General features: G+C 49.1%; 7 protein-coding genes and 1 pseudogene across 20 annotated transcripts in view; 6 read left to right on the plus strand and 2 right to left on the minus strand.

Moving 5' to 3' along the window:
* Positions 1–836, plus strand: part of NUPR1 (nuclear protein 1, transcriptional regulator) — a 1,580-nt gene extending 744 nt beyond the window's left edge. The window contains exon 3 of the mRNA XM_079761668.1: positions 556–836. The gene's annotated coding sequence lies outside the window, so the exon portion shown is untranslated. The remainder of the gene's footprint in view (positions 1–555) is intronic.
* A 15,638-nt stretch (positions 837–16,474) lies between these two features.
* IL27 (interleukin 27) lies at positions 16,475–20,818 on the plus strand. Its single transcript, XM_079785890.1, has 5 exons — positions 16,475–16,580; positions 18,449–18,612; positions 18,697–18,795; positions 19,619–19,777; positions 20,515–20,818. The coding sequence occupies exons 1-5, from the start codon at positions 16,550–16,552 to the stop codon at positions 20,764–20,766; spliced, it is 705 nt and encodes a 234-aa protein (XP_079642016.1). The 5' UTR covers positions 16,475–16,549; the 3' UTR covers positions 20,767–20,818.
* A 22-nt stretch (positions 20,819–20,840) lies between these two features.
* Positions 20,841–25,354, minus strand: APOBR (apolipoprotein B receptor). Its single transcript, XM_079785861.1, has 4 exons — positions 25,283–25,354; positions 22,261–24,945; positions 21,912–22,177; positions 20,841–21,809 (listed from the first exon to the last, which is right to left on the minus strand). Exons 1-4 carry the CDS (start codon positions 25,337–25,339, stop codon positions 21,740–21,742), a joined length of 3,078 nt encoding a protein of 1,025 aa, XP_079641987.1. The 5' UTR covers positions 25,340–25,354; the 3' UTR covers positions 20,841–21,739.
* CLN3 (CLN3 lysosomal/endosomal transmembrane protein, battenin) lies at positions 24,614–37,423 on the plus strand. Of its 3 annotated transcripts, none has more exons than XM_079785875.1 (18): positions 24,614–24,700; positions 26,558–26,625; positions 26,718–27,094; positions 27,285–27,405; positions 27,564–27,651; positions 29,463–29,559; positions 30,303–30,374; positions 30,736–30,815; positions 30,926–31,011; positions 31,513–31,585; positions 31,673–31,816; positions 32,774–32,904; positions 33,594–33,640; positions 33,730–33,798; positions 33,889–33,944; positions 34,064–34,157; positions 36,815–36,955; positions 37,063–37,423. In XM_079785875.1, exons 4-18 carry the CDS (start codon positions 27,360–27,362, stop codon positions 37,180–37,182), a joined length of 1,344 nt encoding a protein of 447 aa, XP_079642001.1. In that variant the 5' UTR covers positions 24,614–24,700; positions 26,558–26,625; positions 26,718–27,094; positions 27,285–27,359; the 3' UTR covers positions 37,183–37,423. The 3 variants fall into 3 exon arrangements, with proteins under 3 accessions (XP_079642001.1, XP_079642000.1, XP_079642002.1); XM_079785874.1 differs by lacking the exon at positions 24,614–24,700 and adding an exon at positions 25,564–26,215; XM_079785876.1 differs by lacking the exon at positions 24,614–24,700 and having other exon boundaries at positions 25,564–26,625; positions 26,718–27,067.
* A 20,501-nt stretch (positions 37,424–57,924) lies between these two features.
* On the plus strand, positions 57,925–76,889 carry LOC307105696 (eukaryotic translation initiation factor 3 subunit C). Its single transcript, XM_079781610.1, has 21 exons — positions 57,925–57,983; positions 58,119–58,257; positions 60,027–60,092; positions 60,183–60,372; positions 60,745–60,870; positions 61,054–61,108; positions 61,211–61,314; positions 61,661–61,788; positions 63,937–64,096; positions 64,234–64,337; positions 64,577–64,718; positions 65,141–65,266; positions 65,397–65,490; positions 66,291–66,481; positions 66,731–66,955; positions 72,530–72,893; positions 75,094–75,253; positions 75,336–75,401; positions 76,272–76,359; positions 76,460–76,622; positions 76,721–76,889. Exons 2-21 carry the CDS (start codon positions 58,157–58,159, stop codon positions 76,801–76,803), a joined length of 2,736 nt encoding a protein of 911 aa, XP_079637736.1. The 5' UTR covers positions 57,925–57,983; positions 58,119–58,156; the 3' UTR covers positions 76,804–76,889.
* Positions 76,890–98,920: 22,031 nt separating this feature from the next.
* On the plus strand, positions 98,921–111,238 carry ATXN2L (ataxin 2 like). 11 transcript variants are annotated; one of them, XM_079790752.1, is made up of 24 exons: positions 98,923–99,767; positions 101,240–101,276; positions 101,494–101,550; positions 101,631–101,702; positions 102,082–102,232; positions 102,623–102,747; positions 103,545–103,636; positions 104,066–104,266; positions 105,017–105,192; positions 105,329–105,439; positions 106,235–106,447; positions 106,534–106,605; positions 106,834–106,904; positions 107,073–107,365; positions 107,445–107,514; positions 108,042–108,188; positions 108,316–108,388; positions 108,479–108,666; positions 109,036–109,165; positions 109,258–109,379; positions 109,542–109,754; positions 109,935–110,124; positions 110,328–110,487; positions 110,725–111,238. In XM_079790752.1, exons 1-23 carry the CDS (start codon positions 99,466–99,468, stop codon positions 110,480–110,482), a joined length of 3,261 nt encoding a protein of 1,086 aa, XP_079646878.1. In that variant the 5' UTR covers positions 98,923–99,465; the 3' UTR covers positions 110,483–110,487; positions 110,725–111,238. The 11 variants fall into 11 exon arrangements, with proteins under 11 accessions (XP_079646876.1, XP_079646878.1, XP_079646881.1 ...); XM_079790755.1 differs by lacking the exon at positions 110,328–110,487 and having other exon boundaries at positions 110,725–111,237; XM_079790756.1 differs by lacking the exon at positions 110,328–110,487 and having other exon boundaries at positions 110,748–111,237.
* A 2,264-nt stretch (positions 111,239–113,502) lies between these two features.
* TUFM (Tu translation elongation factor, mitochondrial) lies at positions 113,503–117,423 on the minus strand. Its single transcript, XM_079780157.1, has 10 exons — positions 117,281–117,423; positions 116,973–117,167; positions 116,359–116,525; positions 115,999–116,103; positions 115,748–115,912; positions 115,462–115,594; positions 115,273–115,377; positions 115,007–115,158; positions 114,802–114,921; positions 113,503–114,233 (listed from the first exon to the last, which is right to left on the minus strand). Exons 1-10 carry the CDS (start codon positions 117,321–117,323, stop codon positions 114,060–114,062), a joined length of 1,359 nt encoding a protein of 452 aa, XP_079636283.1. The 5' UTR covers positions 117,324–117,423; the 3' UTR covers positions 113,503–114,059.
* Positions 117,424–120,908: 3,485 nt separating this feature from the next.
* LOC307116277 (F-box only protein 31-like) lies at positions 120,909–123,454 on the plus strand (annotated as a pseudogene). The gene has a single exon. The product of its transcript is annotated as an F-box only protein 31-like (transcript).
* The last annotated feature ends 4,876 nt before the right edge of the window (positions 123,455–128,330 follow it).

Here is a 128,330-nt window from a genome sequence, read left to right on the forward strand (position 1 = left end):
TGGGGAGGAGGGATTAAAGAACTGGTGTCTCAACACAGAAGAAAATGAGACATACATTTGACTCTGAGTTTCCTAGTGCAAAGGGGGACATACACTGAGTGGCCAGATTATTATGATCTCTGAACACATAACCATCTGGCCACTCAGTGTGTGTGTGCGTGTGTGTGTGTGTGTGTGTGTGTGTGTGTGTGTGTGTATTAGAGGCCCGGTGCATGAATTCGTGCATGGGTGGAGTCCGCCCAGCCTGGCCAGGGGGAGGGGACATGGGCGGTGGCCGGCCTGCCTGCTGGTCGAACTCCTGGTCAAGGGGACAATTTGCATATTAGCCTTTTGTTATATAGGATATACACTGAGTGGCCAGATTATTATGCGTTCAGATGTCATAATAATCTGGCCACTCAGTGTATAGACCCTTTCCTACTGGCGGGAAATCTGGTTTACAGAGAGGGAAACTGAGGTGCAGAGAGGGTAGGGTCTTTCTCCGGAGTCACGGAGCAAGTGATGGCAGAATCACCCAGGCCTCTGTCCCTTGCACCAACTGCTTTTCTTCCCCAGATGAGGCCGGAGCACAAACCCCACACGGCGATGTTGGCGATGTTGGCGATGTTAGCAGGACCCGGGCCCACCCGCCCACACCACTCCCAGGACTCCCCCACCTGCCTCAGGCTCTGAGGGGCCCCCAAGGGAGCACCTGCAGAACAAGGGCAAGATAGGGAGCAAGAGGCAGGGTGTGGAGGGGCAAAGCCACGGAGGTGCCCCAAAAAGAAAGATGCCGAGGAAACCGGGGCTCCTGGGGTGGCAGCGGCAATAAAGTGCAGCAGCAGCTGTGAGTCTTGTCCTCTGTGTGGCTCTGCTGTGCCCGCTCCCCTGTGTCCGCGGCTGCGTGGACCAGGAGCTTTGGTTCGGGTCTGTATTTGGTTACTGCCCGGGAGCGGGTGTTTCTGACTTTGCAGGGGCCGGCAGGGCGGAGTGTGTGTTGGTTCTGGTTCGGTTTGGGTGGGCGTGTGCTTTGGTACAGACGGTCCTGTGGTCTCTTCTGGGTGCAAACACGATCCTCTGCTTCTTTTTAATCTGCCCCTGACACAGTCCCCTCCCCAGCCCGGAGCTACAACCTTGCTGATTATGCTGTATTCATATAAAACCTCCTTTTGGAGTGAATTTATTTACTGGTGCCAAAATGGAACAAACCGAGACTTAAAGCATTAAGGGACTTGGCCCAAGTGCCACAGGGCTCCCAGGATGCTTACGGTCCTCAAGTGAGGGGGGTCCCTTTGCTCGGGGGGCTGCCAGGACAGGGTTCTGGGAGGTCAGCTGGGGGAGGGAGATTCTTACCTGGTGTCACCCGGCTCGGAACCAGGTTCGAGAAGAACGTGGGGCAAATTAGAGGAGTGAGGGGAGCTGAGCGGAAATGTTGATTGAGGTACGAGTTTGGGCCGCTGTCATGAAGACTCAGACAGAGTGGGTAGAAAGGCATCGCGTTGGCACAGATCAGCTCCCAGGGCAGGCACTGCTGGACCAAAATGGCAACGCCCGTGTCAGGGAGTCCAGCTCCTTTAGCCCTTGGTTCTGCCACCTCAGAACATGGTTTCCACTTGGAGGCCCAAGCTGGCTGCTCCAGGGCCAGCCTGTGGGAAGAAGCAGGGAAGGGGGGAAGGGCCAGGGCAGGCCACAGCAACTCGTTTTTAAGGCCATAACCTAAAAGTAGAACACATCACATCTGCCCAGAACGTAGTTACATGGCCACACCCAGCTACAAGAAAATTTCGGAAAATCTAGTAGTTAGCTGCTTAGCCACGTGTTAGCCAAACTGGGGGAGGGCGGGTTTTATTTATTAAAGAAAGCAGGAGAGAGTGAATACTGGATGAAACTAGCAGGAAGCATTTTCCACAGACTCAACGTAAGTGGGGGGAGGAACCCGCTAGGTCTGGCCCTGAGCGGAGCCTTTCCTCCTCCCCCGACCCCTCCATGCCAGCCCTCGGCCGCAGGACTTGGGCACCAGTGGTTCCTAGGGACCCAAGAATGTGGGCAGAGGAGCGAGGCGCCTGTTGGAGCGGACCCAGATGCACAGCCGACTCAGGCCAGCTCCGCCTTTGGAATCTCTATCCCGTGGCCTCCCCTGAGTCCAGCCTGGGAACAGTCTGGACTGTTCCTGTCTATGTCACACAGGATCTCGGACTGAAGACATTAAAAGGCACCTAACCCGGCCAGTCTGGCTCAGTGGTTGTGTGTCGACCCAGGAACCAAGAGGTCACGGTTCGATTCCTGGTCAAGACACATGCCCTGGTTGTGGGCTCGACCCCCAGTGTGAGGCGTGGCAATCAATGATTCCCTCCCATCACTGATGTTTCTAACTCCCTCTCCCTCTTTCTGTCTCTGGAATTAATAAAAAACATCTAAAAAATAAACAGCCCTAGCTGGTTTGGCTCAGTGGATAGAGCGTCGGCCTGCGGACTGAAGGGTCCCAGGTTTGATTCCGGTCAAGGGCACATGCCTGGGTTGCGTGGAGGATCCCTAGTAGGGGGCGTGCAGGAGGCAGCTGATCAATGATTCTCTCTCACCATTGATGTTTCTATCTCTCTCTCCCTCTCCCTTCCTCTCTGAAATCAATAAAAATATATTTATAAATAAATAAATGGAGTCACCCGCTTGCCTGGCTGTCACTGGGACAGGGAACTTGCTGCCTGGAGCTGCCTGATTCCTTCTGAAACCTGACTCCCACCCACCCCTGAGCAAGCTTCTGTTCTCCTGGTCCTTTCTGTCTGAGCTGCCTTTAATCCCACCCATCCCACCAGGCTCAGCTCAAATGCCTCCCCGTCTTCACAGTCGTCCCTGACTTGCCCTGACCGCCTGTCTCCTCGCCTCCCCCGCAGCCCGCCCCCTTCTCTTGCTCTCACCCATGAAGCCTGTGCCCAGAATTCACCGTCATTTGGCACACAGCTCCTTGAGATTTCCCCTCAAACTCCTCTTCCCACGTGTCACTTATTCGTTCAATTAATGTTTATTGGGTGCCTACTGCACTACAGCGGCCTGGCTGAAGGCAGGCCCTGCACGGAGGGACAAACGGGAGCCTGGTGTGATTGGAACCAGACCTTAGGGCCACTTGTCAGCTCTTGAACTCAGGAGGCAGATGGCAGGAGCAGCGTGAGGCAGTGAGCTCTCAGCCCAGCACAGGTCTGCTAGGTCAGCTTCAAGAATCACAGCCAGCAGCTTCCATGTACTGGGCTATTCCTCTGTGATGGGTGTTCTATAGGCATTGTGTCATTTAATCCTTACAATAACCCTATAGGTGTACTACTATGGATCCCATTTTACAGACTAGAAAACTGAGGTTCAGAGAAGTCAAGTAACTCGCCCAAAGTCACACGGCCAAAACCTGCAGAAGCTGGGATTTTGAACTCAGGTCTATCTGATTTTCTACCTCCAGGCTTTTCCCTTTATACTACATGCCTGAGAAGAAACGTGAATACTGACAAGGAGGAATCCTAGAAGCTAGTTAATTTCTGGTCAATACTAGTACGTCCTCTGAACCTCCGTTTTCTAACCTACCAGACGGTGAGACTACCCTCTCCTCTGTCTATGTCGAAGGAAAAAACAAGCTGGGAAGTGCTGTGTCCCTCGCTGGCTGTGGCCACACCCTGAACACTGGGTCCTTTGACACTTGGCCAGAAGGTCTCACAAGCCACCCCTCGCTCCTGGCCTCTGATTGGCCTTCCCTAGCCACGCCCTTCCCTGGCACAGCCTATGCCTGAAGGCCTTTAAGCGGGTATTCCAGGAACCAGGAAGTTCTTGGAATTACAGAATGTTTGGTCAGGAAGGATCTTGGGGTTAGAGTCGTACTGTTTATATATATATATTATTGATTTTCAAGAGGAAAAGAGAGGGACAGAGAGATAGAAACATCGATGATGAGAGAGAATCATTGACTGGCTGCCTCCTGCACGCCCTACACTGAGGATGGAGCCTGCAACCCGGGCCTGTGCCCTGACCGGAACGAACCATGACTGCCTGGTTCATAAGTCGACACTCAACCACTGAGCCATGCCAGCAGGGCAACAAGAACGCACTCTTGACTCTGCCCCTCCAGAACCTCCCTTCAGTTCCACCCCCTCTCCTACACCCTTTCTTTTTCACCTCCCGGTTGCATGTAATATCTGTTTCCCCAAGTTCTTGGGTTCCTCCTGAGAAAGAGAGAGGTGACTGATGGCTCTTCCCCCTCAGAACTTACGGAAACTTCCCCTCAGGTTGCCGCGATCTGTTCAAAGGATTCCCGGCTCCTTGCAGAACCAGGACACTTACTCCGGGCTCTGTATTGCTTCACAAGCACCTGGCCCCCTCCTGCCCACTCCTTTCTCCAAGGCCAGCTCTCAGATGTCGGGTTTTAAAATTTCAGAATCACCCCAAGTCAACGTGCAGCTAGAAGTCCTTCAAGATCATGCTACTCATGGTAACAGCCACAGCGGCCATCCCTGCCGCTATTTACTTAGAATTCTAAACATGACCGCTACCTCCTCACCTCTGTACTCAAATGTATTTAAAAAGGAAACTGCATAACCACCAAAGATGGAAACCAACAATCACTGTCACAGTTAGAAGATAACTGTAAGGAGAAACGCCTATCATTTTATAACTTTCAAGTCCACCTGTGCACGACCTACCATGACCTTGTGTATGAGGAGTCATAGGTTTTCACACTTGGAGAAGCTCTGGTTGTCCATGAGCCAGCCACCCTGCCAGGTGCTTTGCAACCTGGGAGAACGCCTCATTGTTAGCTCTCAGAAGTTAAAGAAAATCCTGATGCCTGGCTCCCGCGCCCAGCGTTGCCGATTTCCTTGGTCTGGGGTACAGCTTAGGCATTGAGACTTTGAAAGGTGACTCTAGCCCGGCCGACGTGGCTCTGTGGTTGATCTTCAATCTGTGAACCAGAGGGTCACGGTTCGATTCCCGGTCAGGGCACATGCCTGGGTTGCAGGCTCGAACCCCAGTGTGGGACGTGCAGGAGGCAGCCGATCAATGATTCTTTCTCACCATTGGTGTTTCTATCTCTCTCTCCCTCTCCCTTCCTCTCTGAAATCAATAAAAATATTTTTTAATATTTTATTGAATTTTTACAGAGAGGAAGGGAGAGGGATAGTTAGAAACATTGATCAGCTGCCTCCTGCACACTTCCTACTGGGGATGTGCCCGCAACCAAGGTACATGCCCTTGACCGGAATCGAACCTGGGACCTTTCAGTCTGTAGGCCGTCGCTCTATCCACTGAGCCAAACCGGTTAGGGCTAATAAAAATATTTTTTTAAAAGAAAGAAACGTGATTGTAGTGTGCAGTGAAGTTTAGGACCACTGACGCCAGGCTTTTGTCTCAGATTATATTTACCGAAGACAGTCCCAGCAGGAGTTCCCATCCCACGTGCTCTCCATACGGTGTGGCCTTGAGGGCATGGGACTGTGTTCCTTCCTTTGAATGCGCAAGGGCCTTCATGGCTGCCTTGGCTGATCCAGGATGGCACAGGTGGTGCTATCTGAGAGTGTGTCTCCCCCTTTCTCCCTGGGGTTCCAGGACCTCCGACACCCCGCTGTGCAGAAGTCCAAGATCGCAAACGTGGAGAGACGAGGTGGAGCCACATGTTGGCGGGCCGGCCTCAGCTCGGCTGGGGTCCCAGCTGAAAGCCATCCTCCGTGTTCAGACATGTGAGGGACGGGAGCCTGCAGGGGTTCCCGTCCCAGGTGTCAAGTCACCCCCAGCAATTGCGTCTTCCCAGATGAGGCCTGAGGTGTCATGGAGCAGAGAGACAAGGTAATTTCCGAGCACAGAATCTGGGAGCATAAACAAAATTGCTGTTTCACAGCACTGCGGTTGGGGATGATTTGTTACGCAGCAAGAGTGACCAAAACAGCCTCAGTGTCCCCCAGACCTATGTCCACCTCCAGTCTGCAAACTTGGCTGTGACCCGGGACAGGTTAGCGTTTCCCCTGCTTCTCCATTTGCACAGCTGTAAACAGGAGAGGCAAAGCGCACCCACCTCCCGGCATGGTTTTGAGAACACAAGGAAATTGTGTTTTTCAAGCGCTTAGCAGAGTACCAGAGCCAGAAAAAGAACCTGAGGAGATAGCAGAGTGGCGACTAACAGCACAGAGTTTGGCCTCAGACTCTGGGTGCAAGTCCCGGCTCCTTTACTGTGTGACCTCGGGCCAGTCGCCTGACCTAATTATTATCACACAAGCCCTGCGGGAGAGAAAAGACCTGGGTCATGTGCTCATCACTGCCACAGGGTGAGCCAGGAGTCGACCGGGTGTGCTGACCGCCATGCTCAAACCTTCTAGAGAGCTCTGTGCACTTCAGGGAGTGCCTCGGGGGAGCAGGCAAAGAAGCAGAGAACTCCAGTCCCAAATCCCTGTGCAAGCAGCCAGGCTTGACGACGGAGGCCGCTCCCGGGGGCCAGACCAAGAACCCAGGCACCTGTCCGTCCGAAGCAAGCACTTCCTTTTCTTCGTAACACAAGGTTTTCCTTGCTTTTCTGATTACAAAAGCAGTTCGTGTTGTGGGACCAGAAGGTGACCCCCAACCTCTGGTTCAGCCCTCCTGACTGACCGAGCACCCCCGCCTGCCAGCTTTTGCAAAACACGTAAGTTATAACATGAAAGTCCGGTTGTATCGCTTCCCAGAATGCTCACACGGCTCTGTGCGCCCTCGCCTGTCTCCCTTTTCTGGAGAACTGGGTTGGAGAGTTTGGTTTGGTTTAGTTTTTAACTGTTTGAGGAGATCATCATTTATTCATTCAGCAAATATTTGAGCCAGGGCGTATTCTAAAAGCTGTGAGTACAGAAGTAAACTAGTTCCTTCCTCGTGAGCTCACATCCTAGTGCGGCAGACAAACAGTACAGGTGCACACAGGGAACAAGGATGTCCAGGAAGCCTGCCTGAGAAGGTGGCATTGAAGCAAAGGCCAGAGGAAGGTAGGGAGTGACTCGTGATGATAATCCTATTTTTAAAATATATTTTATTGATTTCAGAGCGGAAGGGAGAGGGAGAGAGAGAGAGAAACATCAATGATGAGAGAGAATCATTGGTCGCCTACTTCCTGCACAGCCCCTACTGGGGATTGAGCCGGCAACCCAGGCATGTGCCCTTGACCCTTCAGTCCACAGGCTGATGCTCTACCCACTGAGCCAAACCAGCTATGGCCTGTTTATTTTCTTAAGAGCACATAGTACTGTCTGACAAACTGCCTATTTTACTTATTAATTTATTGTCTGGGGTCAGGGGAGGCGACCCCTGGCAGCTGAGAAACCCAAGGCAAGGAGAGGAGCTGAGTGGCCACAGGCAGAGAGCGGGCTTGGGGTGGGCTTGGGGCTGGGCAGGGAGGCCTACATGCTCCCACCACCTCCCTCCCTCCCCCCTTCCCCCCCTCAGCTGCTGCCCTGTTCCTGGAGGAGACGCACCCCCTGGGGCTCTGCCGCTGTCCTGTCGGAGCCACTCTGCCACCACCTTCCTAGCAGGGCTCCCTGCTGCCCATTTGACACAGGACCTCAACCACCTGCACTTAGTCCAAGCGCCTCTCGCTGCCGCTTCCTCAGGGCTGGGCCCTGGCACTCAGTAGGCGCACAACAAACATCCATGAGTGAATGTGTCAGAAATAGTCTTGCTTCGCACCATCCTTCTGCTGGGGACATGTCTCCTCATCTTCACCTGTCAGAATTCCACTGGTTCTGAAGAATGACCCTATTTGCATAATGTTGCCTTTCCACGTTACCGTTTCCCCTCCCTGGTCATCCAACAGGTCTGACGTCCCAGCAAGCTCATCAAGCAAAGGGGGTCGCCATCCCATTTTACAGACAGGGGAGCTGAGGCTTGAAAGGAAAGTGACTTGCTAGGAGGCCTGCAGCTGCGTCCTGGCACCGCTGGAGCTGGAGCCCCTGAGGCAGGTCCAGTCAGAGACTCTCACAGGAAGCTTCCCGATTCCTCACAGGAACCGCCCTGTCCCACACTCCAGGCCCCTCCGCACCTCGCACGCAGTGCAGCCGATTTGAGGGCTGTCTGCTTCCCTGTGGGTGAAAGGAAGTGAAGGGGAGTCCATGTAAGTGTTCTGCTTCTAACTGAGCTGGCCGGACCTGCTCTGCCCTCCTCCTCCAGGGCCAGGTCGGCAGTGGCATTCTGTTTCTCGGGCCAGTGAAGACAGCGGTGAGGACACTGAGGTTTTGACCAACCAGCTCTGCGAGAGGGTCCTGCTGAGTGGGCCAGTCTACCCACCAGATCTGTCACCTACCAAGGTGAGTATGAGCCAGGACGGGGGCCAAGGAGGTGGAGGGGCAGCTGACCTCTGCCCCAGCTCCTGCTCTGGCACCAAGGTCCCTGCCTTCCTCTCTCCTTGCTTCCTGGCATTTACTGAGAAAGCTTGGGATGCATATTCCTACTCCTGGGCAGGCAGGCAATTCTGGAAGTTGAAGGAATGGCCATGAGACTCCCGACTTGCTCTTCTTCTCTCCTCTGCCCTCTCACTGTGTTTCTGTTTCCTGCATTCTTCTTTTTTTTAATTTTTTGTTGATTGATTGATTGGAGAGAGAGAGAGAGAGAGAGAGAGAGAGAGAGAGAGAGAGAGAGAAACATGTGCCCTGCCTGGGGATCAAACCTGAAACCTTGGCATATGGGGAGGACTCTCTAACCAACTGAGCTACCCAGCCAGGGCTGTTCCCTGCATTCTTCTGATTTGTGCTGCTCACCATACCCATCCTGGCAAGATATTGGACCATGAGTGGCAGGCAGGACAAGTTAGGGCCCGTCACACTCTCAATGAATACAGGAGGGGCCGTGGCTTTATCAATACAGGGCTTGGGCACAGCTATTGGTTGCCTCCTGCATTATCCCTACGTGGGATCGAGCCTGGGAATCTAACCAGTGACCTCTCGGTGAACCACACCTCATCACCAACGAGCCATACCAGCCAGGGCACTGCCCCTTCATTATGGGCCTGGTTTCTGGTTTCTGGCCCCTTCATTCCTTTGTTCACTCAGTAGAGGTGGTATGACTAGTAGTTAAGAGTATGGACTCTTGCCCTACCCGGTTTGGCTCAGTGGATAGAGTGTCGGCCTCAGACCGAAGGGTCCCAGGTTCGATTCCGGTCAAGGTCATGTACCTCGGTTGCAGGCTCCTCCCTGTCCGGGACCTGGTCGGGGCACATGCATGAGGCAACCAATTGATGTGTTTCTCTCACATCAATATTTCTCTCTGTCTTTCCCTCTCTCTTCCACTCTCTAAAAATCAATGGGAAAATATCCTCAGGTGAGGATTTAAAAAAAAAAAAAAAAAAGAGTATGGACTCTTGCCTGGCTGGTGTGGCTCAGTTGTTGAGCCACGATGAACAAGAAGGTCACAGTTCGATTCCCAGTCAGAGCACATGCCCAGACTGTGGGCTTGATCCCTAGTAGGGGGCGTGAAGGAGGCAGCCAATCAGTGATTCTCATCATTGATGTTTCAATCTCTCCCTCTTTCTTCCTCTCTGAAATCAATAAAAACATACTTTCAAGAAAAAAAAAAGAGTGTGGACTCTTGGAACTATAGTTGATTACATTGTATTATATAATCAAAATTTGCTAAGTCAGTAGAACTTAAATGTTCTCACACAAAAAATAAATAGATTTAAGAGGTGATGGATGTGTTGTCTAACTCGATGGGGGAAAGCTTTTGTAATGTATGCATATATCATATTGTATACTTTAAATAAAATAATTGTATTTGTCAATTACATCTCAATAAAATTGGGAAGAAAGAGAGTGTGGATTCTCAAGTCATACTGTTTTAGTTCAAATTTCAGTTCTGCTATTGTTGGGGTTTTTTATAGTTTAATATATCTTAATAGCAAACTTACAGAAACAGCCCAGAAAACAGACAACATTAAAAATATGTACTGCCTGATTGGTGTGGTTGAGCATTGACCTATGAACCAGGAGGTCATGGTTCGATTCCCCTGTCAGGTCACATGCCTGGGTTCCGGGACTCAATCCCAGTGGGGGGTGTGCAAGAGGCAGCCAATCAATGATTCTCTCTCATCATTGATGTTTCTATCTCTCTCTCCCTCTCCCTTCCTCTCTGAAATCAATAAAATATTTTTTTTAAATCTACTTACACGTAGGACAACTCAGAAAGTATAGTGAATGGATGGAGTCTACTTTATGATAAAAATGCTACAAACACCATTTAGTTGCTATCAATAAGAAATGTACCTGTTTTTTTAAAATCCAGTAAGTGTACCTTGACCTGTGTGGCTCAGTTGGTTGAGCGTCATCCCATGTACCAAAAGGTTGCCAATTCAATTCCTGGTCAGGACACATGCCCAGCGTGCAGGTTCGGTCCTGGTCAGGGTGCAATTGTTACCCTTTGGCATGGATAGCAGGTTGGTGTCTTCACAAACACCACCCAGACAGGCCTCACTTGACCCTGCAAAGCGCCAATAGCTGCACTCCGGAAGCGCAGGTCTGTTTTAAGTCCTGAGCAACTTCTCGCACCAAACGCTGGAAGGGAAGTTTTCAAATCAGAAGTTCAGCGGACTTTTGATAACGTCTCAAGTAACGAAGTGCCCTGTACCAGGGCTGTAATGATGAGGTTTCTTCACCCCTCCAGTAGAGGGCGCACTCTTTCGAGCGGCTTTGGTAGGCATTTGCTTCCTTGGCGCTTTACCGCCTGTGGATTTGCGAGCAGTCTGCTTTGTAGGAGCCATGGTATAGAGACCTCTTTACTTACCCGCCTTCTCCTGGAGCTCGCGAGCTGGAGGCAGCGCTGCTCAGTTTCCTCATCTGTAAAATGGGTTGTTTTAAGGATTACATGAGTTTATGCAGGTAAAGCTGTTAGGACAGTAACTGGCATGCAGAGAAGGCTCAGTAAATGCTAACTGCTGTCCCAGGCAGTGTAGTATAGTGGTTAAGAAAACCAGATATCCTGGGTTCAAATCCCAGAGCTGCCACTTACTAACTTAACACTGAGCACAAAGCCTAACCACTCTAGGCCTCAGGGTCCTCTTTTGTATAAAATAAACACGAGCAATAGTATCCACAACATAGAATTAAATGAGCCAATTATTGAAAAGTGCCTGGCACATGTAAGCATTTGGGTAGATTTTTTAGTTATAATTTTAATTTTATCCCATCCAGTATAAGCTCCATGAAGGCAGAACTTCCTGCTGGCTTCATTCACTGCTGTAGCTCTGGTGCCTAGAACAGTGCCTGGGACATTGTTGTCAGTATCCCGTTGTTTGCCGCGTTGGTGCTCAGTAACTATGGACCGAGCATCCACTGTTTTCGCACTGTTCCTTCTCTGTGGAATGTGCTTGTCGCTGGCTTCTTTCCACTCTATGATACCATCGGACTTGATCGTGATTTTTAAAATCCGGTCTGAGGTTTTTTATGTTGGAAATCAATCGTGAAGGTGGATCAAAGCAGGGGAGGCACATGTGCTACCAGAGGCAGAAACAGAACACCAAGTGCCTTAAGCAGGAAAGAAGATGGGCTTGGGAAACTGAACGTTTCAGAATAAATTGACTGGAAAAGCTGGATCCAGGAGCTTAAAATACATAACAATCAAGGTTCTTGTCTCCCTCAGTAGCTCTCAGCCCTGCTTTCCCTGCACTGGCTCCCGTCTGAGGCAGGTTCGGGCTCACATTCTACCGGCCTAGCAATCCCTGCAGAGAGAAAGCCTTTCCTGCCAGCAGGCCCAGGACTGACTCAGTGTGTCACGTCTCCGTCCTTGAACTGCTCACTGCAGCAAGGGGCTGGCCGGGCCTGGGTCATGTGCCCACATGGGGGTGTCAGCCTCTGGGAGAGGAGAGGATAATTCCCCAAAGGAAAATCCAGGTGCTTTTGAAAATATATGTAAAGCCCTAGCTGGTTTGGCTCAGTGGCTAGAGCTTCAGCCTGCGGACTGAAGGGTCCCGGGTTCAATTCCACTCAAGGGCCTGTGCCTGGGTTGCAGGCTCGATCCCCAGTAGGGGGTGTGCAAGAGGCAGCTGATCAATGATTCTCTCTTATCATTGATGTTTCTATCTCTCTCTCCCTCTCCCTTCCTCTCTGAAATCAATTATATATATGTGTGTGTGTGTGTGTGTGTGTGTAAAAAAAATGGTGGACAGGTGGAAATGACAGATGGCAACTATATCCCAAGCGATGCTCTTCTCTCGTCATTCTCTCACCCTCTGACCAGTTGACCATCTTTGCGTCTCGAGCTCTCAATATTATTAGCACTTCGTTTCCAGATCACCAGAGCACACGTCCATGTGCTCTCTCTTCCCCTGAGGAAGGTACTGTCATGCCCATTCTCCAGGTGAAGAAATGAAGGCCAAAAAGAGGCTCGCCGGGTGTCCCAGTAACTTGCAAACTGCCTGCTTTGTCCTACTCCCTGTGGTTTCACATATCCACCCATTCTTCACAGAGAGATGGCCGCCCTGCGGGCCAAGACCATAGCGTCCTAATTCTGTCTTGCCCTCCGATCCAGGTGGGCACTTCCTGCAGAAGCATGGGAGGAGTGAAGGTGTCCACGCCGCTTGCCTGAGGTCTGGAGCAGACCCTCTGGGTTTGGGAAGGGCACAGGAAGGCAAGGTGGGAAGGCTGAGCTACGCAGGCTGTGGGGAGAAGGTGGGAGGCCAGGTTTGTGGAGCACCAGGAAGAGCCGAGCGCCCAGCAGGAGGGCGACAGAGGAAAAACACCAGCCCGGGGAAGAAAAGTCCCGGGTTGAGTCCCGGCTCTGCTCTGCCCTTTCCCATGTACACCCTCTTGAGCAAGATGCTCACAACACACAGTGCCTCAGTTTCCCCATCTGCAGAATGGGGCCCACCTCTCAGCCCATGAGTGAAGGCAAACTTGGGAGGCTGCAGGGTGTCACGGGTCAGACAGCTCCAACACTTCCCAGGGCTGGGCTTTCGGCTCTTCCTTCCTGGCGCTCAACAAACCTGGCCTCCCACCTTCTCCTCACAGCCTGCGCAGCTCAGCCTTCCCACCTTGCGTGCCCGTGGAGTTTACAGAGAACACCCAGTGATGACCATCTTGTCCATGGGAAGTCCTCCCACCCCCTTTCTCTCAGCCCTCCCAGGTACCCGCCATGGCCTCATGGGAAAAAGAGAGGTGGGACCTTTCCCCTCGCCAGGCTCCCCCTCCCAAGGTCAAAGGTGGGTGGGAGGGGTAGAAGTAAATCCTGCTAGACCTGGGTGCAGGGTGGGATGGGTGCATGTGGCCAATGGGAGAGAGACCCAGTGATCATGGGACTCCAGGCCTCATCCACCCCCGTTCTCCTGGGAGGGGGTGGGCAGTGCAGTGCCTAACCTCAGGGCCTCATATCCTGTTCGGGAGACTCAGAGGTGTGGCCCCAGCTCCAACCTCACCTCCCCACAGACTTCCCGCCTGCACCAAAGCCCATCTTGGTTTCACCCAGGGACTCGTTCCAAGCCTCAACGATGATGACATCACAGGGCCCAGGGATTCCCCACTTGAGTTCCAGTCTTCATTCTGTCACTGATCCACTGGGTGGCCTTGAATAAGATATTTCCCTTCCTGATTCCACCCTGATGTCACATCTGAAGCTTCTGCCTTCTGGTTCCTGAGCTCAGAATTCCGAGGCAACCCCATGGAGTGCTCCACAGGCCAGAGCTGGGTCAGGGCTTGGAAAATAATCAGGAAATGGGTGTATGGTTCTTTCTCTTTTTAAAAATCATCTAGGTTTTCATTCTCTACATAATAACAGTGGCATCGTTTGAAAATTGCTATTACTTTTCAATGAGGAAACTGAGGTCCAGGGCAGGCCTGTGACTCACCTGAGGCCCAGGGGGTTAGCTGCACACTGCAGTCCACACGGGATTCTTGGCTTCCTCTCCCGCCGTTCTCACCCCTCACCGCATCCCTTCCATTTCCTGCTGGCCCCAGCCCGAGCCTCAGCCCACCTGCCAAGATCTAATTGTGGAAACTGAGGCCCAGGTAGGCAGAGAGGGGCCCATCCTCCAAGGATGTGGACAGAGGCTGGCGCTGCCCTCCCTAGCCCTCTGGCTTCTGGTCAAGGTTCTGCTGAGTCCGTCAGCCAGGGCCATGTCCAGGTGCCCCAAGCCTTGGGCAGCGTGGGAGAAGGCTGACAGTGAGACCTCAGGGCGCAGGCTGGTCCCAGACCCGCTGCTCCACCGGCAGCTTACAGATCACCAGCCTGAGCAGGACCTCGATGAGGCCCTCGGGGCGGAAGACAGATTTGTTGAGTGAGTTAATATGAACCTGCTATTGTCAGCTACTGGGGACACATCAGGGCACAAAGCAGGCAAAAATCCCCACCTTTCTGGAACCCACATCCTGGTACATGGTGACAGACAAAAAATAATTGAGAAAATGTTAAATATCTAAAAATATTATATATCTAAAATGCTATGCGGGAAAAAATGCAGGAGAGGAATAGGGAGGGCTGGAGGCAGGGTTGCATTTTTTAGGAGGGTGGTTCGTAAAGACCCTAGTTGAGAACGTGGCATTTGAGCAGAGATTGTAAGGCGAGGGTACGCTTTGCAGATATCTGGAAGAAGGGTGTTCAGGCAGAAGGAACAGCAAGTGCAAAGGCCCTGAGGCAGGAGCATGCCTGGCATGTTCTAGGAGCAACGAGGAGGCCGGTATGGCTGGAGGGGTATGAGTGAGGATAGAGGGAGCAAGATAAGCAAATGTTACATGCCCATTGCCCACAAGCTTTATGGCAGGAAGAATAAGCCATTCAGGGGGAAGCCTGTGACAAGGCGTATAAGGCAAGGAGGGCATTCTAGGCAGAGACCAGCCTGGGAAAGGCAAAGAAGTATGAGGTGGCTCATCGCGTTCAAGCATGAAGCTCCAGGGGCTGGAGCAGGAGTAGAGTGGAAGTGAGAGGTGAGGCTGGAGGAGCCAGCTGCAGCCAGACTGAGAAGGGCAGAGAAGCAGCAAGGGGCAGAGGTCTCGGGAAACCCTACGAGAAGGTTGGGAGGGCCAGAGAGCAGGAGATGGGGTTCAGGATTTGAGAGGTCAGGTGTGGCTCTGGTCAGGGAGTGAGTGGGTGGGCATGTCTCTAGGATGATGGCAAGACTTGGGGATGTGAGGAAAGCCAGCCAGAGCCTCTGCCGGTCCTCACCAGGAGCCTAAGGATGTGTAGGACCCGCCCGCAGGGAGCGCCGGGTGCATGGGATGTGGGGGAATGAGCTGCCACCACTGGGGGGCATAGCAAGGGAAACCAGTCCGGGCTAGACAGGTGCCAGCCGCTCTTCCTTGTCCGTCTCCTCCAGCAGTCCTCTGGGATTGACCCCTGGCTGGTGCTGGTACTTCCCTGGCAGTTGGTCCCAGGCTACCCTGGTGGGCAGTGCCAAGGCAGAGCTGAGGAGGCAGGGTATAGGAAGGGGAAGCCCCCTTGGTTTCTGTCTCACAGCAGGGACCCAATAGGGAAACCCCGCAGGTCCCAAAAGGAAAGTGGCAGCAGTGGGCCTCGGGGAAGACCAAGAAACCCCCATTTTCTCCCTGAAGATGGGAAATCCAGGGCGGGGCTTAGGGCGGGGCTGTGCTGGAAGGAAGATCTGTGGTTGATGCAACCCAGCCTTGACAGCTGTCTACAGAGCAGAAACTATTCTGGAACCTGGCTGAGGCCTGGTCCTGACCTCACACAACCCAACCTGGCCACAGGCTGAGCCCTAACCTGCTCATCAACTGAGCTCTTATCCCAGCCCACACCGGAGCCCTGACCCGAGTCACAAGCTGTCAGAACCTTGACCACAGACCGAGCTCTGTGCCCTCTCTGGACTGAGCCCAACCCTAGTTCATCCCCAGTAGAGCCCCCCGGCCATTGATAGCTCTGACCCCAAACACAGAGCCAGGACGCTGGTCCCAGACAAAGCTCTGAGTCCAACCCTAGACCATGTTCTGATCCCAAGTATAGAGTGAGCTCTAATTCAAGATCTGACTCTGGCGAAAGACTGAGCTCTTGGCCCTGAATGAAACTTCTCATCCAGCCCCGACCTAGGCTATAGACTGAGCCCTGACTCTGCCCAGACTGAGACCCCTCTGCCCCACACAAAGCCCCATCCCAGCTACCCAATGAGCCCCAACTTCCCTTGTATTCCCTTCCCCGGCCATCTGGTAAACCAGAAGAGAGTAAAACCCCAAGTCCCCTCTGATGGACAGTCTTCTTACCTGGCCATTCATCTTTTGAAGGACAGTAGGCTGGTGATGGCACTAGAACGATAATGACAGAGCAGAGAAACAGGAGGGGATTCAAGTCTCTGGGACCTACCAGCAAATAGAGAAGGTGGCTCACCTGAGAGTGGGGAAGTGAGGGAAAGACTGGACCTGGAGCTCAGCAGGGTCAGCAGCTTGGATTGACTGAACCCCAGCTTCCCGCCATCCCCCACCACACCCCCTCTGGGAAGGGAAATTACATTTCCCCATTTTAGCAAGGGGTGGTGAGGAGGGAAGAGTTAGTTAAAGCAAAGCTGAAAGTACAAGCAGCACGGAAAGTGAAACTGGACACAGCCCCCAGTATAAGACTCCCCCGGCCCGGAGATGGCTGGCCAAAGAGGCTGGGCCCTGCCATGGGCCAGAAGGCAGGCGACCTTGGCTGGCGTGAGTTTGAGGGGTGGGAGGCTTGGCTGAAACTGGGCAGAGGATGGGAGAGCTTGACCTGTGTGGATGGGGGTGAAGGGCTGAGGGGCTACTATTTGGCAGAGACTAAGGACAGGAAGGAGACCGGCATGAACGGGGAAGAGGGGGAGGACAGTCAGGTGGTGGTTCAGCCGGGACTGGATAGAGGGAAGATGAGACAGTTTGGTTGGCATGGATGGAGAGAGTTGGACAGGCAGGTTGACCAGAACCAAGACCTGGCAGATAAAATGAAGAGTTGGGTTGGAGTGAATGAGCAAAGGCCAGACAGCTTGGCTGAGCATCGAAGCTGGCTAGAGGAAGAACAGCAGGAAGAGTTGCCATGAGTCAGGGGCTGTGGCCAAGGAGTCAGCAGCCTAACTTGGTCAAGGGTCTGTAGTTCAAAGCCTGGGAGGAGGTCCAGTCTGCAGCTGGAGACTGAAGGACTCAGAGGCTGGGACCAGAGCAGACAGTAGGGTCAGAGAAGGGACCAAGGACTAAAGTTTGGGGACAGAACCTTCAAGGGCCAGGACCAAAGACCCAGGACTGTCTGCCAATGGGAGGGTCTGGGGGCTCCAGAGCCCAGGCAGGAAGTGGAGGGTCGGTAAGAAATGACATAATAGCCACCAGTCTGGGCACCCCTCTCCCTCAACACAGACCTGGGAAGAACCCCACTCTGCCCAAAGTCTCCAGGAGGTCAGAGTGGCCCCCAAGTCAGGGAGCCTGGAAATTAGAGAGCCAGGCACTGCCCATTCTCTCTGGAAGTCCATGGGGGAAGTGGATCTACCCAGAAACTCCCCATGGTCTTTATGGAGAGGACATTTCGAGGAGCAGAGCCCAGGGTGAGAGATCAAGAACAGACAGGGAAGAGGCAGGGAGAAGGGGGTGAGCAGGAACAGACTTAGGGACTCTTTTGGTTTGTGTTTCGAGGAGAATTGTGTAACCCAGTGATTGCTAGGTTTCCTCTCCCTGAGGGAGAAACCGCTGAACGCTGCTCTCTTCCCAGAGCTCCTGCCCCACTGTGCCTCTTCCTTTTGCTCAGGAAACACAGGACAGGAAGCACTTTCAGAAATCAGCTAGTCCGACTCCCCCATTTTACAGAGGGGAGCCTGAGGCACAGAAATAAGAGGTGACTTGCTCAAGGGACGAATCCAAATGAGAAACAGTCTGCCTCCCATTCCAGGCCTCCTCCCTCTCCCGGCACCCCTATTCCTCCCTCACTGCAGAGTAACCCACTCGCCTTGATAGCAGCTGGATCAGTCTGCCCTCTGACTCCCTGGGATAGAGCCTCCAGCATTGCCAGCCCCCCTGGGGCCCGAGGTGGGGCCATCAGAGCCACCTGGCCAAGCCCGAGGAATCCTTGGCAGAACAGTGTGTGCCTGCTCCAGGGGAGGTGGTGCCTGCTCTCAGATCCCTGGGGGAAGCTCACAGGGTCTGCATTTGGACAGACCCGGAGTGCAGTCCTGATTCCCTCACCCTCTGACTATGTGCCTTGGCAAGCCCACCTCACTGAGCCTCACTTTCCTCATGTGCGAAATGGGAAGAATAGCGCCCAGGCTGCCACACTGAGTTGTGCAGTTAGTCCACTGGAAAAGACACTTGGCCAAGGGAGTGAGTGGGGGCTGTGCAAGGCTGTGTCTGCCTGTGGGAGAGGGCACTTGCCTTTCAGTCACTCTGATGTGCCATATGGTGTCTTCAGTAGCTCCCATCTCATTAGTGGTTTTGAGGGGTCAGTGGGATGATACACGGGCCCGTAGCACAGGCTTAGAAAAGGCACCTTCTCTTGAGTTCTCCCTTCTCTCAAGTTCTCAAGCTCTCCCCTCATTTTGCCCACCCTCTCCTCAACTCTCCAGGGCTTGGCCTTTTGCTGCTCTCCTTGCTCCTGGCTCGAGCTGGTGTCTGGGGATTTCCAAGGCCCCCGGGGAGACTCCCCCTGAGCCTAGAGGAGGAGTTCAAGGTCAGCCTGCATCTTGCCAGGAAGCTGCTGTCCGAAGTTCGGGCCCAGGCACACTGCTTTGTGAGTTTCCCTAATGCAAGTGGCTCTGGGGATGGGCAGATCCTCACTCCCATCGGGCCCCCACTAACACACCTTGCCCTACAGGCTGAAGCTCACCTGCCAGGAGTGAACCTGGACCTCCTGCCCCTGGGACAGCAGCTCCCCAATGTTTCCCTGACCTTCCAGGCCTGGTGCAGCCTCTCTGTGAGTGGGGGAGGTTGTGGGGGATGGGGCTGGGGAGGAAAGTGAGCTGGCAATAAAGCTGGGCTGGGTGGATAGAAATGAAATCAGGGATTGAAGATAGATTTGGGGATAAATTGAAGGATACAATCTGGATGAGGTTGAGTATGTCATTGGATATAAAGATGAAGCTGAATAAAGAAATGGAGTTAAAAAGAGGGTAAGAGTGAAGCTGGGCATGGAAAGAGGTGGGGGTGGGAGTGGAATGGGATTAGGGATAGAAATTAGTATGGAGGAGGGATGAGAATGGGAGAGGTTGGAAATAGGAAGAAGGTTGGGGATGAGAAGGGGTGTGGATTACTGGTGAGGATGGGAATGGAATGGAGTTGGGATGGAGTTGGAGTTGGAATAGAGTGAATGAGTCTAGAAATATGGTTGAGAAATCTAATTGGGAATAGGAATGGGAGTAAAGATAGGAAAGAGGTTGGAGACAGACTGAAAACAAGTGAGGAGATGGAGATAGGATGGGATGGTGAAGAAAGGAATAAAATGGGTTTGTGGATAGAGCATGATAAGATAATGGAGATGGGGTTGGTGTGAGATATGAGTTCATGCATGCAACTGAAAGTGAGGTTGGGAAAGGAGACAGGATAGAGGTCAGAGACAGTGGAGACTAGAATGGTGATGAGTGAAGGGAAGGAGTGGCGGAGGTGAAGTTGAGGATGAGAGCAGATATTCGGGTGGAGTTTGGAATGGGAATGGGACCCAGAGAGACATGAGGTTGGGTTTGATGTGGGTCATTCTTGCCCTGTGGGCCTTTTCTGACCCCTTCCCTCTGCTTCCACAGGGATCAGAGCGACTGTTCTTCCTCTCCACGACACTTCGCCCCTTTCAAGCCCTATTGGGAGGGCTGGGGACCCAGAGGAGCTGGACCAGCTCAGAGAGGATACAGCTGTGGGCCATGAGGCTGGATCTCCGAGATTTGCAGCGGCATCTTCGCTTCCAGGTAGAGAACCCGCCCACCCTCCTTGACCCCCAGAGACCAAAACTGAGTGTCATTGGCTCCCTTTTAAAAAATACCCCTATGCCCACAGGTGGGGTAAGTCTGAAGGGAGATACTCCAGATCCTCTGAGTATGTATGTGTGAAGGATGTGTGTGTGTGTGTGTGTGTGTGTGTGTGTGTGTGTGTGTGTGTGTGTCTGCACCAGGTCCTGGCTCTACCTGAATCTCTTGGGGTCTTGGTCTCAAACAAGAGAACAGCTCTGACGCACCCAGCACAGCATCCCGCACCGGCAGGACCAACAATAAAGCTGGTTCCCTTCTCCCTGTCATCCTCTGACATCATCAGGTCCTGCTGAGCATGTCACAGGGAAATAAGAATTTTACCTTTATTAAAAGGAGAATCGAAAACGCAGGCAGCAGAAAGACCAGCTATATCACCTTTCTGCCCATTTCTGATCCTAATATGACCCTTAAGAGAGGAATTTCCAGAACCCCAAATGCCCAGAGCAATCCTGGATGAGTGAGCCAGCTCCCTCCTTGAGCACCAGCTTGCTCTGTGACTTCCATTTTCTTGAAGCAAAAAAAACCAGACAGGATACATGAGGTGATGACATAATGGAAGATCTGAAGTAGGGGCTGTCCAGGGAAATCATGACTTTATGGTCATGTGGCACCACTATGCACGGATTCGCTCAGCATCTCAGCTGGACCATATTCTGACCGTGGGCCTCTCCTCACAGGTGCTGGCTGCAGGATTCAACCTCCCTGAGGAGGAGAATGAGGAGGGCAAGGGGCTGCTCCCAGGGGCCCTGGACGGCCCCTCACAGACGTCAGCCCGGATGTCCTGGCCCCAGCTCCTCTACGCCTACCGGTTGCTGCACTCCTTGGAGCTGGTCTTGTCGCGGGCCGTGCGGGACTTACTGCTGCTCTCCCAGGCTAAGAACCCAGGCCAGGCCTTGGGGTGCCCAACACTGGCCGGCTCCCAGCCCTGATGGAGTGATTTCTCAGCCCCTTCCCTCACCGGTTAGGACTTTACAACGAGTCTGGGCCAACAGAGGACAGCCACCAGCTCCCTGCCTTAGACAAGGCAGGACTCCACTGCCCGCCCTCCCCAGGCCCTACCCAATAACTTAAGGCCCCTCCAGCCCTTGCTGGGTATTTATTTCATGGATATTTATTTATTGCTCAGGGAAATGATGGTTTATTTATTGTTTCAGGACCCGCTGGCTGTCCTCGGCTAGGCCGCCATTCTGGGTGCCTAATAAAGCACTCTCACCCTCTCTCTGCCTCGGCTTCTTTTCAGAGAAGGGGTGTCTGATACCCAAAGGGGGCACAGAATGGACTCGGCAGCCTCTGGCCACCCTGGATCCCTCTCTGCTCCTACATGTTGGGGTTCCCGGCCCACCTTTCTCCACTCTGGCTTGCTCAGTTGGTGGTTGCCACAGTAACCAGCAGAGTTCTGAGGCTGAGCTCCCATTTTGGAACCTGAAGGTGGCTGGTCCGCTTACATCAAACCTTTGATTGTCAATGGAGCTCCACAGGCCCTCCCAGCCCCTTTCCTCCCCGCTGCCTTCCAGCCCAGAGCCTCCCACAGCTCCCCACGGCCTTGGGGAGCGGCTTGGGGAGTGGGGGCAATCGGAGAGGGAAGGCTGTGGGAGACTGTCTCTGTCCCCTCTCAGGCCTCCAGACAGCTGCCGAGACCGGCTGGGGAGGCAGTCAGGACGGGCTGTGAGCGGTGGTCCCCATGGGGCAGGCAGTCCACCAGCTGCATTGGCGAGTCAGAGTCCTTAAGGTCATGATTCTCCAAGATGTCTGGTTCTGTCTGCTCCGTGGATGAAACAGCAAGAAACTGAGGCCCAGAGGGTGGACAGGGTGCATCCAAGTGGCCGAGGGAGGCAGGCTGAGCAGGGTTCAGCCGAGCCCTCCGCCTCTCGCTCAGGGCCTGGCTCCCGAGTCGCGGTGCCGTCACTGGGGCTTTGGCCGGCCCAGTCTGGCCTGCAGCTCCTGCATCATGCCGGGGTGTGCAAAGCCAAACCTGGAGAGGGAAGACAGGCCGGGAGCTGGTCTCCAGTGTCCGGAGCCTCCTGCCCAGCCCAGCCCAGCCCAGCCCAGCTCAGTCACTTCACCCAGCGCTTACCCTTGTCCCAGGGGCCTTCTCCTAGCTGGCACTGGGGTCCCTTCAGGCCTAGGGAGGCTTGGCTCTGGGGGTTCCGCTGGGTGGAGAAGTCTCTGCTCGGGGGCTGACAGCTCTTCCTCTGGTGGGGGGCTGGCAGGCTCCTGCTGCGGCTCAGGGGTGGGGATGCGCCGGAAAGAGGGCCTGGAGCGACGCTGCGAGGAGCTGCGGGAGAGGAGCACACGGCTCCGCGGGACAGAGACGTCCAGGCGAGACACAGGGAGGAGGGCCTGCAGGGAGGGAGCACTGGATAGTACGGGGCTGGCTTCAGGAGTCTGGTCTGTTTGGCTCTGGACCCTTCCTGGAGCCTTACCTCACTCCAGCTGCCGTGCTCATCCCCTCGGGCAGCCTCTTCACGTGGCCCAGGGTCCTGGTTTGCTGGCTGGTCCTCCTGGCCCTGGACACCCTGCAGGTCTTCTGCATCAAGCTCCTTGGCCTCTGCCCTCTGGTGTCCGCTCCCCTCCACGTCCTCCATGTCACAGGGCATGTGTGCCTCTCCCTCACGGCCGTGGTCCCCACGCTGCCTCTCGCTGCCTCGCCCCTGCTGCCTCGCCTCCCATGCCCCAGCCTCTTTTTCTGACAGCATCTGCCCTTCTGGAAACCCCTTGGCCTCCACTATGACCATGGTCCCCTCTGCCCTCACCGCCTGGGAGCCCCAGGTAAAGCCACCCATCCCACAGCTTCCTTCTGCCGCTACTGATTCCCCAGCCTCCGCCCACTCCCCCCCTGGCTCACCCTCCCCAGCCTCAAAAGCCTCCACTTGGCCACCTCTGCCAGTAACCTCCTCCTCTGCGGAGCCCTCCAGGCCAAGTTCCTGCCCGCCTCTGCTCTCTCCCTCTGCAGCCTCCGTCACCTCTGCACCTCTGCCAGCTTCCTCGCTTCCTTCTGAGTCCCAGCCTCTTCCAAATGCCCCATCCCACGCTCCCCCCGTCCCTCCTTCAGGCCCTTCCCCGGTCCCAGCAGCCCTTCCATCCGCAGCTGCCTTATGCGCCACAGTCCCAGCAGCCGAGGAACCGGCCCCTGTGTCCTCACTGTCCCGGGAGCTCGGTGCTGCCTCCTCCAGCCTCCGGCCTCCCCTGGGCGTTCCCTCTGCCTCCCAGGGCACTGCGGCCCCCACCTCCTCATCCTTGGTTTCTCCATCATCTGACTCACCCAGGGACCAGCCTGCCCCTAACTCTGCCCCGCGCCTTCCACCCAGCTCCTGGCTGTCTGCTCCACTCCCTGCTTCCTTCCACTCTCCGCCTGCCTCCGGGACCCGTGGCAGTGCAGATTCTCGGCCTCCCGCAGCCTCCGCCTCCTCTTCCATACCTACTTCCTCCTGCGTATTCCCTCCCTGCACATCCCTCTTTCTCCGGCTTTCCCAGGCTTCTGCGCCAGGCCTTCCATAGCCCGTGTGCCTGGGACTGGCCTCCAGGCTCCTTCCTGCCTCCTCTTTGCTCTGGCCTGGAATGCTCCAGAGCTCTTCCTTCACCTGCTGGCCTTCCCCGGGTTGTCCCACTGGGGTCTGGAGGCCGCCTATCTGCTCAACATCCCAAACTTCAGTGACCTTGTGCTCTGGGCCACCACCCGCTACCCCAAATTCTTCTCGACCCCCCTGAGCTTCCTCCTCACTCCTCTTCTCCCTCAACTCCTTTTCAGGTGTGGCCTTTGCGGTCGCCTCCAAGTCAGCATCACCTTCAGCCTTGTTGGCCACTTTGTCCGGGGAGAGCCCAGCCTCTGTGGCCCAGCAGCTCTCTTTCTCCTCCTTGGCCTCCTGTGCCTGCACCACTTCCTCCGGACTGGCTGGAGCAGCCGTGATCTCTGAGTCTTGCCTTCCCTTGGCCTCTTTCCCATCCCGATCTGCCTGACCCTCCGAGCCCTCCCCTGCCCCCCACTCTGACCCCTGGCCTTCCGCGGTCTCCTTCCCTGCTGTCTGGACCTCAGCCATTTCTCCCATTCCGTCAGCTCCCAGGGCCTGAGTCTGTTTCAGGGACAGGCTCACCTCAGCCTCTCTATTTTCACCCACCTCCTCCTCCTGGGCTCCCCTGGAGGCCTCTTCTAAGGCCCAGACTCTCCCTGTACATTCTGGGCTCCTATCTCCTGGGGCTGCCCCAGTTTCTGTCTCCCTGACTCCTGGGAAGTCAGCCGCCTCCGTGCCTGAGGCTGACCCAGCCTCCTCCCCACCTGAGATTGTCCAGGCCTCCTCCCTTCCTGAGGTTGTCCTGACCCCCTCTCTGCCCAAGGCTGCCTCATCCTCAGACGCTGCCCCTGGGTCCTGAGTCCCCTGTGCCTCTGTGCTTGGGCCATCCCTCTCCACGGCCACCACCTCTTCTTCCCTCCCGGCCTCTTTGGCCCCAGCGCCCTGGATCTCCTCTGCAACTGCCTCCTGGACTGCCTGTTCTGACTCCCTGCCATCCCCTGCTGCCCTCTGCCCGTGGGCACCAGCCTTTCCCTCAGGCTCCCTACGCCCGGTCCACTCTGACTCCACCCCTCTGACCCCCCCTGGCTCTCTTGCCCTGACCTCTTCCTCCTCCTCCTCCTGTTCCCAGGTTCTCAGTGTCTCTTCTCTGTTCACTTCCTGCTCATTGCACTCCTGACTCTCCTGGGCTGGGCTGCTCCCGTCTTGGCCAGCCTCAGACCCTGCGTCAGACTTCTTTCTGGCCTCCAAGAGGGCACTTGGCTCCTGGCACCTGGAGGCCTTGGCTGCCTCCCACGCCCCAGTGTCCTGCCTACCTCCTTGAGACCCATGGGAGTTGCCTTCTCCCCAACTCCAGGTCTGTTCTGCAGCTGAGCTTCCCTCCTGGTGTCTTCTAGCCTCTCCAGGCCCTCTCGGTCCTCCATCCCCCTGGCTTTGGCTGCCTCCCACACCCTCCAGGGCCTCCTGGGCTTCCTCCTCTACGCTTCTTCCTGGCCTTCCTGTAGCCACCTCCCCCAGTTCCTCAGCTGCCCATGCCTCCCTCCTCTCTACAGTGGGGACCTCATCTCCCAAAAGGTAGGAGACAAAGGTGCTGAAGGATTCCTAGAAGAATGGGGAGAGGGGGAGACAAGGGCATTAAGGGAAGGTCCAGCTCTCTCCCGGGGGCCCTGGGCCAGAGGAACTCAGAATAGGAGGAGGGGTTCTGGGTCTGGGAGGAGGACAACAGGATCTGCAGGAGGAATAGGAATAGGAAAGGGCCTAGATGGGGGTATGCAGATAGGTTTGTGGGGGTGGGAGGATTGAAATCCAGAAAAGATTGGGTTAGAGGCTGCCTTATCGTAGGGAAGAAATCTCAAGTCTGAGAGACTCAAAGGGAGGAGGGAAGGCGAGGTCCCGGGGAGCAGGGTGAAAGTCCCTGGCATCTCTTTGCCCCTCTCACCAGTGTCCCCCTCAAGGCCTGGTGCAGCCCAGGGAGATGCAGCCGGAGGAAATCCATCCTGTCTCCGTGTGTCCAGAAAGCTGACAATGACCGTCCCCACCCACCAAGACAAGCCAGTCTTCCCCAGGACCCAAGCACTTCCTCTTCCCCTGTTTCCCCCTGACGTATCCTTACCCCAGGCCCTACCCACCTTCCGCAATGCCCACAGCAGCTTCCAGCCCAGGCTGGGAAATAGGTGTGCACCCCACAGGGAACTCAGGTGCATGTTTGGAGCTAAAGGGCAAAGGAGGAAGCCAGAAAGGGGAAAAAAAACGGGAGCAGGAGACCTCAGAATTGGGGGTGGGGGAGGGTGCGTGTGGCAACTGCAGCTCAAGTGACTCAGGTCTTGTATTCACACCTCAGCCATTTCCGTCTCCCCACAAGCCACAGCCACTTTGTGAGAGGAAGCTGGGGTTTGTGGTTCCTGTTTCGCCTGGGGACAAGGAGTGGGAGTGAGTAGGGGGCTGGTAAGAGCTATGGCTTCTCGTTTCAGGGTCATTAATGCTTCCCCAAGGGGAAGAAGGGGCTGGATTGGCGGCTTCAGTGCTGTTCCCTGATCTGTAGTCATTCTTGTGAAACAAAACTTGGCTAGGTTTTGTACTGTGGTTATTTGTGTCTGCCTCCCACCCTCCTGTGAGTTCCTTGAGGGCAGAGGCCATGTATGACACACTGATGAATTTCTAGAGCCCTGCATGGGTGTAGAACCCCATTTATCATTGGTTGAGTGACCTGGGAAGACCAAAAGGAGCACATTTCTAACAGCAGTCTGACGGCCTGGTTGTGAGAAAGAGCCGACACAGGTGGGCACAGGCTATTGGGAGCCCATAGGAGATACTAGCAGGGGAAGACGGTGATGAAGGAATAGCAGAATGCTTCTTTACCACCTGGAGAAAGGTGAGAGAATCCACTCCTTATTTGGGACTATGTGAAGTGACACTGATCCACACCTCTTCCTCTAATCCGCTTCTGGAGCCCCACTTCCTAAATTTCTAGTTAGATAAAAGGAGATGAGATCACAGAGTCAGAATCTTGGGCCTTAGAATCATCTGGTCTCAGCTCCCTGGGTGCAGGCAGGAATCCGCAGCAGCCTGCTCAGCCAGCACCGGTCTCTGGTGCTCTCCTAAGGGTCACCTTTACATCCAACTTTGTATGATCATCAGGAACTTTCCTTTTTTGTTGTTGTTTTCTCATCTGTAAAACCGGGGGTTGGACGACTGTGATATTCTTTGGTTCTAGAATAATTTGGTAAAGGGACCTCTTAACGCCTTGGATACCGCCAATAATAATTCATGAAATCCTCTGAGGTGGGTGTTACCTTTACATTCCGTTTCTAAAGCAATGTCAGGACAGCAGAAAGAAATGAGAATGGCCTGAAGCTGTCCGTCTTTGTTCCCAGCCAGAAACAGTCGCGACTGGAAGGAGTAGCCAGGCGGCCATATTTGTTTCTGGCAAATGAGGGCCGCGAGCGCTGAAGCCGCTTCCAGCCATGATTAGTGTTGGCACCACCCCCGCCGCGGCTTCGGGCGCCGTCACTCTAACGTCAGGGCTCTTCTTGCTGATTCCACCCGCCCCGGTTTTAAGCCAGCGGTTCCAGGGTTCCCCTGGCCTCTCGCGGCGCCACGCCCCGAAGCTGGCAAGGCCTAAAGCGAAGAGAGAGAGAAAACCCGGAAGTGGTGCGGACCTCCGAGCACGTGATGGGGGAACCCGCTGGTGCTGTCACGTGACCAGCCGACCCGCCGCTCCCAGGTGCGGAATGTTCAGCTGCTCTTAAAGGTACAGGCTGCAGGGACCCCCCTGCTTTAGAGGGGCGGGGGCAGAGTCCGGCGGGTGGGGCGTGGTGGGGCGTGGGAGACCGCGAGATGGGTCCCCGGCTTGGCGTAGTGGATTGCGGGGGGCGCCGAGTGCAGCAGAGAAGCGCAGCTGGGACCAGCAGCGGGGCGTTGACCCTTCTCACCTGTCACAGACCCTCCCCGTCCCATCGGAGCCAACTCGGAACGTTCGCTGACTTTGGGCCCCTGGGGCACCTGAACCTGATGCCATGGGAGGCTGTGCGGGCTCGCGGCGACGCCTTTCAGATTCCGAGGGTGAGTAGTACGGCCCCCCTCACTGGGGTGCCTGCCTCTGGTCCGGGACCCCCCTGACCGCTCCGGAGCAGGCGCGACCCGGGAGGACACCCGTGGGGTCCTCATACCCCGGAGAGGGTTGGGGGTCATGCCTTCTTCTCGCCCCCCCCGCCCCCCAGGAGAGGTGACCGCCCAGGAACCTCGGGAACCTCGGCCCCCTCTGCCGGACCGGCTGGGCGCCCATTGGAAGAACGCGATGGGCTTCTGGTGAGTGGCCTGAAGAGTTAGTTCAACAGAAGTAAAATGGGGTGGGAAGAGGGAGGCCACAGGAGGAAGAGGGAAGTAAAGAGCTGAAAAAGGAGCTGAATCCACAGATATTTACTGAACCACTTGGTTTGGCCTGAGGCAATGTGTAAATTTCCCAAATTTAATCATTTACTTACCACCTTAACATTTTGGCCATGTGGAATTATTTGTTTTTATTCCAACCAATTAAGCCTTTAAATCTATAAATATACGTTTGGGGGGGGGGTGTTTTTTTTCCGCCTTATCTGGGGATATTTTTCCCATTGATTTCTAGAGAAAGTGGAAGGGAGGGAGAAAGGAGAGAGAGAGAGAAAAAAGCATCGAGCTGAGAGAGACACATGGCTTAGTTGCCTCCCGCACTCACCCCTACTGAGCCTGGGGAACCTGCCACCTTCCCTCTGTGGGCCCACATCTAACCACTGAGCAAACCGGCCAGGGCAATATATGTATTTTTTTAAAGAAAACTTTAAATCACTATTCTATAGAAAGCCAATATTTCCCTAATGCACACTTAAATAAGTGCATCGATACTTTTTAAAATATATTTTTTATTGATTTTTGGAGAGAGTGGAAGGGAGAGGGAGAGAGAGAGAGAAACATCATCGATCGACTGCCTCCTGCATGCCCCCTACTGGGGATTGAGCCCGCAACCCAGGCATGAGCCCTGACCAGGAATCAAACCTGTGATCTCTTGTTTCATGGATCAATACTCAACCACTAAGCCACAAGGGCTGGGAACTTTTTAAAAGATCATCCATCGCCCTAACCAGTTTGGCTCAGTGGATAGAGCGTCGGCCTGTGGACTCAAGGGTCCCAGGTTCAATTCCGGTCAAGGGCATGTACCTTGGTTGCGGGCACATCCCCAGTAGGGAGTGTGCAGGAGGCAGCTGATCGATGTTTCTAACTCTCTATCCCTCTCCCTTCCTCTCTGTAAAAAATCAGTAAAATATATTTTTTTAAAAAAGATCATCCACCTCCTAAAATTACTTTAAGTACTGAAAAATACTCCTAGCACCCACCTAAACATCGAGGACTTGGGTGGCAGGTTGGGTTGGAAGTGGCTTCCCATGTAACTCTAGTCACATGCCTCTCTGAGTCAGTTTCTCAGCAGTGAAATGGGAAGAGCAATAGTCCCCCCCTTCATGGGCTTGTGAAAAGGACACATGAACTCCCTGGCGCTGGACCCAGTTCCATTCCCATCACTGAGTGCTGCTCTGGGAGATGAATGTATGCAAACAAGATCCTTCACGGATCATAAAGGACTTCGGTATTATCTTGTTTTGGCCCTTCCGGAACTCCGCCAGGTGGAAGAGAAATGTGTATCCCCACTTGACACATGAGTAGGCCGAGACTACTCACGTAGGAGCAGCAGACTTGGGGCCTGAACGTAGTCCTTTGGTTTCAAGCCCCAGGACCTTTCTACTGACCCCCAGCGCATCCGAGACAGAGGCTCCATGGGTGAGAACTGCCCCAGGAACTGGTGGGAGCTCAGAGGAACAGTCATCAAGGATGACTCTCTCCTCTTCCTGAGAGAAGTCTGGGAGATTAGATGTGAACACAAGTCTGTGATCCCAAAGCCCATATTTCCAACCCTAACACTGAATGGAGATGAGGTCTGGTGATAGAGAAAAAAGTGGGAGCTGATTGAAAGAAAGGGGAGGATTGGTGCTAGGATTGCGGTTAGATTGTCGGCCTGAAAGGAGGTGAAGATCTGTTCTAATATGTCAGTTATATCTCAGTAAGACGGGTGTACTCTGTCCTGCTCAATCCAGGCTCTTGGGCCTTTGCAACAACTTCTCTTACGTGGTGATGCTCAGTGCTGCTCATGACATCCTCAGCCACAAGAGGGCATCTGGAAACCAAAGCCATGTAAGTGACCCTCTACCTTCACACTGTGGGAAGAGATGAGGGACTCACCCTTGAAACACTCATAGAAGGGTAGCCAAGGGGTGGGGCAAGGGGCTGAAGTTCCCAGTCTCCCCGATCTCAGAGCAGGAAGGATCTTTAGGAATCAGTTGGTGCCAGGTGTACAAACTCAGATGTTGGCTGGGTAGGACCATGGTCTGTGGCAGATTCTTAACCCTCACACTGTTAACATTTGGGCTGGATCATTCTTTGTTGTGGGCCCGTCCTGTGCATTGTGGGATCTTTAGCAGCATCCCTGGCCTCTTTGCCAGATGCCAATAGCACCCTCTGCCCTCCAGTTGTGACAATCAGGAGTGTCTCCAGACGCTGTGGGATACAATCACCTCTGGTTAAGGACCTCTTGTCTGTGAGGATCTCGAGGGCACACGCCCAAGGGGAGCAGCTGCCACCGTGCAGGTCCGACAAGGAATTTGGCTCAAGATCAGATTTTCTGGAAACCCACATTCTTTCACGAAAGCTCCTGAACGTGTCACCAAATAAAGTCTATTTACAGGGCCATCTTTGGCCAGTGGGTCCTTCTATGGAAACCTCCTCCTTCCCATTGTGCACACAGAGAAACTGGGTCCAGGAGGCCAGTGCTGACTCAAGGCCATCCTTCAAGTCAGAGCAGAGCTGAGACTAGAGCCAGGCCCTGTTTGCCTACCCTCTTGCCTCCCGGGGTGAAACACTTCCTTCTTTCCCATCAGGTAGACCCAGACCCAGGCCCCACCCCCCACAATAACTCATCTCGCTTTGACTGCAACTCTGTCTCCACAGCTGTGAGTACCCATCTGGTCCTCCCCTGACCCCCAGCCCCACCCCCTCAGCATCCAGCTGGGACTGTCCTAATTATGACCATTAAGACTGACATTCCCTGAGCCCTTTCTGTGTGTAGCTAAGATTGGCTCGTCTCATCCACATAGCAGTACTGGGAGCTAGGCACTGTAATCATCCCCCATTTTCCAGATGAGGAAACGGGAGTCAGAGAATGTGAATGCCTTGACCCACAGCTAAGGAGCGGCAGAGCTAGGACTTGAACCCAGATCTGAATTCAGAGCCTGTCGCAGGTCTCCTGGGCCACTTGGTTCAGAGGTTTGTCCCGGGGAAGGTCTGGGGTCTCACTCTGTCCTCCTGTCCCAGGCGGTGCTCCTGGCAGACATCCTCCCCACACTCGTCATCAAATTGCTGGCTCCCCTTGGCCTTCATCTGCTGCCCTACAGGTGGGGGGCAGGGGGCCGGAGGAGGGGCGGCTGGGATCTGTGAGGAGGCTGGGAGGGCAAAGGCGGTGAGAGCCGAAGCTGACCTTGCCCTTCCCTCCCCTCTCCCTCAGCCCCCGGGTCCTCTTCAGTGGGGTTTGTGCAGCCGGAAGCTTCATCCTGGTCGCATTTTCCCACTCGGTGGTGACCAGCCTGTGTGGTGAGCATGAGGTTTTGTTATCAGGTGGGGGGCCCAGAGGAACTGCAACAGAGCATTTGTGGGAGCAGTCGCCCCAACTCCGCAAAGGAAAGGGATTATTTTTGTAACCCTCAGAAGCTGCTAGGACTGCTCAAGTAGAGGATGGGAGATGAGGTCAATGTGCAGGGGTAGGTGGTGGGGGACAGGGGAGGAAATGGATGGATGAGATGGAGATGGAGGTGGGCAGAGAAACCAAGGCTCCATCACGTCACGGGTGGAGGAGGCATCCAGGATGAGTTTTTGCTCCTGGTTAGATGACGGTGGGTGGTGGTGCCATTCATTCCCTGTGAGAGGGACTCAGAGGGGGCTTTGGTTCCACTTCAGATCCGGAGCCCCGCCCATCCAGGGATCTGTTTTTAGCCCCTCTGAGCTGATGCAGAGGAGGCCATGGCCAGACACCTCCAGGGCTTGGGGTAGGGGGAAGGCTAAGTATGGCCACTGTCATGCTTGTCCTCCCCCCAGGTGTGGTCTTGGCTAGCATCTCATCAGGCCTGGGGGAGGTCACCTTCCTCTCACTCACCGCCTTCTACCCCAGGTAAGCGAGCGGGGAGCGGGGAGCGGGGAGAGGCAGTCCCACTGCTGGCTTTGGTCCCTCTTAGTGCTCCAGTGCTCTCCTCCTCAGGGCTGTGATCTCCTGGTGGTCCTCAGGTACTGGGGGAGCAGGGCTGCTGGGGGCATTGTCCTACCTGGGCCTCACCCAGGTTGGCCTCTCCCCCCAGCACACCCTGCTGTCCATGCTGGGCATCCCCGCCTTGCTGCTGGCCAGGTAAGCTGTGCGGGGCTGGGGGAGAGAGGGGTTTGAGGAGACAAAACTCGATCAGGATCCCAATCCTCAGATCCCTTCAGCCTTGTTATGAGGGATGTAGGTTCTAGACTCTCACGGGCCTGGATTTGAGTCTGGAGCCACCACATCTTAGCTGTGTGGGATGGGACAAGTTGCTTTACCTCTCTGACCCTCGGTGTTCCCCTATCTCAGTGGTCGGCGAACTGCGGCTCGCGAGCCACATGCGGCTCTTTGGCCCCTTGAGTGTGGCTCTTCCACAAAATACCACGGCCTGGGGGAGTCTATTTTGAAGAAGTGGCGTTAGAAGAAGTTTAAGTTTAAAAAATTTGGCTCTCAAAAGAAATTTCAATCGTTGTACTGTTGATATTTGGCTCTGTTGAGTAATGAGTTTGCCAACCACTGCCCTATCTCAAATGGTGGTCATTCTCCTTGCTTCCCTGCAAGGTGATGTGTGTGAAGCATCCAGTACAGTGTGGTTCCCAAGGTGACTTGAGGGTGGACTTGATTAATTTTATGTGTATTTGGGAAAAATTTAACCAATCAAACCTGTGATTTCACAGATTATTGCTTAGGACAATGCCATGTAGAAAAGGAGAGTCAATTGAAGGAAAGCATTAAGTAAAGCATATTATACACTGGAGCAGTGTGGATATGACAAATAGCATGAAGACAAAACAGAATTGAAGGTTGGGAGGTTCTGGCTTAGCACAGAATGAACACATAATAGGCGGTAGCTGGAGCAGCCATTAGAATAATATGTCAAGCGAACAGCTGACTGGCGTAGTGTGAGCCAGGCCCGGTCGAAGCAGCAAGGAGACAAGTTTCAGCTCCAGGGAAGAAAGCGTTTTCTACAGTTGGGGCTCTCTGGCACAGGATGGGGTGGGGTGCCTCTCCCACTGACCGAGGCTCTTGGCCTTCTCTCCTCCCACCTACTCCTAGCTATTTCCTTTTGCTCACATCGCCCGAGCCCCAGGACCCTGGAGGGGAAGAAGAGGCAGAGAGGGCAGCTCGGCAGCCCCTGATGAGCAGCGAGGTCCCCGAGGCCCCCGAGGCCCCCGAGTGGAAGCCAGGTTGGAGACACAGGAGGTCCTCAGATTTAGCCTTCCTCCCCACAGTGCACCATGGGAAGGGGAAGGGGATGCGTGAGAGCCAATCGCAGTCAGCTAGTCAGGAAATGCTCATTGGGTACTTACTCTGTGCCAGACCCTCCAGTCACGGGGGTGGGTGGTGAGTAAGATAAGGAAATGAGGCCGGCTCATCAACAGCTGAATCAGAAACGTGCTTTTCACATATTGGGAAGTGCTGGGAGGACATAAAGCAGTGATGTGCTAGAAAATGACAACTGGGGGAAATGGAGAGTTCTGCTTAGACAAGGTGGTCAGTGAAGGACTCTCTGAGGAGGTGTCATTGGGCTAAAATTTGATTGACAAGGCATCAGCCCCGTGGACATCCGGGAGAGCAGGTTCCAGGCAGAGGGAGCAGCAAGTGCTGTGGGAACGAGCCTGGATGTTCAAGAAACAGAAAGAAGGGGCCAGTGTGGCTGGGGTGGAGACGGACAGCCATCGAACTGTACAAGAGCCGGGAAGAGGTCTTTTTTTTTTTTTTTAACCGTGGTGAAATACACATAACACGAGGTTCACCAGTTAAACCATCGTAACTGTACAATTCCATGTTGGCGGGTTGATTCTTTCCCAGCAGCACCCCTTGGCGGAGCCCGTATGCCAACCTCACCTGCCCTTCTCTCCCTGCTCCTCTGCAGACTCCAGCTCAAGCCTCTCCCTTCAGGAGAAGTGGACTGTGTTCAAGGTATGCACAGTGGCTGGGGCCCGGCCCCGTCTGTGGCTAGTGCCCGTCTCCCAGCCGACCACGTATGTTGTGTCTTCTGGCTCTTCCAGGGCCTGCAGTGTTACATCATCCCGCTGGTCCTGGTTTACTTCGCTGAGTACTTCATCAATCAGGGGCTTGTGAGTGAGGGCACGGGGAGGCGGGTGGGGATAGAGATCGAGGTGGGGACCCACGTGTCCCTGCTCATCTCCCCTGTCTGGTCTTTGCAGTTTGAGCTCCTCTTCTTCCGGAACACGTCCCTGAGTCACGCTCAGCAGTACCGCTGGTGAGAGCAGTGAGGAGGGTGGCAGGACGGGCTGTCTGCCGGGCAGGCCTGGGGTAGGGAGGGGCTGCCATGTGAGTAGGCACCGGAGGGCTTCCTCCTCCTCCCTGCCCCTGTCTCAGGTACCAGATGCTGTACCAGGCTGGGGTCTTTGCCTCCCGCTCCTCTCTTCGCTGCTTTCGCATCCAGTTCACATGGGCCCTGGCCCTGCTGCAGGTACGAGGCCCCTGGCCCCCACTCCATTCCCCCCTTCGCTCCCACTTCCCCAAGCACAGGAGCAGAAGGCCTGCAGGGCTGCGTGTCCAATGTGTCCTTGGAGCCAGGCGAAGCTGACGTAAATCCCAGCTCCTGTACTCAGTAGCTGTGTGACATAGGGCAAGTCTCCAAACCAATTTCTAGTTTCCTCATCTAGAAATCAGGCATGGCCACCATCTACTTCTCAGGGTAGCTGTAAGAAATAGAGATGAGAAGAGGAATGAAAGAACAAGACTTTATATTGTGTCTCAATCAGTTAGAATCACTTACGTCATGATTATTTGCACAAGCCTCATGTAGAGCCACAGGCCTTCAAATAACATTTCTAACAATAAGAAAATGCAGTTCTTTTACTCTGCATGGTTAATTATAATAGAACTAGAAGCGCGATGCACGAAGATTCGTGCCAGAATGGGCCTTCCTTTCCCTGGCTGCTGGCACCACCTTCGCTCTGGCCGGAGCCGCCTTTCCGCCTTCCCACGCTGCCCAGAGGCCTGGAGCGGCTGGGGGTGGTACAGAATGCCTGCGTCATCACCGCCATGGCAACGAGGCAAGCGTCCCACCCCACCCCCAGCCGCTCGGTGCCTGTGTATGCAAATTAACCCACCATCTTTGTTGGGTTAATTTGCATACTCACTCCTGATTGGCTGGTGGGCGTCATGAAGGTATGGTCAATTAGCATGTTACTCTTTTATTAGGTAGACTAGAGGCCTGGTGCACGAAATCGTGCACTCGGGGGTCCCCTCAGCCCGGCCTGCGCCCTCTCGCAGTCCGGGAGCCCTCAGGGCATGTCCACTGACAGCTTAGGTGGGGAGCAGGCCTAAGCCAGCAGTTGAACATCCTTACCACTGCCGTGGAGACGGGAGAGGCTCCCGCCACCGCTGCTGCGCTCACCAGCCGTGAGCCCGGCTTTTGGCTGAGCGGCACTCCCCCTGTGAGAGCGCACTGACCACCAGGGGGGCAGCTCCTGCATTGAGCATCTGTCCCCTGGTGATCAGTGCACGTCATGGTGACCGGTTGTTCCACCATTAAGTCTATTTGCATATCAGCCTTTTATTATATAGGATCAGTGACATTGTACTCAACAGATTGTATATCTCAAGGCTGGTGAGCAAGTTCAACTACCCGTGACAAAAGTAATCTACAGCTTTAAGAAAACAAACACCTTTCCTTACAACAGTCTAACAAAAGTACTTTTTTTAAAATCCTCACCCAAGGACTTGCTCAGAGAGAGGAAGGGAGAGAGAAACAAACATCAGAGTGAGAGAGAAACACTGATTGGTTGTCTTCTGTATGTGCTCGGACCGGGGTGAACCTGCCCCTGCAACCTTTTGGTGCACAGGACGACACTCCAACCAACTGAGCCACTCCGGCCGGGCTAAGAAAAGTACTTTTACATAATCAGCGTGTATTGTTTCTGCAGCCCCGTAGGTAACTATTAAAATAAACTTTCAATTACTATAGGAATGTCCTTTGCCCTTTTTAATGTACTTAAATCCATAACAAGATCTAGAATAAGTATAGATTACACATGAACATTATGGCAACAGCATGCCAATATCCTCTAGCTTTCTCCTTTATTTATGGAAGCAGTACCGCCAGCCGAGGGCTTTGTAGCTCCAAAGGCCCAGATTGTTGTGTTAATAAATCTTAACTCAGGGTTCTTCATTAGATGCTGCTAACATGGAGTTTATGTTTTCAGTTATAATTTCAACCAAGGCTGCTTTGTAGAAATAGGGGCGTATAAGCATTTAATTCCATTGCAGAAAGCGTGTAGCCTAACGCTGCAGATGAAAGTGTTGGTAGTGTTTCACAGGTCACGTTAGCATTACCAGAGTGTGTCCTTTTAAATGCGGATTTCTGAGCCTCGCTCAGACGGGATGAATTAGGACCTCTGAGGGCGAGGCCTGCGGGTGACCCTCATGTGCATCAAACCGTGAACCGCCGTGGTGACAACCCTGCACTCAGGATGGGACACTGGGATCCCCTGAGGGGCCTTGGGTGGGGTCAGAGGGGCTTCCTAAATGAGGTGGGAACAGCTAAGCCAGAGTGTCTCTGCCTCAGCGCTGGGCCCCATCATCCTTTGTGGTGGGCTGTCCGGCCGCTCTGACCTTCACCCGTTAGATGCCAATAGCAGCCTCCATTCCCAGTTATGACAACCAAGATCTCCAGACATTGTCAAACGTCCTGTGGGCAGCACACCAAGCCCCAGTGAGAACCACTGGTCTAAATGTAGCCTCTATGGGGGAAACTACTCAGGGAGCCCTGGGGAGGAGGAATGCGTCACAGGAGTAAGTGGCCCTGATCCAGGCTGAGCTTTGGACAGTGGCAAAGGGATCTCATGTTAGGGGAGGTGGAATGGCATTCCAGGGATTAGGAGTGACGTGAGCAAAGGGGCCAGAGAAGAGATCCACGAGGTCTGGGGTGCTGGGATAGGGTAGAGAGAAGGGGTGACCCAGATCCCAGAGTCTGGTGGCCAGCTGGATGTTGGGATTGGATCCCAGCCTGCCAGCCCTCCCTCTCAGTGTCTCCAAGAACTGGGGCCGCTGGAGGGATGGCAGCCTCCCTTCTCTTGCCACGAGTCCAGGCTCAGCCCTGCCCCCCACCTGCACCCACAGTGCTTCAACCTGGTCTTCCTGCTGGTGGACGTTTGGCTGAGCTTCCTGCCCAGCATCTACCTCGTCTTCCTGATCATTCTGTATGAGGGGCTCCTGGGGGGTGCCGCCTACGTGAACACCTTCCACAACATCGCCCTGGAGGTCAGCACCGGTCAGGCAAGGGCTGTGGGTAGCCTTTCCGGGGAGAGCCAGGGCAGGGGTGTGGAGAACGGAAGCCTCACCCCTGCTCCCTGCCCTCCCTCCCCCAGACCAGTGACGAGCACCGGGAGTTTGCCATGGCAACCGCCTGTGTGTCGGACACCTTGGGGATCTCCCTGTCGGGGCTCCTGGCCCTGCCCCTGCACGACTTCCTCTGCCGCCTCTCCTGACACTTGGCTTCTTGAGACACAGGACGCACTGGCAGATGGGCAGGCCAGACCCCGGGCCCACAGCCCAGGGCCCAGCCGTGAGCTCTGCCCCTGGACTTGCCTGCACAGCGGGGTTTCAGAGAAGCGCCGGGTTCCGTCTCCCCTTGGTCAAGGGGCAGCAGCTTTCTCCCACTCCACGCTGATCTCTGGGACTTTCTTGGCATTATGCCCTCGGAATAAATGCCTGTATTTATCGATTGATTCTGGTGCCATTTTTCTTCTTGGAAAAAAAAAAGTTTATTATAAAAGTAATTACCAGCCCACTTTGGAGTATATACAGGAGAGTATAAAGACAACATTTCAGCAGATTTCTGCCTAGTCTTTCAGGCTTATTAATTCGCTCACTCGCTGTGAGGCAGTCTGTACACATTTTTCTCCGGCATGTAAGTTTCAAACATGCAGGGAAGCTGAGAGAATGTGTGCAGTGAGTACTCACATGGGCACTGCCTGGCTTCTACAATGATCACTTTGCTGTAGCTGCATCAGCTCTCCACCCGTCCATCTTATTCTTGTAATGCGCTTCAGAGTAGGAGGCTGGGAGCTGGCTTTGGGCACTCTTCACGCTGGGTCTTTTACGCTTCTGCTTGGTCAGCTGTGAAGACCCTACACCCCAAGGCTAAAATGTGCTAAAATTCGTGCTGAACTTGCTGATGTCTTAGCAGGGGCTGTAGTTGACTCCATTTTGACCATTAAAAAAACAAGATGAACCTATTGACCTCTTAATGGTTGAGATCATGGATACAAGCTTCATCAGAGGTCTTGTTTTGGACAGTGGGCATGGAATCCTGACATGAGAATGAGAGTGGAAGATGCATACATCCTCAAATGCAATGTGTCATTAGAATATGAAGGGGGGGAAAAGCGAATTCTGGCTTTTTTTTTTTTTTTACAAGAGTGCAGAAGAGAGAAACCAGTAAAAACTGAAGGAAACTTCATTGAAGATAGAGTTTACAAATAGTAGAACCAAAAAGGAAATCCTGTGGAAGCTCAGATAAAGGATTTGTTGTTATTCATCAAAAAGGAATTGACCCGTTTTCTTTAGATGCTCTTGCAAAAGAGGGCATAGTAGCTGCGCAGAGCTAGAAGGAGAAGTATGGAAAGGCTGACTCTTGCTTGTGGTGGGGCAGCTCTAAATTCCTTTGATGGCCTAACTCGACGGGGACATGCAGGACCTGTCTATGAGTATCCCTGGGGAGAAGAGAAGTTCACCTTTCCTGAGAAATGCGACCAAATAAGCACACACCCACTCAAAGAGGCGGTAAGAGATGTCTGGAGGGCCGTTGGAAATGCTATTGAAGGCGCTGGTGCGGTGCAAGTGGCAATGGCAGAGAAGCCCTGGTCAAACGTGAGCCCAGTGTAAAGGGCAGGGCCAACTTGGAGTTCAAGCATTTGCTCATTATTCCCAAGGTTCTTGCTCAGAATTGTGGTTTTGATCTTCAGGAAACACTAGTTGGAGTTCAAGCAGAACATCCAGAATCAGGCCCACCTGTGGGTGTGGCCTTGCGCACAGGTGAGCCCGTGGTAGCAGAGAGTAGGCACTGGGATAACGTCTGTGTACAGAAACAGCTTCTTCACGCCTGCACTGCGATTGCCACCAACATTCCCGTCGATGAGGTCGTGCGAGCTGGAGCGCCGTCTCTGAAAGGTTGAATTGAAGCTTTCCTTGCGTCGTCTGAATCGTGACGACCACAGAGTGGGCCTAAAAATAGAGCTGTGGAATTTTTGCCCGATCTTCAAATGATTTTCAAAGCAATTTTCTTTTCCCATAGGAAGAAAGAGAAGACACTGGCATCTATTCAAATTCCGAAGTCTGAAATGATAATTACAGTGTATTTTAAATTGCTTTCAGTGTATACACATAAAGCAGACCATTTTCGCTCAAAACAGGATGTTTTGCTTTAGCTTCTGTGATATAAAAATGCATGTTATCTACCTTATTAAATAGCCCTTGAAAAACAAATTTTAATGGTTTAATGTCTCCTAATGATGTATTTTAATTTATCGAATAGTTCCCTATTAAGCATTTAAGTTTAAATATTTATGCTAATATAAATAACACTTAAGCGATTTAGGTTTTGAACGCATCTCTGTTTCCTTAGTCTGAATTGCTGTGTGTGAAACTATTGGATCTTTCTATTGGACTTTCCATGCTTTTGAAGTAGCTTTGCTAAAGTGCTCCCCACGAAAGTAGTGAGTAGAAAGATGGATGAACTAGAGACAAGGGAGTTGAAAGAGCTGCAAGTATAAAGTGGCAAAAATAAATATAGAGAAGGCAGAGGTGGAAAATGGCTGAAGGCATGGAGACTCAGGGACCAATGAGAAGCATCCTCAGGTAGACCACATTTTCACACCTCTGAACCTTGCTTATTCGGAAATATCCATTCCCAAACCTCCAGTGTCATCTTTTTCTCACTCCAGTTATCCTCTCCTACATGTTTCCACAAAGTCGTTTTTATACAGTTGATAGATCTTTGCAGTCCTCAAAGGTAAGCTTTGTATTTTTGAGGCCTTGGCAGTTGCCTGTAGTGAATGTGCAAAAAATGAGTTTAACGTGAAAAAAAGGAGGAGGCTGACTTGAATACACTTCCCTCTGCATGCTTCGGTGTGCACAGTATTAACTAGAGTCCAATATTTTTGTACAGTCCTTTCCTAAAAATATATTTTCATTGATTTCAGAGAGGAAGGGAGAGGGAGAGAGAGAAACATCAATGATGAGAGAGAATAATTGATCAGTTGCCTCCTGCACACTCCCCACTGGGGATCAAGCCTGCAACCCAAGCATGTGCCCTGACCAGGAATTGAACCGTAACCTCCTGGTTCATAGGTCAATGCTCAACAACTGAGGCTCACTGGTTAGGTTGTACAGTCCTTTTTTAGGTACAATTTATATACAGTAAAATGCACAGATTGTTATATTTTAAGTAACTGATGTGGGCTTAGCAATGTTTCCCATATTTCACTGTTACTATCTATCATATTTGCTATATCTATGTATACGAGTACTTTTACTTAATATTTTTATATAAAGTGACTAGCTTTTTAAATATATTTATTTATTTATTTATTTATTTATTTATTTATTTGAGAGAGAAGAAGAAGAGGGAGAGAGAGAGAGAGAGAAACATCACTAAACACACCCCTGCAGGGGATTGAACCTTAAACCCAGGCATGTGCCCTGACCAAGAATCCAACTAGTGACCTCTTGGTGCACAGGATGATGCTCAACCAGCTGCGCCACACCAGCCAGGCTAGGTCTCCTTTATTTTCTTTCAATAATGCTTTGTAGTTTTCAGAGTATATATTTTACCCTTATTTGCTAAAATTTAAAAAAATATGTGTTTTTGCCGAAACCGGTTTGGCTCAGTGGATAGAGCGTCAGCCTGCGGACTCAGGGGTCCCGGGTTCGATTCCGGTCAAGGGCATGTACCTTGGTTGCGGGCACATCCCCAGTAGGGGGTGTGCAAGAGGCAGCTGATCGATGTTTCTCTCTCATCGATGTTTCTAACTCTCTATCCCTCTCTCTTCCTCTCTGTAAAAAATCAATAAAATATATATTTTTTTAAAATATGTGTTTTTATTGATTTTTAAAAAATATTTTTTATTGATTTTTAGAGAAAGGAAGGGAGAGGGAGAGAGAGATAGAAACATCAATGATGTGTCTCAGTGGTTGAGTGTCAACCTATGAACCAGGAGGTCATGGTTGGATTCCCAGTCAGGGCACATGCCCAGTGTGAGGTGTGCAGGAGGTAACTGATCAATGATTCTCTCTCATCATTGATGTTTCTATCTCTCTCTCCCTCTCCCTTTCTCTCTGAAACCAATAAAAATATTTTTTAAAAAATAAATAAATAAACCTTTGTCACAGACAATAGTTTGGTGAAGGCCTGGGGAGGGGGCGGGAGCAGGATGGAGAAGGTCAATGGGGGCAAGGGGGAAGGGGATATCTGTAATACTTTCAACAATAAAGATAAATTTTTTAAAATAATAAAAAATAAACCTTTGTGCATTATGCATTTTCCACATATGAGTATTTGTTTAGAATAGATTCTCAAAACTGAAATTTGTAGGGATGAGCATTTTTTTAAGTTGTTGATGTTGTTTTAGGCTTTCTACAATGTTTTTGAAAGGTTTTTTGTTTGCTATCCCAGTTTATATGCACCGTTGCTTGTCACACACTCTCTTTGGTACTTGGGGACAATCATTTTTAAATCTTTGCTAAGTGAGTAAAAACATACTTAATCTTGATTATTTTAAAAATTACCTTTAACAGCATTATTGAGATACTAGAGGCCCGGTGCATGAAATTCGTGCAAGGGGCTCAGCCCTCGCAGCCCCAGCTTCATCTGGAAGGTCGTCCAGAAGGTCATTCAGCTGTCTGGTCTAATTAGCATATTATGCTTTTATTATTATAGATACTTCACCTACAATACAATTGCTTTTCAGTATAATTCAAGATATGTGTGACCATCACCAGTCAAAATTAGAACACCTTTATCACCTAAAAAAAAATCCTATAACCTTTACCTACCACCCCTTCCCTACCCTCCCCCCACAGCCCTAAGAAACCACCAGTCTACTTTCTGTCTATAGATTTTCCTATTCTGGGCATTTCCTATAAATGCAATCATAATGTGTGGTCTTTTGTGACTGGCATCTTTCACTTAGCATAATATTTTCAAGATTCATCCATGTTGGAAATCACCTTATTCATTCTTATGGTTGAATTTTTTTAAAAAAAACTTAAGGTGTGTTTTATTTTTTAATATATTTTATTGACTTTTTACAGAGAGGAAGGCAGAGGGAAAGGGATAGATCATTAGAAACATCGATGAGAGAGAAACATTGATTCAGCTGCCTCTTGCACACTCCCTACTGGGGATGTGCCCGCAACCAAGGTACATGCCCTTGACCGGAATCGAACCTGGGACCCTCCAGTCCCCAGGCCGACACTCTATCCACTGAGCCAAACCGGTCAGGGCTTATGGTTGAATTTTACTGCACTGAGTGGATATACAACATTTTGTTTATCTATTCATCAGTTGTCAGGCACTTGGGTTGTTTCCATTTATTGGCTGTTATGAACAAGCTGCTGTAAACATTGGTCCATTTTTTGTGTGGACATAATGTTTTCATTTCTCATGGGTAATACCTAGGAGTAGATTTGCTGGCACTTGGTAATTCTGTTTGATCCTTTGAGGAAGTTACAGACTGTTTTCCAACATGGCTATGACATTTTGCATTCTACCAGCATGTATGAGGGCTCTGATACTCCACATCCTCAGCAATAGTTGCTATTTCTCTTTTTGTTTGTTTTTTTGTTTGTTTGTTTTAATTATTATTATAGCCCTCTACTGGGTTTGCAGTAGTGTCTCATTGTGGTTTTGATTCACAGTTCCCTGAGGACTAATGATTTTGAACATCTTTTCACGTGCTTGTTGGCCATTCGTACATCTTCTTTGGAGAAAAATGTCTATTCAAATCCTTTGCCCCTGTTTAAATTGGATACTTTGCCTTTTTATTTTCTTTTTTGAAATATTTTATTTTAGAGAGAGAGGAAGGGAGAGGGATAGAGAGGTAGAAACATTGGATTGTCTGCCTCCTGCATGCCCCCATGGGAATCAGGCCCAAAACCTGAGCATGTGCCTGACCAGGAATTGAACTGGCAACCTCTTCAAGATTCATGGTTCTTGGGTCAACGCTCAACTCCTGAGCCACACCAGCCAGGCTACCTTTTTATTTTCAAGTTGTAAGAGTTTCTTATATCTTTAGATAAAGTGTCTTATCAAATGTGTGATTTTCAAGTATTTTCTCCCACTTTACTTTCTTAATGATGTCATTTGCTGCACAAATATTTTTAATTTTGATGCAGTCCAATTTATGTATTTTTTCCTTTGGTTGCTTGTGCTTTTGAAGACATATCTAAGAAACAGTTGCCAAGTCCAAGGTCATGAAGAATTACCTCTATGTTTTCTTCTAAGAGTTGCATAGTGTTAGCTCTTACAGTTAAGTCTTTGGTCCATTTTGAGTTTTTTGGGGTTTGTGTGTGTGTGTGTGTGTGTGTGTGTGTGTGTGTGTGTTTTGTTGTTGTTTTTTGTTTTTGTTTTTGTGTGGTGGTGTTTGTTTGTTTGTTTATTTTTCATGTGGTGTGAGGTAGGGGTCTGTACAGAAAGAGTTAACATAACAGGCTCAAACAGCTAACCTTGTAAAAGCCTGCTTGCAAAAAATGGCCTTTGGCTGGAGTTTGGAAACAGATTGCAGGCTCTTTCCCACCCTTAACTGATAAGAGGGGCTTGCTGTGCCTAAATTGTTTATACAAACAATGTGGTTTATGCGGAACACCTGCTTTCCTTCTGAAGGCCTGGAATGTTGGTACTTGCTAGGCAGAGTGCCCGTGTGACCAGCCCCAATAAGAATCCTGACACTGAATCTCTAATGAGCTTCCCTAGTTGGCAACATTCACACATGTTGTTCCAACTCCTTGCTGGGGGGATTAAGTATACCCTATTGGCCTCACTGGGAGAGGACCCTGGCAAGCTCACGTCTGGTTTCCCATGGACTTCATTCACACCGTGAGCCTTCTTTTGCCCTTTGCTTATTTTGCTTTGCTTTCTTTCACTCTAGTAAATCACAGCCACAAGTAGGACTCCGCTGAACTATGTGAGTCTTCCTGCACATTCATTGAAAGTGGGTGTGGTCTTGGGCCCCCCCAACGCAGGGTCCAACTTCATTCCTTTGCATGTGGATATCGAGTTGTCCCAGCACCATTTGTTGAAAAGATTTTCCCTACTACTTTGTTTTGGTATCTTGTTGAAAAAAAATCAATTGACGGTAAATGGAGGGGCTCATTTCTAGACTCTCAGTTTGATTCTGTGCCAGTAAAACACTGTCTTGATTACTGTAGTTTTGTAGTGAGTTTTTGAAATTGGGAAGTGAATCCTCCAACTTTGTTCTTCTTTTTCAATATTGTTTTATGAATTTTAAGATGAGCTTGTCAATTGCTGTGAAGAAGCCAGCTGTGATTTTGATAAGGATTGCATTGAATCCGTAGATCCGTTTACAGAGTATTGCCATCTTAACAATATTAAGTCCTCTGATCCATGAATATGGAATGTCTTTCCACTTATTTAGGTCTTTGCTGTGTGTGTGTTTTTAATGGTAGCCACTAGACACATGTGGCTAATAAGCACATGAAATGTGGCTAGTCTGAATTAAGATGTACTTTTTTAAGTGTTTTTATTGATTTTTAGAGAGAGGGGAAGGAAAAGAGAGATAGAAACATCGATGATGAGCTGGCTGGTTGCTCAGTGGTTAGAGCATCAGCCCATGCATGGAAGGGGCTTGGGTTTGAATCACCATGAAGAGCACATACCTCAGTTGCAGGTTCAATCCCTGGCTTCAGTCTGGCACATCGGGGGAGGCAACTAATCAATGTGTCTCTCATATCGATGTTTCTCTCTCTCTCTCTCTCTCTCTCTCTCTCTCTCTCTCTCTCTTCCCCCCGCCCACCTTCTCCCTTCCATTCTGTCTGAAAATCAATAGAAAAAAAATATCCTCAGGTGAGGATTTAAAAAAAGAAAAACCGATGATGAGAGAAACATCAACCGACTGCCTCCTGCATGTCCCTACTGAGGGATCGAGCCCCAAACCCAGGCACGTGCCCTGACCACAAATCAAACCAGTGATCTCTTGGTGCATGGGTGGACTCTCAACCACTGGACCACGCCGGCTGGGCTAGGTCTCCTTTATTTTCTTTTGACAGTGCTTTGTAGTTTTCAGAATACACATTTTACCCTTATTTGTTAAATTTATTTCTAAGCATTTTATTCTTTTTTCGTGCTTTTATAAATGGAATTGTTTTCTTTTTTATTTATTTTTTATTTATTTATTTTTCTTTTTTATACTTTTCTATATTTATTTTTAAAAAGCATTCATTTTAAGCTGGACTTATGGTTGCTTGGGCTTTCCTGTGTTATTTTTTTTTTTTTAATTTCTTTATTGATTAAGGTGTCACATATTTGTCCTCATCCCCCCATTCCCATCCCACACCCCTCCCCTTGGATGCCCCAACCCTCTGTTGAACTTAAGCATTGGTTAGGCTCATATGCATGCACACAAGACCTTTGGTTGATCTCTCCCCCCTCCCCCCACCCTCCCCTATCCTCCCTCTGAGGCCCGATAGTCCGATCGATGCCTCCTTGTTTCTGGTTCTGTTCTTGTTCATCAGTCTATGTTGTTCATCATTTCCCCTAGATGAGCGAAATCATGTGTCACTATAGATATACTTATAAGAATTGAATGTGCGACGAGCAATAATAGTTATGCTGACAGGCTAATGAATCAGTCTGTAGTGAGTTTCTTTCTGGACCAACAGTTCTTTTGAGACCCAATATCAATGTCCACCAGTTCCCTATGAGTACATGTCGGCACTGACCCCTCAGCTCTGGATGGTGGACAAATGGTGGTAATGCAGGTCCGACTCCCTCTGGTTTGGTCTCGGCTGGACCCAGGGGCACTGCTTCACCCGGATCCAGGGGCCCACGGCCTCACCTGGACCCGGGGCCAGGCTCACCCGGATCCAGGGGCCCGCGGCCTCGCCCGGACCCGGGGCCCAGGGCTCACCCGGATCCAGGGGCCCGCGGCCTCGCCCGGACCCGGGGCCCAGGGCTCACCCGGCTCCAGGGGCCCGCGGCCTCGCCCGGACCCGGGGCCCAGGGCTCACCCGGCTCCAGGGGCCCGCGGCCTCGCCCGGACCCGGGGCCCAGGGCTCACCCGGCTCCAGGGGCCCGCGGCCTCGCCCGGACCCGGGGCCCAGGGCTCACCCGGCTCCAGGGGCCCGCGGCCTCGCCCGGACCCGGGGCCCAGGGCTCACCCGGCTCCAGGGGCCCGCGGCCTCGCCCGGACCCGGGGCCCAGGGCTCACCCGGCTCCAGGGGCCCGCGGCCTCGCCCGGACCCGGGGCCCAGGGCTCACCCGGCTCCAGGGGCCCGCGGCCTCGCCCGGACCCGGGGCCCAGGGCTCACCCGGCTCCAGGGGCCCGCGGCCTCGCCCGGACCCGGGGCCCAGGGCTCACCCGGCTCCAGGGGCCCGCGTCCTCGCCCGGACCCGGGGCCCAGGGCTCACCCGGCTCCAGGGGCCCGCGTCCTCGCCCGGACCCGGGGCCCAGGGCTCACCCGGCTCCAGGGGCCCGCGGCCTCGCCCGGACCCGGGGCCCAGGGCTCACCCGGCTCCAGGGGCCCGCGGCCTCGCCCTGACCCGGGGCCCCGGGCTCACCCGGCTCCAGGGGCCCGCGGCCTCGCTGTTTTCTTTTTTAATATTATTTTTCAGTTACAGTTGACATACAATATTATAATAGTTTCAGGTGTACAACATAGTGATTAGACATTTACAAAACTTATGCAGTGATCATCTGATAAATCTAGCATCCATCTGACACCATATAGTTATTACAATATTATTGAACTATGCTGTACTTTACATCCCCATGACTATTTCGTAATTACCAATTTGTACTTCTTAATCCATTCCCCCATTTCACCTAAACCCCAAGCCTCCTCCCATCTGGCAACCATCAAAATGCTCTCTGCAGCCCTAGCTGGTTTGGCTCAATGGATAGAGCCTCAGCCTGCGGACTGAAGGGTCCCAGGTTTGATTCCGGTCAAGGGCACATGCTTGAGTTGTGGGCTCAATCCCCAGGAGGGGGTATGCAGGAGGCAGCCAATCAATGACTCTCTCTTATCATTGGTGTTTCAATCTCCCTCTCACTTCCTCCCTGAAATCAATTAAAAATATATATTTTTTAATGTTCTCTGCATCTATGAGTTTGTTTATTTTGTTTGTTCAGTGATTTTGTTTTTAGATTCCACATAAAAGTGAAATCATATGGTATTTGTTTTTCTCTGTCTGACTTATTTTACTCGTGTTGTTGCAGTTCCCTTTTATGACTGAGTAATATTCCATTGTATATATGTACCACTTCTTCTCTATCCTTTCACCTATTGATGGACACTTAATTTGCTTCCATATGTTGGCTATCTATATATAAAAGCCTATGACGTGCACTGACCACCAGGGGGCAGATGCTCAACGCAGGAGCTGCCCTCTGGTAGTCAGTGCACTCCCACCTGCCCGGCTCATGACTGGTGAGCCTACTACCGAGTGGCAGTGGCTGTAGGCAGGCACAGTGGGGCCAGGATGAGCGGGACCCCTACTACCGAGTGGCAGTGGCTGTAGGCAGGCACAGTGGGGCCAGGATGAGCGGGACCCCTACTACCAAGTGGCAGTGGCTGTAGGCAGGCACAGTGGGGCCAGGATGAGCGGGAGCGGTGTGGCACCAGGCCCAGGCTCTCGCTCCTCCCCGGCCACCTGCCACGGCCTGATCCCCGCAGGCCATGCCGAGGATGAATGCATGAATCCGTGCACCGGGCCTCTAGTTGTAAGTAATGTTGCAATGGTTTCTTCGGATAAATACCCAGAAGTAGAGTTGCTGGGTACTTCTTGGTTTCTTTAAAGTCTATTTTGTCTGGTATAAGTATGGCTACCCCAGCATTTTTGCTTGTTTGTTTCCATTTTCACAAAATATCTTTTTCCATCCCTTTACTTTCAGTTTGTGTGTCTTTCTTTTTTAAAATATATTGTTATTGATTTCAGAGAGGAAGAAAGAGGGAGAGAGGGATAGAAACATCAAGAATGAGAGAGAATCATTGATCAGCTGCCTCCTTCACGCCCCACACTGGGGATTGAGCCCGCAACCCAGGCATGTGCCCTAACCAGGAATCAAACCCTGACCTCCTGTTTCATAGATTGATGCTCAACCACTAAACCGCACTGTCTGGGCAGTTTGTGTGTCTTTCCATCGGAAGTGAGTCTATTGTAGGCAGCATATGTAAGGATCTTGTTTTCTTATCCATTCAGCCAACCTATGTCTTTTGATTGGAGTATTTAGTCTATTCAAAGTAATTACTAATTATTGACATTTTTATATTCATAGTTTTTTCTTCTTCTTCTTAAAGAAGACTCTAACATTTTTTGTAATACTGGTGTGGTGGTGATGAACTTCTTTAGCTTTTGCTTGTCTGGGAAGCTCTTTATCTGTCCTCCGATTCTAAATGATATCTGTTCTGGGTAGAGTAATCTTGGTTATAGGTCCTTGCTTTTCATCACTTTGAATATTTCAAGCCAATCCTTTCTGGCCTGGCAATTGTTTTTTAAATTTCATTTTTGAATCGTTCATTACACGTGTATAAAAATACAATTGATTTTTATCAGCTGATATTTTACCTTCCAATTTTGCTGAATTTGTTATTAGTTCAAATAGGCTTTTATAGAATCCTTAGGATTTTCTATATACACTATTTTCTCCTCTGAAAACCTCTCTAATCTGGATGCCTTCTATTTCTCTTTATTGCCTAATTGCCCTGGCTAGAACTTCCAACACAACATTGAATAGAAGTGGCAAGAGCGGACATTCTTGTCTTGTTATCATCTTAGGGGAAATGCTTTCCGTCTTTCATCATTAAGTACGATGTTAGCTGTGGGGTTTTGTAGATGCCCTTTATCCTAGTGAGGAAGTTCCCTTTGAATCCAGGTTTGTTATGTGTTTTTATCATGAAGGGGTTTTGGATGCTGTCAGTTTTGTTGGGGTTTTTTGTTTGTTTTTGTTTTGTTTTGTTTGCAACTATTGAGATGATCATGTGGGTTTTGTTTTTAATTCTATTGATGTGATGTATTACATTAATTCGTTTCCAGACTTAAACCTGCTTTGCATTCCTAATAAACCCCACTTGGTCATAGTCCATGTATTAGATTTTCTAGTGTTTTGTTGAGGAGATTTTTGTGTCTATATTTGTCAGAGATGTTGGTCTGTAACTTCCTTGTGTCGTTTTTTTGTCTGCTTTGGTATCAGGGTAATATGGGCTTTATAGAACACGATGGGGAATATGCCCGTCCCTATTTTTTGGAACAGTTAGTGAAAAACTGGTGTAAATTCTTCTATAACTGGTTGTAGACTTAACCAGTAAAACCATCTGCATCAGGCCTTTTCTCTGTGGGGACTTTTGCTACATGTGGTTTTTAAGGACTTGAAATAACTGAAAAATTGAACTTTTGATTTTATTTAATATTAATTTGTTAAGTTAAATATAGTAAGCCACAGGTGGCTATTATTAACTGTACTGAACAGAAGGGGTCTAAAGAGTGGTTCTCCGTGGGGTGGCACTGCCCCGCTATGGTCATTTTGGAAGTCCGCGGGTGTTTGAATCTCACTGTGAATGGAGGGTAAGGGCCAAGCCATCCTGCCAAGTGCATTGTCCTATATAGAGAATAATTGTCCTACTCCTGAGTGGCTTTTCAGTACCCTCTTCCTCCCCCCCAGACATCTAACAATACGGGCCAAGAATCTAACTTCATTTTAGACAAAGTATATCTTGCTTGGTTTTAAAATATACTGAATTTTCCAGGAATTCAACTATGATGTACACTGAAGGACAACTGTGTTTGATTTGTTGGGATCTTAACCAAGAGCTGTTCACTCTCCATGGAAAACCCCCTCACTGAAGGCAACACCCAGCAAACCTCATTGTTTTCTAGCTGCATTGTAGCTGCCTCGTTCGTTGTAATTCTGAGTGATCAGTTGTCCCCCTTATCCAAAGGGGATACATCCAAGGCCCCCCTATGCATACATACCTATGATACATTTAACTTATAAATTCGGCCTAGGTGGGGGAAGAGATTAATAATGAAATAAGCCCTAGCCGGTTTGGCTCAGTGGATAGAGCATCGGCCTGCGGACTGAAGGGTCCCGGGTTCAATTCCAGTCAAGGGCACATACCTGCGTTGTAGGCTCGATCCCCAGTAGGGGGTGTGCAGCAGGCAGCCAACCAATGATGCTCTCTCATCATTGATGTTTCTACCTCTCCCTCTCCCTTCCTCTCTGAAATCAATAAAAAATATATATTTTAAAAAAATAATGAAATAAAACATTATAACAATATATTGTAATAAAAGTTATGTGAATGTGGTCTCTCTCAAAATATCTTACTATACTATACTTACCTTTTCACTCAAAGGAAGCACTTGATGGCTTCCCTGTGGCATATCTGAGTGGCCAGCATCACTACTCTTGCACCTCGGGGCCATGGTCAATTAAAATAAGGATCATGAGCACAAGCACTGTGACACTGCGACAGTCGATCTGATAACCAGGACAGCGGCTAAGTGGCTCATGCAGCATGGAGACGCTGCATATAGGCAGGGCTCAAGTCCCCACGGAACGGAGATTTCACCATGCTACCCAGAAATGATGTGCAATTTGAAACCTATGAATTGTTTATTTCTAGAATCTTCTATTTAACATCCTTGGAGCAGGTTTGACCATGAGGAACTAAAATTACAGAAAGTGAAACCATGGATAAGAGGAGACTGCTGGCCCTAAACGGTTTGGCTCAGTGGATAGAGCGTCGGCCTGCATACTGAAGGGTCCCAGGTTCGATTCCGGTCAAGGGCATGTACCTTGGTTGCAGGCACATCCCCAGTGGGGGGTGTGCAGGAGGCAGCTGATAGATGTTTCTCTCTCATCGATGTTTCTAACTCTATCCCTCTCTCTTCCTCTCTGTAAAAAATTAATAAAATATATTTTTTTTAAAAGAGGAGACTACTGTATATAAAACTGCTAAGTATATATACAGCATGGGGCAAAAGCAGGTTTACAGTTGTGAGTACATGAAACAGTTTAGTCTTGTATTATTATTTAACTAGAGGCCCAGTGCATGAAATTCGTGCACTCAGGGGGTCCCTCAGCCCGGCCAGTGCCCTCTTGCAGTCCAGGAGCCCTTGGGGGACATCCGGCTGACGGCTTAGGCCCACTCCCGTGAGCCTAAGCCATCAGCCGAACATACTTAGTGCTGCTACGGAGGCGGGAGAGGCTCCCATCACCACCGCTGTGCTCACCAGCCGTGAGCCCGGCTTCTGGCTGAGCGGCACTCCCCATGTGGGAGTGCACTGACTACCAGGGGGCAGCTCCTGCTTGAGCATCGGCCCCCTGGTGGTCAGTGCATGTCATAGTGACTGGTTGTTCCACTGTTTGGTCGATTTGCATATTAGCCTTTTATTATATAGGATTACTAGAGGCCCGTTGCAGGAAGATTCCTGCAAGAACAGGGCTTCCGGCTGGTTTCCCTCCCGCCACTGCCACCTCTCCTGCCCCCTCCACCCCGCGCTTTCCCTGCCGCCTCTGCCCCCCACCCCCCGCCCCACGCTTTTCCTCCCGCAGCCGCCGCCCCCCCTGTGCTTTCCCTCCCACCACCACCGCTGCCCCGCACTTTCCCTCCCGCCGCCGCCTGGTGCTTTTCCTTCCCTCCCGCTGTCTCTGCCCCCCACCCCATGCTTTCCCTCCCGCAGCCACCTTGCTTTCTGCTTTCCTTCCCTCTTCCTTCTATGCTGTCTTCAGTCTTCACTCCTCCCTCCCTCAGCGTATGCAGACTAACTGCCATCTTTGTTGGGTTAATTTGCATACTCACTCTGATTGGCTGTGGGCATAGCAAAGGTACGGTCAATTAGCATTTTTCTCTTTTATTAGTGTAGATTTTCCATTTGAACAACTGTAAGCCTACTTTTGCCTCACCCTATTTATACATACCTATTTCAACATCCTATCTAATAAAGAGGGGACATGCTAATTGACCCTCATGCCGTCGCAAAGATGGCAGCACCCACAGCCCATAAGGAGGGAATATGCTAATTGACTGCCACGCGCTCAAAGATGGCGGCATCCACAGCCACAAGGTGGCGGTGCCCAGTCCCCTCAGCCCCGCCGGGGCGGCAGGCGTGTGGCAAGGCCGGGCCCGCCCCCACCGCATGCCTGCCTCTGGAATCCCCCAGTCCCCTCAGCCCTTCAGCCACCCAGGGCCAGTCCAAGGTGCAGGCAAGCCTCGGATGGCGGCTGCCCAGCCACCCAGGGCCAGCCTGAGGCATAGGCAAGCCTTGGATGGTGGCTGTTCATCCAACGCCCAAGGCACAGGCAAGCCTCTGATCTGGGCTGCCCAGCCACCCAGGGCTGCCCGAGGCTCAGGTAACCAGGGCCGGAAGAGGCTTGTGCTGTCAGCAGTGGCAGCGGCAGAGGTGTGATGGGGGCGTTGCATTCCCCTGATTGCTGGGTCACCTCCTGCCCCTGTGAGAGGGGGCAGGCTGGGCTGAGGGACACCCCTACAGTGCATGAACTTTCATGCACCGGGCCTCTAGTGTCAAATATAAAGAAAAAAGTCTAACATTTTTTTCATATTATAATTATCTTGTCATAAACCTAAACTATGTCATTTCAAGTAGATGCAAATCTCTAACTTCTCTATATCTTCTAGGGAAATCATGTCTCAACATTTACATAGTTAAGTACATGTTTTTATTTTTAAAATTCCTTTCTCTCCTTTATAGATATACTCAGAGCATGGCAGTAGTTATTGAAGCGGAATATATACTTGCCCTATGGCCCACCTATCCCACCCAAGAGGATAAGTATTCATGTCCACAAAAAACATAAAAAGTGTTGATAGAAACTTTATTCAGAATAGCCCCAGACCAAAAGCAAGCCAAATCATAAGAAGAATTAATACATTGCGGCATAGTCACACAATTGAAGACTATTCAGCAATCAAAAAGAAGCAACCACAAGTACATGTAGCAACATATATGAATCTCATAGGCTTCTGAAACAAGCCAGTCACAAAAAATAGACATGCCTTATAATTCAGTTTATATGAAGATCAAGAACAGGCAAAACAGCCCTGGCCGGTGTGGCTCAGGTGATTGGGTGTTGTCCTGTACACCAAAAAGGTCACTGGTTCTATTCCCTGTCAGAGCACATGCCCAGGTTGCTCAATCCCTGATAGGGGGCGTGCAGGGGCAGCTGATTGATATTTCTTTCCCTCTCTCTCTTTAAAAAAAATCAATTAAAAATATAATTTTTAAAACAACAGTTGGGCCCTAGCCGGTTTGACTTAGTGGATAGAGCGTCAGCCTGTGGACTAAAGGGTCCCAGGTTCAATTCCAGCCAAGGGCACATGCCCGGGTTGCGGGCTCGATCCCCTCCAGTAGGGGGCATGCAGGAGGCAGTCAATCAATGATTCTCATCATTGATGTTTCTATCTCTCTATCTCTCTCCTTTCTTCTCTGAAATCAGTAAATATATATATATATATATATATATATATATATATATTCACACACACAACAGTTGGTATACTTAGCTGTATGTATGTTGTCTTTCCATAATAATAAGAACACATTATTGAAAACATACTATGTGAAATGCATTGAGGGGGATACTAAGATGTATAAGAAGATACTATCCCTGCCTGGAGCTTGGGGCAATTTGGGAAAATAAAACACACACAAAATAAAATAGTATGAGTCAGAAGTTAAATTATCTATGACTTTCATAAAGTGTTTCAAGATATTTGCTGTTTTTTAAAAAAGATATTTGTTTTTAAAATGAGGCATTGGGTCTTCCAAAGCTGAGACCTCAGTAGCTAGAGATGAGTGAATACTTAGGACTTAAGTCCAGAGAGGAGCCCTAATTCTACCCCTTCTTCCCCCCCCCCCCCCCCCCCCGCCACGCTCCATTCTCTGCCTCCTCTCAATCCACTCCTTTTCCGCTAGTATGACGAATCCTGCTATGGTCAACATTAGAAAATAGCCGAAACCGGTTTGGCTCAGTGGATGGAGCGTCGGCCTGCGGACTGAGGGGTCCCAGGTTCGATTCCGGTCAAGGGCATGTACATTGGTTGCAGGCACATCCCCAGTGGGGGGTGAGCAGGAGGCAGCTGGTCGATGTTTCTCTCTCATCGATGTTTCTAGCTCTCTATCCCTCTCCCTTCCTCTCTGTAAAAAAATCAATAAAATATATATTTTTTAAAAACATTAGAAAATAAAACAATGCCTCCAGAAAACTCTTTTGTGGCCTCTAAATTAGAGGACCTACTTTCAGGGCCTCACTCTGACACTGGCTCAGCCATCACCTGCCCTTTCTGAGTCCTGGTTTTCTCATCTGTAAAATGAGGTTAGTAATAGCTGCTCTTCCTGCCTACCTGAAGTTTGTCATGAGTTTCAAATGCCTTTATGCATTTGAAATTGCTATTTAAATGCCATAATGACCATCATCTTGCTGCTTGTTGGTTGCATTATTACAGGCACTGGCAGAGAAGCAACCTGCTAAGGGAAATGTGACGCCCACAGGAACCGGGGACACCAGACTGATCAAAGCTCCTCCAGGGTGTACTTCCTGCTCTGGACCGTTAAGGACCCCATTAAAATCCAGGCCTTAACTAAACTCACCCATTTAACACGCCCATGTTCTGTCCTTCCGGTGTGGCTCAGTGGTTGAGCGTGGACACATGAACTAGGAGGTCACAGTTCCCGGTCAGGGCATGTGCCCGAGTTGCAGGCTCGATCCCAAGTACGAGGCGTGCAGGAGGCAGCCAATATCAATGATTCTCTCTCATCCTTGATGTTTCTATCTCTCCCTCTCTCTTTCCCTCTCTCTGAAATCAATAAAAAACACATTTAATAAATCAATAAAAACACCCATGATCTGTTTTTCACAGCCGGCGCCAAGCCCTGGGCATCTCTCAGAGCAAGAGAAAGACCCACCACAAGAAGCGAAAATCTGAGCTGGGGCGCCCTGCTGCCAGCACTGAGATTGCCCCGCTGCACACACCCAGTCCGAGAGCAGGAGGCAACAGGAAGTACCGCGCCTTGAGGCTGGACGCGGACACCTTCTGGGGCTCCAAGTGTTGTACCGGCAGCACAGGGATTATTGATGGGGTCTGCCATGCCTCCAACCGCGAACTGGTGCGCACCAAGACCCTAGAAAAGAACCGCCTGGTGCTCATTGACAGCACACCGAACCACAGCGGGCGAGTCCCACTAGGCCCTGACCCTGGGCCGCAGGGTGGGGGCCACGCCAGCCCCTGAGGAGGAAGAGATTTTAAACAGAAAGTGATCAAAGAAAATTCAGAAAAAGTATGATGAAAGCAGAAAGAAGGCCCAAATCAGCCGTCTTCTCGAGGAGCAGGTCCAGCAGGGCAAGCTGCTTGCGTGCTTCTCTCAAGAACAGGCCAGTGTGGCCCAGCAGATGGCTCTCTGCTGGAGGGCACGGAACTGGAGCTGGAGCTGAGGGAAACCAGGCCCTGAAAGGCAAATGAATCCCCTCCCCTATCTTAGCCCATGTAATGAAGGTGTTCATTGTCCTAAAAACCACACTGAAGAAAAACACCCATGTTCTGCTTGGCTCCAGTTATTCAGGCTAGTGATGCTTATACAGGAAGACATTCTCAGGTTTTCTTTACTCTGCTGCCCTCATTCCCATCCATCCTACTCACAAGACCAACTTGTGGCAACTCCAAAATTGTTAGGGTATAGCTCTAAAAAAGCAAAGCTCTCAATGGCTTCCATGGCTGGAAGACCACGTTCGGGTTGGAAAACAGGCTAGCAATGTAAACGTGAGCAAGTCACTTGACCTCTTAGTATTTCAACATCCTTTTCTCTAAAGTTGGGACAATAATACCTGCATCACAGGATTGTTGTAAAGATTTTTTTTATTGATTGATTTCAGAGGGAGGGAGGGAGGGCGGGAGGGAGGGAGGGAGGGAGGGAGGGAGGGAGGGAGAGAGAAATATGTCAATTTTGTTGTTTCACTTATTAATGCGTTCATTGGTTGATTCCTGTATGTGCCCTGACCGGCACTGGTTACACAGGTGTGCTAGCTTTGTTATAACTCATCAAGCTGTGTACTTATGATCTGTCACTTAACTATGTTACATTTCAATAAAAGGTTTACTAAAAAAGCCTCCTTTCTGTTAAATTGGAGTTTTTCATAATGACTTAGTAAAGGATTAGTGAAAAACAAAGAGTTTGATATGATTTTTCCTTTGCAAGTGATCAGGGTCTTGAGAGTAAGGGGAAACCACTCTAAAATCAGCAGCTTTACTTTGGTATGAATTTGCATTTCTTCATGTTTCGTGATGGTGATCTTTGTCTCACTCATCCTGCTTTACCCTTTACTTCTGGCTTCCTTGGCAATTTCAGTGTATTTCGTTTCTGTTTTGGGAGGTGAAGAGGTTGATTTCAGAATCAAGTGCATCTTTAGGGAGAGAGGGAGGGAGGAAAGGAGAGGAAGAAAGCGGGGGAGAAGAAAGAGGGGGGAGGAATGAGAACAGGGTTTATAGGCCAGGATGTATATAAAGGCCCTGCCATATTCTAGCCCCAATAGACCAGCCATTGAATATGCCCTGAGTTTTCCTGTCCCCAGGATTTTGTTCATATTGTTTTCTCAACCTAAAGTTGCCTCCTTCTTTCCCCTCAACCTGCTAATTCCCACTTTCCTTCAGCGCAGCAGTGTGCCTCCAATGCTAACCACAGGCCCAAACACGCAGCAAATGGTGAATGAATGAAACCACCTTAAAAATGTAAAACAGTCTCTGTGCTGCTGAAACCCCTGCTGATGGTTTCTCCAACCCACCTGGATTTAAATCCACAGGCCTACAAGGACCTGTATGATCTAGAATTGTCTACTTCTATACTATTAATGTCTTGCTCACTTTGCTGATAGCACACAGGCCTTCTCTTTTATTTCTGGAACCTGACCCAGCTCTTTTCTGCTTGAGGGCCTTCACACTTGCGGCTCCCTTTGGCTAGGAGCTGAGAACCTTCCCTAGATGACCTTCTGTATGGCTCCCTCCTTCCTATCCTGTGGATCTCAGCGGAATTGTCACCTTTTGTGAAAGGTCCTGACCTTCCTAATCAAAACAATCTTCCTAACCAATCACTCTAAACAGTCACTTTAATATCTTTATGGTGCTTATTTCAATCTGAAATTATGTTTATTTGTTAATTGACCAGTCCACTATAATATAAATTCCTTGTGAAATTAGGGTCCTTTTCTATTTTGTTCATCACTGCATCCAGTGCCTAGGACACGGCTAGTTCATAACAAATGCTCAATAAACAAGTATTTGTGGAATTAATTATTACATTTTTATTTTGTACAAGGCACTGTCCTAAATGCTTCATGTATACTAAGTAAGTCATTTAATTCTCATAACACCCTATTAAGTCAGTGCCATTATTGTCATTTTACAGCTTGGGTAGACAGAAGCATAGAGGTTAGGATATTTGCCTAAATTCAAACATTAACAAGTGACCAAGCTGGTATTTGAATTCAAAGTCTGACCAACAAAGTTTGCTCTAGTTTCAAAACACAGCAGCTCATCAGCATCACGTGCACTTTTTAAAAAAATATTTTTTTATTGATTTCAGAGAGAGGAAGGGAGAGGGAGAGAGAAACCTCAGAGATGAAAGAGAATCATTGATCCATGCCTCCAGCACGCCCCCTACTGTGCCCTGACCAGGAATCCAACAGCGATCTCCTGGTTCCTACGCTGACGCTCAAACCACGGAGCCACGCCGGCCGGGAACGTGCACGCTTCTAAAAAGTAAACTCTTGGCCCTGAGACTCTGATTCCACTGGTGAGGAGTGAGGCTCGAAATGTGTGAGTAATAAAGGATGACAACGCGCCGCCCGATCGGGGAACGTAGAGGTACCGTACTTCCTTCCCAGGGCACATCGGGCCTGTCCCCGCCCCCTGTGTGGCGCGAAGGCCATTGGGAGTTGTAGTTGTCGGGTGTGGTTTGTCGGCGCCCCGGAAGTGACGTCATACCGCCTTCTTTCCTCTCCGCGTTTCCGCTGTTTCGCGGTGTGACTCGCAGGCTCCACCGGTAGGTATTTCTTGGTCCGCGTGTTTCCAGAAGGAGGGCCGGGGTCGGGGTACGCGAAGGGACGGTGCTGGGTGACGGCCGGGAGGCGGCGGCTCGGGCCCCTTCTCGCGGAGCTTCACTCCGGCTCTCCCGCAGGTCCGGCCGCGCCCGCCGCAGCCCCCAGCGCCGTCGCCATGTCGCGGTTTTTTACCACCGGTTCGGACAGCGAGTCCGAGTCGTCCCTGTCCGGGGAGGAGCTCGTCACCAAACCTGTCGGGGGCAACTACGGCAAACAGTGAGTTGGAGGGCTTGCGTCGTGGTGCCCACTCGGGGAGTGCGGGTTCGCAGGCGTGGGAAGGCCGTGCGTGTGCGGGATGGGGGAGACAGGAGGTGGGAGCGGGGAGGCGGCGAGAGCGGGTTCTGAGGATGTTGATAGTTGGAGGGAGCGGAACAGTGTTGGAGGGACAGCCTTCATGTTTAGGGTGCTGTGAACTGGGAACCCACCGGATAACAAGGGATGTCCGAGAGGTTTCCCGTTGGCCCGGCCTGTTGCATCAGCTTCCCAACTGGCCTCCTTGTCCACAGCCTTTGTACAACCCCAACCTCCCCTCCTCTGTTCGGCACCGGACGCCAAAAGCCATAATTATTCTTGCCACCAAAAAAGCTCCTTGCTGTGGCGCCGCGGGCAGGGACTTAAAACACCTGTTTTATTCCTGGTGTTTACCTCCGCTTAAACGTCCTTCCCCACCCTGCAAATTAATAATTCTTTTCACCCTTTGAAACAGTGGAATGTTGTTTCTCAACTTTCTGTCATACACCATGGCACCATCATCATCTTTGCCACATGCCTGTCTACTGTTTAAAAATATATATTGGAAGGCTCTGGTGGGATCGCTCAGTTGGTTAGAGCCTCCTCCTGATGCACCAAGGTTGCGGATTTGATCCCAGGTCAGGTGAACCAATGAATGCATGAATAGGTGGAACAACAAATCGATGTTTCTCTCAAGTCAATAAACAAGAAAAATAGGTAAATAGATAGATAAAGCATCTGGCATAAGGATGATGTGGTGGGGAGGGGATTTGGGGGAAATTAGTAAGATAGAAGAGAGATATTGATAGCTGAATGCTGTCTGTGGTCTGTTTTCTCGTTACTAAAGAAAAATATGGGTTGCCCACCCTGTGTGGTCTGGCGGTTGAGCATCGACCTATGAACCACGGGATCACAGTTCGATTACCAGTTAGGGCACATGCCTGGGTTGGGGCTCGATCCCCAGTGGAGGCGTGCAGGAGGCAGCTGATCAATGATTCTCTCTCAACAGTGTTTCTGTCTCCCTCTCCATTCCTCTCTGAAATCAATTTTAAAAATTAAGAAAAGAAAAATAACTGGCAGTGGAGGTGTTAAAGCCGCTGAGACTTTCTTTGTCCTCGGCCTCTCACACTCTGGGACACGTTTTTGTAGGACCTAGTTCAGGTACCACCTTCCTGAATACTTGCCCATTCATTCTAGCTAGAGTACCCCTTTCTCAGCTTCTTTCAGTACTTCTAAGTGGCTGTCTTCACTAATTAGTTTTGTGGCATAGTACACAGGCACCTTTGTTTACTTTTGAGAGGATGGAGATCTTTGTGTGTTCCACAACATTTGACAAAAGGCCTTACTTGAAGAAGGCTTAAAAGATTGAGTTGTATATGAGGAGGCTATAAAGAGGAAGGATCAAGTAGGGTGAGTGTGGTACCAATGGCCTAAGTCAGTGGTCGGCAAACCGCAGCTCGCGAGCCACATGCGGCTCTTTGGCCCCTTGAGTGTGGCTCTTCCACAAAATACCACGTGCGGGCACGCACGTACAGTGCAATTGAAACTTCATGGCCCATGCCCAGAAGTCGGTTTTTGGCTCTCAAAAGAAATTTCAATCGTTGTACTGTTGATATTTGGCTCTGTTGACTAATGAGTTCGCTGACCACTGGCCTAAGTTACTCAGTTCTGTCTTCCCCATCTGAGAAAAGAAATGGAGATCACTTGGAAAGACTGGAAATAGAAAGGGAGATTAATGGTCTCTGTTCCTTCAGGCCATTGTTGCTGAGTGAAGATGAAGAAGATACCAAGAGAGTGGTTCGAAGTGCCAAGGACAAGAGGTGAGGCCATGGGGAGCCTCTGGAGCAGTGGCAAATTGGATGGTTGGTGATGGTGAATGTATCCAATATGCAGTTGGTCTCTCAACCCAGGTTTGAGGAGTTGACCAACCTTATCCGGACCATCCGTAATGCCATGAAAATTCGGGATGTCACCAAGTGCCTGGAAGAATTTGAGCTCCTGGGAAAGGCATATGGGAAGGCTAAAAGCATTGTGGACAAGGAAGGTGTCCCCCGGTTCTATATCCGCATCCTGGCTGATCTGGAGGACTATCTTAATGAGGTGTGACTCCTGTGGGTAAGGGGATCTAGAAGGGGATTGTGGACCTGGGGCCTGCTTCTAATCCACTTCCGGGATCATATCTCCTCTTGGTGGTTTGCCCTGTACACAGTGTTTCCCAGAACACAAGGACTAGGGGGATAAAGTAAGGAGAAGGACCTTTTTTAGCCAAGAATTTTAATTGTATTTATTTTTACATTATCTCTTGGTTGTGGTTTTGTACTTTTAGTGGTGATATGTAAAGGGTCTTTTAAAAATAACGTGTAATAAGTAGTACGGATGGTGTGCAGATAGACTAAAAAATGGTGGTAAAGCCTGAAATTTAGGAAATAATATTTAGTCTCAGATTCCTTTCTTCTCTCTACTTTCGTTTAGCTGTGGGAAGATAAGGAAGGAAAGAAGAAGATGAACAAGAACAACGCCAAGGCCTTGAGCACTCTGCGCCAGAAGATCCGAAAATATAACCGAGATTTTGAATCCCATATTACAAATTATAAGCAGGTGGGAGTGTTAGACACAGACTCTGTGAACTGTGGGGACAGTGACCTCATGACTGAGACAAAACTCGCAAATGGGAGATGTGACTAGAGAAGGAGTCGTGACAAGACTAGGGTGGAGAGGTAGTATGGTGTGGAGGTTGGTAGGCATCCTTAATTACTTTCTCATTTATTCCCCTCTCTAAAGAACCCTGAGCAGTCTGCAGATGAAGATGCTGAGAAGAATGAGGAGGATTCAGAAGGTGAGAGAGAAGACCCTTATTGAAAGTGGTTAGGAAGTCTAAAGTTAGCGGTTCCCTTGGCCTGGTTTCTTGGATGTCCTTCAGCCTTGCTCTTCCCACCAGGCTCTTCAGATGGGGATGAGGATGGAGTCAGTGCTGCGGCTTTCTTGAAGAAGAAATCAGAAGCTCCTTCTGGGGAGAGTCGCAAGTTCCTCAAAAAGATGGAGGTCAGAGCCAGGGTTATAATGAGGGGTGATTTGCCTCCCATGGGCCATTCTTAGGAGAAGAAAAGGCTCATAGAACCCTAGGGTTAGGAGGGGTTGGTTTAGTGGAGTCTGGTTTGAGAACAGACTTCCTCTTAGATTAGAGCACTGAGTGCACTGGAATATGGAAAACTAGATTCTGGGGCAAGTCACTACTCCCTGGTCCTGGTGGTCCGATCTAGCTCTTAATACCCTGATTCCATGAAGAACCACTTGTTCTGATCCTGTAAGCCTCTGAACCGTGTGTTATGGGAGCAGAGAGACTCGTCAGTCTCCCCATCTTCTCCCTGCTGACGCTTTTTCCTCTAAGGATGAAGATGAGGACTCAGAAGATTCAGAAGAGGATGAAGAGTGGGACACAGGTTCAACATCTTCTGACTCGGACTCAGAGGAGGAAGAAGGGAAACAGACCGTGCTGGCCTCAAGATTCCTTAAAAAGTAAGAGAAGTGACACCTCGCTACAGTGGGAAGAGGAGGACACCTTTAATCTTCTTGAAGGTGGTTGCTTCTTCCATGGAGTCCTTTCAGGTTGTAGATGCCAGCTGCTCCCTTTTCACAAAGGGGTCTCAAGTACACTAGAGTCAAGTACACTAGTTGGCTAAGCTCACAGAGCTAATGTGCCCTGAGGATTGGGTTTGAAGGCTCCAGAGTCCAGATATTTAATGATGACATTATTGACTACACGTGGACTGAGTGTAAATCTCAGTTGGGCACCGATGAGTTGTGCAATGCTGGACAAGCTATATAACATTTTCAGTCTCTAGTTTCCTCATCTGTAAAATGGGATGGTACTTAACCCCATCTCAAGGAGAGCTGCAGTAGAGAGGTGATACAGAGAAATGGGAGTTCTTGTGATGGTGGCTATTATTATCTTTATTTCAGAGACCTTCTTAGTGTATACCCTAGAACTTAGTATATAGCAAGCCTTCCCGAATTTTACTGGGACAGTCGTAGAATGGGAAAGGATTCTGATTTGGATTCTGGTCTCAGCCGTTAGTCTTTTATTTAGTAGCTATACAACTTGGGGTAAGTTACTTAACCTCAGGTTTCAGTTTGCTCCTTTGAAGTCAGAGTGGTGCCTGCCCCTTTGTACTACAAATGAGTCAAATACCAAGCTCTAGTAAACACTGCTCATTTATTTATTTTTCATTGATTTTAGAGAAAGGAAGGGAGAGGGAGAGAAAGAAACACTCTTCCACTCATCGATCAGTGCTCCTGCACTTTCTCTACTGGGGATGGAGCCCGCAACCCTGGAATGTGCCCTGACCAGGAGTCAAGCCAAGACCTCAGGGCTCAACCACTGAGCAACACTGACTGGGCAACAATGCTCTTTTAGTACGCAGAACTGTTGCTGCTTTTTGTGTTGCTTTTCTGCTTTTAAAAGTTGGCATTAATGCTGCTTCAGTGAGTAGGGAGTTCCCTGACACTAGGGGGGCCTAGATACAGGCTTTTTTTTTTTTCGATATATTTTGTTGATTTTTTACAGAGAGGAAGGGAGAGGGATAGAGAGCCAGAAACATCGATGAGAGAGAAACATCGACCAGCTGCCTCCTGCACACACCCCCACCGGGGATGTGCCCGCAACCAAGGTACATGCCCCTGACCAGAATCAAACCCGGGACCCTTCAGTCCGCAGACCGACGCTCCATCCACTGAGCCAAACCGGTTTCAGCTAGATACAGGCATTTTGTTGAGAAGCTTTTTTTTTTATTGTTGAAAGGATTACATATCTCTCCTTTCCCCCATTGACCTCTTCCCCAGCCGTGCCCATCACCTGCTGTCTCTGTTCACGGGGAGGAGCTGTTTTCACTGTGTGCCTCAGGGAACACCGGTCAGTCTGGGAAGCGTTGCACATCTGATCTCCTTTTACTCAAAACACTGCTAACACCGTGTGTGGGTCTGTCTCACACCACCCAGTTCTCCAGCTCTCTGGACACCAACTAGGTGTGTTCAACCATTCAATCCAGTTCTGACACTAACTACCCAGAATTAGTATAGACCTCACAAGTTAAGGGCTCAGTCCCACAAGACTGCCCACTTCAGACACCAGTTGCAAGTCCCAAGTTGGGCACCTGTACTTCTGACCAACCAGCTATAAATTCAAAGTTCCCACAATCCCTTCCTCAGGTTCAGAAACATACTAGAAAGACTCATAAAACTTAGGAAAGCCTTTTTACTAGCCTCCAACTAATCAGCCTAAGATTTGTTCCCAGGTCAGTGTGGACAGAGCAGTTAGTGTCAGAGAACAACTACATTTCTTATGGATTCTCTGGGAAACCTTAGAGCTTAGCGGTGGAGCAACATGACAGGCGATTCCTGTGTCTGCAGAGGCTTGGTCCCTCTGCCTTATTAGACCAGGCCATATTGTTCCCTTCATAAGAGTTTCTTGGTGTAAAATGGTGACGTACCTTGGAAAGTCGTCCAGCAGATTCAGTGCTTAGTGGTCCTTGTGGTTATGGTTAACTTTAGGTCATTCTTGTAGAGTGTAGCTTGGATGCAGGACTCTGCAGAGGAAAGGATCTTCGTGGGAGGAAGAAGCCTTAGGGAGAAGGGGACTGGTCTTTGATTTCCTTCGTCTCCCGGCAGAGCCCCGGCCACAGAGGAGGACAAGAAGGCTGCTGAGAAGAAACGGGAGGACAAAGCCAAGAAGAAGCACGATAGGAAGTCTAAGCGCTTGGATGAGGAGGAGGAGGACAATGAAGGCGGGGAGTGGGAAAGGGTCCGAGGTGGAGTGCCCCTCGTGAAGGTGAGAATTTTAGAATTAAAATTAATTGGGAAACAGTTTGGAAGAACATACAGGCCCAGTCTGGTTGGGTAGGGAGAACAGTTAAGGCAAGAACGGATTCCTTTTGGCTTGCACATGACAGGATCTGTGTTGCCTAGGAGAAACCAAAAATGTTTGCCAAGGGAACTGAGATCACCCATGCTGTTGTCATCAAGAAACTGAATGAGATCCTGCAGGCACGAGGCAAGAAAGGAACTGATCGGTGAGATTCATGGACCCAGGTTGTGGGACTTCAGGGTGAAGGCTCTGTAAGACACAGGGTAGAGGTTGATGCATAAATAGTGCTGTTTCTGTTTGAAATTTATAAAGGAGAAGCAGGTGTACAGGAGGTAAGGATGGGGTATTAGGAATGAGGCTGCCTTGTCCAAAGGCAGCATGCTGTATGACAGGATGAGATTTCTGACTTGTCTTTGATGCCTCACCCTGTTCTGGACCCTCTAGTGCATCCCAGATTGAGCTGCTACAGCTGCTGGTTCAGATTGCTTCTGAAAACAACCTTGGGGAGGGTGTCGCCATTAAGATCAAGTTCAATATCATTGCCTCTCTCTACGACTACAACCCCAACCTGGCTACATACATGAAGGTGAGGGCAATAAAGAGCGTTCCAGGGCTGAGCTGGTGGACTAGGGGAAGGTGCCTAGTGCCTTAAAACTCAAGGGCTGTGGCTCTAGCTGGTTTGGCTTAGTGGATAGAGCGTCAGCCTGTGGACTGAAGGGTCCTGGGTTCGATTCCAGTTAAGGGCACATGCCTGGGTTTCAGACTTGGTCCCCGGTGGGAGGCGTGCAGGAGGCAGCCGATCAACGATTCTCATCTTTGATGTTTCTATCTTTCCCTCTCACTTCCTCTCTGAAATCAATAAAAATATATTTTTTTAAAAAACCACCTCAAGGGCTGTGGAAAGAGTCTTAGTAGTTGAAGGTTTTGTGCATTTTGGTGAAGGGGCTTTTGCAAGGCACCTGCTCATTCCCCCTGCACACCTCTGACTGCCATCTGGTCTCTTGGCAGCCCGAGATGTGGCAGAAGTGCCTGGATTGCATCAATGAGCTGATGGACATCCTGTTTGCAAATCCCAACATCTTTGTTGGAGAGAACATTCTGGAAGAGAGTGAGAACCTGCATAATGCTGACCAGGTAAAGAGAGGAATTGGCAGGCTAATGGGAGATGTGTATGTTGTCTGCTTTGAGAATGCTTGGTGGAAATAACGATTGAAGTTTGGACTGAGGTATGGGCTGGTGGTTTACTACTCCTCTACCTTTTCAGCCACTGCGTGTCCGTGGCTGTATCCTAACTCTGGTGGAACGGATGGATGAAGAATTTACCAAAATAATGCAAAATACTGACCCTCACTCCCAAGGTAAGCCTGAGCAAGCCTGGGCGTCAGTGAGAGGAAATGTGCAAGAACAAAAACTAAGGATTATACTAAAAGAGCCTTTGGAAAGCCAGTTTTTTCCCTAGAGCATTCACTCTGGAGGAGGACTCTGGCGGGCCTGAGATACTGGGTCCTCCTCCCATAAGTTCTGATTCAGTAGGGCTGAGTGGGGCCTTAAATTTGCATTTCTAACATGTTTCTAGGTGGTGCTATTGGTCTGGGAATTACACTTTCAGAATAATTGGGGTATGGCCTCTGCGCTTTTGGCTTGTTTAGCTTGGATCAGGGACATTGGGGTGCGGAAAATACAGGACATTTCCAGAGTAAAATGTGAATGCCCACGTGTGCCCACTGAGTCAAGGGTGTTGCGGCTCGACGCCTTCATGGAGTTTACATTCAGTGCTGGGGGACGGCAGTAAACCTATGGTCTTTCCAAATAAACAAATGAGGTAATTTTAGGTGATGAAAACTGTGAATTAGAAATTCAAATTGGGGCCTGAGATGGAGCCTGGAAGAGGAGTAGTTTTAGATAATGGTTGAACAGATCATCCTTAGGTAGAGGCCATATGAGGTGAGATCGGGATGAGAGTGGTGGGGGGGAGTTAATCGGGGGAGGAATTAGCAGAAGAGAACACCTAACAGGAGGAACAGAAAGTGAGCTTGGTGTGTACCAGGACAGAATCTGATGGGTGCGGAAAACACATAGGCAACTGGATTGGTCAGGGGCAGATGACTGAGAAAGCCTGGGTGCCTGGCTGAGCTGAGGGAGGTGCTCTCCCTGCCAGAGTACGTGGAGCACCTGAAGGATGAGGCGCAGGTGTGTGCCATCATTGAGCGTGTGCAGCACTACCTGGAAGAGAAGGGGACTACTGAGGAGATCTGTCGTGTCTACTTGAGGCGCATTCTCCACACCTACTACAAGTTTGATTACAAGGCCCATCAACGGCAGCTTACCCTCCCTGAGGGCTCCTCTAAGGTGAGTGCTTGGCCAAGAGGGAGAGGGACATGTCTGTCTGTCCTACATATCTATCAGGTGTTGGCAAACCTTCCATTCCCTGTTAACTTCCAGAAGTGGAGCAGGGAGGGAAAATGGGAACTAGGGCGAGGCTGGGTAGAATCTCATATTTGGTTGCTAATGCCTAAGCCATTTAGACCCATCGTCTTTTTCTGTACCTCCTCTTCCCCTCACCAAACAATAACATCACCCCGCTCCCCTGCCCCCCAGTCTGACCAAGATCAGGCAGAAAATGAGGGCGAGGATTCAGCTCTGCTGATGGAGAGACTTTGCAAGTACATCTATGCCAAAGACCGCACAGACCGAATTCGCACGTGCGCCATCCTCTGCCATATCTACCATCATGCCCTGCACTCCCGCTGGTACCAAGCTCGTGACCTCATGCTTATGAGCCACCTACAAGACAACATTCAGCACGCAGACCCTCCAGTACAGGTAGGATGAGGAGATGCTCTGGCTTTAGTGGCAAAGGGAAGACCAGGCCAGGTCCCGATTGGGGCAGAGTGGCTCAATCAAATTAGTCACTTTGGCTAATTCAGATATAAGTAAACCTTTGGTCTTTCCCAGTTGCCAGCATTCTTTGATCCTCCCGCATATTAACATTTTATTGTACTGGTCCAACAGCATTAGAGTCCTCTGGGATAGAGATTTGGGTTCAACTAACATTTATTATTCCTACAATGTGTCTACTTCGGAACATTAGGTGATCATCTTGTTTTAAAAAGGTGAAAAGAACTATTTAAGAAGTTGTCAAACCAATTGGAAGACGGATCCAAATGTAGTGTGATGTGTTGGGACACAACAGTGGAGCAACTAATTTTGTGTGTGTGGCCGTATTGTGAGGACATTTAAAGCTGTGTCTTTAAATGTGTGCTTAAAATAATTAATATTCATGTGGTGAACCTTTCTGATGGCAGTTTTTAGCACTTTCATTTGTTCTTTTTTACTTCATTGTATGAATCTTTTTCTTTTCAATTACAATTTACTTTTATATTAGTTTCAGGTGTACAAAGTGTTTCCCCTGATAATTCTGGTGCCACCTGGCACCATACATAGTTGTTAAAAGATTATTGATTATATGTCCTCTGATGTACTTTACATCCCTTGACTATTTTGTAACTACCAATCTGTATTTATCAATCCCTTCACCTTCACCCAGTTCCCTAATCCCCCTCCCCTGTGGCAACCATCAGTCTTCTCTATACCTATGTACCTATTTCTGGTTGGTTGGTTGGTTATATTGTTCTTTAGATTCCACTTATAAGTGAAATCACATGGTATTTGTCTTTCTCTGACTGATTTTACTTCTCTTAATACTTTCTAGGCCCATCCATACAGTCACAAATGATAAAATTTTCTTTTTTGTGTCAGAGTAACATTTCATTGTATAAATGTGCCACAGCTTTTTTTATCTGCTTGTCTATTGATGGACACTTGGGCTCTTTTCATAGCTTGGCTTTTGTAAATAATGCTGCAATGAACATAGGGGTGCATATATTCTTTTGAAGTAGTGTTTTGGGTTTCTTCTGATATATTCTCGGAAGTTGAGTCACTAGATCGTAAGGCAGTTCCATTTTAAATTTTTTGAGGAACCTCAAAAATCTGCATTCCCACCAACAGTGCACTAGGTTTCCCTTTTTCCAGATCCTCTCCAACACTTGTTGATTTATTGATGGCAGCCATTCTGACAGTTAGGAGGTGATATCTCATTGTGGTTTTAATTTGCATTTCTCTGATGATTAGTAATGTTGAGCATCTTTTCATGTCTTTTGGCCATCTGTATGTCTTGTTTGGAGAAGTGTCTATTTAGGTCCTTTGCCCACTTTTAAATTGGATTGTTTGGTTTTTTGGTGTTGAGTTGTATGAGTTCTTATAAATTTTGGATATTAATCCCTTATTAGATGTATCACTGGTGAATATGTTCTCGTTCAGTGGGTTGACTTTTCATTTTATTGATGCTTTGCTGTGTAAAAACTTTTTAGTTTGATGTGATGTAGTCCCATTTGTTTATTTAGTCTTTTTTTTCCCTTTCCCAAGAAGATATATCAGAAAAAATATTACTAAGAGAAATGTCCAAGATTTTGTTGCCTATATTTTCTTCTAGGATTTTTATAGTTTGAGGTCTTACATATAAGTCTTTAATTCATTTTTAGTTTATTCTTGTGTATGGTGTAAGAAGGTGGGGCAGTTTCGTTTTGTGCACGTATCTGTCCAACACCATTTATTGAATAGACTGTTTAGCCCCATTGTATATTCTTGCCTCTTTTGTTGAATATTAATTGGCTACAAAGGTGTGGGTTTATTTCTGGACTCTCTATTCCGTTGATCTATATCTGTTTTTATGTTTTGATTACAAGTTCTTGATCTATTTTTGTTTTGATAGATTGCTGGTGTATTTCCAGTTTTTCGTTTGTTGTTTTTTTAATATATTTTATTGATTTTTTACAGAGAGGAAGAGAGAGGGATAGAGAGTTAGAAACATCGATCAGCTGCCTCTTGCACACCCCCTACTGGGGATGTGCCCGCAACCAAGGTACATGCCCTTGACCGGAATCGAACCTGGGACCCTTGAGTCCGCAGGCCGACGCTCTATCCACTGAGCCAAACCGGTTTTGGCTGATTACAAGTTCTTGATCTATTTTTGTTTTGATAGATTGCTGGTGTATTTCCAGCTTTTAAATGAAGCTGCTGTGAACAATAATGTGGAGTCTTTGTGTGGATATGTTTGCTCTTGGGTAATACTTAAGAGTAGAATTGCTACATCATAGTGTAGGTGTATGTTTAGTTTTATTAGAAACTGAGGTGTGGTTGGTTATGTCATTTTATATTCCTACCAGTAATGTGTGAGTATTCCTTGTTAATGTTTTATATTGTAGGTCTTTTTTAATTTTAGCCATATTGGTGATTGTGTAATGGAATCCCATGGTGTTCGTTTGTATTTCCCCAAAAACTCTTAAAATTGATTTTGTTGTTGTTGATTTGTCCTTTATATGTCTTCTTTCACAAAATGTCTGATCAACTTTTGCTTATTGTTTTTGTTTGTTTGTCTTTGCTTTAATTCTCACCCGAGGATATTGATTTTCAGGGAGAGTGGAAGGGAAGTGGAGAGATAGAAAGAGAAACATTGATGCCAGACACATCAATGGGTTGTCCCCTCTCCCCCCACATGCCCTCCCGGCCGAGCCGAGTCTCGAGCCTGCAACGGAGGTATGTGTCCTTGACCGGAATTGAACCCTCCACCTTTCGGTCTGCAAGCTGATGCTGTGACCACTGAGCCCAACTGGCTAGAGCAACTTCTGCCTATTGCTTTTAAAGATTGGATTGTTTGTCTTTTCATTATTGAGTTGTAGGAATTCTTTATATATCCTGGATGCCAGTCCTTTGTCAGGTCAGAGTTTTCCAAATAATCTTCCATTTTGTGCTTTGCCTATTCGTTTTCTTAACCATTCCTTTTGGTGTTGTTTGGCTTACCAGTTTTTTTGTTTATGGTTATTTTCTGGGTCCTAGTGACAGAACCCTTTGCCTACTTGCAATTCATGAAGATAGTCTTTTCCTTTTCTTTTTTTTAAGTTCTGAATGGTTTTAGCTTTCACATTTAAGTCTGATTTTTGCCTGTGGTGTGAAGTCAGGGTCAGAGAGGCTGTCCGCATTGTATTGCTTTGGTGCCTTTGTGGAATACTGCTTGGCCCTTAAAGTGTGAGTGTGTTTCTGGGCTCTCTCTTCTGTCCCATTCATTCATGTTTTTGTCTGTCTTTATGCCATTCTCACCCTTTGCACTCGCTTGCTTTTTTCTCGATTCCTTTATTCTAATGCTAACCGTGTTGAGTCACACTCGACATCCGAGTGCAAAAGGCTAATGCTGTCTTGATTGCTGTGCCTTTAGAGTAACTCTCAAAGTCAGGGATGTGAGTCTGCCATCTTTTTTTTTTTTTTTTTTTTTTAATGATTTGGATATTTTGTGATCTTTGCATTTCCACATAAATTTTAGAGTCAGCTTGTCAGTTTCTTCAAAAACACCTGCTGGGATTTTATCGAATCTATAAAACAATTTTAGGAAAATTCACATGTTAAGTAAACATTGAACCTTTCAGTCTTACATGTTATCTCTTCATTTATTTTCTTCAGTTTCTCTCTGCAAAGTTGGAAGTATTAGACATCTTTTTAAAAATTTTTCCCAAATATCATGTGATACTTGACACTTTTGTAAATGTAATTTTTAAAAAATTTTTCATTTTCCAGTTGTTAACTACCAGTGTATCCTACCATTTTGCTAAATTCACTTAGCTCTAGTACAGTCATGCGCTGCTTAATGAGGGGAATACATTCTAAGAAATGCGTTGTTGGGTATAATGTTAGCTGTAGTATTTTGGTCAGTATCCTTTCTCAGATTGATCCACGTTCAATGAAAATTTATGTCAAAACAGATAGTGAATTCTGTCAAAAGCTTTTTCTGCATCTATTGAAATGATAAAGTTAATTTCTCCTTTGTTCTGTTCATTTGGTGAATAACCATGGTTTTAGATTTTTATATAAGCCTTTCATTCCTGAGATATATCCTACTTGGTCAAGATTTATTATCTCTCTTAAATGTTGCTAGATTCTGTTTACTAATAATTTTTAAGGCTCTTTGCATCTGTTTATGACTGATACTAACCTCTGTGTGTTTGCTATTATTAATACTTAGTCTTTCCCCCCTTAAAAAAGTCTGTGTTGCTTACAATCTAAACTTCTTAATTAGTGGCAAGTCCATTGTTCAGTTGCCGAGGTCAGAAACTTTGGCATCATCCATGATTCTTGTTTTTCTCTCACATACTACATCTGCTTCCCCAGCCATTTCTGTTCAAAATCCTTATCTGACCACTTACCGCTTTCACTGCTACCCTCTGGTCTAAGCCACCATCATCTTGGTCTCTCTCTGCTTCTGACCTTCAGGCTCTTCTTTAAAAAAAAAAAAACAACTATTGTGGGGTTTTTTTTTACATATGTTCCTTTTTTCTCCCGCTTCTAGCCCACCCCCCGAAGGCTATTCTTTTTTTTCTTTTTTTTTAATATACAGTGTTGTTGTTGTTTTTTAAATATATTTTATTGATGTTTTTTACAGAGAGGAAGGGAGAGGGAGAGAGAGTTAGAAACATCGATGAGAGAGAAACATCGATCAGCCGCCTCCTGCACTGATCGATGTACTATATAAATTTACATAGTACTTTTTTTCTGCCTGGCACTCCCACTGGGGGATGTGCCTGCAACCAAGGTAATGCCCTTGACCAGAATCGAACCTGGGACCCTTCAGTCCACAGGCTGACGCTCTATCCACTGAGCCAAATCGGCCAGGGCCCGAAGGCTATTCTTAATACAGTGGCCAAAGTAGCCATATTAAATTAAGTCAGATTATATCATTTATTTGCTCAAAACCTTCCCATGGTTTTCCATCTTAAAATTCTTAACCTGGCTTACATGGCTGTGTGCTTGCTCATCCTCTGGCTTATGATCACATCTTTTTTATAGCTGTGGCCATTTCACATTCCTGTTGCTCATGTACACCTGGCACAACTCTTGCACATGGCCTTTGCCTTTGCTTTTGCTTTTTTCTACAGTGCTCTTCTCCCAGTTATCTGTAGGGCTTGCTCCCTCTTTTTCTATTAGGTATTTATTTAAACATTCCCATCAAATGTGGCCTTCCCTAGTTATCCTATATAAAATTGTGAGCTCTCACCACTACCACCACCACATAAACTCCCTTAATTTCCGCCTCTGGTTTATTTTTCTCCTTAGCACGAGTCCCACCTGTCTATTGTGGTTCTTTCTCTTCCACACCCTATCCCTAGAATGGAAGTTCTGTGGTGGAGCAGGGACTTGGCTATTTTGTTCTCAGTCCCATCCTGTTGCCTAGTGCTTAACCACATCAGTGTATCATTCGTTGACTCTTTGTGTATTTGTTGAATGAATGAACAACTTGGAATGACTTGCACTGTATCTGTCACCTCTAAGTGCATCATTCTTTGCTCCCAGATCCTGTACAACCGCACCATGGTGCAGCTGGGCATCTGTGCCTTCCGCCAAGGCCTGACCAAGGATGCTCACAATGCCCTGCTGGACATCCAGTCAAGTGGCCGGGCCAAGGAGCTCCTGGGTCAGGGTCTGCTGCTGCGCAGCCTCCAAGAGCGCAACCAGGAGCAGGAGAAGGTGGAGCGGCGCCGGCAGGTGCCCTTCCACCTGCACATCAACCTGGAGCTGCTGGAGTGTGTTTATCTGGTGTCTGCCATGCTCCTGGAGATCCCCTACATGGCCGCCCATGAGAGTGATGCCCGCCGACGCATGATCAGCAAGCAGTTCCATCACCAGCTGCGGGTGGGCGAGCGACAGCCCCTGCTGGGTGAGTATGAGGCTCTGCAGTGGAACAAACTTCACTTCTTTCTTCCTTGATTACTTTTTTTTTTTTTTAAGTTTTTTTATTTCAGAGAGAGAAAGGGAGAGGGAGAGATGGAAACATCAATGATGAGAGAGAATTAATTGGTTGACTGCCTTCTGCACACTCCCTACTGGGGATCAAGCCCACAACCTGGGCATGTGCCCTGACTGGGTATTGTACCGTGACCTCCTGCAGATCAGCCAGGCTGTTCGTTGATTACTTTTAATAAAAGGATTAAGAGAAGCTAAAGGGAATAATTTGATTCCATTTGATTTAATGACATCTTCATAAATAACCTTAAGGCATCATTTTTTTTTTCCCCAAATGTAGTCCCTTATTCAGTCTGGGCCGCCACAAAGACAGAAAGCGCAGGATTATTTTTCTTTCGCATCCCAGTGCAATTAAGGCATCATTTTTACTTAATAGTTTCTGTAATGTCTCGCCATGGGATACATTGTTCTGTTTTACAAATTAAGCTCCCTGCTTTCTGTTATTCTCCATTTCAGTCTGCTTGTCAGCCTTATCTTTCTATAGAATTTATAATGCCATACACCCCCACACCTTTAGAGGTTCTTCATTGCCTACAGAATAAAGCTCACTCTCCTTAGTCACTAAATCAAACTCATGACCTGTTTCCAGTGGTATTTCTTATTTAATATAAATTTACATAGTACTTTTTTTCTGCTTGGCACTGTAAAAATAATTTATATACTCTTTATTACTAATAACTCTGTAATATAAATACTATTATTACCCCCTTTTTCTTGATTAAGAAACTGAGGCACGGAAGTTAAGTGACTTGCCTAACTTTAACATAGCTAATATGTGCCTCTCTAACCTTTTTTCCTTTTTCCCCTTCATACACGTTATTTTTTAGCCAACCAATTAGACCCTTGGCATTCAAGAATCTAACATTGGCCCCTCTAATCACTTCTGAAAGATCTGATCCATCAATCCAGCAGTTGAGTGAGTTGTGATTTCACTGGGACAGGAATTTGAATTGTGCCCTTCCAGTGGGGTGGAAGGACTTAGCAAGTGAGTCAGGCTTACTGTTCACAGCTGCATCCCTTTATAGATTTGTCCTCTGCTGGTTGTGTGTGTGGTCCTGTTGAAGTGCAGGTGCCCCTTAGGCAGATTTTGTTTGGCTTCTGTAGTGATACTTGCTTTAATTGGACATTTCCAGTGAAAGCCTGTGTTTCCAGCATCTCTTAGGGCTCTCCAGTTCACCACAGTTCCTACCATTGTGCGTCAGTCAGTGCCTGCAATGGAGCCAGAAGCCAGTTTCTATCTCAGCTCTACACTACTGCTTTTTTGTAGAGAAATATTCTTTGAACCTCTAACCTTGCCTCATTTTCAGAAGTGATCAAATGGAAGCTAACACAAAAGGGTTGTGTTTCTTTGTCTATACTTAGCCCTATTCATACGTTTCTACCTGGGCCTAAACCGTGAACATGCTTAAGCTTGTTGTCCCTGTTTTAGGTTTTGCCCTGCTCCTGGTTCCCTTCATCTGCCGTCCATTTCCAGTCTTGGAGCTTTTACAATTCATTGTCTACCGTGAATTTCAGCTACTCTTGTTTGCCATTTCTATCTTCCTGGCTTGTTTCTCACAACTATATTTTGGGGGCCCAAGTCCATCAGCATATCAAACCCATGATTTATTAGAATTTAAATTTAAAGTGAAGCTAAATTTTTTTAAGAAAAGGAGTGAGCCATTTTAAAGAAAAATAAACTGATAACAGTGTGATATATAGTATGGCAAAAATCATGAAGGTGGTATAAGAAGGAAGGAAGTTGGACAACTACCATTCCAGTTGAGATGTTAATTTTTTTAGGTCAAGGATCCTTATAAGAATCTGATGAAAACTATGGACCCTTTTTCTAGGATAATACACATAAGGATACACAAAGCAATTTGTCAACATTTTCAAGGAGATCACTAGTTCCCTAAGCACATCATGGACTGATGTAGTCTAAATCTAAATCAACTTATTCTGATGGCACAGGACTTGTACAATCACCTGGCTATTTAGTGGAGAGATGGGAAGGTCTCCAGGCTGGTTGTTGGCTCTCCCGGCCTGTGTTCCTCCTTGAACAGTGCTTGCTCGTGGGGGCCAGAACCCTGGTGCCAGGTTTCCTAGTCCCTGCCTCATTCCCAACCTTTCAGGCCCCCCTGAATCAATGAGGGAACATGTGGTCGCTGCCTCTAAGGCTATGAAGATGGGTGACTGGAAGACCTGCCACAGTTTTATAATCAATGAGAAAATGAATGGCAAAGTGTGGGACCTTTTCCCTGAAGCTGACAAAGTCCGAACCATGCTGGTGAGGTGAGCCGAGGGGAAGTGTGGTGGGTGGGGAATAAAGGACTGGTCGGTCTCCTTCCCTGAAGCTCTGTTCTTTATCCCATAGGAAGATCCAGGAAGAGTCACTACGGACCTACCTCTTCACCTACAGCAGTGTCTATGACTCCATCAGGTAGGTGAGCCCTGAGGAAGCAGAGCAGCCCCAGCTTGGTGGGCACAGATCCTAGTTGCTCCCCGTCTTCTTTTTTTTGTTTGTTTTTTGTTGTTGTTTTGCGTTATTTTATTTTGCTCTTTCCAGTCTGAAGCTACTATCATGGGCATTTAGTTATACAAATGACACTTACAAAAAAATAAAAGACCAAGACACCCAGAGTGAGATGCATGGCGGACAGGGGGGTTGGGGGACTGGCAGGGGTGCGGCTGGGAGCCAAGGGTCAGGGATGGGTGTCTCCTCACAGGAGGGTGACACCCGGCTTCGTCCCACCCCGAGACCCAGAATCCAGTCAGACAAGGAGCACCAATCTGCCCGCTGGAAGCTCTGGCTGGGCGGGCAGGGGGCGGGGCCAGTGAGCATCCCAGGAGGTGGAGGCAGGTTCTGGGTTTGGGGAGGTGCCCTCCCACCATGGAGCATGGACACCGAGGCCTGGAGATGCTGCCCGAGGCTTGCCTGCGCCACCTCCAACAATGACATTTCATTAAAAAAATACTGATTTGGTCATTTTCTGCTTCCAGTTGGCCAGGGTGAGAGGCAGGAGCAGGGTCCCCGGAGCACAGGGGTGCACAGGGCGGGGCTGCTCCGTGCGGAGGGGACAGGTGACGGGCACCAGCTTCAGCCCCGGCCCTGCAGGTGATCCTCCTGATGCAGGGCTGGTGCCCCGAGGGGCCACTGAAGGGCTTGTGCCAAAGGCCCGGCTGCTGGGAAGTTGGGGGGGAACCTCGACTGGGGAGGCGGTGCCCAAGATTCCAGTTAAACCCCCGCCACACCCAGGGCTCTAGCCCCCACTGCCCTCAGCCACTTTTCCCCCGTCTTCTATCTCCCCAGCATGGAGACACTGTCTGACATGTTTGAGCTGGACCTACCCACTGTACACTCCATCATTAGCAAGATGATCATTAATGAGGAGTTGATGGTAAGGGCCAGGAATGGTAAATGGGCAGGTGAGTCGTGGGGAGTTTGGATGGAGGGGTCTGATCTGTGTCATGTCCCTATCTCTGGATCATTCCCATCAGGCCTCCTTGGACCAGCCAACGCAGACAGTGGTGATGCACCGCACGGAGCCCACTGCCCAGCAGAACCTGGCTCTGCAGCTGGCGGAAAAGCTGGGCAGCCTGGTGGAAAACAATGAGCGCGTGTTTGACCACAAGCAGGGCACCTACGGTGGCTACTTCCGAGGTAAGTGGTTCCATCCCCTTTGCTCTCCCAGCGTCCTGGCTCCCTTCCTCTCTCCCCCCTGGCATTCACTCCCTCCCCTTCCCATCTCTCTCCTGCAGATCAGAAGGATGGCTACCGCAAAAACGAAGGCTACATGCGCCGGGGTGGCTACCGCCAGCAGCAGTCTCAGACAGCCTACTGATCACTTCTGTCCCCACGGCTTAGACCATTCAACAACCTTTAAGTCCTAAACCACACCCCAGTCATTAAAGGTCTATTTAAACTGGTTATAGTTCCCGTTTGCCTGCATGTCGCCACAGAGGTGTGTTGGCAGTTCATTTGCTAATTTTATTTCTTAGCTTCTAACGTATGACAGGCACAAGGCAGAAATAACTTGTACCTATCTCTGACTTCAAAGAGCTTGCTGCTCTTTTGCATTTAACAGAAAATTGTAGCAATGTGATAAGTTATAACCGGTGTGAAGGAAAGGCGGTGGATACATCGAGCAGGGTATGACTGTGGGGCATAAATATCAGAGAACAAAACGGAGTAGGCAGTAGTGATGGCTGGTCCTTGCAGGTGGATGGGTGGTGGTGCACCATCAGGAAAAGGAGAGTTTGCCTAAACCTGTGTGAAGTTGGTCCTTGGACCAGTGTGGGCCTGCAATTAGTCTGTGACCAAACAGGCACCACAGTTAAGTATAGGCGCTGAGAAACCGCCATTATCACAACAGGGAAGCATGTGATTTTGTACCTAATTTGTGTACTGTTTTCAAAAGTATTGATTTACAGTAGATTGGAAGCTTTTTTAAAAGAACCCACCATGTTTGAGAAGCATTGATGTAGGCAAAGGAATAAGAGCAAGTGCAAAGGACAGTGTGGTTTTTATTAAAGTGTATGCGTAGAGGACAAAGACTTTAAATACTTCAGACTTTTGGAAACAAAATTCACAAGTGGATCCAGTTTTAAGAATGGTAATGGAGCAGCATTGTAAAATATGAAGTTGGAGGCAGAGAGCCAATCAGAAAGTAAAAAGCATCTAAAGCCAGGATGGTTAGGATCAGAGGTGAGGGATTGAAGAGGGATATAGGTAACAATATGGACTTTGTGACCAGCTGAACCTGAGAGTAGTAGGAGTTTCTTAAGAATGACAGTTTCCTGACTGGGGATATATAGGTAATAGAGCTGTTACCAAGAAGTAGTTGGAATATTCTTTGTGTTCAGGAACACAAGAACAACAGGATACAGGGTGGGCTGATATGTTGAGTTTGAGGTATTTGGGGCATAAGCAAGGCAGCTGGAAATGAGTTTGGTATGCATATTAATTAAGCTGTAAGCTATGCTGCTATAACAAAGGGACTCCAAAGTAATGATGCAAACAAAATAGAGTTGTCCCTTGAACAACATGGGTTTAAACTGGGCTGTTCACTTATCCACAGATACCAAGGGACAACTTAAGTTTTGTGGGGGTGGGGGGGGAGGGTCAGAAGTTACACACGGATTTTCAACTGCATGGGAAGTTGGCGCCCCTAACTCGCATGTTGTTCGAGGGTCACTGTCATTTACTTCTCATGTGACAGTCCAGGGATCAGGGAGTGGTCCAGGCTTAGGGTTAAGCAACTGTGTTAAACAAGATTATCTAGGGATTCAGGGTTCCACTGTCTCACTGCTCCACCATCCCCTCCCCCGGGTGTTGGTTCTCATCTACATGGTGAAAGCTGGCTTACCAGCCCCACACCCTTGTCCAAGCCCATAGGAAAGGGAGGAGGAAGCAGAGGGCCTGGAAACTGCACCGATATAACTGGCTAGAACTTACCTCATATGCTTGCACCCTGTGGGGAACACTAACATGCCTCTAGCTGAATAGTTGTGTGTTCATTGAAACTTTGGGAGATCTATAAATAAGACAGAGAGTGGACACGGGACAGTTATTAGTCTATCACAGAAGGGAGGAAACAAAAGATTTTGAAGTGAGTGGTTTGTAAGTGGTTGTCAAAAGTATGGTAGTGGGTCCTGGCTGGTGTGGCTCAGTGGTTGAGTGTTGACCCATGAACCAGGAGGTCACATGCCTGGGTTGTGGGCTTGATCCCCAGTAGGGGGCGTGCAGGAGGCAGCTAACCAATGATTCTCTCTCATCATTGATGTTGGGCTCTCGCTCTCTTTTTCTCTATCCCTCTCCTTTCATCTCTGAAATAAATAAAAATACTTTTAGAAATAAAAAAAGAAAAATTAGCCCTAACTGGTTTGGTTCAGTGGATAGAGGGTCAGCCTGCGGACCGAAGGGTCCCAGGTTCGATTCCGGTCAAGGGCATGTACCTTGGTTGTGGGCACATTCCCAGTAGGGGGTGTGTAGGAGGCAGCTAAATGCCAGTGTGTGTTTCAAACTAATAAAGAGTCCAGAGACGAAACATAATTTTGGAAGGCATTTTGGGAGCCAGAGAAAACTTAGCTAAAGAAACCAAGTTCTTCTGTCTCTCTGGACCCCTTGCTTTTTATTAACACAAATTGTCCTAAAGCAAGGTAGATATACATATCAAAAGGCAAGGTTTAGTATACAGAATCCATTGTCAGATTGGGGGAAACTGCCTATGGCTGTTCAGATGTTTGGCCAGCAGGAGGCAATAACTTGTAGATTGGAATGCCCTCAGCTGTCTGGCAGCAAGCAGTCATTTGTGCATCCTTTTCAGATTTGGGGAAATGCTCTCAGCCACTCCAGATGATTCAGCCCTGCTGACATGCTGGAATTAGCTTCCAGCAGCAGCTGATCGATGTTTCTAAGTCTCTATCCTTATCCCATCCTCTCTGTAAAAAATTAATTTAAAAAAAATTTTTTAAAGAAAAGTTAGTCTATGCTAGGCTATCCATGTGTCTCTCACATCAAAGTTCCTTTCTCTTCTCTCCTTACCTTCCATTCTAAAAATCAGTGGGAAAAATATCCTCAGGGGAGTATTAACAAAACAAAATTTTAAGCAATTTAGATGAAAAAAAAGATAGTGTTTTGAAAGCTGAAAGTAATTTTCTAGCATGAGTTTGAGCATATCTAGATGAAACCCAGTAGTTGTGCAAATGAATGCAGATTTGAGCTCACAAAATTAACTTCTCAAGATGAGTTAATTGTACAGATCCAGCTGAAACAATAGTCCTCTATGAAAACGAGATCAGATTCAGGAGTTCTCAAAAGCAACTCCCCAGCAAATCTAAAGGATAAAAAACAATTTTTGTTAAAAGCAAATCTGGATAAACAAGAATGAAGCATTTGTTGTGAAAATTAAGCTCAGATTCATAAATTCTCAAAACTAACTTACTGCCATGAAGTTGAGGAAATGTAGCTGACACAGCTCTTTTTGTGAAAGCAAGTTCAAATTTACAAATTCCTCTCAGATGTAACCTCCCAGCATCAGTTTGAGCAAATTTAGATAGAAAACAACAGTACTGGCTCTGGTGAAAGTACAGATTTATGAGTTCTCACAAGTTGCTTTCCAACCTCTGGTGCTGGCCAAGACTTAAGCACACTAAAGCTTCTCTCTCCCACTGATTACAACTAAAACTTGGGGAAAATAAAATTACTTGAGGATGGGAAAATAAAAGCAGTCAGATTAGGGAAGGGAGTCCAAACTTAAATAATCCATACGGAAGTGTTTTCCTGGTATTTTCTTTTTCATGGCTTTTACCTCTGAGGCCAGGTTGCAAAACCCTAAAAGAACCCATCTTAGCTCTGGCCAGAAGTCCAGGGGAAGGGACCCTGGGAACTAGAGAGCATAGTATGAAATCTATTTTTTTCTCCGACCTTTAAGGCAGGCAGAAGTTGCAAGACTAACAGTTTGGCTCTGGCAGCTAAAACTTCCCCGGCAGAGCAATCAGGAAAAGGGGACACTCAGAAGAAGGGAAATCACCATTTTATTTTTCTCTTCCTGTTTCACCCAAGGGTGGCCCTGCCATAGAGCTATAACAGTAGTGGTGTTACAGGCGGCTAAAACTTCTAAAGAGCCCTGTCTTTCTGACCAGAAGTTAAATTGCCTGCTGAAACAAAAATACTCATGAGGGGATTTTAACAGAATCTTGAGTCACAGCATAACAGTCAAAATGTCCAGGATACATTCCAGAATCACCACGTGACCACTTCTCAAGGGAAACATCCATTGGCAGTTGCCAACCCATATCGAAACTATAGAGCAGCTATTATAACAGTACTACATGAAGTAATATAAACATTTTAAATGGAAAGATTTCTTAGATCCTCAACAAAATACAAGCAAACTGAATCCAACAGTGTATTAAAAGGATTATACACACTTCTGGTCAAGATGTTAGCATAGGTCAATGTGGTGCTGGCATCCTCCCATGACCACATCAAAATTACAACTTAGCTACAGAACAGTCATTCAGAACCTGAAATCTAGCTGAATGGGAGTTCTACAATTAGGGACCTAAAGAAGAAGCCACATTGAGATTGGTAGGGGTGGAGATGTGGAATGCCCTAGTCCCACACCCACATGTGGCAGATAAAAATTAGGGATATCTTGGCTGTGGGGAGTACCCCCTGAGGAGCAAATGCTCCCAGCCCCACACCAGGGCTCCCAGCCCCACACCAGGGCTCCCAGCCCAGGGTTTCAGTACCAGGAAAAGTACCCATCACTTCTGGCTGTGAAAACCAGTGGACATTTTGGCTAAGAGGGCTGCTAGAGTCCCAGACAGTTCCTCCTAACACCCCAGAATAATTCAAAGACCTACAGTTAAGGACTAAACCTGTAAAACTCTTAGAAGGAAACATAGGGGAAAATAGTCACAATACTGGGTTTGGCAATCTTTGGACATGACACCAAAAGAACAAGCAACAAAGAAAAAGCAGATTGACTGGACTTCATCAAAATTAAAAATGTGCATCAATGGTCACTATCAGAGAATGGAAAAGCAAGCCACAGAATGGGAGAAATGTTTGCAAATATATCTGAAATTCATATCCAGAATATATATAGAGAACTCCTAAAACTCAACAACAGAAACAACCCAATTCAAAAATGGGCAAAGGACTTGAATAGACATTTCTCCAAAGATATACAAATGGCCAATAAGCACATGAAAAGATGCTCAAAGTCATTAATTATTAGAGAAATGCAAATCAAAACCATAATGAGACTTCACACCCATTAGGATGCCTATTCAAAAACCAGCAACAAAGAGTGTTGTTGAGGATGTGGAGAAATTGAACACTCATGCATTGCTGGTGGAAATGTAAAATGGTGCAGCCACTGGAAAACAGTGGCAATTTTTCAAAAAGTTAAACATAGAATTACCATATAATTTGACAATTTCATTTCTAAGTATATACCCAAAAAAATTGAAAGCAGGAATTCAAAGAGTTATTTATACATCTAGGTTCACAGCAGCATTGTACAGTAGCCAAAATGTGGCAACTGTCTATAAATGGATGAATGGATAAGCAAAATGTGTTTGCAGCCAAAATGTCCAGTATACAATCCAGAATCACCATGTGACCACTTCTCAAGGGAAACATCCATTGACAGTTGCCAACCCATATCAAAACTATAGAGCAGCTATTATTATATGAAATAATATAAAAAAGACAAATACTGTATGATTCCACTTATATGACATAACTAGAGTATTCAAAATCCCAGAGACAGTACAATGGTGGTTACCAGGGCCTGAAGGGAAGGGAGAATGGGGACTTACTCCTTAATGGGTACAGAACTTCAGTTTTGCAGGATGAAAAGAGTTCTTGAGACAGATGGTAGTGATAATTGCACAACACTGTGAATGTGCTTAATACTACAGAAGTTCCAGAGAGATACCTCAGCTGTGTGATTTGCCACTGAAAACTCTGGGGTCTGAACCTCAAGCTGGGCCCCCACCAGCAGAGAGCACCAGAACTGAGAAAGGGGCTCACATGACATCTGGCCGTGAAAAACAGAAGGGTTGCTGTCTGCCAGGGAGAGACAGCTGGAAATGCAGGCACCCTCTTAAAGGGCCAATACACAAAATTTCGTGTGCAGCCACTCACCTTGGGCTCCAGCAGAGGGAGGGCAGAGTGGACCGGAGCTGTGTGAGCATAAGCTAGGGTTGAGGGCTGTGGGGTTAGAACTTAGAAGGCAGGCATCCTGGTTTCCTATGCTCAGTCGTTCCCTCATGCTGTGGAGGACACCTTTCTCAGACAGACCTTTGCTATCCAGGTTCTTTTTGACTGAGGAAAGGCGGTTTGCCCCACCCTGTGGAGTGTCTCAGGCCCATTGAGACTGAGAACAAAAATTAGCCTCCAGGCAGAAGCAATTTCCCGACCCTGTTGGAAAACCTCTCACCCCACCTGTGGACGATAGCCTGAGGCTACTCAAGACTGAATTCAGTCTGCAGGCAGAGGCGGGTCTCTGGAGGCTTTGAATCTTTGTACTAGAGGTTGGGAGGTGTAGCATATCTACCTAATTAATACATAGTCACAAACCCAAATAGGCAGCCAAAATAGACAAAAACACAACCCCAAACAAAATAAGAGGATTGTCCAGAAGAGCTAAATACAATGGAGATAATAAATTTATCAGCATAGAGTTCAGAATAATGATGGCAGACATGCTCAACAGCTTGGAAAAAGATACAGTAACTAAGAAGATTGACATAGCACTAATAACACAGTGGAAGGAATACACAGCAGATTAGAGGGAAGCGAGGATTGGATCAGTGAATTAGAAGACAATAGAAAACAATCAGAGAACCAAAAAGAAAAAATTAAAAACACAGGTGGCCCTAGCTGGTTTGGCTCAGTGACTAGAGCATCAGCCTGTGGACCGAAAGGTCCTGGGTTCAATTCCAGTCAGGGGCATGTACCTCAGTTGCAGGCTCCTCCCCAGCATGGGCGCTGGCCAGGGTGTGTGCAGTAGGCAACTAATTGATGTGCTTCTCTCACATCGATGTTTCTCTCTGTCTTTCCCTCTCTCTCCCACTCCCTAAAAAAAATCAATGGGAAAATATCCTCGGGTAAGGATTAACAAAAAAACAAAACAAAAAACAGGAAGACAGCCCTAATTGGTTTGGCTCAGAGGATAGAGCATCGGCCTGCAGACTAAAAGGTCCCAGGTTTGATTCAGGTCAAGGACATGTACCTTGGTTTCGGGCACATCCCCAGTAGGAGGTGTGCAGGAGGCAACTGATGGATGTTTCTCTCTTATTGATGTTTCTCTCTTATCGATGTTTCTAACTCTCTATCCCTCTCCCTTTCTCTCTGTAAAAACTCAATAAAATATATTTTAAAAAACAAAAAAACAGGAAGACAGTTTAAGGGAGCTGTGGGACAACATGAAATGTAACAATATTCACATAATACGTGTGCCAGAAGAGAAAGAAAGTGAGCAAGGGATAGAGAACATGTTTGAAGAAATGGCAGAAAATTTTTCTAACCTGATGGAGGAAAAAGTCACACAAGTCCAGGAGGCACAGAGAACCTCAAGCAAGAAGAACCCAAACAGGCCCATGCCCAGACACATCATAATTAAAATGGCAAAAATTAAAGACAAGGAGAGAAAAGACAAGCAAGAAAAAAGCAATGTGTTACCTACAAAAGAATTCCCATGAGGCTGTCAGCTGATTTCTCATCAGAAACTCTACAGGTCAGAAGGGAATGGCATGGAGTATTCAAGGTATTGAAAAGCAGGGATCTGAAACCAAGATTACTATATCCAACAAGGTTATCACTCAAAACTAGAGGCCCGGTGCATGAAATTCGTGCACAGGGAGTGTGTCCTTCAGCCCAGCCTGCACCCTCTCCAATCTGGGACCCCTCGGCTAAACGAGAAGTCAGACAATTCTCTCACAGTCCAGGACTGCTTGCTCTCAACTGCTCGCCTGCCTGCTTGCCTAATTGCCCCTAACCACTCCACTGCCAGCCTGATCAATGTCTAAATGCTCCCCTGCCGGCCCGATTGCCCCTAACTGCCCTCACCTGCCGGCCTGGTCACCTCAACTGCCCTCTCCTGCAGGCCTGGTCACCCCCACCTGCCCTCCCCTGCAGGCCTAGTTGCCCCTAACTGTCCTCCCCTGCAGGCCTCGTCGCCCCCAACTGCCATCCTCTGCCGGCCCGCTCACCTCTAACTACTTTCCCCTGCAGGCCTTATCACCCCAACTGCCCTCCCCTGCTGGCCTGACCACTCACAACTGCCCTCCCCTGCTGGCCATCTTGTGGTGGCCATCTTGTGTTCACATGGGGACAGCCATCTTTGACCACATGGGGGCGGCCATCTTGTGTGTTGGAGTGATGGTCAATTTGCATATTACCTCTTTATTACATAAGATTTTTTTTCTTTATTGATTTTATTGGTTGATTCTTGTATGTGTCCTGACTGGGATTGAACCCACGACCTTGGTATATCGGGAGGACTCTAACCAATTAAGCTACCCAGTCAGGGTTGGAATAGGGATGTCTTATGAACCATGTTGAACCTGAAAATCTTTTTTTTTAATTTAATAAATCTTTATTGTTCAGATTACAATTGTTTCTCCTTTTTTCCCACCATATCTCCCCACCACCCAATTCCCACCCCCCTGCCCTTACCTCCCCCCCACTGTCCTTATCCATAGGTGTATGATTTTTTGATTTTTGTCCAGTCTCTTCCCGTGCCCCCCACACAGACACCCCTTTCCCCCTGAGAATTATCAATCCACTCCCATTCTATGCCTCTGATTCTATTATATTCACCAGTTTATTCTGTTCCTCAGATTTTTAATTCACTTGACTTTTAGATTCACTTGTTGATAGATATGTATTTGTTGTTCATAATTTTTATCTTTACTTTTTTCTTCTTTTTCCTCTTTTTAAAGAATACCTTTCAGCATTTCATCTAATACTGGTTGTGATGAACTCCTTTAACTTTTTCTTATCTGTGAAGCTCTTTATCTGCCCTTCAATTCTGAATGATAACTTTGCTGGGTAGAGTAGTCTTGGTTGTAGGTTCTTGCTATTCATCACTTTGAGTATTTCTTGCCACTCCCGTCTGGCCTGCATAGTTTCTGTTGAGAAATCAACTGATAATCATATGGGTGCTCCCTTGTAGGTAACTAAGTGTTTTTCTCTTGCTGCTTTTAATATTCTCTCTTTGTCTTTTGCCCTTGGCATTTTAATTATGTGTCTTGGTGTGGTCCTCTTTGGATCCCTTTTGTTTGGGGTTCTCTGTGCTTCCTGGACTTGTAAGTCTATTTCTTTCATCAGGTGGGGGAAGTTTTCGGTCATTATTTCTTCAAATTGGTTTTCAGCATCTTGCTCTCTCTCTTCTTCTGGTACCCCCATAATTCTGATGTTGGTACGCTTGAAGTTGTCCCAGAGGCTTCTTACACTATCTTCAACTTTCTGAATTCTCCTCTCTTCTTGCTTCTCTGGAGGAGTGTCCTTTGCCTCTTTGTGTTCCAAATCTTTGAGTTGATTCTTGCGTTCCTCTAGTCTGCTATTGGGTCTCTGTATAATATTTTTTTTATTTCAGTCAGTGTATGTTTAATTTCTAGTTGGTCCTTTTTCATATCCTCGAGGGTCTCATTAAATTTATCAGCCTTTTCCATGAAATTCTTGAAAAACCTTATAACCGTGGTTTTGAACTTTATGTCCATTTGTTTGTTCTCCTCCATTTCTTTCGTTTGGGATCTGTTTCCTTGCCTCCTCATTTTTGCTGCTTCCCTGAGTTGGTTGGGTAGCTTTGTGTACTAGGTGTCTTATTGGTTCAATGGGTCAGCCTCCCAGTTACCTGAGGTGGACACTCTTGGTGTACCCCTTTGTGTACTGTGTGTATAGCCTTGTTGTAGTTAAGTCTTGATTGTTGTTGGTGTCACTGGGAGGAATTGACCTCCAGGCCAATTGGCTGTGAGGACCCGCTGTGTCTATAATGGGAGAATTGCTGTGCAGGAGACATGTTTATGGGGCAGGACTTGTTCCAGTAGGGCTTTGGTGCTCACTGAGTCTGCCTCTTGAATGTGTCCCTTATGAGAGTGGTTGAAATCTGGTGTCGTCTCACACCGACCACTAGATACCCTAGTTGCTGGATCTCCAATGGGGTGCAGGTCAGCTACTGTCTGAGCCCCCCCAGCAGGAGCTACAGCAAGAACTAGTTTTCTCCTCTTTGCTTGGGCGGTTTTGGAGCCATCTGACTGGAGCTGCAGTTAATTTGGTTAAGCTTCCACAGAACAGGCCATTTCTGTGTAAAAGCCGCTTTGTGGAGCCTGGGCGGGTTTGTAGAAGTGCGGGGCGGGGTCTCAGGGCGGGGCGGGGTCTCTGGGCGTCACTAGGCTGGGGCGTGGCCAACGGCCATGGCTGCTGTCAGCTGTCTCTGCCTTTCTGCGTTTCCAAGTCCCTGCGTCCCGCGCTCCAGCGCAGTAATCACTGATTCCTGGGCACACCTCTGCAAAAAGTCACTCTCACTTTCTGCCCTGATGGCAGAGAGTTCAGCTTCTCCCCATAGGCATCTGAGTCCCCCTCGTGTTCCCAGAAACTGGATTTCAGAGTGATCGGGAGCTTGTCTCCCTTCGGGTTGAAGAAAAGCCGCACGTCCAGTCGCCCGCCTCCAGCCTGATTCGTGCGCCTCAGTACCTCACTCAGCTTTTCAGCGTTTGTGCTCCTTTCTCTTCTTAGTTGTAAATCTACCACTCAGCCAGCTTTCCTGTGGTTCTGGGTGGTAGACGTTGTCTTTTAGTTGTATTTTTCAAATTGTTGTGCGAGGCGGCAGTTTAGTTGTTTAACTTTGCCACCATCTTGGTTCCTCCTGAACCTGAAAATCTTAAGTACCCAAATATTCTAAGCCTCTCATGCCAGAAGTATCTTGCCTTCCAGTGTCTGAGGGAACTGTGTTCCTTCCTTGGAAACCCTGTGATAACCTCATCCTGGACAGATTCCTGGGCATAAGCATCCTTCTTCAGATCACTCCTACTGTTGCCATTAGACTCCTAACAAGGGTCAGATCTCAGTGTGCTCCAGAAGATTTAGGCACAAACTATAACCCAGGAGGAAATAACACACAGCAAAAGAATTGGAAGACTTTGCTAATATATATCAGCAGAAACCCAGGGGATATGTGTGGAAAGGGATACCAAGAGTGTTAGACCAAATAGAGCAAAATGCAGCATTAAGTTGGGTGAATTCATTGATATGGGTGCACTTGAAGGGGCCTGGATTTAATGTGTATGCTCATGCAGCTGGATGGCAGTGGCTCTCACAGTTTGCTTGGTAAGTTGACTGAAAACTGAACTTGACAGTGGCCTGCTTTTAATGAAGTTGAAATGCCAGAACTTCCCTGCCATGGTGTGGAGTAGAAAACCCACTGGCTGCCCTGACTGGTTTGACTCAGTGGATAGAGCGTTGGCCTGCAGACTAAAGGGTCCCAGGTTTGATTCCAGTCATGGGCATGTACCTTGGTTGCGGGCACATCCCCAGTAGGGGGTGTGCAGGAGGCAGCTGATCGGTGTTTCTCTCTCATGTTTCTAACTCTCTATCCCTCTCCCTTCCTCTCTGTGAAAAAAAAAAAAAAGAAAAGAAAGAAAGAAAACCCAAAGGCTTAGGGAGATAGGAATACTTACTGGAGCATATTTATCATGTGAAATCAACACACTCATCCCCTAAGGATATTCCACCAGGTCTAAGAGACTCTTCCTTCACTACAGCATTGAAAAATATACTAGTGAGGGAAACACCGGCAGCATTGAAAAGCTCTGTTGTTGCCGTTTGTGTAAGCCAAGTATTACCACAGAGGATGCCACCTCCGAAATGGGCTCCCTGATTTCAGGGGGCATAATGAGAATCTGCAGTAGCAGAGGCCAAATGACAGTATTACCACCAAGGCAAGATGGGTGCATCTGCTGTAAAGGGCAGCAGACACACACCCACAATCAGAATGTCTTGGCCCCAGTAACCTTTGGCGGCAGTTAATTTGTCACCGTGTTCCTAAGAACAAATAGGTGCACAGCCTGCTAAAGAATGGGGGAAAGAGAGAGAACTGAGTGATCTATGTAACAGTGAAAAAAACAAAAACTTGGCTCTGGTAGCCAAAATCCTGACTTGAGCAACCACAGTGGAGAGCCATGGTTTCTCCAAGTTCACAGACCTAAGTCAGCATGGATCCAGAGCCCCTTGATTGAAGGGGAGGTTCGGTCTCCTTGAGGAAGGAATTGAAAATACCCACACCTTTCGAGGACTACTAGATACTGGCTCTGAATGGACACTAGTTTCTGAGGATCCAAATGCCACTGCGGCCCATCAAAGTGGGGGCTTAAAGTGGTCAAGTAACAGATGGGAGTCTTAGCTGCAGCCCAACTCACAGAGGGATCAGCTGATTCATGGTCCCACTCTGTGGTTATTTCCAAGTTCCTGAGGGTACAACTGCAATAGATATTGGTGGCAACTGGCAGAATCCCCACACTGGGGATGGCCCATGGAGTGAGGACATTATTGCAGGAAGGACTAAGTGAAAGCCCCTGCAACTTCCACTTCCTATCAAGATATTTAACTGGAGCCCTGACTGGTTTGGCTCAGTGGATAGAGCGTCAGCCTGCAGACTGAAGGGTCCTGGGTTCGATTCCGGTTAAGGGCATGTACCTTGGTTGCGGGCGCATCCCCAGGAGGGGGTGGGCAGGAGGCAGCTGATCAATGTTTCTCTCTCTTTGATGTTTCTGACTCTCTATCCCTCTCCCTTCCTCTCTGTAAAAAAAATCAATAAAATATATATTTTAAAAAAAGATATTTAACTGGAAGCAATATCACATCCCTGGGGGAATTGCAGAGGTCGATGCCATGCTGGGAGACTTGAATGAGCAGGAATCTGACCTGTGCAGGCATCAGATGGGATCTTAAAGCATGACTGTGAACTCTTGTAAACTTCATCGGTTGGTGACTTCAATTGTAGCTGCTGTCTCAGATGCAGTGTTCTTACTGCAACAAATCAACATGGTCTCTGGTATGGTGGACTGGCTTAGTAAAGACTCAGTTATATTTGCAACAACATGGATGGAACTGGAGAGCATTATGCTAAGCGAAATAAGCCAGTTGGAGAAAGATAAATATCACATGATCTCACTCATATGTGGGATAGAATGATCAACATAATTTGATGAAGAAGAATAGATGGATCCAGAGACAAATGGTAGGGGAGGAGGGGTGTTAGAGAGCAACCAAAGGACTTGTATGCATGCATACTAGCATAACCAATAGACACAGAAACTGGGGCAGTGGGGGCTTGCCCGGGGTGGGAATGGCTGGGGCGGGGGTGTCAATTGGGGAAAAAGGAGACATATGTAAAACTTTAATTAAAAAAAAAAAAAGACTCAGTTATAGATCACTCAGGAGACCACACCCTGAAAGGATAGGGTTGTTTTGAGTCTAATGGCAACAGTAGGACTGATCTGAAGGAGGATGCGTATCCCCAGTACATACTTTCATCAGTGACCATTATCTGGTGCTGTCCCCACTACAGTCAGACTACATGGGTCTGAGAATCATGGAAAATACATCTTGCTCTTCTATTATACTTAACTAGAGGCCTGGTGCACAAAATTTGTGCACTCAGGGGGGTCCCCTCAGCCCGGTCTGCGCCCTCACAGTCCGGGAGCCCTTGGGGGATGTCTGACTGATGACTTAGGCCTTCAGGGACATCCTTAGTGCTGCAGTGGAGGCGTGAGAGGCTCCCGCCACTGCCGCTGCACTCGCCAGCTGTGAGCCTGGCTCAGGGCTTCTGGCTGAACAGTGTTCCCCTTGTGGGCGCTCACTGACCACCAGGGGACAAACGCTCAATGCAGGAGCTGCCCCCTGGTGGTCAGTGCACATCATACGACCAGTTGTTCCACTGTTCGGTCAATTTGCATATTAGTATTAGCCTTTTATTATATAGGAGTAGAGGCCTGGTGCACGAAATTCATGCACGGGGGGGTGTGTCCCTCAGCCCAGCCTGCACCCTCTCCAATCCGGACCCCTACTGGGATCGGGCCTAAACAGGCAGTCGGACATCCCTCTCACAATCCAGGACTGCTGGCTCCCAACTGCTCACCTGCCTGCCTTCCTGATTGCCCCTAACTGCTTCTGCCTGCCAGCCTGACCACCCCCTAACCACTCCCCTGCCAGCCTGATTGATGCCTAACTGCTCCCCTGCCAGCCTGTTTGCCCCTATCTGCCCTCTCCTGCAGGCCTGGTCACCCCTAACTGCCCTCCCCTGCAGGCCTGGTCCCCTCCAACTGCCCTTCCCTGCAGGCCTGGTCACCCCCAACTTCCCTCCTCTGCCAGCCTGGTCACCCCTAACTGCCCTCCCCTGCAGGCTTGATTGCCCCCAACTGCCCTCCCTTGCAGGCCTGGTCCCTCCCAACTGCCCTCCCCTGCTGGCCTGATCATCCACAACTGCCCTCCCTTGCAGACCTGGTCCCTCCCAACTGCCCTTCCCTGATGGCCATCTTGTGGCAGCCATCTTGTGTGTTTGAGTAATGGTCAGTTTGCATATTACTCTTTTATTAGATAGGATTGAAGTCTAGTGCACGGTTGGGGGCCGGCTGGTTTGCCCTGAAGGGTGTCCTGGATCAGGGTGGGGGTTCCCTTGGGGCGTGGGGCAGCCTGGGAGAGGGGCCTGTGGTGGTTTGCAGGCCGGCCACACACCCCGGTGACCCAAGCGGAGGCCCTGGTATCTGGGATTTATTTATCTTTTTTTTTTTTTAATATATTTTATTGATTTTTCACAGAGAGGAAGGGAGAGGGATAGAGAGCCAGAAACATCGATGAGAGAGAGACATCGACCAGCTGCCTCCTGCACATCCCCCACCAGGAGATGTGCCCGCAACCAATGTACATGCCCTTGACCGGAATCGAACCTGGGACCTTCCAGTCCGCAGACCGATGCTCTATCCACTGAGCCAAACCGGTTTCGGCTTATTTATCTTCTATAATTGAAACTTTGTAGCCTTGAGTGGAGCCAAGCCTCCTGCTCGCTCCGTGGCTGCAGCCATTTTTGTTGGGATTTATTTATCTTCTATAATTGAAACTTTGTAGCCTTGAGTGGAGACCAAGGCAGGCCAGGGCTGCGGGAGCTTGGCTTCCTCCATCGCCGGTGGCAACTCAAGCCTCCTGCTCTCTCCAGCTCCATGGCTGCCGCCATTTTTGTTGGGATTTATTTATCTTCTATGATTGAAACTTTGTAGCCTTAAGCGGAGGTCTGGGCCAGCCAGGGTGTGCGGAAAGCTTGGCTACCTCCATTGCCGGGGAAACCCAAGCCTCCTGCTCACTGCGTGACCACAGCCATCTTGGTTGGGTTAATTTGCATACTTGCTCCTGAATGGCTGGTGGTTGTAGCGGAATGATTGTTAATTTGCATATTACTCTTTTATTAGATAGGATAACCCACTTGTAGAATTTATGCTTACCATCTTGGCAACTTTGAGCTCTGCTGAATATATATGGTGTCTATATATATATATATATATATATATATATATATATATATACACACACACACACACACACACACTATAATAGCTGATTAGCTCAATTTTGAAAATGAAAAGTATTTTAACAAACACTGCCTTTATAATTATTCAAAGTGTTTGTACACATTTTGGGGACATCCTTCATATAATCTATAAACTGGAACTATTTAATAATAGGTGGCATGTATCATATACTTTTGCATATAATACTTCAGTGTATATTTACCATGCATAAATGCTTACATATTTACAGTCATCATACTCAGGAATAGTATAAAGGATGTAATACTTTATAGCCTATACTCCAAATTCATCAGTGTCTTTTATAGCAATTTCCCCCCTGAATTTAGGCCAGGATCAAGTATTTCATTTAGTTGTTAGCCACTTTAGTCTCCTTTAATCTGGGATGTTTCCTCAATCTTTCTCTCCCATGCCATGGACATTTTTGAAGAATAGCCTAATTATTTCTCCTGTATGTTTCTTCTTTTTATGTGTATATGCACATATGTGTATGTCTACTAACAGTATGAATGCATGGGTTCTTTTATTCAGTGAGTTATCATCTATTACTGTACTTTTTTTGATGCTCAAATTGTGCCAGATTTGGCTTCTTCAAGCTGGCTCCTGTGTCTCTTTGTGGCCCTTATAATTTTTTTTTAAATTCTTATTTCCTAGCTCAACAAAATGTCCCAAGCTTATCTGCTATCTTCTTTGCTCCTGCCCAGGCTGCAACCAGCCATTTCTTCAAGGAGTCCTGGTCCTTTCCATGGAACATGTAGAAAGCAAGATCTGGGAACTAGGCATGTGTAAGTGTACCTATCTTACTTTTTCCATAAATTCTATGCTTCCCATTCTAATTCCCACTAAGTTTTTTTAAAATATATTTTTATTGATTTCAGAGAAGAAGGGAGAAGAGGGGAGAGATAGATAGAAACATCAATAATGAGAATCATTGATCGGCTGCCTCCTAGGGATTGAGCCTGCAATTTGGGCATGTGCCCTTGACTGGAATCGAACCTGGGACCCTTCAGATCGCAGGCTGACGGTCTATCCACTGAGCCAAACCAGCTGGGGCTCCCCCTCACCCCCTTTTAATATATTGGCTATTAACATGATTTAAAAGGTCAAAACATACTCAAGGAAGTTCACCCTCCCCAGTCAGAGCTCTGTAGCTTCCTTCAAGAATGTAACCCACCCAGCCGAGACCGGTTTGGCTCAGTGGATAGGGCGTCGGCCTGCGGACTCAGGGGTCCCAGGTTCGATTCCGGTCAAGGGCGTGTACCTTGGTTGCGGGCACATCCCCAGTGGGGGGTGTGCAAGAGGCGGCTGGTCGATGCTTCTCTCTCATCGATGTTTCTAGCTCTCTATCCCTCTCTCTTCCTCTCTGTAAAAAATCAATAAAACATATTAAAAAAAAAAAAAAAGAATGTAACCCACCCAACCAACCTGGCTCAGTGGTTGACCATTGCCCCATGCACCGAGAGGTCACTGACTTGATTCCTGATCAGGGCACAGCCTGGCTTTGGGGCTCAAACCTCAGTAGGCGGTGTGCAGGAGGAAGCCAGTCAATGTTTCTCTCATCGACATTTCTCTCTGTCCCTCTCACTTTCTCTCAAAATCAATAAGAACATTTTTAAAGAATGTAGACCAACAACCAGTGATCCTTCATTTTCCCTGCCCCTCATAGGTAACCAATTTTATTAGTTTGGGGGTTATTCTTTTTTTTTTTAAATATATTTTATTGATTTTTTACAGAGAGGAAGGGAGAGGGATAGAGAGTTAGAAACATTGATGAGAGAGAAACATCAATCAGCTGCCTCCTGCACACCCCCCACTGGGGATGTGCCCGCAACCAAGGTACATGCCCTTGACCGGAATCAAACCTGGGACCCTTGAGTCCGCAGGCCAGCGCTCTATCCACTGAGCCAAACCGGTCAGGGCAAGGGTTATTCTTCTTGAGTTTTTCCTCTGCAAAAATTTGCAGACACATTTCTTTTCTTTTTTTTTAATCCTCACCTGAGGACATGCTTAGGAGATGGGAGAGGGGAACATCGATTGGTTGCCTTCCATGTGGCCATGACCAGGGATTGAACCTAAAACCCAGGTATGTGCCCTGACTGGGAAGTGAACCGGCAACCTTTTGGTGCACAGGACAATACTCAGGCAACTGAGCTACTCCAGCCAGGCCACACATTCGTTTCCTTTTGTTTTAAAAAATTCTTTATTGCCCTAACCGGTTTGGCTCAGTGGATAGAACGTCAGCCTGTGGATGCAAGGGTCCCAGGTTCGATCCCGGTCAAGGGCATGTACCTTTGTTGGGGGCACATCCCCAGTAGGAGGTTTGCAGGAGGCAGCTGATCAATGTTTCTCTCTCAATGTTTCTAACTCTATCCCTCTCCCTTCCTCTCTGTAAAAAATCAATAAAATATATATATTTTTAAAAACATAAAAAAATCTTTATTGTTTAAAGTATTACATAAGTCTCCCTTTCCCTCCATTGACCTCTCCCCAGCTGCTCCCACCCCCCAGCATATACCGTCACCCCGCTATTGTCTGTGTCCATTCATTACGCTCATTTGCATGCATACAAGTCCTTTGGTTGATCTCTTGACCTCCCACCCCCCTACCCTGCCTTCCCTCTTAGGTTGGATAGTCTGTTCGATGCTTCTATGACTCTGGCTCTATTTTTGTTCATCAGTTTATGTTGTTCATTACACATTTGTTTTATTTCCCCTTCTTCCTTGCATAAAAGGCAGCATAGTTTATACTGATGAATTTTTCTTTCTTCACTTAATATATCATGGAAATTACTCCATACCAAATCAGTGATATATTTTCTAAATTACATATAGCAAAACATTTCATTCACTTCCCAGTTGAATGTTTACCAGCCACTGAGCTAGACACAGATAGGGAAATGAGTAAAATACGGTCCTTTAATGACGTTAGCCTCCAGCAGGAAGGAGAGCACATAAGAAACCATCAGTGCTCAGAGAGTCTGGAGAAGGGAGCCAATGGCAGGATGTTCAAAAGGACTGACACCGAAGCTTGAAGCATGAGAAAGTAGGTGAAGAAACAGCACGTGTACCCCTGGGTCTGGGCGAGGCCACACGCCCCTGGGTCCGGGTGAGGCCACGCGCCCCTGGGTCCGGGTGTAGCTGGATCCCGGGTCCGGGTGAGGCCGTGCGCCCCTGGATCCGGGTGAGGCTGGGTCCCGGGTCCAGGTGAGGCAGCGCACCCCCGGGTCCAGGCAAGGCCGTGCACCCCTGGGTCCGGCTGAAGCTGGATCCCGGGTCCGGGTGAGGCCGTGCGCCCCTGGATCTGGGTGAGGCTGGGTCCCGGGTTCGGGTGAGGCCGCGCCCCTGGGTCCGGGAGAGGCCACGTGCCCCTGGGTCTGGGTGTAGCTGAATCCCGGGTCCGGGTGAGGCCGTGCGCCCCTGGATCCGGGTGAGGCTGGGTCCCGGGTCCGGGTGAGGCTGAGCACACCTGGGTCCGGGTGAGGCCACGCGCCCCAGGGCCTGGGTGATGCTGGGTCCCAGGTCCGGGTGAGGCCGCGCGCCCCTGAGTCCGGGTGAAGCCGCGCCCCTGGGTCCGGGCGAGAGCAAACCAGAGGGAGTCGGACCTGCATTACCACCATTTGTCCACCATCCAGAGCTGAAAAGTCAGTGCCGACATGTACACATAAGGAACTGGTGGACATTGAAATTGGGTCTCAAAAGAACTGTTGGTCCAGAAAGAAACTTACTACAGACTGATTCATTTGCCTGTCAGCATAACTATTATTGTTCGTCTCACATTCAGTTCTTATAAGTATACTAGCGTTCCCGTTGCAGGAAAAATCCTGCAATAGGGTTTCCTGCTGCACTCTACCCCGCCCCGCCTCCGCTCCTCCCTTGTCCCCCGGCCCGCCTTCTCCGCCAGCCCGCCCCTCTCTCCTTCCTTCTCCCCCAGCCCCGCCTCCGCTCCTCCCTTCTCCCTCCCTCCCTCTCCCCCCCGGCTTGCTTGCTTCTCCGCAGCTTTGCTCCCTTCAGCATCTCTTGGCTTCTTTCTACGCTGTCTTGATATGCAAATTAGCCGCCATCTTTGATGGGGTAGTTTGCATACTCGTCCTGATTGGTTGGTGGGCGTGGCTTGGGGATAGCGAAGGTGCGGTCAATTTGCATATTTGTCTATTATAAGGTAGGATTTCTAGTAACACATGATCTCACTCATCTAGGGGACATGATGAACAACATACACTGATGAACAAGAACAGACCCAGAAACAAGGAGGCATCGATCGGACTGTCGGGCCTCAGAGGGAGGGTGGGGGTCGGGGGGAGAGATCAACCAAAGGACTTGTGTGCATGCATACGAGCCTAACCAATGGTTAAGGACAACAGGGGGGTGGGGGCATCCGTGGGGAGGGGTGGGGGATGGGAATGGGGGGATGAGGACAAATATGTGACACCTTAATCAATAAAGAAATTTAAAAAACAAACCAAAAAAAAACAAAAACAAAACAAAAAAAGAAAAGAAACAGCACGTGTAGAGGCAGAGTTGAGTAAGGGCAAAACATGTTGTGGAAATGGAAGTTTAATGGGGCTAAAACTTAAAATTTGAGTGTGGAAGCAGGATGTGAAGGGGGAGGCAGAGGTGCCCATAAGGAGGCTGGAGAGGTGGCCTGGCACCAGGTGATACAGTTAATCCCAGGAAAAAGCTGGACTGTGTTGTTCAGGCATCCAGGAGACATGGTCTTCAAAATACCACTTGGAAAGGACTTGTGTGCAAGCATATGAGCCTAACCAGTGGTTAAGGACAACAGCGGGGTGGGGGCATGTGTGGGGAGGGGTGTGGGATGGGAATGGGGGGATGAGGACAAATATGTGATACCTTAATCAATAAAGAAATTTAAAAAAAAAATACCACTCGGATTCATTCACTTCACAAGTATTTTTTTAAATATGTTTTTATTGATTCCAGAGAGGAAGAGAGAGGTAGAAACATCAATGATGAGAGTCATTGATTGGCTGCCTCCTGCATGCCCCCCATGGGGGATCAAGCCCGAAACCCAGGTATGTGCCCTTGACTGGAATCGAACCCGGCACCCTTTAGTCCCCAAGCCGATGCTCTATCCACTGAGCCAAACCAGCTAGGGCAGTGGTCGGCAAACTGCGGCTCGTGAGCCACATGCGGCTCTTTGGCCCCTAGAGTGTGGCTCTTCCACAAAATACCACGTGTGGGCGCGCACGTACAGTGTGATTGAAACTTCATGGCCCATGCGCAGAAGTCGGTTTTCGGCTCTCAAAAGAAATTTCAATCGTTGTACTGTTGATATTTGGCTCTGTTGACTAATGAGTTTGCTGACCACTGAGCTAGGGCCACTTCACAAGTATTTAATTGGCTGCCTGCATTGGCCAGGTCCTGCAGCAGGAGCAGTAAGAGTAAGAAGACAGAATTCAAGGAACTCTTAGATCAAGTGGGGCAGATGGCTGGGCAAACACACAGGAAGGGAGACTAACACACTTGAAGCTAGGAGTGAGGCAGGAGTGAAGGAATACTTCCCAAAGAGTAAGGCAGATTTTTATCTAGGTGTGTGGGTGTTTGGAGGAGAGGGTTGGAGAAGCGTTCCCATGCTAATGCCCGGAGGGAAGAGAGACTGAGATAGTAAAAGTTTCCCTGGGACTAAGACCACAGACCCATCTCCCATTCTCCACATCGCAATGAGTAATCTTTGATTTTACTTTACTTTTATTGATTTTATTAATCCTCACCTGAGGATATTTTTTCCATTGATTTTTTTTTTAGAGAGTGGGAGGGAGAGAGGGAGTAAAGGACAGAGGGAGGAAGGGAAAGAGAAACAAACACTGATGTGAGACACATGGATTGGTTGCCTCCCCACGCCCTACCCGACTCAGATTGAAACTGCAACCCAGGTACGTGCCCTTGACCAGAATGGAACCTGTGACTCTTCGGTGCTCAGGCAGACACTCTAACCACTGAGCACAACAGTCAGGGCTTATTCTTATTGATTTTTAGAGAGAGGAAGGAAGAAACATTGATCCATTGCCATGAGTAACCCTTTAAAAATACAAATCTTGATCTCTTCATTTTATGTAAAAGGCTGCTTTAATGTTAATGTCTGTCTCTTTAAAAATCTGGTCCCAGGTTGCTTACCTCTCCAGTTTTTGTGTTGTTGTTTTTTAACTTCCTCCGTCTTTAATTGTATTTTCTTAGCTCGTCCCATCCTATTTCCCCTGCCTAGAAATCCATTACCCACACTTGATTAGGTGTTACTCCTATCTGCTTTCATAGTGCCCTGTGCTTCACCTAATGTCTGAATCTACCACTAGTTTGAACTCCGAGGGCAGAAAGGTGGGTTTAATTACAGTTGTATACAGAGCATCTAGCCTAACGTCCCAATGCCTAATTCTAAACGAATGAAGGCTGTCTTCACTGCAGAGTGAGGTGCAGCATTTTGAACTAGACCCTGGGCACTTGCCCTTCAGAGCAGTCTATTACTACAGTTTAAGGGTTCATTCCAGGGCTTGGAGAAACAAGCCATTTAGGTTTAAAATCATTGAAGTTTAAAATTATTTAGCATTAGGCACAGATTTATCTGCAAAGATCGGCGTGCTCAAGCTGATAAATTTAAAGCCCATCTTTTTTTTTTTTTAAAGCAGATAAGGCCGGAAGTAGCTCCTCATGAAACCTACCAAACACCAAAGAACAGCAGCTTGTCTAGTCCCTGGATTTTTTTTTTTTTTTTGCACTTTGACCCCGCCCACGGGGCCACAAATGGCGGAAGAACTGCACGCTACGTCGTGACAGCTCACCTACTGCGGAGGCATCTCAACGCTACGCCAGCGGCGTGGGCGGGGCAGCCGGCTCTTCCTTCCTGCCGGCCGCCTCGGCTCCTCCCCCGCAGCTTCACACGCTCATTGTGGAGCGACCGCGGCGGCAGCCTCTACAGCTGTTAGAGAACCAGAGACCCCAAGTCCTTGGCGCGCGTGAGCGCCCGCGCTGCCCCTTCCCCACTCCAAAGGCTGGGCGCGCGGCCCACCTTTATTCTCTCTCCTCCCGCCCCAGCTAACCGCCCTGCTCGCGCGGACTCCACGCCGCCGCCGCCCGCCCCTCCCCCTTCGGTAGCTCCCGCCCGCGCGCTCCTCCTCCTCCTCCCCGTCCCGGCGACGCGCACGCGCGCCAGCCCGGCTCGCGCCCTCTCGCTTTCCTCCGGCCCGCGAGACCCCCTCCCCTTCCGCCTCGCGGCGCTTCCTCGCGCTGCGATCTTCTCTATCCACCCCGAGACTGCGGGCCTTCCCCCCCCGCCCGCCAACGGCGGGTCCCCAGCTTCCCAATCCCCTTCGCTTCCCGCGCTCTCCGGCGGGGGCCCAGCCCCGGCCTCCTCTCCCTCCCTTCCCCCTAATTCCCCTTCCGGACGCTGCCATCATGTTGAAGCCTCAGCCGCCACAACAGACGTCCCAGCCCCAGCAGCCGCCCCCCACGCAACAGGCCGTGGCCCGCCGGCCTCCCGGGGGCACCAGCCCTCCCAACGGTGGCCTCCCGGGTCCCCTGGCCGCCTCCTCGGCTCCCCCAGGACCTCCCGCTGCCGCTTCCCCCTGCCTGGGGCCTGCGTCTGCTGCCGGGAGCGGGCTCCGCCGGGGAGCCGAGGGCATCTTGGCGCCGCAGCCGCCGTCACAGCAGCAGCAACACCAGGAGAGGCCAGGGGCAGCGGCCATCGGCAGCGCCAGGTGAGGAGGGTTGGGTTTCTGGGCGCTGGAGCGCAGGCTGCGGGGCAGCAGCGGCTCGGTTCCGGCCCGCCAGTCTGGACTTGAGCACACCGCGCGAGGCGGGCTCCTAGCCTGGCCGCCTTTGAGGGAGGACGGGGGAAGCCCACCCCTCCCCGTGCGGCTGGGGATGGGCCCTAACCGGTCAGAGGGAAAAGGGTCCCCCCACAGCCACCGGGACATTGAAGGGCCCTGCTCGGCTCTCAGCCTAGTTAGGGCTCGCAGCCTGGGCCTTAGGGGCAGGCGGGGCGCACCCCGCTAGCGCATCGGAACGAGGAGTTGGGGGGGTGAAGCGGTGATCGGGGTCCCCAGCTCCATTACCACGAAGGGTCTCGCGGTTCCCGGCTTCAGCCAATGGGGAGTCGGCTGCAGGAAGGGGTCCGGGTCGTAGCCAATGAAGGGGGGCGCGCGGCCCACAGTTTGGCCAATGGGGAGGGAGGGACTTGGAGCGGGTTGCCACCTCCCCCTTCCTGGTCTGGCCAGTAGGAGGGGAGCTGGGTGGGCGGGGGGACGGAAGGAGAGAACTGGGGAGGGGGGGGGATTGCGGCCCGGGAACCTCCAGAGCGCGCGCGCCCTTTGCGTACGTGCGCGTGGGTTCTCTGTCTTAAGACCCAGGCATTCACGAGCCCCAGTAACTGGGAGTGTGCGTGCAGGGGTTCGTGGCTGAGTGGTAGACACCACTCGATTTCTTCGGTGTATGGGTTAATGCCACTGAGCGTGGTGGTACACGCAGGCGCAGTGGGTTCTGATCGCGGGAGGGGGTATTTTGAAGAGGCCCGTGGGTCTTAGTGCGCAGGCGCAGACCGGGCGAGGCCTCCCGGTGGATACCTTTTGCGGCTGCGCTGTCCCCCCAGCCCCGCCAACGGCCCCCTCACCACCCTCCTCAACCGCCGGTTACATCAGCCAGCGAGGAGCGGGGTTATTAGACCATTGACGACCCTCTCAGAGTGGGTAGCTGGCTGAATGAGTCAAGAGGCCAAGAAGGTGGTTGTAGACGGTCTACCGTCCTCCCAGGAACTGGGGCGTAAGGCCCTGAAAAGGATTGTCTTTTCTGTTTGGGAGGTAACGTGCCTGAGCTAGGTACTTCCGGGTCTGTCCTCCCTGAGCTCCGCTTTTACATCTGAGATGCGGTATTATCTAATGCCGCAGCAATGGTCTCTTGGAAGGATGCAGCCTTGGCCCCTTGGAGAAAGGGAGACAGTGGTTGTTGATTGAAGTCTATTTTACTGGCATTTGGAGGAAATGTGTCTAGTGGTTTATAATGTCTGTGCCTTTTTCCTCTATAAGGTGAAAGTTTGAAAATCTTGTTGATGAATTTTAGCCTAGATCAGCATTTTCACATAGTGTGTGGATCTAGGATACCAAGTCCTTTGAAATTAATCGTGTAAGAGGGATTGAACAGATTTCAATAACTAGTTTCTTATTTCCTCTTACAGGGGACAAAGCACTGGGAAGGGACCCCCACAGTCACCGGTGAGTTGCCCCTCCCCCCCCCCCCACAAAGGTACAGAGACCTAAAAGATGCATATGTATGAATATAGGACAGTTAGGTACAGAAATAGTCGGGTAGGCTCAGAAGGCCAGGGGGCCCAGCTCATACAAGGTGGGTGGGAGTATGGAAGTACGGATTTTTAGAAGGAAGGTAAGATGTTGACTGGCTATTTATTTCTCCCTCCTATGTTACTGACAGGTATTTGAGGGTGTCTACAACAATTCCAGAATGCTGCATTTCCTTACAGCTGTTGTGGTAAGTGGGTACCTAACCTCTAGGTTGTGTGAGGGATGCCATGCATCTGTTTGATTTCCTTATTTTTCACACTTTCCTAGGGCTCCACTTGTGATGTAAAGGTGAAGAATGGTACCACCTATGAAGGTATCTTCAAGACTCTGAGCTCAAAGGTCAGTGTACTTAAATTAGCTTATTTTTGGAGTTGTGTGGAAAGAGGGAGAATGAAGTATGTTCATTGAAGATGTGAATTGAGTGGTGTTGGACAACATTGTGGCTGTTAACTCATTTCTTCAGGCTTGCGCTGGATTTCAGTGCTGCAAGCAATGAAAGGCATAGGAAATTTGAGGGCTGGATACTTTAATGTAAAAATTTAAAATGTAAAATTTTAATTTGGGGACTTTTGCTAAGTTCTGTGGCTGATACTGAGATGTTATGCATGATGTTGGGAAGTTTAGAAAGGTAAAGAGAAAAATAGTCATATTTGCCTTCATGCTTCTTGATATTGACCTTGGGTGTTGGAAAATGGGACTTTTTTTTTTTTTTTTTTAGTTTGAACTGGCAGTAGACGCTGTGCACCGGAAAGCATCTGAGCCAGTAGGTGGCCCTCGTCGGGAAGACATTGTGGACACCATGGTGTTTAAGCCAAGTGATGTCATGCTTGTCCATTTCCGAAACGTTGACTTCAATTATGCCACTAAAGGTATTGTTCCATGCTCTTATGTCAAACCCACTCTGTGAGGGGAGAGCTGAGAGCAGTTACATGATGCTTGATTCGCTCCCATAACCATCCATTTTACTATCTTGTTTTCTGAGGAAGATGACTGGATTTTTCTTGAGAATGTGTCTTGATATGTAAGACAATATGGGACGAATTTGGCCTATGTTGTGGCTCTTCCTGTTTGCTTTGTTTTCAGCTCCTGCTGCTTATGAACTTACTAAAATGGTAATTTTTATGCTGTGTCTACTCAACCCCCAAACCATGGCACACATAAACTTTTCTTTGCTTCTGAACTATTTATGGAAAGGGGGGCATTGGGGGAAAGCCTGTGAGATACCACATGATTCCTGATCTTCATCTCTGCGCCCACAGACAAGTTCACTGATTCAGCCATTGCCATGAACTCGAAGGTGAATGGGGAACACAAAGAGAAGGTGCTTCAGCGCTGGGAGGGTGGTGACAGCAACAGTGATGATTACGACCTCGAGTCTGATATGGTACAGTCTCCTTCCCCAAGACCCTGAGAGCTGGGCAGCTCTGCTGCCAGGGGTGGGTTGTTGACTCCACTGTCATTCTTGGAACTGGGTTGCTTGTGGCGGGGGGTGGGGGGCGGGGGATCATTTACTCTTGCCTATTCATGACATCAGATTCCAAATGGAAAGGCACAGAACGTAACAAAACAAAAATACCTGTTCTCCCACCATCTGTGATTGACAATTGTTAATATTTGCTTCAAGTCAACTTAACACAAAGTATAGACAAGAGTGAGTACTATGTAGGCACATTTCTCTTCCAAAGAAACAGCTACTATACTTTGAATCATTTAAAATTCTCTTGAGAATTGCTGTTTAATTTGTACAACAATTTCCTTTTTCTGCCTGTTTTGATTGTTTCGTGTTGCTCCATAGATCTAGTTTATTGCTTTTAACTGTTTTGTACTGTTTTACTTATGAACCTATCTAAGAATACCCAAACTGTATTTCTCTTTTTCCCTACTGATTTGTGCTTGTCATTATAGTTGCCTTATTGAATTTTTAGAACATGCACATATACCAAAATTTCTCTGGGATATAAACCTGAAAATGGGTTTCTTCGATTTTATGACTTCAGTTTTACTAGCTATTGCCAATTTGTGCTGCAGTTGATAGTTCTAGTTGGCATTCTCACCAGCCTTGTCCCAATTTTTCCACTTATGGTGTGGTCAGATTTTTAAATTTTTCAGTCTGATGGAAAATGATAGGTCATTGTTGCTTTCCTCGCTGGGTTTTAAAACATTCTCCCTCCTTCCTTCTAGTCCAATGGATGGGACCCCAATGAAATGTTCAAGTTCAATGAGGAGAATTATGGTGTAAAGACCACCTATGATAGCAGTCTCTCGTCTTACACGTGAGTGTCTTGGTACTCCCCATGTGGTGCAGTTTGAGGCATGGGGTCACCAACAGAGGGGCAGGTCTCTAGGTGGAACATCGCTTTTTTCATGCTTTTCTGGATATTCGGATTGCCCTCTCCCCACTCTCTTATATCTTGTGAACTGCTTTCAAAAATGTGCTTTTAATCTTGATTCCAGTCCACCACCTGGGTAAAATTAACTGCTTACCCATTTGTCCATACTATTCTTCTAGGACTTAAAATGTACTTAAATATGTGTTTTAAGTGCCCCCTAGAATCATATAGATGCCTTGCTGCTCTGCCTGGGACTTAGTAGATGTCCATTAAATATATGCTGGGTTGTGATAGGACTGATAGAAATTTTTTTCTTTTTTTCCCTTTTGTCCCTGGCACTGGGATGGTGGTGGTCTCTGGTGGTCTTCTCAGGGTGCCCTTAGAGAAGGACAACTCAGAAGAGTTTCGTCAGCGGGAGCTGCGTGCAGCCCAGTTGGCTCGGGAGATTGAATCGAGCCCCCAGTACCGCCTGCGGATTGCCATGGAGAACGACGATGGACGCACTGAAGAGGAGAAGCACAGTGCAGTCCAGCGGCAGGGTTCAGGACGGGAGAGCCCCAGTTTGGTGTCTAGGTAATTCCTGGGGGCAGCCTGGTATGTTTGGGGCTCACTGTATGGACCAAGAGTTTTGTACACTCTTGTTTGAGCCTCACAGCCATATGAGATGCAGGTTAGTTATTCCCAATTATTATTTTAGGAGATTAAAATGTAGAGTGGTTAAGTGCTTTACCCATAGTAACAAGACTAAAGTTAGAAAAAGATTTTTGTTTCAGAATTTTGATATATATTCTTTCTCTTTTTTCTCTGCATATTCATCTATATGCATCTCTTATTCCTCTCTTTGTGAAAATAGAATCAAACTGTACGTGACGATCTGTATCTTGTAAAAGATGCACCTTGACCTACTATGTGGTACTGCTTTTCTCATAGGACAGGGGTGGAAGAATTATGGAATATTAGCCTGGTTGGTCGGGTTAGGGTTGACAAAATGTAAGGTCATAAGCCTGTAGCCAAAGAACATTGAACTAGGACAGATCTTCAAGTGGGGTAGTGCAAAAAGCTGGAGCCAGGCAGAGAGAGAGAGAGAATGTGAGGGGGGTGTGTGTTAGTGCAAAAAGCTGGAGCCAGGCAGAGAGAGAATGTGAGGGGGGGGGTGTGTTAGTGCAAAAAGCTGGAGCCAGGCAGAGAGAGAGAGAATGTGAGGGGGGTGTGTGTGTGTGTGTTGGGTGGAAGGTGGCCTTTAGAAGGAAGGGCTTCATCTTTCCAAAATGTGTGGATTTTGTGGCTACTTGACCTCATTTGAACTCTTCCCTCCACCCCCAGGGAAGGAAAGTATATTCCTCTACCCCAACGAGTTCGGGAAGGTCCCCGGGGAGGAGTTCGATGCAGTAGTTCTCGGGGCGGCCGACCTGGCCTTAGCTCTTTGCCACCCCGTGGCCCTCACCATCTTGACAATAGCAGCCCTGGCCCAGGTTCTGAGACACGTGGTATTAATGGAGGTGAGTTGTGAAGCAGACTTGTGGGGGACAGGGAAGGATAATTAATTGAAAGGAATGGGTTGGAAGGATGATGGATTTGTGGTAATGTACTAGCAGGTACTATCCCTCTTTTTTCCCACCTTTTAAAAAAAAATAGGCCCTTCCCGCATGTCCCCTAAGGCACAGAGGCCTGTGAGAGGTGCCAAGACTCTGTCTTCACCCAGCAGTAGGCCTTCTGGAGAAGCTTCCGTCCCACCTCCGCCTGCAGGTAAAGTTCAGCATGTCACAGGAAGAGATGGGTAGGAATTTGTAGAAATACAAATGTCGGTTGTTGGAATACTGGGCTGGGAGACAGTTGAAGATGTAAAAAGCATTTTGAAAGGTTTGGGTTTATACTTTTTAGCAAAGAATTTTTCAGTTTCCCTCATGCAGAAACCCCAATATTTGTGGGTGTGTCTGGGTTTGTGGGTGTGTCTGGCTGGCAGATAACTTTATTTAAATTAGTTGCCAACACTTTAAAATAGGAGAAATCAGACAATTTCTAATTTTATTGAAGTACAGGAAGTTCCGCCAACACTGACCTGTCCTTTTGTTGTTGTTGTTAATCCTCACCTGAGGATATTTTTCCATTGCTTTTTAGAGACAGTGGAAGGGAAGGGGAGAGACACAAAGAGAGAAACATCAATGTGAGGGAGACACATCAATTGGTTGCCTCCCACACACACCTTGACTGGGCTGGGGATTGAGCCTGTAACCAAGGTATGTGCCCTTGACCAGTATCAAACCTGGGACCCTTAGGTCTGCAGGCCGATGCTCTGTCCACTGAGCAACACCGGCTGAGGCAACACTGACCTCTCTTGCTGCATAGCTGCAGGTGTCTGGACTGAGTCACGACTGCCCTTTTTGAGTCTTTCGTGGTGCCATGAGGCCATCTCACCTGCTTTGCCCTTCTGGGCATTTAGGTCTGTGAACTTGTATAGAAAAGAGTGGGTAAACTTTTCTTGGTGTTTTTAGTAAGTCCTTTGTACCCATTGATAATTGACCAGCAGTAACCATTGTGCAGCTTTCCCTTTTCTTCCAGTGGGCCGGATGTACCCCCCACGCTCTCCCAAGTCGGCTGCCCCTGCCCCAGTCTCAGCTTCCTGTCCTGAGCCTCCCATTGGCTCGGCAGTACCAACCTCTTCAGCTTCCATCCCTGTGACGTCATCAGTTGTGGATCCTGGAGTAGGGTCCATCTCCCCAGCTTCTCCAAAGATCTCACTGGCCCCCACGGATGGTAAGAGCCAGGTGGTTCATGGCTGTGGACAATGTAAAGTGTGGTTCTGGGGAAAAGACCTTCAGGTGTCTGTCTCTCCTTCTCAGTAAAAGAACTCGTGGCCAAGGACCCTGGGAGAACTCTGGAATCCCAGGAGCTGTCCCGGATATCTGGGAAAGGTAAGGATTGGTTTTTTTCTGCCAAAGTATAATGCCCCTTTGATTAGGAGAGCATTTCAATTAGAAAGTTGTTGGAATTTAATGTCTATTCAAAACAAAACAAAAACAGTCTATTAGGCCTTGGATTCTTCTTCTGTTTTTTAGATTTTTGTACTGTGGGCTACTGGCACTGTGTAGCCACCTTTGAAAAAAGAAATGTATATGTTCTCTTTTCACTGTTTCTCATAGTCTCTGGCCTTCAGAATGAACAGAAACGCTTTCAACTGGAAGAACTGAGAAAGTTTGGGGCCCAGTTTAAGGTGAGAAAAGTGTGGGAATGAGTTCTAGGATATTAACAGGATGAAGGTGAAGTGGGTCTGGGCAACTTAAAGAAGAGGTACAGGTAGAAGAGATGAGAGCAAGGGTGAAAGAAGGAAGCAAGGCCTTGGGTCTGGACCGGTGTTATATGTGTGATTTTTCTCCTTCAGCTTCAGCCCAGTAGCTCGCCTGAGACCTGCCTGGATCCTTTTCCTCCCCGGATCTTAAAGGAGGAGGCCAAAGGGAAGGAGAAGGAAGTTGATGGTCTATTGACTTCAGAGCCCATGGGGTCCCCAGTCTCCAAGACAGAGTCTTTATTGGATAAGGAGGACAAACCGCCCCTGCCACCAGCAGGAGGCACGGAGGGGCCAGATCAGCTCCCACCACCTTGCCCAAGCCAAACTGGCAGCCCCCCAGTGGGCCTCATCAAGGGAGATGACAAGGATGAGGGCCCTGTTGCCGAGTGAGTTGGGTGGGGAGGTGGGTGGGTGTCGGGTGATGAGGGGCAAGCCATGAGGATTTACTTTGCTTTTCTCTCATAGACAAGTGAAGAAATCCACATTGAATCCTAATGCCAAGGAGTTCAATCCTGCAAAGCCTCTGCTGTCTGTGGTGAGATGGGGTAGCATCTTCCATAAAGGAGACTTAGGAATGGGGTGAAAGCACTGGAGGGGAGAGCGCTTGCCACCAGGCAGATGTGTGAAAGTGTGTAGGCTGATTTGGGAAAAACAGACCAATTTCAGGGCTGGGTGGCAAAGGATTGTGATGTGTCCGACAAGGATTGATTTGTTTCTCTCTGATACTTAGCATTTGGCTCAGGGAATGTCTTGAGTGTGGTAGTTCTGAGCATGAGCTTCATTTGGACTCACTGACTTGGCTTAAACCCCTGTACTTTTTTATAAGCTTTGTGATCTTGGACAAGCCACTTACCCTACCTCTCTGCTTCAGTATTGTCAGCTATAATTCAAGTGTGTCCACCTCGTAGGGTTGACGTGAGGCTTAACCAAAATAGAGTGTAGAATGTGTTTGGCACACAATACTCCATCCATAAATGCTGTTGCTGTATAGGCAAGGGGGTTGCTATGAGTAATAGAAAAATCGTGAGATATTTTATACACGTCCTCCCTTGTCTCTTACAGAATAAATCCACCAGTACCCCAACTTCTCCGGGGCCCCGGACTCATTCTACTCCCTCCATCCCGGTGCTGACAGCAGGCCAGAGTGGGCTGTACAGCCCCCAGTACATTTCCTACATACCTCAGATCCACATGGGACCAGCTGTTCAGGTAAGAGAAGGGGCTCGGTGGGCCCAGGGTGTAAGAGGTTTGGTTGGGCTGGCTGAGGGACCAGGTCAGACCTGTTCTGGGCATTTGTAAGCCAGTCATTCAGCCTTATCTGCATTACTGTCCCTAGGCACCTCAGATGTATCCATATCCTGTATCCAACTCAGTGCCTGGACAGCAGGGCAAGTACCGGGGAGCAAAAGGTGAGCAGGGTTGGGAGGGGCAGTCGGTGCTGCCCAGTGCCTCCTGGCAGATGGAGCTTGAGCTCTGCACTATTTTTCCCCTGCCCCCAGGCTCCCTGCCTCCCCAGCGCTCGGACCAACACCAGCCTGCCTCAGCCCCTCCAATGATGCAGGCTGCCGCCGCTGCTGGCCCACCTCTGGTGGCTGCTACACCTTATTCTTCCTACATCCCCTACAACCCACAGCAGTTCCCAGGCCAGCCCGCCATGATGCAGCCCATGGCCCACTATCCCTCACAGGTGACTGAAGCACGGGAGGGACATGAGGGTACAGAGGCCTTGCTAGAGATCCCATCTCCACCTCCCAGACACGGGAGCTGGGTGAGAGAGGCAGTCAGTGTTCTGGGTGGTGGGGCCAGGCTGGGGATTCAGTCCTGGCTCTGGTAGGATCTGTTGCAAGGCACCTAAGACCCAAGCTCCAGACAAATAAAATAAAAATTAAAAGATAGCCACCACCCAAGCCTTCACTAAAGTGTCAGTAAAATAGCACCTACGCAGTTAGGTTATTTGTGAATGTCCAGCAAGGTAGTTGTGACAAGGCCAGAGCATTACTGTGCAGAGGTTATGCCTTCCAAGTCCTATGCTGACCATTTCTCTTTGCCACTCCAGCCGGTGTTTGCCCCCATGCTTCAAAGCAACCCACGTATGCTGACTTCGGGGAGCCATCCCCAGGCCATTGTGTCGTCCTCCACCCCTCAGTACCCTTCAGCAGAGCAGCCCACCCCCCAAGCCCTTTATGGTGAGTTCTGCTGGACCCTCTCCCTCCAGGCTGTGCTCCTCAGTCCCCTCCAGTGTGCTCAGCACTGATTATCTCTCTCCTTCCATCTGTAGCCACTGTTCACCAGTCCTATCCACACCATGCCACGCAGCTCCATGCCCACCAGCCGCAGCCGGCCACCACGCCTACGGGGAGCCAGCCACAGTCCCAGCATGCGGCCCCCAGTCCTGTCCAGGTGCTTGCCGTGGGGGAGCTGAGTGGTTGGGGCAGGAGTTGGGGGCTGAAGGAGAGCGGTAGAGCTTGGGGTATTTCCCCAGTGGTGAGGATTAGGGGTCAGTGGGTAGAAGGCCTGGGTATCAGGAGTGAGTGGCGCTTAACCTTCCCCTCCCCCTGACAGCACCAGGCAGGGCAGGCCCCACACCTGGGCAGTGGACAGCCACAGCAGAATCTGTACCACCCAGGGGCCCTGACAGGCACGCCTCCTTCTCTGCCACCGGGACCTTCTGCCCAGTCCCCTCAGAGCAGCTTCCCCCAACCAGCTGCTGTGTATGCCATCCATGCCCACCAGCAGCTGCCCCACGGCTTCACCAACATGGCCCATGTTACCCAGGTAAGAACTCGAGGAACCTGCTTTGTCTGGGTCTGTTTTGCCATGAGGACCTGGGCCATGAGACTGTCCCATTCCTGAGTCCCTGGTGCCGGGCTGCCTCTACGGCATGCTCCTGACCCTGGGATTCTTGGCGCCTTTGTCAGGCTTCTGTGGTGCTCCTAACTACTCTGTTTTCTGCAGGCCCATGTCCAAACTGGAATCACAGCAGCCCCGCCCCCTCACCCTGGGGCTCCCCACCCGCCCCAGGTGATGCTGCTGCACCCACCCCAGAGCCATGGGGGACCCCCCCAAGGCGCAGTGCCCCAGAGTGGGGTGCCTGCACTCTCAGCTTCCACACCCTCACCCTACCCCTACATCGGACACCCCCAAGGTGAGCAGCCTGGCCAGGCGCCTGGATTTCCAGGAGGAGCCGATGACAGGATTCGTGAGTTCTCGTTAGCTGGGGGAATTTGGCATGGAAGAGCTGATGGGCTGCAGGTGGGGCAGGATGCACGGGTTCTGGGTGGGGAGTGAGGGGTCTTGGAGGCAGGGCTGTCCCACAGGGCGCCTGCCGACCTGCACCTGTCTGTGAAGTATGTAGGGTGGGCAGAAGCCACAGTCGCCGCCGCCAGGGGCTTGCTCCTGGCTCTGTCCTTTGCTTCCCTCCGTCCTCGCTCAGTTGTGATCCAGCAGCCCCCCTCCCCACTGCCTCCCCAGCTCTCAGTGACCCCGACTGTCTCCTGACTTAGCCGAGGTAAGGTCAGCGCAGCAGACAGGGCCAGGCTGGGGTGTGGGGGGCTGAGCTGGGCACACGAGTAAGGGCTCTGGCTCACTGGGAAACAGTGTTTGATTTGTGCTTCTGACAGCCCCATGAGACACCTTGAGGAGGCCGCTCCTACCCACTCCCCCCACACCCCACACTGGACGGCATTGGATGGACAGCTGCTTGGGTTCTAATGCTCCTGCTCTCTTCTCTTTCCCCTCCAACCAGTTCAATCTCATCCCTCCCAGCAGCTCCCCTTCCACCCCCCGGGGAACTGAAGATTGTCCTGGCCGCGACCTGAGACCTCCATGAGTGGAGGGAAGAGTGATCTCTATGTCTCTTCCCCCAGCAGCTCGGACCAGTCCCAGCTCCCCAACCCCCCCCCCCCTTTCCCCGGGGGAGCTGGGGAATTCCTGCCAAGCACCTTGAATGGGAGAGGCCTCAAAGTGGGTGGGCCAGGGTCCAGTGGGGGTGGGGAGGTTCCTGCTCTGCCCCTGCCCCATCCCCACCCCATCTTGCCCTCCCATCCTCTATCCCCCACTGGAGACGGAAGATCTTTTATTTTCTATTATTTATATGTCAGACTTGGGCCCCCTGTTCTTTCTTCCCCATTAACTCGAGTGACCTGCGTGAGAGACAGATGCCCCACAAGGATGGTTGGACAAGGACTTTTACTTTTTATTACATAAAAATATTAAAAAAAAATTAAAAAAATAAAATTTTAAACTAACTTAACCTGCCTAAAGTTTACTTTTTGGAGAATACAGTTAAGATTGTGGCCATCAGTCTTAAATGTGGTTCCCAAGGTGGGCCCTTCAGCCTGAGGATGCTGCCCTCTGGCTCTACTGCTGTACAGGTCCCCCAAATTTTCTCACCTCCAGATTGGTCCTCATGAAGTACATCTTCTGATTTACACTTCAGTGTGTTTGGCCACTGGAAATAAAGGTTTGGTGAGTGGGCTTGGGTGTGGGTGAGACCTATAAAAATGAAGTTGCAGTGGGAAAAGGGGAGAGGGCTAGATTGAGGGGCCAGGTTATGGGGAATTGGAGCTAAACTAGGACAAGAACCAAGCATGGGATGTAGAAAAATCAGGCTTGAGAGGTTTGGGGATTTTTTTGTTCCAGGCAGCAGTAGGAATTTTTTTTTACCTGGCCTTGGTTTTGTCTGTGAAAAAGAGATTATTTCACCCTTAGGGAATTACAAGGACTGGTGCTTAATTGTAGGCAGGGGAATTTCAGCTCTGAGCAAAGCCAGAAAAAATTGGCTGGGACTGGGACAGGAAGAATGAAGATGAGATATTGAGAAAGAATTCCCAGGATCTGAAACCTGGTGGGCATGGGGTTGGAGAGGGAGAAGTTTTGAGGTCCCAAATTAAAGAGAGCTCTCTAGGGGATGTCAGTTGGGGTTGTCGGGGGCAAGGATGGAAGAAGCAGGAAAACCTTTCTGAGATGGGGAGAGAGTAACAGCAATAGGGCCTCTTGCACACGCCCACTGGGGATCAAGCCCACAACTTGGGCATGTACCCCAACCAACCAGCAACCTGGGCATATGCCCTGACCAGGAATCATTGAGACTCAACCACTAAACCACACTGGCCAGGCAGGCCTGAGGATGTTTGAAGTGTAGGTCTCCAGTACTGTGAGTGATGTAACTGCAGGTGTTAACTGGTACTTTTTATTTAATATATATTTTTACTGATTTCAGAGAAGGAGAGAAAAAACATCAATGATGAGAATCACTGATTGGCTGCTTCCTGTACGCCCCCTACTAGGGATCAAGCCTGCAACCTGGGCATGTGCCCTTGACTGGAATCGAACCCAGGATCCTTCAGTCCGCAGGCTGACGCTCTATCCACTAAGCCAAACCACCTAGGGCAAGTAGTAGTACTTTAAAAATTTTTTTTAAATTTTTTTTTTAATGACTTTGTAGAGAAACATTGGTGTGAGAAACGTCTATTGGTTGCCTCCCATACATATCTGAACTGGGGACCGAACCCACAACCTGAGGATGAGCCCTGACCAGGAAACAAACTGGCGGCCTTTTGGTGCATGGGACACTTAACCAACAGCCACACCGGCCAGGGCCCTAGTCCTTTTGATGAGTTAAGAATTGCAGGTTGGTTTTATCTTACTCCTAAGAGCAGAAATCTCAAAGTTGGGAGCTTATACTCCATCCAGCCAGGAATCCCCCTCTTAATCCTAAATCCTCCTTCCCTTGAGCCTGTTCTCTGGAGTCAGATCAGGTTCTGAGTTTTTCCAAACAGCCCTCAGCCTCCCCTCTCAGGACTGCTTAGTAGGATGTCTGGGATATACTCATTTGTCAGGATCCAAGTTTGGAAGGTGTACCCATTATTCCCTGCTGAATGTTACCTTTTTTTTTTTTGTTTTGCGGCAGTATCCTGGTCAGTAGGTTCCATTTTTTTTTTTTCTTTTTAAAATTGATTTTAGAGAGACATCGATTTGTTGTTCCACTTTGGTATGCATTCACTGATCGATTCTTTTATGTACCCTGACCAGGGATCGAACCCATAACCTTGGTGTATCAAGATGCTGCTCTAACCCACTTACCTACCCAGCCAGGGCCTCAAGTTTTTAAAAACCTCAGCATTTTATTCTGATTATTTGATAACCAGCATTTTTCTTTTTAAATCTCAAACGTTGAAAAGTGAAACCTTCATTCTACACCTTCTCAAGCCTGTTTGGAATTGGTGACCGCGGTAATAACCCATCAAGTACAGATTATATGGGTGCTGGTTCCAGAGGTAAGATACAGTCCCCAGTATCAGAGCTTAAACAAGGAGAGGTAGACATTAATGCCAGTGCCTACTCAAGGAGGAAATGAGCTGAGCCCAAGCTGGTTCCAAGTGATAATAGCTGGTTTCAGGGTACCTCCTGGGCTTGTGCCCCCCCCCCCCCTTTAAAAATTATTTTTTAAAATATATTTGATTTTTTACAGAGAGGACGGAAGAGGGATAGAGAGTTCGAAACATCAATGAGAAAGCAACATCGATCAGCTGCCTCCTGCACACCCCCCACTGGGGATGTGCCCGCAACCAAGGTACATGCCCTTGACCGGAATCGAACCTGGGACCTTTCAGTCCGCAGGCTGACACTTTATCCACTGAGCCAAACTGGTTAGGGCTAAAATATATTTTTATTGATTTCAGAGAAGAGAGGGAGAAAAACATCAACGATGAGAGAAAATCATTGATAGGCTGCCTCCTTCATGTCTCCCCACTAGGATCAAGCCCAGGTATATGCCCTGACCAGGAATCGAACCATGATTGGCTCACTGAGCCACACCAGCCTGGCTCTGGCTCCCTTTTTATATTCCTCTATCGTTCCAACTTAAACAAAGGACACAAAACCCAGGCTAGCTTACTATTCACAGAACAGTTTATTGACCTACCTCACCTGGCAGGCCGTGTGGCCCTTCTGGCCAGGAGAAGTGATGGTCTAGTTGCCACTCTGCTGGATTGCAGCCTATGCCCTGGGAAGGGGCATGAGAAACAGAACACTGGCCGGCACAGCCCTGCAGACAAGAGCCTGAGCAGAGGTCCGCTCTCAACTCCACTTGATGTTCTTGTCCTCCTCAGTCATGGCTGGTGTGTCAGTGACGAGGCCAGTGCCAATGGTCCGGTTGCCATCTCGCAGAGTAAAACGCTGGCCTTTTTCTAAGATCATTGGCTGCCGCAAGATTAGGCTAAACTTCAAGTCCTCCCCGGGCATAGCAAGCTCCTGGAGGGGACAGAAACAGGGATTGTACATGGTCTTCAAGATGTCTTTATCCCAACTGTTTTGTTGGCTACCAAAGTTAATGGTTATGGGGAAATGCAGCATGATGATTATTTCTGGGAACAGCCTCATCCCAGCTGTCAGGCAGATGCAAACAGAATATGCAAAGGCAAAAAAAAAAAAAAAAAAAAAGGACCACTGATCAGTATTCCTAAGGTATGTTCTTAAGGGAAAATGTTTAAATTTTGGACTATGGAGGTCTCTTAGGAACTTCTCTAAGCCCTACGTATAGTAAAACTCTCAAGAAGAAATACCCTTTTCTGAGAAGTCTCTGGGTAAATGGTAATATAACTAAGTTTTTCAACTATTTCAGCCTAGGGAATAGTGGATGAGGACTCGTTCCTCCAAAATCCATTGGTCCAGACCTCCATCACTAGGTTCATCTACATCATCAGCCAGCTTCTCTTCACCCAAAGAAAAGTCACCCACATTGTCACATCTTTGGAACTGTAAGTGAGGGAGGCCTAATATGAAGAGTGCTCCTTCACATCCCATCCCTATGCCCCCATACCTTCCCTGGAGGCAGGATGACACGACAGGCCATGTCCCAGGTCAGGGAGAACATGACAGGCATGAAGTGGGATACAAAGGGCTTGTGGCGGCCACCTTCCTCTTTGGTGAGGATGTAAACCTGGAAAGGAGAGCAAGTGGCTAGAAGCACTGCCTCTCGGGGGCAATCCGTCTCCGTCAGCCCTGCCCACTGCCTGAAGCCGCACCTGTGCCTCCACCTTCTGGTGGGGCTGGATGGAACCGGGTTTGGCCATTACCAGGCCACGTCTCAGGTCCTCCCGCTTCAAGCCTCGAACCAGGGCCCCAAGATTGTCACCTGCCTCTGCCCTCTCCAGGCTCTTGTGGAACATCTCAATTCCTAGGAGGGAGAAGAGGAGACAAGGACCGCTGGAGCAGAGGGAAGGCACAGGGATCTGCAAGGCAGAGGCCGTCCTGGAGCCAGCCCCGGGGTCTCAAGGCTTTCTTCCTGTACCTGTTACCACAGTGCGAATGTTCTTGTTATGTCCCAGGAACTCACACTCATCTCCCTTCTTCAAAATCCCACGTTCTAGCGTACCTGTCACCACCGTGCCCCGGCCTGGGAGGGAACAAGAAAGGATATTCGGGACCTTGGGCAAGGCTCTTGTTAGGGGGAGAGAATGCAAATGAGCACGGTCCTCACCAGGGATAGAGTAAACGGACTCTATAGGCAGCAGGAAAGGCTTCTCTAGGTCCCGGGTGGGCACTGGGATGTGAGTGTCCACAGCATCCAGCAGCTTCTGCACAGACTTCAGGCCTAACTCAGGGTCACGTTGCTAGAAGGGGTGCGGGAGGGGTATGACAGGACTCTGAAGTTTCCATTTTGCTTACCAAGAACTACTAGTACCCCCCAGACTCAGAGCACGGCTCCAGATGCCTATCCCGCCCCATCCTCTGTTACTACAGCCCCTGCCTGACCCTGCCTTCACCTCAAGGGCACAGAGGGCAGAGCCTACGATGACCGGAGTCTCCTCCCCTTTGTAGCCAAACTCAGTGAGCAGTTCCCGGATCTCCAGCTCGACTAGCTCCACCATCTCAGCGTCCTGGACAGCATCTGCCTTGTTCACATACACCACAACATGCTCTACTCCAATCTGCAGATGGGAAAGAGGGAGATGGTGTCCTAAGGGGCCCAACTCCCCACTCTTCCTCTTTCCACTCCCACCCAGGCTCCGCATACCTGTCTGGCCAGTAATAAGTGCTCTCGGGTCTGGGGCATGGGGCCGTCATTGGCTGCCACCACCAGGATGCAGCCGTCAAGGGGGGCAGTGCCTGTGATCATATTCTGGGGAGGAGGAGGAGGAGGAGAGGAAACACAGCCTTGTTCAGCGACCTCAGCTCCACATCCATCTAGCCAAGCACAGCAATTAGGAACTGAGGCTCACCTTTCTCCGCCATCTCACCACCCACTTTAAGTGGCCATGCCCACAAATCCATGATCTCAAACCTATACATCTTGAATACCTTAAGCTCCTCCCACAAGCCTACCATTTCTCCTGACAGGAGGCAGCTCCTGGCCTGTCCCCAGCAATGCTCTCACCTTAACGTAATCGGCGTGACCTGGACAGTCTGTGTGGGCATAGTGGCGGGCAGCAGTGCTATACTCCACATGAGCTGCATTGATGGTGATACCGCGGGCTCGCTCCTCCGGGGCATTGTCAATCTCTTCATATTTCTTAAACTTGGCCCCACCTCCCTCGGCTAAAACTAATCGGGGAAGGTAAGAGAACAGAGCTCTCAACTCTAGTTCCAGAGGTAGCGGCCTGGCTTTGGGCACACCCCAGGTCCCTCCCACTTAAACAACCTTAAACGGACAGCCTGGGGCTGGACCCTCCCTCAACTTCTGCAGAGATAACCAGTCAGAAAGAAAGAAAGCGACTTTCTGGTAAAGTCTCCGCTTACAGGGCGGTCGCTAATGCTAGAGGGCGGCCATTCAGGGTCCCCCCAATTTATGCACCACAAAGTTCTTCATGTTCAGGGGAAATCTGTTTCCTGAACAGAAATCTTCCAACCCCACCGCCCCGCCCACTGGAGTTCTGGCTCCTCGGGCTACACTAAACGCCTCCAGCAGCCGCGGTGCGGGCCCCGCCTCCCTGGCTCCAGGTCCGCCTGCAGAGCGGGCCCGGCCGGATGCCCCCTCAGCAAGCCGCTTACTTTTCGTGATGGCCGCGGTCAGTGTGGTCTTGCCGTGGTCCACATGGCCGATGGTACCCACGTTCACATGGGGCTTGTCGCGCACATAGGTCTTCTTGGCCTCCACGGCCAGGCCGCGGCACAAGAGGGTCAGTGCCGGGGCCGTCAGCGGCCGCAACAGGCCCTGCAGCAGTGGGGTCGGGCCGGCGCCGAGACCTGCCGGGGAGAGGCGAGGCGTGGAATCAGGGCGCGGGTCGGAGCTCGGCCACTCCCGACAACCCCCCCGTGTCCCCGGACCCCCAAGTGTCATCGCCCTCCCGCCCCCTCACCGCTGAAGAGGGGCGTCGCGCGCAGCAAGGTGGTGACGGCCATTGTGGTCGTACTCACGCCCCGAGTACCGCTGCGAGGTACCCGATGCCCGCGCGTGCAGAGAGGGCAATTGCGACTGGAGGTTACTTCCGGCGGAAGTGAGGACCAAGAGGGCAAATCCGGGCACCTCTAGCCACCAATTTTTATGGTCATCTCCGCCGACTTCCGGGCGCGGGCCGGAAGACGTCAAGGAAGGTAAATACTGGAGCGCGGGGGCGGGGAAGGATGGAGGTCTCCACACCCACTCAGGCCCCGCGGGAGGAGGGAGCACGCAGTTCTCCCGGTGCCGCCAGGGGGCGATGTGAACGTCCCATGATGCACCAGCGCCCGGAAGACCTGTGGACTCGGGGGTTCCCGAGCAGCGGGCTGCGTTTGTGCTTAGGTTTAGGGAGGAGTGAGGTCCGGGTAGTCGGGGTCGGGAGGGCGGCTCCCGGCCTCCGCAAGGCAGAGGCAGCAGAGGCGGCTGAAGCGCGGACTGCTCAGGGACCGTCACGGACTCGAATCCCGGGAGTCCGACCCACTGCGCAGGTCTGTCGAGCGGGAGGTGGGACAAGGCCCTGCCGCCAGGCTGAGGAAGAGGGTCCTAGGCGCCTTTCGGGGGTGGGGCTCAGGTAAGACCCATCTCAATGCTGAGCCTTTGTTTTTTCTATCTGTAAAATGGGATTAAGTAGTAATATCTACCGCATGGCGAGACCCTGCTCTGGGAATGAATGAGCTGGAGAAAAAGCAGGAGTGGGGTCCTGAGGCCTCCTGGTCGCACAGTCTTTAAACCTCAAATATCTGCCCTCCTAGCCCACAGCCTGCGGGGACAGCCGAAGCGTTGCCATTCACCCCTGTCACACTTCAGCAGTCCAAGATATAATTCCCTTGTTGATTGCCTCACCCACCCACCCAGTTTTACTGATGATACCAAGGGTGCGGGACCAGCCTCAAGTACCATTAAGAGCAACTTGAGCCCAGCTGGCCTGGCGGGGTGGTTGATCATTGACCTATGAACCAGGTGTGGACGAAAGGGGCCACATGCAAACCTGACATGCTCAGGGAAGGCCTGCAAGAAGGTCTTGCAAACTCAGAAACCTAAAGTAACCACAAAGGATAGTCTGAAAATAAACTTTAACTAAAAGCAGTGATGGTGGGTGCTTACATCCTAGGCCCGTATCTTCACTGACGAGGTCAACCTTTACCTTAACTGAGCCTATCTGTCTTTTTGCATCTATAATAACATACCCTTGAAATGTTTGGGTAACTTGTAACTTCCCTTTTTCCAGACCCCTTGGGGCGCAACCTAATGTGCCTGGGCACCAGGACAGATACCACAAATTCCTTCATTATTATGTTAATTGTTCCTGCACCCACCTAAGTATGTGTCTATCATTTTACTTTTTATCAAATCCCAGGGATTTCCCTGCTCTGCTTCCTCTCTAGTCTATCACCAGTGGATTTCATATAACCCACCTACATCCCTTCCTTTGATTGCAATCTATATATATAAAAGCCTAAGCAACCAGCCGGTAGCTATGATGCACACTGACCACCAGCGGGCAGATGCTCAATGCAGGAGCGGAAACCACAGGCATGGAAACATGGAACAGGCTGATGAATCTCAGAGGGAAGTGGGTGGGGAGAGGGCGGAAAGAGATTAACCAAAGATCTTATATGCATATTAGAGGCCTGGCCTGTGCCCTCTCACAATCCGGGACCCCTCGGGGGATGTCAGAGAGCCGGTTTCAGCCCGATCCCTGCAGGCCAGGCTGACGGACCTGTGCTTAGGCTTTTATATATATAGACTAGAGGCCTGGTGCACCGATTCTTGAGGGAGGGCGAAGGCCAGGCCAAGGGACCCCACCGGTGCACAAATCCGTGCACCGGGCCTCTAAGTGTATAAATACAGATGTAACCCGCCATTCTCCAGAGCATTACTAGTATCTCAATCCATTGAGGTTCTGCTTCCCAGCAATTGTTGACAGTCAGTTTGGCTCAAACTCACAGAAATTCTTTACAGGTTTGAATGTTTTTATGTTAACACAAATAACAGTTGGACTCCCGGTGGGGGTTTGTTCCCTGTAGGGGCACATGCCAGGTTGCAGGCTCCATCCCCAGTGTGGGGTGTTCAGGGGTCCAGCCGATTGGTGATACTCTCTCGTCACTGATATTTCTATCTCTCCCGTCCTCTCTGAAATCAATAAAAATACATTTAAAAAAAGAGAGAGCAGCTTGAGTCTTTCTTATTCCTGTTTGTCCCCAGCAGCTAACACAGGGTGGGGCACCCAGTGAGTGCTCAGTAGATGTCTGTTAAATGAATGAATGAGTTCAAGGAGAGTACTAGAGTACTAGTATATAACCTTTAACTTTCACATCCCCCATCTCATCCCCCTGGGATGATAATAGCAGCTGCTTATTTTTAACCCTGGTTAATGTTTCCAAAATTCATCAGATCCTAGGACTCAATTAACAACGTTTCAAAAAGATTTCCTATAAATTATGATCAGTGGGGTCTGGGCACAGAAAGGGAAACCATATTTATTTATTACACACACACCCTTCTTAAGCTCAGTGTTACCCTGTGTGGTAGTGAGAGAAGTTAGCTTGAATGCAGGCAGATAGGGCAGGGGTCCAGTGTGAAACAAAGGCAAGTGGAACATAGGCAGGGACAGACATGGCAGTTTGAGCAAGCCTGATCACAAAAACCAACCATGCTGAAAAAAATAGAACGTTTTTGGACACAGAACGGGAGGCATGGGAAACCAAGGGAGAGCCTGCAGCAAAAAAAGTGTACAAATACATAGAAACAGAGCAAGTTCAGGTCCATTGCTGGGCCTGAACAATGGAATCAATCAGGTGGTGACACAGGTAGATATAAAGCAGGCTCGTAGCAAATATATACCCCTGGACTACAAGACTTTACAGGCAGCCGTTATTGGGCCCTCCTCCCCATGCGAGGAGTCTAAATCTACTTGTATTAAGTTTTCCATACTTTTGCTTAAATCTTCTGGTCCTTGGAGCTCATTCTTCAGTATTGAGAGACAGAACCCCGGGGAAAAACCCTCAACTCACTATTCCGGTTATCAGCAGGAGCTGGTATTGCCCCCATTTTACAGGTGAAAAAACAGCACCAGGGTGATTAAGGAACCCAATAGAACTAAACCCCAAAGTGTGCACTTAACTACTGCACTGTACTATATATGCGTCATCCTATATAATAAAAGGGTAATAAGCAAATCGACCGAACTGCAGAAAGACCGATCACTTTGTGTGTGTTTTTGTTTTGTTTTGTTTTTAACTTTTTTTTTCCTTTTTTTTATTAAGGTATTATATGTGTACATATCTTAACATTGCCCCCCCGCCCCCACTCCCATACATGCCCTCACCCCCCAGTGTCTTGCGTCCATTGGTTATGCTTATATGCATGCATACAAGTCCTTCGGTTGATCTCTTATCTCTCCCACCTCTCCCTAACCTTCCCGCTGTATTTTGACAGTCTGTTTGATGCTTTACTGTCTCTGTATCTATCCTTTTGTTCATCAGTTTATAATGTTCTTTATTATCCATAAATGAGTGAGATCATGTGGTATTTTTCTTTCATTGACTGGCTTATTTCACTTAGCATAATGTTCTCCAATCCCATCCAGGTTGCTGCAAATGGTAAGAATTCCTTCTTTTTTATGGCAGCATAGTATTCCATTGTGTAGATGTACCATAGTTTTCTGATCCAGTCATCTGCTGATGGGCACCTAGGCTGTTTCCAAATCTTAGCTATTGTAAATGGGTATGGTTTTCTTTCCGAAGTGTTGCTAAAGTCCTACAATTGGGTCCTCTCTGAGGGGGCATGGCTAGGCCCTGGGGGGCGTGGCTGGATTCTTAGGCGGGACTGTGCCAGCTTAAAGCTTGGCTGCAGCGGTTCAGAATACGGTTGGCTGTTACTCGAAGAGGTATGGAGCGGTGTGCTTTCCTCAACGGCATGTGCTCTTCCCGGGGATGCGGGTGTCGTCAGCAGCGCCAGGGCCCAGCTGAGACGGCGGCCCGGGCCCCGGCCCGGCAGAGAAGCATGTGGAGGCGGACGCGGCAGCGCTGTGCTGTGCGGCGAGCCCCATGCCGCCCTCGCCGCCCCCGCACTGCTCGCTGCAGGACCCGCCGGTGGAGATGCTAGTGGAGATCTTCGCCTCGCTCCCCGGCACCGACCTGCCCAGCCTGGCCCAGGCCTGCACCAAATTCCACAGCATCCTGCACACCCACAGCATCTGGAGACGGCGCTGCCGGGAGGAGTATGGAGTTTGTGAAAACTTTAAGAACCTGGAGGTGATGGGCATGTCTTGCCGAGAAGTCTATACGAAGCTGCTCCACCCATACAGAAACATTTTGGATTGTGGCAGCTAGGTACTGAGTCCCATAGAGAACTGCTGAATGTAGCGGTGGACGGCTTATGCATTACTGGTTGGAAGTACCTGCCTCCCCATAACCTCCATGTGGATGGCCCAATGCAATTGAAGCCCTCGTTTAGAATTCGCCTGATGGAGAGGAAATTAGCCACGGTGGAGTGCATGGAAGGCTACAGTAGGCCCCACAGCTGCCACATGCAGATTCAGAAGGCTGGGTTCACCACCAAGTGCAACCACAGGATGTCTGGGTGTATCCAAAAGCATTTACCAAAGTGGGTGAGTGAAACAAGGAAGACCGATCACTTTGATGCACACTGACCACTAGGGGGCAGATGCTCAATGCAGGAGCTGCCCCCTGGTGGTCAGTGCGCTCTCACAGGGAGTGCTGCTCAGCCAGAAGCCCAGAAGCCAGGCTCATGGCTGGCGAGTTCAGCAGCAGTGGTGGGAGCCTCTCCCTCCTCTGCGGCAGCGCTAAGGATGTCTGATTGCCAGCTTAGGGGGGGCGGGCCTAAGCCATCAGTTGGACATCCCCTGAGGGCTCCCAGAATGCAGACTGCGGAGAGGGCGCAGGCTGGGCTGAAGGACCTCCCCTCCCCCCGAGTGCATGAATGCCCTGCACCGGGCCTCTAGTTTTAATGATAAAATGAGGAACTTGCTAAGACTTATGTCCTGAATCTCCTTAGGAAGGGGCTGGTACACTATAAAAAAGCGTGTGTGTTTTTTGTTGTTGTTGTTCCTCAGTCACTCCACTCCTGGAAATCTACCCTATGATACTATTGACCACTATTGGGTTGTGAGATTTTTGGGGGATGGTAAACTTCTTAAAGAAATAATACTTTCCTTTTTAGTGTTGCTGTATCAATTTTAATGTGTATTTGCTTGAAAAACAGACTGACAAGTAAATACTGTTAAAAATGAATCACAACAAAACAACAAGAAAGCCCACTGCATGGGAGAACATATTTGCCAATGTTTTCTCCGATAAGGGTTTAATCTCCAAAATTTACAGAGAACTCATACAACTTAACAAAAGGAAGATAAACAATTCAATCAAAAAATGGGCAAAGGATCTAAATAGACACTTTTTGAAAGAGGACACACAGAAGGCCCAAAGACATGAAAACATGCTCAAAGTCACTAATCATCCAAGAGATGCAAATCAAAACAACAATGAGGTACCGTCTCACACCTGTCAGAATGGCTATCATCAACAAATCAACAAATGACAAGTGCTGGCGAGGATGCGGAGAAAAAGGAACCCTCGTGCACTGCTGGTGGGAATGCAGACTGGTGCAGCCACTGTGGAGAACAGTATGGAGTTTCCTCAAAAAGTTAAAAATGGAACTCCCATTTGACCCAGTGATCCCACTTCTAGGAATATATCCCAAGAAACCAGAAACACCAATCAGAAAGGATATATGCACCCCTATGTTCATAGCAGCACAATTTATAATAGATAAGACTTGGAAACAGCCTAAGTGCCCATCAGCAGATGAGTGGATTAAAAAACTTTGGTACATCTACACAATGGAATACTATGTCGCTATAAAAAAGAAGGAACTTTTACCATTTGCAACAACATGGATGGAACTGGAGAGCATTATGCTAAGCGAAATAAAGCCAGTCAGAGAAAGATAAATATCACATGATCTCACTCATATGTGGGATATAATGATCAACATAATGTGATGAACAAGAATAGATCCAGAGACAAATGGTTGGGGAAAGGGGTTAGAGAGCAACCAAAGGACTTGTAAGCATGCATATTAGCATAACCAATGGACACAGACACTGGGGCAGTGGGGGCTTGCCTGGAGTGGGAATGGCTTGGGAGGGGGTCAATTGGGGGAAAAGGAGACTTATGTAAAACTTTAGATAATAAAATAAATATATATATATATATATATATATATATATATATATATATACACACACACACATATATACATGTATATATATACTGTATATAAAAGCCTAAGCCAGTGATGGGCAACCTTTTGAGCTTGGTGTGTCAAACTTCGCCAAAAAACTGAGCATAACTCGGGTAGTGTGTCACTTTGAGGGAAAAACATTATTTCGCGATATTTATAGTTTAAATAACATAAATGTATAATTGTTATATATAATTGTATTTAATAAACAAAAAAACTAAATATTTAACTTACCTGCTTAGTGACTTTGTTCATCCGTCAGTCGGTTTCTTTTGTTGGTCTTGATATTATTTAGCTTGTGTGGGGTGCCGTGAACTAAGATAAGTGAGGGGGAGGGGGAATTCTTTAACTAACCTGCCTATTAGTGACTTTTTTGTTGCTGAATTTCATTGGCTAAATCTTCAATTGAAGGTTGGTATTTTGTACGCTTCAGGCCCAAGCAAGCGCTACTAACTTCATCTGTCAATCTGTTTCTTTTGTTGGTTTTGATATTATTTAACACTGAGAATAAGGCCTCACAAAAGTATGTAGAGGGAAAAATTGTGAGTAAAGCCATTGCTATATTTTTCAGGGTGCTAAAAGTGTCTGGTAGTCGGTTCCAGGCACTCCAAATTTCCTGTTCGTAGTGGCACTCCTCTTGATTCTCCAAGCTTTGACCTCAAGTCGACAAACACCTGAGCCCAGATACTCCAAGCTTTGACCCCAAGTCGACAAACACCTGAGCCCAGATACTCCAAGCTTTGACCTCAAGTCGACAAACACCTGAGCCCAGATACTGTCTTGAAATTCTGCAAGTTGCATCTCCAAATCATCAATTTGCATCCATTGGAAACCATTTAATTCCAAACTACTGTAGACTACTACATCAGGATACTTAATTATTTTCATGGTCTGTTCTAGACTTCTAAATTGACTAAATCTATCACTAAACTGATCAAGTAATGAGTCTAAAACATGCTGGTACTTCATATGCAAGAGTTCCATTTCATTTTGTACAGCTGCACTGGCCTTCTCAAAATACTTTGTTACTCGAGGAAAATACTTATAAGTTTTAGTTTCTACATCTCGCTTGAAAATTTTAACTTTACTTTCAAAAGCTTTTATGTATCCAAACATAACGTCAATACTTTTGCCAAAACCGGTTTGGCTCAGTGGATAGAGCGTTGGCCTGTGGACTGAAAGGTCCCAGGTTCGATTCCGGTCAGGGGCATGTACCTTGGTTTCGGGCACATCCCCAGTAGGGGGTGTGCAAGAGGCAGCTGATCGATGATTCTCTCTCATCGATGTTTCTAACTCTCTATCCCTCACTCTTCCTCTCTGTAAAAAATCAATAAAATATATTAAAAAAAAATACTTTTGCCAAAACCTTGTAACTTTAAGTTCAGTTCATTAATATGAACAGAGAGATCTGTAAAAAACATTTATTGATTTTAGAGAGGAAGGGAGAGGGAGAGTGAGAAATATCAACGATGAGAGGGAATCATTGATTGGCTGCCTCCCACATGCCCCCCAATGGGGTTCGCGCCCACAACCTAGGCATGTACCCTGATGGGGAATCGAACGTGACCTCCTGGTTCATAGGTGCCCACTGAGCCAGGCTGGTTTAGCATCCGCTTCTACTCTTATTCTCAATACCTGTCAAACCCATCCTCCCCTCAGCAGCCACATCAGTCTTTAAAATATGGGTGAAAAATTAATCCCCCTTCAATGACTCCTTATGACACTTGGTATAAAAACCAAACTCATACTTGAAATGGATGAACTGTATGGCAGGTAAATTATATCGCAATAAAGCTGTTATTAAAGAATCCAAACTCCTGTGGTCTACAGACCTGAATGATCTGGCCCCTGCCTACCCCCTTGGCCCATCTAGTATGATTTTCCTCTCCCTCCCTCCCAGCCACACTCGCCATCACTCTGTTCTGCAAACATCCCACCATTGTTCCCACCTCAGTGTCTGATGTTTTTTTGTTGTTGTTAATCCTCACCTGAGGATATTTTTCCATTGATCTTTTAGAGAGAGTGGAAGAGAGGGAAAGACAGATGTGAGAGAAACATATTGATTGGTTGCCTCCTGCACCCACCCCGACCAGGGTCTGGGCCAGGGAGGAGCCTGCAACCAAGGTACATGCCCGAATCGAACCTGGAACCCTTTGGTCCGCAGGCTGACACTCTATCCACTGAGCCAAACCGGCTAGGGCTTTGATGTTTTTCCTGTAGCTTTCCCCTTGGCTTGTTCTTTCTCCTCATTCAGGTCCCACCTCTGGTATCTAAAGTAATGCCAGGTCATCCTTTTATCAAGTGTCCCCTTTGATTTTCTTCATTGCACCTAAAGACCCAAAATTATAAAGTTTGCTTGGTGGTGGTTGTTGTTTTCTGTCTCACCAGCTCATGACAATAAGAACTTATTTTTTACTCTTAAGTACAGTGCTGAACAGGTGAAGAAGTATTTGTTGAAGGAATTATGTGTTGAATCATTTCAGTTGAGCATTTGTGTTGGGCTTGTTAAATTTTCTGATGTTTTCAATAGAAAGCAAATTTTGTATTCACATTCATTTTAAAAATAAAGATGAGTCACCCTAGCCAGTTTGGCTCGGTGGATAGAGCGTCAGCCTGCCGACTGGAGGGTCCCAGGTTCGATTCCAGTCAAGGGCACATGCCCAGGTTGTGGGCTCGACTCCCAGTAGGGGACATGTAGGAGGCAGCCGATCAATGATTCTCTCTCATCATTCATGTTTCTATTTCTCCCTTCCTCTCTAAAATCAATAAAAATATATTAAAAAAAATAAAATAAAGATGAGTCACTAACTTTTGGAGCCTCTGTTATCTATAACATGAGGATGGAGTGGCAAGGTCAAACTGTATGATTTCTTAGATTTATTGTAACTCTGACTTCTAAAAGGAGGTTGTGATTGAAATGAGTACTGGACTGGCCAGCAACTTAATGGAAAATTGAGGACCAGGACCCAGAGCTTTGTCCTCAGTGTCACTAAACAGACTTTTTGGAAGCTCAAGGCCATCCTTCACTCTTGTCCCTACCAGCCAGCCTGGCAGTGCTTCCTCAGAAACCTCTCTGGACATTCTCCTTGGTACTAACCCCACTGCACCACCCTGGCCAGGTCAGCATCAGCTCTCCCAGACACTGCAACAGTCTCCTCTCTGCTTCCAGCCCCCAAACCCCAGGCCCATACTGGACCTGGATGCCCTTCCAAACACAGAACTTTGATCATACCCATATCACTCAGATGTGACTGGAGACATTCTAATTGAAAACACTTAGTGAACGTCACACAAAAGCTACTGAGGAACAGGCACTTGAGAGGTGGCCTAGGTGGTTCGGCCACACCTGGCTTCCTGGAGGGGAACACACTTTGAAGCCTGAAGCCGGAGGGAAGAAGATGGACAGCAGTGAGGGAGATGGTGTGTGTCGTTCAGAGGCAGAGCCGAAGTAAAGCCCGCGTACTTGAAGCTGTCAAACTGTCCTGACAGAACAAAGTCTGATTTGGAGGGCCAGGAGGTCTAGGCCAAAGCACCAAGGCTGATTTTGACATCCCAGGAAAGAAGACAAAATACAAGAAATCCCCTTCTCTTGGGGTGAGGGTCAGGATGACCTCCAAAAGAATCCCACAAGCAACCACTTCCCTTCAGTCAGACCCTGTTTTTCCTTTAAAGAGCCACCTTCTGCTATGCTCAGCCCACCCCAATCTCAGATGGGCCCATGATCCAGAGTTTACAAATTAGCATAATCTATCCCTCCTGGTTACAAGTATTGGTTCAGGGTTAGTATTCTGTTTCAACCCCAAATGGTGTACTAACGAAGTTCAGTTCTGGCACTAACTGCCCGAAGTTAGCATAGACACAAGTTAAGGGCTCAGTCCTTGACAAGACTGCCCCCACTTCAAATGCCAGCTGCAAGTGGAGTCCCCCAGCCACCTACACTTCTGAACAACTGGCTACAGATCTGAGAGTTTCCCATGACCCCCACTCCGTTTGATATTTGCTAGAACAGCTCAGAATGCAGGAAAGCGCTATGCTTCACGATTACAGTTTTATAACCAAGTCAGGAACAGCCAAATGAAGAGACACCTAGGGTGAGGTCTGGGAGGGTCCAAATACAGAGCGTCCCTCTCCTCATGGAGTCAGCATATCATCCTCCTGGAACATCAATGCATCCACCAACCAGGAAGACCTGGTTGGGCTTCACTGTCCAGGGTATTTATTGGGGCTTCATTATTTAGGCATGATTAATTCAACCATTACCATGTCACTGAACACAATCTCCAGGCCCCCTCCCTTCCCTCCTTGGATGCTGAGCTGGTGCAAAATCCCAACCCTCTTATCACAACGTTGGTCTTTGCGGTGACCAGCCCCCATCCTGAAGATATTCAGGGGCTTTCCATGGGTCACCTAAGGGGCTCATGAATAACAGACACTTGCAGAACTGAGAGAAAGAGACCAAGTTCAAATGGACACTGTTTGAGCTTTTGGCTCTAAGCATGCCTGAAGTCATTCTATCTTTGATTTTTTCAATTTTGTGAACCAACAAACTCCTCCCCACCCCCTTTTTTATGTTCAATCAACCTTAAATTGGAGTTTCCATTGTAGCTGAAAGCATCCTGAGAAGTACATGCCCTCTTACTGAGGAAGACGTGTTTCTCACTTCCTTATTCATATCTGGGCTTAACCTGGGCCCTGGATCCCAT

Source organism: Cnephaeus nilssonii (genome assembly GCF_951640355.1).
Source record: "Cnephaeus nilssonii genome assembly, chromosome: 2".
Taxonomy (NCBI): Eukaryota; Metazoa; Chordata; class Mammalia; order Chiroptera; family Vespertilionidae; genus Cnephaeus; species Cnephaeus nilssonii.

What these genes read in the sequence shown, in the direction of transcription:
- TUFM (XM_079780157.1), bottom strand. Translation starts at nt 117,323, where the DNA reads ATGGCCGTCACCACCTTGCTGCGCGCGACGCCCCTCTTCAGCG. An exon ending in GTCCGTTTACTCTATCCCTG is followed by an intron (nt 115,378 to 115,461) that starts GTGAGGACCGTG and finishes GTTCCCTCCCAG; the next exon opens with GCCGGGGCACGGTGGTGACA. An exon ending in TCATCCTGCCTCCAGGGAAG is followed by an intron (nt 114,234 to 114,801) that starts GTATGGGGGCAT and finishes TGTCCCCTCCAG; the next exon opens with GAGCTTGCTATGCCCGGGGA.
- IL27 (XM_079785890.1), top strand. Translation starts at nt 16,550, where the DNA reads ATGGGCCAGAAGGCAGGCGACCTTGGCTGGC. An exon ending in GGCAGGCGACCTTGGCTGGC is followed by an intron (nt 16,581 to 18,448) that starts GTGAGTTTGAGG and finishes TCAACTCTCCAG; the next exon opens with GGCTTGGCCTTTTGCTGCTC. An exon ending in AGGCCTGGTGCAGCCTCTCT is followed by an intron (nt 18,796 to 19,618) that starts GTGAGTGGGGGA and finishes CTGCTTCCACAG; the next exon opens with GGATCAGAGCGACTGTTCTT.
- ATXN2L (XM_079790752.1), top strand. Translation starts at nt 99,466, where the DNA reads ATGTTGAAGCCTCAGCCGCCACAACAGACGTCCCAGCCCCAGCAGCCG. An exon ending in GACACGTGGTATTAATGGAG is followed by an intron (nt 105,193 to 105,328) that starts GTGAGTTGTGAA and finishes AAAAAAAAATAG; the next exon opens with GCCCTTCCCGCATGTCCCCT. An exon ending in CTACATCGGACACCCCCAAG is followed by an intron (nt 110,125 to 110,327) that starts GTGAGCAGCCTG and finishes CTGTCTGTGAAG; the next exon opens with TATGTAGGGTGGGCAGAAGC.
- APOBR (XM_079785861.1), bottom strand. Translation starts at nt 25,339, where the DNA reads ATGGATTTCCTCCGGCTGCATCTCCCTGGGCTGCACCAGGCCTTGAGG. An exon ending in AGCACGGCAGCTGGAGTGAG is followed by an intron (nt 22,178 to 22,260) that starts GTAAGGCTCCAG and finishes CCCTCCCTGCAG; the next exon opens with GCCCTCCTCCCTGTGTCTCG. An exon ending in AGAAGGCCCCTGGGACAAGG is followed by an intron (nt 21,810 to 21,911) that starts GTAAGCGCTGGG and finishes TTCCCTCTCCAG; the next exon opens with GTTTGGCTTTGCACACCCCG.
- LOC307105696 (XM_079781610.1), top strand. Translation starts at nt 58,157, where the DNA reads ATGTCGCGGTTTTTTACCACCGGTTCGGACAGCGAGTCCGAGTCGTCC. An exon ending in ACCTGCATAATGCTGACCAG is followed by an intron (nt 65,267 to 65,396) that starts GTAAAGAGAGGA and finishes CTACCTTTTCAG; the next exon opens with CCACTGCGTGTCCGTGGCTG. An exon ending in TCATTAATGAGGAGTTGATG is followed by an intron (nt 76,360 to 76,459) that starts GTAAGGGCCAGG and finishes CATTCCCATCAG; the next exon opens with GCCTCCTTGGACCAGCCAAC.
- CLN3 (XM_079785875.1), top strand. Translation starts at nt 27,360, where the DNA reads ATGGGAGGCTGTGCGGGCTCGCGGCGACGCCTTTCAGATTCCGAGG. An exon ending in GCAACTCTGTCTCCACAGCT is followed by an intron (nt 30,375 to 30,735) that starts GTGAGTACCCAT and finishes CTCCTGTCCCAG; the next exon opens with GCGGTGCTCCTGGCAGACAT. An exon ending in CCCGCCTTGCTGCTGGCCAG is followed by an intron (nt 31,817 to 32,773) that starts GTAAGCTGTGCG and finishes ACCTACTCCTAG; the next exon opens with CTATTTCCTTTTGCTCACAT.